At 42.3% G+C, this 137,619-nt stretch overlaps 1 protein-coding gene across 1 annotated transcript; it reads right to left on the bottom strand.

The window, feature by feature from the left end:
- Nucleotides 1-20,307: 20,307 nt before the first annotated feature.
- On the bottom strand, nt 20,308-132,936 carry LOC124795563 (LIM homeobox transcription factor 1-beta-like). The gene is made up of 7 exons (XM_047259636.1): nt 132,585-132,936; nt 66,972-67,143; nt 57,213-57,433; nt 47,368-47,510; nt 27,113-27,335; nt 24,991-25,095; nt 20,308-20,876 (listed from the first exon to the last, which is right to left on the bottom strand). Exons 1-7 carry the CDS (start codon nt 132,934-132,936, stop codon nt 20,629-20,631), a joined length of 1,464 nt encoding a protein of 487 aa, XP_047115592.1. The 3' UTR covers nt 20,308-20,628.
- Between the last annotated feature and the right edge of the window lie 4,683 nt (nt 132,937-137,619).

Genomic DNA, 137,619 nt, shown 5'->3' with positions numbered 1-137,619 from the left:
TGCTCCACCACAGAGTATACAGCATTAGGGCCTACTTGTTTCAATAAGCTTGCCTCGTCTTACAAATTTTGTGAATGAGCTCTTTTCTGCAGTACTAAGAAGTGCTTATGTTGCGTCATTACATACAACGGGTGGCCTAAGAATGTAGAGGCAGTCTTTACATGTAACTTGTTTTGAAATTGTGAGGGCAACATACCCTGCAATGTAGTACAAAATGTTCTGCTTGTATGTGGAAAACAGAGTACCCTCTTCAATAAGTGAGCACCATTTTTCTACTTCGTCTACAAACGTACAAGAATCATCTACAAGAGGACACTTTTGTGATCGGAAATCATACAGTCCTACAGGTACCATTGAGCACGTGTTAAAATTTGTACAGTTTCCCCCAATAGTGCTAACATTAGTGCCTAAAAGCAACTTGCCCATAGCACACTTCAACTGATATGAATTTGGGTTGTTATTCCAACCCCCTCTAGATCTCACACATGAGAAGAAGAGTTCAATATGATCTTGGGAAAATATGTCAATAAATATTACAGAGGAGAATTTTCCCTAGTCATTATTTCCAGTGCAATGGCTTTAATTGAATGCATGTTCAAAATTATGCCAAAGACAAAAGTATTTCTTGGGTGCTGCAGGAGAGAAACACCATTTACTTTTAAACTTCTTATATAAGATTCTGTCTGATGAAAAATATCAAGCCAATATGCCTGATTACTGAGTTTCAGGCTGGCTTTATATCCTGAAGCTAGAGGATTTCTGGAGTTAAAGACATCAAAAATTCTGTCTATAAATCTCAAAAACTGCACTGTTGCCTCACTACCATGGAATCTGGGATTGCCAGCTCTTCTCAAAAAATCTATGGTATCTGCAACACTAGAATTGAGTGTTTGAACTGCTAAGCTGACATTCATCTTTTTTTCAACATAATGAATATGTTGTCCTGACAACTTGTTAGCAAATGTCATGCCTTCCTCAATTTGCAACTCATTTAGTTCTTTTAAGTACTGCCACTTAATATGGCCATTTGTAGACTCTATACAACACCTTATGCATTTCGAGCAAGTTTCACTAAATGACACATATCAAAAACACAGTAAACATTGTGGTTTGAAACTGGGTGAAGGAACTGAGAAGAAAAAACGTTTTGATGAAAATTAATACTGCATCCCAATGAACGGCGAGTACTTATATTTGTTCTTGTGCCATCACAAGTGACTGCCCAAATTCTGATGCCTGAATTGCTTAGTATCTCCAGAGCAGAGTTTATTAACTTCGCCTGCACACTACCATCAAAGCCATTCACTAAAAAATACGCTACAGGACACTTAAATTTACCTTTTATGGACACAAGCATAAAAACTAATGCCTCTGAAGCTTCTTTCACTTCTTTTGATTGTTCAACTTCTCCTACAAAATCTACAAAACCTGTATACCTCTTAGTTCCTGGTCCCACACTACCTGTTTTCTAATTGCCATACTGTCTAGTATAAGGCTAGAATCTTTAAATTCAGCCCTCACTTGATGGTTAAAGTCAAAGTACCTGAACACATCACTTAAAAAGCCAGGATCACAATTCACAGTCCCTGCCCAACGAGAAATCAGTAATTTGCGAGGCAGAGGAATTAATGTCTGTAAATATTCATACACCTTAGGAGAGTAAAAATACACCGTCATTGCAAACATTTTAATGTCTGTTTTGTACCTGTTTCCCTTAGATGACACACTATTATTCAACAAATTGCAGACTAATTCCACCTGAGCCCCTTCTTTTTCAGAGCACTTATGATGTCTTTCATTGAATAGTTTTTCTTCTCTCTTCTCCTAATTTTTTCCTGCAGGCTCTTGACTTTTCTTCTCAGTGTCTCCACAACATCTGGTAAAAAACTGCATGTCAGTGGCCTTGTCAATTGTGGCGACGTCATTTATCCACTGCGCCAAAAACAGCGGGTGAAAGCTGCAGTTGATAGATATTTATCTTTGCCGTAGTCGGCTTGGTTACGAGTTGTTTATTCTTGTCAGCTTTTGATCTGTGCTTGGAAGATAAAATGTTTTCTCATCTCATGAAAAAGCTGTTACTTCATAAAATATAAAGGCTCCCATAGTGGTGACCCCGAAAAATCGTAGCAGAAGCATAAAGAAAATATATATACCGACGAGAATCATGAATTCAGAGACAGAAGCATGGGGCAGTGGAATCAAGATTGAAGACAACAGTCTGTTCGAGCAAGGATCGCGGTCCACGCCCTTTGATTCGCCACAAAACGGAACGACAGATGTTAACGCAAAAGATGGGAGTACCTACGCGCGACACGGAAATGTTAAGTTTCCCGCGTTCTGGCCGACGCGCCCCCAGCTTTGGTTTACGCAGGCTGAATGCATATTTCGGCAGCGTGGTGTGTCTAACAACATTGACAAATTTAATATAGTGGTTTCACATCTAAATTTAGAAGTGATAGAGCAAGTAGAAGAAACCTTGTCGCAACAAAATTACCTTGTGCTAAAGGTAGCTCTCATACAGCATTACGTTGTCACCAGATGTGCGACTACAAAAAATTTTTGCATACGAAGATTTGGGCGACAAGACTCTGTCACAAGTACTCAAAGCCTTACGTACATTAGCCGCCCCTGAACTCCTACCTGAAGAGTCTTTACGTCTAATATGGCTTCGTAAACTTCCTGCCAACATCCGTGCCGTCATTGCAGCAGAAACAGACTTACCATTGCAAGTCTGGCACTTATGCAGTTTAGCAGGTACGGAAAAAATTTATCAATTTTTTTCAAAATTTGATCGATTATAGTCAAATTTGATACGCTGATTACGAATACGATATTTATTTTCGCCCCAGTCAATTATTTACATCAAAATAATTGTTTTAAATTTTTTTATTTTTCAATATTTTGTCGATATAGTGAATTCTGATGCGCTGATTTCGAATATAACATCCATTTTCATTTTGCCTTGACCGTCGGCGATATCTTCTGCCCGATAAGCGCGGCGCTGCTGATGACGCAACATTGCGTAATACACTAACTAATCAGTATTTTCAAATCATAGGCGGCCGCTGCCGCGGCCGCGGCCGCATTCCAAAAAAAAAACTCCCAACCTAACCTCAAGTGGGCTACGCTACAGATCACTTTATTTATGAAAATACAAAGTACAATCACCAACAAACTTTACATATTCACCCACAAAGCTCTCCAAGCCAGATACATTTGGAATGAAAAATTTTTTCCGTACCTGCTAAACTGCATAAGTGCCGCAAGTCTTAGCAAAAAAGGCAGACACCGTCGCAAACACCTTAACCGAAGTTTCTGCATGTTCCGAATTCAACTACAGTCAGGATAGAGGCCCAAGAACGTGTAGTGTGATGGAATCTGACGTCAGTGAACCAGGAACATGCAATAATATTTCCCAACAGCAGTGCTCATCGACCCAACCCACCATACAGCAACTGGCAGCACAAGTGGCAAAACTCAACGTGCAAGTAACTTCACACCACCACCAGCTACGTAGTCGCAGTTGGAAAAGACGAAGAAATGCTATCCAACAGGATTTGACAGATCAATGGTGCTGGTACCACAGACGCTTTGGTAACACTGCCCGTCAATGTATTCAACCCTGCAGCTACCCAAACTTAAAAGGCAGGCGTTAAAGGGCGCTAACGTTCAACAACAACATAGGCGCCCGAGTCATAGCGTGATTCAGAGAGATGAAAACGCCACGGTATCTGCAGTCAACCAATCACACCGATTGTTCGTGTTGGACCTCTCTTCAGGTGAGAAGTTTCTGATTGATACAGGTTCAGAAGTCAGTGTTTATCCAAAAAAGAGAGGTGATATACTCACGACAACAACGCAACATATGCTGACTGCGGCAAACAATTCCAGAATATCTACCTATGGTGAGAAACAGTTGGCATTACATCTGAATTCCAACTTCCATCCAAAATGGACTTTTGTGGTTGCTGATGTGCCGAGTCCTATAACTGGAGCGGACTTTTTACGGAGCTACCGACTTACTCCCGACCTGGTTAACCGTCGTTTGGTGACAGTTCCCACAGAAGGGATATTGCCTACTGCGTCTTCCGCGTCGGTTCAAGTGCAGTGCAATGTGTCCGTGTCTTTCCGCACGAAGATTTCCGGCTCCTCTACCGCGTCATCCGCGTCCGGATATTGTGATACGATTTCGTACCCGCAACTAAGCGGGGCGCACACGTGTGCGTCACGCAAGAAGACACCCGACAGTCATAACGATTCGTATACTGTAGGCAATATCAGAACAATGTCCGAGGAATCACTTTTTCGTAAACTGCTTCAAGACTTTCCAGCACTTACCGAACCCGTCAACGCAACCAGGAAATGCAGACACAATACTCAACACCACATCAGCACGACACTAGGTCAACCCGTTGCCTTCCGCCCGCGGCGTCTGCCTCCAGAGAAGCTGCTCGCGGCGCGAGCTGACTTCGACAGACTTCTAAAAACAGGTATTGTAGGTAGGTCTGATAGTTCATGGGCATCTCCAATTCACATGATCCGTAAGAAATACAATTCATGGAGAGTATGTGGAGACTACAGGGCGCTCAATGCCCGCACAATTCCCGACCGCTACCCAGTACCCAATGTGACTGATTATAACAGTACGACTAGCAATGTCAAAATATTTAGTGTGATTGATTGCGCCAAAGCATTTTCCCAGATTCCAATGGCTCCATCTGACATTAAAAAAACAGCAGTTATCACACCATTCGGTTTGTTTGAGTACAATTTTATGCCATTTGGCCTCAGAAACGCTACCCAAACATGGCAAAGATTCATGCATGAGGTGCTTCGAGAATTACCATTCGTATTTTGTTATATGGACGACATTTTAGTATTCTCTGGTTCTGTATATCAGCATGTCGAACATCTGCGGCAGCTTTTCCGCCGTCTGACAGAGTATGGCATAATTACTAACGAAACAAAGTGCACGTTTGGAAAACGCGAGGTTAAGTTCCTGGGATATTTGGTTTCAGCAGCAGGCCTGTCACCTTTGCCTGAGCGGGTCGAAGCAGTACAACAGATGCCCCTTCCCACAACTTACAAAGGACTTCGCAGATTTTTAGGCATGCTCAACTATTACAGACGTCACTTACCTAAATTAGCTGCCGCCCAAGAGCCACTCACAACGTTACTTGCAGGTAAAAATACAACAGGAAATCGTAAAATTCCATGGAGTCCAGATGCTGAAGCAGCTTTCTATGAATTAAAGAAATGTCTTTCTCGGGCAACACTACTGGGACATCCGAGATTGAGCGCTCCTTTAGCGCTCATGGTTGATACGAGCCAAACAGCAGTGGGTGCAGCGCTACAGCAAGAAGTTGATGGCAGATGGCAGCCGCTCGCATTTTTCTCTAAAAACCTCACTCGACAGCAGCAAAAATGGAGTGCTATTGACCGTGAGTTGCTTGCTATTTACTTAGCCATAAAGCATTTTGGCACGTCTGTCGAAGGGAGGCACTTTGCAATTTTTACCGATCACAAGCCGTTAGTAGCTATATTTCAACGAGACACAGAGCTCAATTCACCACGTCAGTGCAGGCAAGTCGAATTGCACAGTTCACAACTGACGTGCGTCACATTTCAGGAAAAGACAACCTGGTCGCAGATTGCCTGTCTAGGAATTGTGCCAGTTTAAATTCAATTCGTTGGACCGAGTTAGCGTCTAAACAACGAGAAGATCCTTAATAGAGGAACAGAGAACTGCGCTGCAGCTCAGACGTGTGTCTGTCCAAAATGTTCCAGACGGAATTTGGTGTGATGTAGCAAAAGGAAAGGAGCGACCTTACATACCAGAACAATATCGTCGCGAGATTTATAGTGCACTACATAACCTATCACATCCAGGAGTACGAGCTACAGCCAAGTTAGTTTCCTCCAAAGTAGTGTGGCCTGGAATACAAAAAGATTGTCGTGCATGGGCGCGTGCATGCCTAACATGCCAGCGTAATAAAATCAGTAGACATGTCTTTGCACCTATTGCTGACTTCCCGACGCCATCTGCAAGATTTTCACATATACATGTGGACATTGTGGGCCCGCTATCATGCTCTTCAGAACAACGCTATTTGCTCACAATCATTGGTTGTTTTACCAGGTGGCCAGGAGTAGTTGTAATACAAGACATTTCTGCGGAGTCGATTGCAAAAGCACTGTTGCATTCATGGTTCTCCAGGTTTGGCGTTCCGCAAAACATAACAACAGATCGCGGAAGGCAGTTTGAAAGCCAACTTTTCAATGAACTTTTACTACTGTGCGGGTGCAACCACCTACGCACCACAAGCTATCATCCATCTAGTAATGGAATGGTGGAACGACTACAACGCACGCTCAAAGCTGCATTAATGTGTAGTTCCACTTCATGGCTTGAAGCACTACCGCTGGTCCTACTCGGATTGAGAACGGCCATGAAGGAGGACTTACAATGCTCTTCCGCAGAATTGGTTTATGGCGAGCAATTGAGGGTTCCTGGAGAATTTATCGTTCCAGCATCTACACAGCCGTTCGCCACTGAGCTATGCATGCAATTCGCGAGACAACTCAGCGTTAGAATGAGAAACATCAAACCAGTAACCCTGTCAGACATGGAGACCGGAGAGTGTTTGTACATAAAGACCTGCAAGAAACGTCCCACGTGTGACTTAGGGATGACACGGTGCGCCCGCCGCTTGTTTCGCCTTACTCTGGACCATACAGGGTAATCACAAGAGGAAGCCACAGCTTCAAAATCGATAAGGATGGTAAAGAAGAGACAGTCTCAATTGAGCGGCTTAAACCTGCTTACACCGAAGAGGGTACACTCCTTCCTCGGTCTGCAAAATCACCCCCAAACGTGGAGGCCAAAGAAACAGCAGAGAGTCTCGCCGAGCCCTCGGTTTCAGAAGAGGACAACGAAGCAGCAAGTGCAGAACAGGAGCAGCCATTGCCTGCACCAGATGTTTTCACGAGAGCTGGTAGAAAAATCAAGTGCAAGTTTCCCCACATACCTGGTGCACCCGGTTTCAAAAGGAGGGGGGCTGATGTGGCGAAGTCATTTATCCATTGCGCCAAAAACAGCGGGTGAACGCTGCAGCTGATAGATATTTATCTTTGCCGTAGTCGGCTTGGTTACGAGTTGTTTATTCTTGTCAGTTTTTGATCTGTGCTTGGAAAATAAAATGTTTTCTCATCTCATGAAAAAGCTGTTACTTCATAAAATATAAAGGCTCCCATACAATCATTTCTATTTGTGTTTGAGATCCACATTCCTTAGATGTTTCACAACTCTGAGAAAACTGAAACAAGAATAGAATACAAGTAGTATAGGCATGAAACAAAGTTTGGCAAGTACTTATGAGAAAACATGTTTGTTTGAAAACAGAAACAATGTTTATGTGAAGTGACAACCTGTTCAATATAATCATGAGTTTCTACAGTAGGCTGTTCAGTTGTTATTCTAATCTGTCGCCTTGGTTGCTTTTCCTTGGGCATTAAATGCATCGGAAACTCAAACTGTGATGGCACTGCATCAGGCTTGAGATGCCTTCTCGAAGTACCAGGCCTTACTAAATAATCTTCTTCCAAGAAGTGATCTCCACACAAGAAACTAGCCCTTGTAGGCGTGAAACCTTTGCGTTTGGTGGCAATGACCCACTGTTTAAGCAAATCGCCTTTTTGCAGAGGAAACCTGTCCAAAACAGAAGACACATTGTATCATGCAAGACAACGACCAAGATATTTACGAGATTGTTGTCATTTCTTGACATTCAGTTATTACCTGTGGAAAGTTAAATTACTTTCCTTGTTCCACCGGTTCGTACAGTTGTGTGCAGAGCACGAAATAACCATTTTACACTCACAACATACACTTCGTTAACACCAAGAGAAACTTTTTGCCTAACAAAAAGATGGTGGACGATATAAACAAACACTCCTGAGACGATTCAGAAGTTCAGTGATATCTGTGAATAATATTTGCAATTATTATATTTAGTATTTTCAGATCGAGTAATTCCAAATAGTTTCAGGTTCTGGCAAGTGAATTATTTGACGTTCCTAAAATAAAAACATGAAATTCCCTTATATTTCTTTATTAATAAATCTTGCCCTAAATCTATGTATTAAATGCAGCTTATTGACAAATTCCACACTGGCTATTTACCAGTGTTATTAGTGTTGATGGACCTCGTCTGCCATCAGTCAGCTGGGAAAGGAAACTGAATATTTTCGTGACATTAATTACAGGTTCAGTTGCGTAGCTTCTGATCTCAGTTACTTCTAATTATTGTAATAAAACACAAAGTGGCTCTTGATACTGTGGATCCCATCATTGGCTGTCGGAAAACACATTTTAGTGACCAGCTCTGCACAAAGAGCTATGTACGATGGCATGTTGTCTCATTCCATACTCACCAATGAGTTCAACATTGCTGAGAGATGGAAACAATACTTAAGGGAGCTCCTCAACTGTGATGAACCCAAAGATCTGCTTGAATTTCGGCCTTCTGATATTGTAGATTGAGATTATCACCACCTACACTGGAGGAAATAAAGATTCAGATATGAAGCTGAAGAAGAACGTAAGTCCAAGAGAAGATGGAATCCAGACAGAATTCATTAAGTTGGAGGAGAGAGACCCCACAAGAAAATTTACATTTACATCTACATCTACGTGACTACTCTACTATTCACAATAAAGTGTATGGCAGAGGGTTCAGTGAACCACCTTCATGCCATCTCTCTACCGTTCCACTCTCGAACGGCACACGGGAAAAACGAGCACTTAAACTTTTCCGTGCGAGCCCTGATTTCTCTTATTTTATCTTGATGATGATTTCTCCCTATGTAGTTGGGTGCCAACAGAATGTTTTCGCAATCGGAGGAGAAAACTGGTGATTGAAATTTCATGAGAAGATTCCGTCCTTTGTTTTAATGATTGCCACTCCAATTCACATGTCATGTCTGTGACACTATCTCCCCTATTTCGCGATGATACAAAACAAGCTGCCCTTCTTTGTACTTCCTCGATGTCATCCGTCAGTCCCACCTGATGCGGATCCCACACCGCACAGCAATACTCTAGAATATGGCGGACAAGTGTAGTGTAAGCAGTCTCATTGGTAGACCTGTTGCACCTTCTAAGTTGATGAGGGGTTGAACTGGAAGAAAAAAAAACGCACTGAGGATCTGCTGAAATGTTTTTGAGTTCAGCTACTTATGCTATTAGGGTCATTGCAAATTTTGGCGATATACATCTGAGTAAATTAGTTTACCACGCCTACTTTCATTCTCTGCTTTCGTATGGCATCATATTCTGGGGTAACTCAACATTGAGTAGAAGAGTGTTCATTGCACAAAAGCGTGTAATCAGAATAATTGCTGGAGCTCATCCAAGGTCATCCTGCAGACACTTATTTAAAGAGCTAGAAATCTTCACTGTAGCCTCACAATATATATATTCACTTATGAAATTTGTTATTAACAATCCCAACAAGTTCAAAAGTAATAGCAGTGTACATGGCTACAACACTAGGACAAAGGATGATCTTCACTACTCAAGGTTAAATCTAACTTTGGCTCATAAGGGGGTAAATTATGCTGCCACAAAAGTCTTTGGTTACTTACCTAATAGCATAAAAGGTCTGACAGACAGCCATATAGCATTTAAAAGGAAATTAAAAGAATTTCTTAATGGCAACTCTTTCTACTCATTAGATGAATTTTTGGATATAGTAAGTGGGTAATTTCCCAACCCCAACAAAAAAAATGTGTGTCATGTAATATTTTGTGTAATGTAATATCTTGTATAGACACCTTTTATTAACCTGACACGTTCCACATAATTATGAAGTGTCGTATTCATGATCTATGGAACAAGTACTAATCTAATCTAAGTGCTGTGCTAATGAATTGCAGTCTTTGGTTTGGTCTACCCACAATATTATCTATGTGATGGTTCCAATTTAGGTTATTTGTAATTGTAATCCCTCAGTATTTAGTTGAATTTACAGGCTTAAGATTTGTGTGACTTACCGCATAATTGAAATTCAGCTGATTTCTTTTAGTACTCATGTGAATAACTTCACACTTTTCCTTATTCAGGGTCAATTGCCACTTTTCGCATGATACAGATATCTTATCTAAATCATTTTGCAAGTCGTTTTGGTCATCTGATGACTTTACAAGACGGTAAATGACAGCATTATCAGCAAACAATCTAAGATGGCTACTCAGATTGTCTCCTATGTCGTTAATATAGATCAGGAACAATAGAGGGCCTATAACACTTCCTCGGGGAACGCCGGATATTACTTCTGTTTTACTCGATGACTTTCCATCTATTACTACGAACTGTGACCTTTCTGACAGGAAATCATGAATCCAGTCGCACAACTGAGGCGATACTCCATAGGCACGCAGTTTGATTAGAAGACGCTTGTGAGGAACGGTGTCGAAAGCCTTCTGGAAATCTAAAAATATGGAATCAATTTGACATCCCTTGTCGATAGCACTTATTACTTCATGAGTATAAAGAGCTAGTTGTGTTTCAAAAGAACTAATCAAGAGAATCTGGAATTTGGCAGAGACCCCGAAAGATTGCAATACAGTGGTCATCTGCTCTTATATACAAGAAAGCTGACAAAATGGACTGCACCAACTACAGAGGAATCATCCTCCTGAATGTCTGCTGTAAGATCTTGTCTGGCTGTATACTGGATAAAATCCAGCTGTTTGCAGAAGATGTGATTGATGGTTATCAAAAGTGTTTCATAAAGGACCATTTAACTATTGACAACATCTATGTGCTGTGACTGTTCACTGAAGAGATGTGGGAATGTGTCGAAGACCTGCATGTGCTCTTCATAGATTTTTAAGAATGCATGCAATCATCCACCAGGAGAGCCATTTGAATTGCCTAACCAATTTTCAGAGAGCTTTTACATGTACACATGGTTGAGACAAGGAAATGGTGTGTCACCAATATTATTGAATCGGACACTTGAAAAATAATGGGAGAAGCTTTCTACAAGAACTTTGAGGGGGGATCAAAGTAGAGGGTGACAAAGTCACACACCTCGCATTTTCCGATGATGTGGCCCTGTTGTCCAGGTCTACGGAAGAACTGATGTGGATGAGCAATGGCATGGAGGCAGCAGTGAGCAGAATCAGTCCCATTATGAATCAAGGACCAAGTATCTGCTGATGAGCAGAACCCATGCCTATTCAAGAGACCCACTCCAGCTGAGACCCAGAACCTGATCATACATTTGGGTTCATAATTTTACAGACCTGTAGGCAATCTTTACAGAGGATGCATCATGTGAGGCAGAAATTAAAGCAAGGATCCAAGCCACAAACCAATCATAATTCAGTCTAAGTCAGCATTTTAAATCACACAGTCTGTAAAAGAAATTTCAGACTCCAGTTGCACAAAACACTGTCCAACCCATAGGGCTGTATGGTTGCAAAACTTGGAGCATTTATAAAAAGATTATTTTTGAGTGGGAAGCCTTAAGGAAGGTCTATGGTCCTGTACAAGACAAGATCACTGGACAATGGAGGATCTGGCATAATTGTGAGTTGGATGAAATCTATAATAGACCAAACATTGTTGGCCTGATGATAAGCAAGTGGCTAGTACGGGCAGGACATGTCACTTGGATGGATGAACACTGATGGCCTTTGAAATCCCTGCAGAAGAAGACCACTAGAAAGACTAAAGAAAAGGTGGAGAGATGGTATCTGTTCTGCAGATCAGCACAGAGGGTGACTGGCAACAGAAGCAACAAAACAGAATCCAGTGGAAGAGGAGCCTTGTACGGCCTGATTGTGTAAAGTATTTATATACTTATATATATATATATATATATATATATATATATATATATATATATATATATATATATATATATATATATGTGTGTGTGTGTGTGTGTGTGTGTGTGTGTGTGTGTGTGTGTGTGTGTGTGTGTGTGTGTGTGCATTCTACATTTTCTCTGAAAACCACTGGACTGATTTCAATGAAATTTGGTATACATATCACTTACTGTCTAGACTGGCAATGCCAGATGCTCAGTTAGTTTTTGGTCTAAGTATAAAATCCATTTTCCAGTAACTTTGTTCAAAGCCAACTTTATCATCCTAAATATTAACTAATATCAACTAAATTTTTGTAGGAAGTAGCCTTGAGCTATTTGCATACTTCTATGCATCAATATTATCAAAAACATAGTTTGTCTGTTTCATTGCCACATCAATGTATCGATAATTAAAATAAAATTTAAGTTTGAAACTCAAAAAACTTACTGAAAGTAAACTGATAACATTTATCATAAAATGAATGCCTAGAACTGTTGGTCAATGTCCTGTAAATGTACCTAAAATATCTGGAATGTAAAAATTGAGGTCCAAGTCGCAAAATTTGATTTTCAAAAATACCATTAACATCATATTAAAAAGTCACAACTCTAAAAGCAATTAAGTTTTGGACCTCAAAGCTTAGGTACTGTACATCTGTATGTGATAGACATGATTTTAAAGTTCAGCTGAAATTGGCAAAGTAGAAGGAAATCAAATTTTTTGATGGATTCTCCCCTTACAGAGACAAAAATTTAATAGTGAAAGGGGAATGTCAACAGTAGGAAACCAAAGAAAGTATAAATAGTAAGAGAAAATGGATGGTGTGGAGGAGGAGATCAGTGTTAATCTTCTGGTACACCTTTTGCACCTCTTTCCCCAGGAGACCTTGTTGGGCCACCTCTATCATTCCTTCGATGTACACCGAGCGAGGTGGCACAGTGGTTAGTACACTGGACTCGCATTCAAGAGGATGACAGTTCAAATCATGCCTGGCCATCCTGCTTAAATTTTGTGTGATTTCCCTAAATTTCTTCAGGCAAATGCTGGGATAGAAAGGGCACGGCCAACTTCCTTCCAAAGCCTTCCCTAACCTGATGGGACTGATGACCTCACCGTCTGATACCCTCCCCCAAATTAACCAAACAACCACTCCTTCCATGTACATTCTCTTTGCTCTCCTCAGGGTTGCTTGTGTAGTTCTTGATGCTTCTTCAAACTGTACTTTGTCTTGAGCAAAATCTGCCCCTCATAGCCAGCCCTCCTCGGCTTCTCTTCTCTTTGCTAATGCCTTAATGCCAACTCAATTACTACATACAAGGTTGTGTCTTGTGAAGAGAGGAGCTGTTTTTTGAAAGCCACAAGTCATTGTTTTTGGATGATGGAACTTTAAGCCAAAACACAAGAATGGATAGCACAATCTGCAGTGGTTATCTAAGCAATATTGGGAATGTTGTTTGTCCAAGAGCAGTGAATTATAAAGTAATGTATTGTGGCTGCATTCTGCTTTTTTGTGTGTGCTGGGTAGAACTGCACTTGAAATGGGCAATATTGACTGAAGTTATGTTTTGAATATGGCTGGCTGTGTTGCTTTGACTTTCCACCTGTCATTTGAGCTTACTTCATTGCTCTCTTTGAAATATACAGCAGACCACTACAGCAATTTAGACATTGTGCTTACACTGTGTTGTATCTTAAAAGTGAAAAGGTAGCATATCATTTCAGTTTATTTATTGCATGCCAGCCTTGAGTTACTATAACATAAATGTGTAATTGGCTGGTATTAAGTGGCTGTGGGGAAATGGGTTATTTGGCAAAGAAAGAAAGCCCCTAGGTGCTTTTAGCTGAACTACTATATGTTTCATTTACTAAATGATTAATTTAACTGAATTTACTTGAGAAGTTATTAACATGTTACATCAGTTGTGCTATCAAAAGTTGCTTATTGTGATCATTAATGCTATAACTATGTGATATTAACACAAGTTCTGTTGCAGATTCCATCTAAGATTAATTTCTGGGTTAAGGAATGCACTAAATGGGCTACACCTGGGCAAAGTTGAAATCTCTTTAAATGGGTTAATTCCAAGGCCATGGCTGAGATGCAGAAACATCTGTGAATCCAATCTTGTTTTGAAGGACTTGAAAATATTTAGAATTTGGTAAACTTTCTCCTAGTACTACAAAGCACTTTTTAAATTTTTGAAAAATAATTCTTTGGTAAAATTGTTTTTAGATCAAAGTAATTTGTTTCTATGAATACTGTATTCTATGAATACTGTATTCACAGGAAATTTTGACTTTATAAAGAGTTTTATGTGCAGAATATGAATAACATAAAAATAAATAAATAATTATATAAATAAAATAGAAAGAAACATTCCACATGGGAAAAATATATTAAAAACAAAGATTCCATGACTTACCAAATGGGAAAACGCTGGTAGATAGACATAATGAAAAAACACACGAACACACAAACAAAATTTCAAGCTTTTGCAACCAACAGTTGCTTCGTCAGGAAAGAGGGAAAGAGAGGGAAAGACAAAAGGATGTGGGTTTTAAGGGAGAGGGTAAGGAGTCATTCCAATCCCGGGAACAGAAAGACTTACCTTAGGGGGAAAAAAGGACAGGTATACACTCGCACACACACACACACACACACACACACACACACTTACACATATCCATCCACACATATACAGACTCAAGCAGACATATTTAAAGGCCAATATAATGTCTGCTTGTGTCTGTATATGTGTGGATGGATATGTGTGTGTGTGTGAGTGTATACCTGTCCTTTTTCCCCCCTAAGGTAAGTCTTTCTGCTCCCGGGATTGGAATGACTCCTTACCCTCTCCCTTAAAAGCCACATCCTTTCATCTTTCCCTCTCCTTCCCTCTTTCCTGGCGAAGCAACCGTTGGTTGCGAAAGCTTGAAAGTTTGTGTGTGTGTTTGTATGTTTTTTTATTATGTCTATCTACCAGCGCTTTCCCGTTTGGTAAGTCATAGAATCTTTGTTTTTAAATAAATAATTAATAATATAAGTGCAACCTATATGTGAATTGGCCCAGCCCAGCTGCCTTGTATTCTTTTGATGTTAGGTTGATTTATGCTAAGTTATTGTTGTTGTTGTTGTTGTCTACAGTCCTGAGACTGGTTTGATGCAGCTCTCCATGAACTACTATGTGATATTAACAAAGGTTCTGTTGCAGATTACATCTAAGATTAATTGATGGGTTAAGGAATGCACTAAATGGGCTGCACCTGGGCAAAGTTGAAATCTCTTTAAATGTGTTAATTCCGAGGCCATGGCTGAGGTGCATCTCCCAGTACCTACTGCAACCTACATCCTTCTGAATCTGTTTAGTGTATTCATCTCTTGGTCTCCCTCTAAGATTTTTACCCTCCATGCTGCCCTCCAATGCTAAATTTGTGATCCCTTGATGCCTCAGAATATGTCCTACCAACCGGTCCCTTCTTTTTGTCAAGTTGTGCCACAAACTCCCCTTCTCCCCAATTCTATTCAATACCTCCTCATTAGTTACATGATCTACCCATCTAATCTTCAGCATTCTTCTGTAGCACCACATTTCGAAAGCTTCTATTCTCTTTTTGTCTAAACTATTTATCATCCATGTTTCACTTCCATACATGGCTACACTCCATACAAATACTTTCAGAAACGACTTCCTGACACTTAAATCAATACTCAATGTTAACAAATTTCTCTTCTTCAGAAACGCTTTCCTTGCCATTGCCAGTCTACATTTTATATCCTCTCTACTTCAACAATCATCAGTTATTTTGCTCCCTAAATAGCAAAACTCCTTTACTTCTTGAAGTGTCTCATTTCCTAATCTAATCCCCTCAGCATCACCCGACTTAATTCGACTACATTCCATTATCCTCCTTTTGCTTTTGTTGATGTTCATCTTATATCCTCCTTTCAAGACACTGTCCCTTCTGTTCAACTGCTCTTTCAAGTCCTTTGGTGTCTCTGACGGAACTACAACATCATTGGCGAACCTCAACGTTTTCATTTCTTCTCCATGGTTTTTAATACCTACTCCGAACTTTTCTTTTGTTTCCTTTACTGCTTGCTCAATATACAGATTGAATAACATCGGGGAGAGGCTACAACCGTATCTCACTCCCTTCCCAACCACTGCTTCCCTTTCATGTCCCTCGACTCTTATAACTGCCATCTGGTTTCTGTACAAATTGTAAATAGCCTTTCGCTCCCTGTATTTTACCCCTGCCACCTTTAGAATTTGAAAGAGAGTATTCCAGTCAACATTGTCAAAAGCTTTCTCTATGTCTACAAATGCTAGAAATGTAGGTTTGCCTTGCCTTAATCTATTTTCTAAGATAAGTCGTAGGGTCAGTATTGCCTCACGTGTTCCAACATTTCTGCAGAATCCAAACTGATCTTCGCCGAGGTCGGCTTCTACCAGTTTTTCCATTCGTCTGTAAAGAATTCATGTTAGTATTTTGCAGCTGTGACGTATTAAACTGATTGTTAATTTTCACATCTCTCAATACCTGCTTTCTTTGGTATTCGAATTATTATATTCTTCTTGAAGTCTGAGGGTATTTCACCAGTCTCATACATCTTGCTCACTAGATGGTAGAGTTTTGTCAGGACTGGCTCTCCCAAGGCTGTCAGTAGTTCCAATGGAATGTTGTCTACTCCCGGGGCCTTGTTCCAACACAGGTCTTTCAGTGCTCTGTCAAACTCTTCATGCAGTATCGTATCTCCCATTTCATCTTCATCTACATCCTCTTCCATTTCCATAATATTGTCCTCAAGTACATCGCCCTTGTATAGACCCTCTATATACTCCTTCCACCTTTCTGCTTTCCCTTCTTTACTTAGAACTCGGTTTCCATCTGAGCTCTTGATATTCATACAAGTGGCTCTCTTTTCTCCAAAGGTCTCTTTAGTTTTCCTGTAGGCAGTATCTATCTTACCCCTAGTGAGATAAGCCTCTACATCCTTACATTTGTTCTCTAGCCATCCCTGCTTACCATTTTGCACTTCCTGTTGATCTCATTTTTGAGACATTTGTATCCTTTTTGCCTGCTTCATTTACTGCATTTTTATATTTTCTCCTTTCATCAATTAAATTCAGTATATCTTCTGTTACCCAAGGATTTCTACTAGCCCTCGTCTTTTTACCTACTTGATCCTCTGCTGCCTTCACTACTTCATCCCTCAAAGCTACCCATTCTTCTTCTACTGTATTTCTTTCCCCCATTCCTGTAAATTGTTCCCTTATGCTCTCCCTCAAACTCTGTACAACCTCTGGTTTAGTCAGTTTGACCAGATCCCATCTCCTTAAATTCCCACCTTTTTGCAGCTTCTTCAGTTTTAATCTACAGGTCATAACCAATAGATTGTGGTCAGAGTCCACATCTGCCCCTGGAAATGTCTTACAATTTAAAATCTGGTTCCTAAATCTTTGTCTCACCATTATGTAATCTATCTGATACCTTCTAGTATCTCCAGGATTCTTCCATATATACAACCTTCTTTTATGATTCTTGAACCAAGTGTTAGCTATGATTAAGTTATGCTCTGTGCAAAATTCTGCCAGACGGCTTCCTCTTTCATTTCTCTCCCCCAATCCATATTCACCCACTATGTTTCCTTCTCTCCCTTTTCTTACTCTCAAATTCCAGTCACCCATGACTATTAAATTTTCGTCTCCCTTTACTACCTAAATAATTTCTTTTATCTTATCATACATTTCATCATGCTAAGTTAACAGACATTTAAGGTTTTGTGAAAACTTGTTCCCTAAAATTTTAGGGAGAAGCTTTTAATGTGTTATCTGGATGACTCACTCATACATGTTTTTGTTAAGTGATGCATCAGTCATATTTCCCTGTGTAATTATTTTAGCTTGCCTCTTTTTACTTTGCCAGTTTTTATATTATCTTAAAGGATATTAGCTGCTCTCTCTTGTTTTATGCCATTTTAACCACATTTGTTTCTACTAATAATTGTAAGGGCACTGGTAACCTTGCTGTTGAGTGCCCATAAACAGTGACAAGTGTTCATTTGAGATTTGCAGTCAAGTGTATCATGATGTAACAAGGAAGTCTTGTGGCAGCTACACGATAACCCCTTCGCATTTGTTACCTCCCATAAACAGATGTTTGTCATTGTCATCCACAGCTTGCCTACCACACTCTTTATTGACAGGTTAAAACCATTCATTACTACATGATCACAAGACTAAGAAGGGCACACACAATATACCACCTGCTCCTTAGTCTGTGAGAATGCTGGTACCACACATCTCATCAGCAACACCAGCATGTTCTGACGACACTCCATTTGTGATATTTTCTGGACATCATGTACATTTTAACCCTGGATACCAGAGACGCTTTGGCAGGGAGGGGGTTAGGAAGGATTATAGTGGGACTGGGCTCTAACACTTCCACACTCCTTGGTTTATATGAAGACACTCTGCCTGTTGGATTGCTTTGGTGACAAATTATGTGTATTAGTGTTAGTTAATGCATTTACTTCTTTGATTGTTAATTGTAATATCTACAATAAAATAATGTTATAAATCAAACACCACAAAACTCAGCTAAGCTGGAAACACTGTGTTGCATTTTTTCTGAGGAACATCTGAATTACTTTTTTAATTATTGTGTTGTATTGCCCTAAATATAAAGAGAAAACAGATGGCATACATGTGCCAGAGGTTAACAACCAGAACTGCAGGAGTACTAAACAACATCAGTGCTATACTTAAAAAGTGTTTTTCATGAACAATTAGTATACTGTGTTTAGTAAACATGCTCATGAAAGTGCAAAACTGTTCATTTTCTTTCAAGATATTTTAGAACATTATTCATAAATTAGCTATCTTCAAAGCTCTCCAGTGAGAGAATATACTAACTCTGTTCTCCCTGATCTCACCTTGTGTACATTACATATTGTGTAATCAGCTCAGATCTACCAGGAATGAATGAAGTTGTTAGTTTTAGTAGTGAGTCTGTTCCATGCTTATTTCTCCTTTAATGTTGAACATTAACAGCACTCTCAGGTTGCAAATAGAAATGTAACGTTGCTTTCCACTATTAAACTAACAGATACACTTCTCTTTTGACACATTCTATTCTTCCTCAGACATTTATTTTGTCCATAAATAGAGTCAGTTGCTCAGGGCCAGTTGAATTGGAATTATTTCTAAAACAATATGCAGACTGGACTCAAACCTGTCTCTGAAGCAATGCACAGATTGCTTCATAGTTTAGATGTTCCCACATATATAACTTTGACAATCTAGAATTTGAAATATCAATACGACCCATTAATGGCAGTGAAAGACTTAAGACACTGAGATATAATACGTAATCTTGTATTTCAGTTTACAGCTAGAAATTTACTGAGAGATCTGTGAGAAATATATAATTTTATTAATTTTAATATTACAATTAGACATCTGACACAAGAACAAATTGCATTTGTACAAAATATGGACCTTTTTGTAGCAATTATTTACTACTAAGTGCAGCAGTGAACATTGCAAGAAGATACACTATACAACACAACACAAATGGGACAGGGCTTTGTTCTTTGTACATACAAAATGTATAAAGCCACCTATAGTTAGAAGCAATAGCTTACCTGTAACCTTACACAAAAATCCATTACTTATAACTGGAATAATTTTTTCTAGTTTCCCCACATATAGGAATTCCAGTTACCCACAGTAATTTGTGTACAGAGTAAAATCAGCAGTTCATTATCTTACATATTTAGATCAGCAGGTTCATTTCCAGTTTTTAAATTAAAAGAAAACTGGAGATATGTGTCCTTTTATGTAATCCTGTTAATGAGCATAGTTACTCTGTAGTCACATAGTGACAAAAACTTGATTTCCGTTGTCCATATTTTTTGGCAACTCAATAAAAAGGCAGTTAATTACCAATATGAGTCTGCTTTTTAGCCTCAGTGAGTATATGTAATTACAAATCATAATAAACAGATCATAAATGCTAATGTATTTTATAAACATTGTTGAAAACTGTAAATTTTGGTTTTTATGACATTAAGTAATATTTTAATCAGGATTTAACTGCAGTAAAGAAAGTATGGTTTGTAATTGTTAAATATTCAGACACTGTGCATTAATTAAGAGACAGTCCATTGATAACTTAAAGCATTCATTCTTGAGACATACCGCTCTTTAAGGTTAAATGTTTAGATGTATATTGAAGTTGGGCAATAAACTGGAAATATTATGTTCTTGGGGCTTTGATATTTTGTTTGGTAATAAATACTGGTACATATTTCAAAAATAAAAACTGTCATTTAGTCTGTTTTTATACATGATCATTGCGATTCAAAGATGGTAGATAAGTTTTTTATGTATATCTTTTTGTTTTACAATCCTCTGCTGTTCTTCATATTGTAACACAAAAAACTTTCTGCTTTGGTAGGAATCCTGTTTTTTGTTCAAACATGAGTTATCTGTTGAAAATGAACTTCTGACCTTAATGTTTTAGATACATAGCATATTTGCTTTAAGCAGTTTTTGGTTTACACAATAGTCTATGAAAGTTATCAGCAAGTAGAACACATGCTTCCCTCCATTTTGAGTGTTGAAGTTTCCTGTGTCCATTCACAACATGTAAGCAGGCTTGACTGAAGGGAGAACACAATGCAGTACATGTTGTAAAATATGTTTCCGCTTGTTATGTCACTCCAGAAGACTACAACAGTCACTGTTCCGTGCTGAAGTATGAGTTCTGCATAAGATAGAGTTTGTCTATTGGATTAACCTGAACAACACTGGGAAGTAAAACGTCAGGTGGTGGGTGTGGAGGATGCTGGTGAGTGTGCTGCACTTCAAGATTCTGTAGGGACATGCTGTCCGAGCCACCTTCATCTAGCTGCTCAAAATTTGTACTATCATCCAGTGAAATATCAGAGCTACAGAAGCTTTCCCCTGAGTGGTTAGGGTAACCATCTGAAACAAAAACAGATACACAAATTAATAAATAGATGATAAAATTCACACATATTACTTGAAGTGGTGAATGTTTGTTTGTTTTACATACAGTTGAAACAACCACAAACATAACAAAACACTGTAGCTTTAGAGAAGTAGGTGTATAAATAAAGACATAATATGTGGTGGTTAATAATTGGGGAGTGTTTGTACTTAATAATGGGTCTAATAAGAGATGCTGACAGAGAATGTGGAATTATCAATTATGTCAAGTTATAGATTTTTCTGTTTATGTTCTCTTCTGTTTTTGGGGTTTTTAAGTGTTCTATCATATATGTTAAGGGGGGACTTCCACAGTGTTAAGATAAATAACAAAATGAAAGAAATTGACAAATGAATGAAAATAACTTACTTTTGCCTATTTTGTACTTAACAGTATCTCCCTGTATAAATATTACTATATTTTGTTCCATCCTGTATTGTTTCACAGACTAATTTTTTAAAATAGAAGACAATAAGGGTAAGTCAAATGTTAACTTATTAAAATGAGTTCACTTAGAATTAATAGCCAGAGGTCAATGAAAGAATCTGAATAATTTTTGATTTTCTACACTCCAGTACACTTCCTCTTTAATAGCTTTAACTGTTATCCATAAATGCCACCAGTGAACTTTGATATACACTATAAGCACACAGCATATAAACAGGATTTCCACTTAGGCCTTACAGTAGGACCATAAATTCTAAAATATAGGGATTTGTATGGGAATTTAACATGAATAGTGTGTGTTGCTCACCAGCCTCAGTGGTTCTCTTACAGATGATCTGCTGTTAAGGAAGCACAGTGTAAAACATTTAACTGTTAGAAATCTTATATATCAGACTGTTTATATGATCCAGGACATGTGGAATACCACTGTCACATTAGGTTATAAAAATGTGAGAATTATGCAATAACGAAGCACTGCTTTACTGAAGAACCAAGTATGGCATATGAGATAATGCAGATAGTTGCATACGTACATACATACATACATTAATCCTTGTTCCATAGACATGGATATGACATTTTGTAATGATGTGGAACGTGTCACTTTAACTTAAGTTTTCTTTACACAAAATAACTAATTAATTAATTAACTTTTTTACAGTTACTACTTCATATCTAAGAATTCATCTATTGAGTAGAAGGAGTTGTCATTCAGAAATTCTTTTAATTTGCTTTTAAATGTTGGTTGGCTATCTGTCAGACTTTTAATACTATTTGGCAAATGACCAAAGATTTTTGTGGCAGCATAATTCACCCCTTTCTGTGCCAAAATGGGATTTAATCCAGAATAGTGAAAATCATCCTTTCTTCTAGTGTTCTAGCTATGCACTTCGCTGTTATTTTTGTATTGGGATGGGTTATTAATGACAAATTTCATAAGTGAATATATGTATTGCGAGGGTACTGTGAATATCCTGAGTCCCTTAAATAAATGTCTGCAAGGTGATCTGCAGTGGGCTCCAGTTATTATTCTGATTACATGCTTTTGTGCAATGAATACTTTCTCTCTTAATGGCGAATTGCCCCAAAATATGATGCCATATGAAAGCAGTGAATGAAAACAGCCATAGTAGGCTAATTTACTGATATAATAATCACCAAAGTTTGCAATAACCCTTATAGCATAAGTAGCTGAACCTAACCGTTTCAGCAGATCATCGATGTGTTTCTTCCAACTCAGTTTCTCATCAGTGCACACACCCAGAAATTCTGAGTATTCAGCAACAGAATTCCGTTTATAGTCTATACAGGGTGATTCAAAAAGAATACCACAACTTTAGGAATTTAAAACTCTGCAACGACAAAAGGCAGAGCTAAGCACTATCTGTCGGCGAATTAAGGGAGCTATAAAGTTTCATTTAGTTGTACATTTGTTCGCTTGAGGCGCTGTTGACTAGGCGTCAGCGTCAGTTGATGCTAAGATGGCGACCACTCAACAGAAAGCTTTTTGTGTTATTGAGTACGGCAGAAGTGAATCGACGACAGTTGTTCAGCGTGCATTTCGAACGAAGTATGGTGTTAAACCTCCTGATAGGTGGTGTATTAAACGTTGGTATAAACAGTTTACAGAGAATGGGTGTTTGTGCAAAGGGAAAAGTTCTGAACGGTCGAGAACGAGTGATGAAAATGTAGCACGCATCCAGCAAGCATTTGTTCGCAGCCCAGGAAAATCGACTCGCAGAGCTAGCAGAGAGCTGCAAATTCCACAATCAACTGTATGGAGAGTCTTACGAAAATGGTTAGTTATAAAACCTTATCGTCTGAAATTGGTTCAAGCACTGTCTGCAGCTGATAAGATTAAAAGAATCGATTTCTGTGATTTTATCTGGAGATGTTAGAGAATTGGCTGTTCCCTCAGCTAGAACCAGAAGCACAACAATTCATATTTCAGCAGGATGGAGCGCCACCACATTGGCACTTATCTGTCCGTAACTACCTGAACGTCAACTACCCGAGGCGATGGATTGGCCGCCAGGCAGCCTGTGACAGAGCACTTCATCACTGGCCTCCAAGAAGCCCTGATCTTACCCCCTGCGATTTTTTCTTATGGGGGTATGTTAAGGATATAGTGTTTTGGCCACCTCTCCCAGCCACCATTGATGATTTGAAACGAGAAATAACAGCAGGTATCCAAACTGTTACGCCTGATATGCTACAGAGAGTGTGGAACGAGTTGGAGTATCGGGTTGATATTGCTCGAGTGTCTGGCGGGGGCCATATTGAACATCTCTGAACTTGTTTTTGAGTGAAAAAAAAACCTTTTTAAATACTCTTTGTAATGATGTATAACAGAAGGTTATATTATGTTTCTTTCATTAAATACACATTTTTAAAGTTGTGGTATTCTTTTTGAATCACACTGTATTTATCAATGGTGTTATGCCATTTACTGTACAGAATTGTATAAACTGTGTTTTCTAAAAATTTAGTGAGAATCCATTTGCGGAGAACCACCTAATAATTATCTGAAAGACATTATTTGCAATTTCCTCAGCTAATTCTTGCTTCTTGGGTGTGATTACTATACTTGTATCATCAGCAAAAAGAACTAACTTTGCATCTTCATGAATATAGAGTGGCAAGTCGTTGAATTGCTGTCACACTCCTCTACTGGCATAGTGTTCTTGAGAAAGTATCTAAATTAAGGCTGGTGGATAGCACTAATCTTCTCAATACAGATTTTTAAATTAAAGCAAGAAATGGAAACTACATTATCGTGCATTAAAACAGAGTGTACTTTGGCTCACCTACCATAAGATTTTGATGCAGTGTTTGGTAACAATAAGTAAGTCTTGGCAACAGCTACCACATGGTGGCACTGTATGTATACATTACATTAGAGATAGCTTGTTGCACACATTCAGTGCATCATCTGCAGTCTATACAGGTGCTGGCTCAGGTAACAGGTTGATGAGATCCAGGAAAAGTATCAGGTAGATAGATGAAGCATTATGTCAGGCTGGATTTTGTATGCAGCAGAAAGTCCAAGGGGATTACCATAACTGACTTGTATGAAAACTTTTATATGGGAATCAGTAGAAATGTACGTAGGTTTTAGTAGTAAACTTTTCTTCTGCTTCAGTAATTCCTCCCAAACTATGTAGTTCTTATGCACTGTATAAAGTGCAGAGAATTTTATAATGTGGAGAATGATTGGAATTCTCATAATTTTGAATGGCAACAAAAATGATATCGTATTATGCCTTTTGTAATAAGTGCTGAGTAGTAAATATTGTCATATGTGTATGTGTTGGATGAGCACCAAAAATAATTAGAGGTAGACACGGATAGTTGTTCCCACACTCCATTATCACTAGGGTATGTTAATGTCGTCCACTCTGGCACTGGTTAGATATATTAGTGTCTTTAGTTTTCTAATGTGTGCTAAAAATGCAATAATTAAATGTTTTCACAAGCACTCAGAACATTCTGTCTCTCCCAGCTGGCATGTTACTTGTGGTTCCATGTATCATCATTCAGAAATTGAGTAGGAACAACTGAAATTAAGGAAAAACTTTGATGTACTCTTAAATAGACATCATAACTTGACTCTTGCCATTTGGCAGTCACAGCAGCACTTACCATCAGGTGAGTAGGGAACGTTGGGGTTGAGCGGCTGGCTGCCAGATGGCGTGAAGTTGACGTCAGGATCCCTCACAGATAGGCCATTGACGCCAAGGTACTGATCTATGCACAAACAAAATTGTTAGCATTTTATTACGGTATAGCATCAAATATAATTTTAAGTAACCTTTGATATAAAATGTGAGTTCTGAAGACTCTGATCATGGTGCTCAATACACTTGATGAATAAAGATATACTGGTACATCATGGGCAGAATGTTGTCTCTAGGATGGCTTGCAGTATGACCATTCAGTATTACTACAGGAAAAGGAAAATGACCATTCTATTTACCTAAACAATTGAGATAGTTTGTCACATTTTACTGGAGGTTTTGGCAAAACACTGAGAGTCTTAAACTATTGCAAAAAAAAAAAAAAAAAAATGCTGCAGGCTTTTGCTAGAATTACACTTCACATAACACTTGACAATGAACACATGCTGTTTTATCGTGTTGTGTCAGTCTTACAAATGTTTTCTGGGCCAGTGTTATTTTGCCCACCCTGGGTGTGGCCTTAAAAGAGGCTTGTGCCACACAGGATAGCTTCACATTTGCAAATACGAGACCACAAATATTGGTGAAGCAAGGTATATTAAGTGGTGCTAAGTGCGAGGGAGCCAGGCTTTGGCAGGGTAATGTGAACAGGATTTTGGCAGTGGAGCAGTACTGACTGTGGTGCGAGCCAGGCTTTGACAGGGAGTGGTGCAGCGGTACTGACTGTGATGCGAGCCAGGCTTTGACAGGGAGTGGTGCAGCGGTACTGACTGTGGTGCGAGCCAGGCTTTGACAGGGAGTGGTGCAGCGGTACTGACTGTGGTGCGAGCCAGGCTTTGACAGGGAGTGGTGCAGCGGTACTGACTGTGATGCGAGCCAGGCTTTGACAGGGAGTGGTGCAGCGGTACTGACTGTGGTGCGAGCCAGGCTTTGACAGGGAGTGGCGCAGCGGTACTGACTGTGATGCGAGCCAGGCTTTGACAGGGAGTGGTGCAGCGGTACTGACTGTGGTGCGAGCCAGGCTTTGACAGGGAGTGGTGCAGCGGTACTGACTGTGGTGCGAGCCAGGCTTTGACAGGGAGTGGTGCAGCGGTACTGACTGTGGTGCGAGCCAGGCTTTGACAGGGAGTGGTGCAGCGGTACTGACTGTGGTGCGAGCCAGGCTTTGACAGGGAGTGGTGCAGCGGTACTGACTGTGGTGCGAGCCAGGCTTTGACAGGGAGTGGTGCAGCGGTACTGACTGTGGTGCGAGCCAGGCTTTGACAGGGAGTGGTGCAGCGGTACTGACTGTGGTGCGAGCCAGGCTTTGACAGGGAGTGGTGCAGCGGTACTGACTGTGGTGCGAGCCAGGCTTTGACAGGGAGTGGTGCAGCGGTACTGACTGTGGTGCGAGCCAGGCTTTGACAGGGAGTGGTGCAGCGGTACTGACTGTGGTGCGAGCCAGGCTTTGACAGGGAGTGGTGCAGCGGTACTGACTGTGGTGCGAGCCAGGCTTTGACAGGGAGTGGTGCAGCGGTACTGACTGTGGTGCGAGCCAGGCTTTGACAGGGAGTGGTGCAGCGGTACTGACTGTGGTGCGAGCCAGGCTTTGACAGGGAGTGGTGCAGCGGTACTGACTGTGGTGCGAGCCAGGCTTTGACAGGGAGTGGTGCAGCGGTACTGACTGTGGTGCGAGCCAGGCTTTGACAGGGAGTGGTGCAGCGGTACTGACTGTGGTGCGAGCCAGGCTTTGACAGGGAGTGGTGCAGCGGTACTGACTGTGGTGCGAGCCAGGCTTTGACAGGGAGTGGTGCAGCGGTACTGACTGTGGTGCGAGCCAGGCTTTGACAGGGAGTGGTGCAGCGGTACTGACTGTGGTGCGAGCCAGGCTTTGACAGGGAGTGGTGCAGCGGTACTGACTGTGGTGCGAGCCAGGCTTTGACAGGGAGTGGTGCAGCGGTACTGACTGTGGTGCGAGCCAGGCTTTGACAGGGAGTGGTGCAGCGGTACTGACTGTGGTGCGAGCCAGGCTTTGACAGGGAGTGGTGCAGCGGTACTGACTGTGGTGCGAGCCAGGCTTTGACAGGGAGTGGTGCAGCGGTACTGACTGTGGTGCGAGCCGGGCTCCTGCTTGATGCCGTTCTTGTCGGTGTCGCCGGCCTTGTCTGCAGCCTTATGGTCCCCGGTGCCGTTGCCACCCTTGTGGTCGCCGGTGGACGCCTCTTGCTTCGCCTTGCGCTGTAGCTTCTTCATCTTGGCCCGCTGGTTCTGGAACCACACCTGCACCACCCGCACGCTGAGCCCCGTCTCCTTTGCCAAGGCCTCACGCACCTGTAACAGCCGACGACCAACTTTACCTCACTGTCTCGACCAAGGAAATAGTTGCTGACACCCAGTGGCGACTTTATTTGCCGGATTTAAAGCAGTTGTGTTCCGATAGATAGCGGGATTGACTGCTCTTGTAACTTAAACCTGTATGCTGGTCTAAGAGTCGAACTCGTGACGTTTGCCTTTTGTGGGCAAGTGCTCTACCGAGTGCGCTACCCAAGCATGACTCACGATCCGTCCTCACAGCTTTACTTTCGCCAGTAATTCATCTTTTGCCTTCCAAACTTCACAGAAGTTCTCCTCCAAAACCTGCAGGACTGGTACTCCTGGAAGAAAGGATATTGTCGACACATGGCCTAGCGACTGCCTAGGGGATGTTTCCAGAATTAATTTTTGTATTCTGCAGCAGAGTGTGCTCTGATACGAGACTCGTTGCGATGACAGGTTGTGAGTCGTGCTTGGGTAGCTCAGACGGGAGAGCACTTTCCTGTGAAATGCAAAGGTCTCGAGTTCGAGTCTCAGTCTGGCACACAGTTTTAATGTACCAGGAAGCTTCATCGTCTATTAGTTTCTACAGCACACTGTCAGTACTTTCCTAAGAGTTACGGTGCAATGACTGATGGGGTATAAGTCGAAAGGCCTCAGTCGGTAGTGAACGCTTTTCGGCACAGCCTCAACTATAGTTAGCAGATTATAGTATTTTCAGAGAGTCTTCATAATGTGCGTAATGCACGGAGTTTGAGATCACGTAAGTGTTATAGTTATTTCAATTCAAAATGGTTTAAATACAATAAAGCTACTCTTTGCTACAAAATGTGTAACAATTCATGCATTAAAAAAAATCGCCAGGATGAATATTACTAAATATCAGGACCCTCTTTAGGCTGTTCATGTTTCCTTCGGTGTAGGCAGCAGCTCGCTCCCTAGACTGAGCAAGCGATAGTAGTAGAATTTTCTGCTGGTTTTCAATGTCACATCATTTTAAAACATTTAGTATCATTTTGCGAGCTTGGCTCCGAGTCACAGTGCTTTTATTTACGGACAGCAACGGAAGCTGTTGAAGATGTCAACCTCGGTGAAGCAGCATCAGCCTCGTCACTCATTTTCAAAATAAGTACAAATCGCAAATCGGCCCACTAGCAAACATTGTTGGAAAATGAGGATGGTGGCGACTAGAAACAAGTGAACATCGTTTCGAAGTCATACACAGTCTTTCAACTTTTAACGAAATAACGACTTCTACCACTCGCTGTACTATAGCTCTTTAGAAAAAAAACATAACCAAGTTAACGTTATAATTACAGTAAAAGCTATTTTTACATTCGCAAATTTTACGTTTACACGCCATTAAGTACGTTATTTTCTTTTGGTCGCTTCGTAAGCAATATTCTCCTACTTAATTGTTTTCATGACGTTAAAAATTTCGTGCGGATATTTCTCAAATTCTGCTCTTTTGAACCATTAGCATAAGCTTCAGTATCGATTTTCAAATCGATATGTATGGGAACTATATAGTTTTCCCGCTCACGAAAACCTGTAGGATAATTAAGTTAATGCATAAGACCGTACAGTTCGTTTCAGTTTAAGTACCCAATGGAACACAAGGAGTTAGTACTTCGGAGGATGCATCAACTAAATCACTTTGAGTTGTATGAAAAATATAAGTGGGATTTTAGGGACACTTTCAAAATGTTTCCACAATGTTTTGACCCCTGATTGTACTCTAAATAGCAATCAGTCGTCAAAACAGCACCTGAATTTGTTTTCCGCTTAGAAGCAAGTCATGTAATGCGCAAAACAATAAGCAAGAAAGATTTGCTTTAAACTTGGCGTGATTAGTTAGCGCTAATTTCGCAACCTTCTCATTGACGAGTTGTTATACACTCTTTAGTTTGTTTGTCATAGCTTTAACAAAATTACTTCACTTTTCAGTTGTGTCTTTATATCATTCGGAATTCATATGCATTTTTGCAGATTCGTGAAACTTTTTTAAAATTTGTGAATGGACGGCTCATAATTGCGTGAGAATGTATGCGGCCGTAAAAGAGCACACAACTTCCAAAGTGCACCCTTAACTTCTTTAGAATATAATGACAGCCGGTGCAATCGAAATGTTCTATTTATGCCACCAGCGTCATTTTTTAAAATTGGATTTTTATCAGGTTGCCATAGATTCAATAAAAGCTTATACTTCAGGGGATAGTAAATCTCGTTCTCTTTCAACATAGTTTCCAACATTGTAAATAGTGACCAGGAGACTGGCTCTCGAACAGCACGCAGGAAAAACGAGCACTTCAATTTTTCCGTGCGAGCCCTGATTTCTCTTATTTTATCTTGATGATGATTTCTCCCTATGTAGGTGGGTGCCAACAGAATGTTTTCGCAATCGGAGGAGAACTGGGCGGGTACTGACTGACAATAATGGGACTATACTCTTACAGCAAGCACTTTGTTATGAAGGTCATTGCAAATTTTGGTGATAAACATCTTAGTAAATTAGCTTACTACGCCTATTTTCACTCATTGCTTGCATGTGGATCATATTTTGGGGTAATTCATCACTGAGGAATAAAGTATTTATTGCACAAAAGCGTGTAATCAGAATAATAGCTGAAGTCCACCCAAGATCATCCTGCAGACATTTATTTAAGGATCTAGGGATATTCACAGTAGCTTCTCAGTATATATACTCTCTTATGAAATTTGTTATTAACAACCAAACCCAATTCAAAAGTGATAGCAGTGTGCATAACTACAATACTAGGAGAAAGGATGATCTTCACTATTCAAGATTAAATCTAACTTTGGCACAGAAAGGGATGAATTATACTGCCACTAAAGTCTTTGGTCACTTACCAAATAGTATCAAAAGTCTGACAGATAACCAACAAGTAATTAAGAAGACATTAAAAGAATTTCTGAATGACAACTCCTTCTACTCCATAGAGGAATTTTCAGATATAAATTAAGAAAAAAAAGAAAAACACCAAACAAAAAAATTATAAAAAAATTAAAAAAAAAACAAAAAATAAAAAAGTTGTTATATTAACTTAATTATGTTGTTAAATTAACTTAATTATGTCATGTATTGGAAAATTTGACTCGTTCCACATCATTACGAAATATCGTTTTCATGATCCATGGAACTAGTATTAATCTAATCTAATCTAATCCAATGGCCGAAGAATAAAGGCTATGCCCACAGCGGCCAGAGTTATCAACCCATAAAAATAGAAATAAGCTCAGACACTGTGCACCTCTGTATAAACAATAATAATTTTGTACCATAGATAATATTGGTACAGAAACAAAACAAGTAGAGAGGCGCTCTTCAACTGATGAATTTTTATATGTTCACCGTTTGTCTCAATAAGTGATAGCAGGCGGACGTACTACGAGTTCCGCCGAGTTAATATTGTTAAAAAAGGTGTATTCCCATTGTACGTTACAAAGTGTTATCGAAAGTTATCAAGATAGCAAAGTTTATTCGCACAGTCATATTCTGTTCATTATTCTGTGACGCGCCGAGAATCCTTCATCAATAGGATCGAAGCTAACAAGAAGAATTTGCGTGAGCACAGGAGGGACGATCCGGAACTAGTATTGTCATGCCAATCTCCATGCACATACCGGTAACAAGAAAAGATGTACGTAAATTTACGAATGTTAATCTAATAATGTATTAAGTATTGAAGGTCTGTTGATATTAATACCAGCTAAAGTTCACTCAGGATATGAGTACTTTCCAATTTCTTTCAATTATTCATTCAAAATTTCTTTTTTAATTATTTAAGCAGCAATTTTTAATCAGTTTCCATTATACATTATATTTTATGCACGGCCCCCACATCTCCTATTCCCCTCAGCAACTATTCATACTAAAACCGAGTATCCTGATTTAAACAATTCTGGCATTCATGTGTTTAAAAGTGATTTTTTGTCTAAAGTAAAAGGAGTAGCAAAAATTAAAGTAAGAGTAAAATTTGGATGCTTTGTTTATGGACTACTTCAAGGGAAATTTTTAAGGTAGGAAGTTTAAGTACAAAAATTTAAAGATCAATCAATAGGAAAGTGAAAACCTTAATTATTTAAAAGCTTAAGTGAAGTTAGACAGGTTTTTGCTAAAGTATCCTTAGTTTATTATAAAATAGTTTTGTAGGATTACAGCGCAAGATTGTGTAAATATTATTGTCAATAATACCTGGTTCACAAGTGATTAAAGTACAAGTACATATAAGTCTTTAATGAACCGATTTGCAGTAGTACTGTTAGAAGTGAAGTTAAGCACATTTTCAATGATAGTGTACTTTTGGTACCTATCAGAAATCGTTCCTTTTGAAGATAATTAAACCCAGTGTTGCATTTTATTGCCTTGCAAAGTAATTTAAGTGAATGATTAGCTTTTAGAGATAGTTTTTACTTTTGAAATAATCAAATAACTTTGGCTAGTGAAACTATACCAGTTTATGGGTCCCCATCATATTCTCCTCCTATTAAGAAAAAAATGAACTATTACTGTTACTAAAGAAAATTGCTATATCCAGAGGAGCTTGAACAGTGTATTTATGATATAGTTTATTTTTATTTGTATTATTCATGTCAGTCAAGATGTTCAAAATTAGTTCTGGACTTCATGCAGTGATGTTTCAGCATTTTGATTAACTAAGGTTGGAGACGGGGTACTGGCAGAATTGAAGCTGTGAGGGCGGATCGTGAGTCGTGCTTGGGTAGCTCAGATGGTAGAGCACTTGCCCGCGAAAGGCAAAGGTCCCGAGTCCGAGTCCCGGTCAGGCATACACTTTTAACCTGGAAGGAAGTTTCAAGTAATACTACTGATTGTGGCCGTCATTAGTATGAGCTGGATGTAATTTTGCTCCCCTTACTCTACTGGTGTATGTGTTATTGGTAACTGCTGCTACACGCAATACAGGGTGCACTGTGTCAGTTTCTATCCTGTTTGCTATTCAAAGGGAAATATCAAAAAAAGTAACTTCAATAACTAATATCCAAATTTCTCAAATATATGTTTCCAAATTAATGTTCCTAATTAGGCTGGCGACCTTCATGTTTTTTTCATTCACTTATAATTTTAGCACTTCTGTTAACTCCTAAGGTTAAGGCCCGTTCGGTTTTACTTTCTCAAATATATGTTTCCAAATTAATGGGCCTAATTAGGCTGGCGACCTTCATGTTTTTTTCATTCACTTATAATTTTAGCACTTCTGTTAACTCCTAAGGTTAAGGCCCGTTCGGTTTTACTTTTAACTTCACAAAATTCACAGTTGTGGTCTGATACCCCTTTTCATTAGACACACGCACGGTCGAACTTTGAAATCCTCTCTGAGGGTAACATTAGCGTGTTTCACGTAGTGTGCGATTTGCTGGGGGGGATGGGGGGGATTTCCCCCCTCTGCATCAGACCATCCCCTCCTCTGGTTTTAGTTTATGCATCCCTACCTGGGATGTTTATTTCCCACGCACTGGAGTAAAACTTTACATATAATTTAAATTAGTGGAGCCGAATACTGAAAGTTTTTTAATAAGTCTTACTATTAGTACTATTAATATGTTTCAGTTTACTATCATCAGAATAAGTACAGCTTTTCACAAATGTGCCTCTACTTTTGGAATTCCCCTCGTATACCTGTATGTAGATGATTTTGTAAATAAGCTTTACCTATAATGTACTTTTAAAGATATAACAAGGGATGGCTTTTCTGATAGCGCATACGCGTGAATAGTGAGTTTCGGCATTAACATCTATTTATAAATAGCTGTTTAACCATGCGTAACGCCACGGTCCAAGCTAGTAACATATATCATTCTACTAACCCCCTAAGACATCCCCCCCTCCCCCACTGGTAAAAACACAAATCGTACCCTGGTTTCACGGCACGTTAGTGTTATAACCTTACCATGCACCAAGACATCATCAGCAAACAATCGCAGATTGCTGCCCACGCTGTCCGCCAAATCATTTATGTATATAGAGAATAACAACATTCATATCACACTTCCTTGGGGCAATCCTGACCACACCCTTATCTGTGATGAACACTCTCTGTCGAGGGCAACATAATGAGTTCTATTTTCTGAGAAGTCTTCGAGCCACTTACATATCTGTGAACTTATTCCACATGCTCTTACCTTCGCTAACAGCCTGCAATGGGGAACCGTGTCAAACGCTTTTCGGAAATCTAGAAATATGGACTCTGCCTGTTGCCCTTCATCCATAGTTCTCAGTACATCATGTGAGAAAAGGGCAAGCTGAGTTTCGTACGAGATATGCTTTCTAAAACCACGCCGATTCGTGGACGTGACCTTCGCAGTCTCAAGAAAGTTTATTATATTCGAACTCTATTTACTATGCTTTTACACCGAACAATGCACAAAATTCTAAGTAAACCACATTGCGTGCACCACTGCAGACTTACAAATCGTTGCTGATTGTGGAAAAATTGAGTCGCTCTATATGTACCTGTTGGGTTTCGTGATAGCTCACTTCAGAGACTTTCATGCTCAAGCGCGGCCCTTGTTTGCAGTAGTGATTATGAAATAAAGTAAACGAAAGCTGTTGTGTAACAATCACTCGATGAGCACCATCCACTGTTAGATCGCATAGGTTGGTAGTAGCTCCAATGACGATTACTTTCTACTTCTACCAACATGTACCGTACCCATCAGCGGCCGCACGAACTAGTAAGTGCCGCACAGTAGAGATAAGAGCCTCTATGCCAAACGAAAAGAAATGTAACACAATATGCTACTTAAAATTAACGTCTGAAAATTGTTAATTATTATTTGCATTTTGAAGGAATAAGCTTTTGTAGCGCAGTTGTTTTGTAACACCAGTAGCCATTTGATGTTTATGAAGATGTGCGCACCTAGTGACGTGCGAACTCAAGGATGACTTCTTCGTTCTCTGTAAAGGCAACATTCCCAGGGATGGAAGTACCACTGTGGATATCCTTTTAAACTGGACCGCGTATACATGTAGCAGTTTCATAACTCGGTCCGTCGGAATATTGATTTTTTTTATTGTACCTTATCAGTAATTCCCGGAGCCTGCTGACATGTAATCGTTATTTCCTTGTGAGCTACGCAATGTTCACAAGTACTAAAATCCCCAATATTCCGGATATATAAGTGTAAATTTAATTTCGCATTTTTCTTCGTATAGGTGCTGAACTGTATTTCATTTTTCAAGGATGATTTTATTTTAGGACAATACCTCATTTTTTATCTGTTTGCCTTTTAGGTCAGTTTCTTCTTATCCAGCTTTTATGGCCTCATTGTACCATTTTAGTCAGTCATTTTCTGGTCAACTCCTCTAATTGGTTTTCTTTCCAAATTGCCCACTATATTTTTATTCGTTTCGATCTGTTTTGTCGTCCCTCATACGTAAATACCCTTTTGGTGTTTGTCGTTTGTCTATTTTTGTTTTAAATCTTATGTTTATGTTTCTCAGTTTCTTTAAATTTTCTGTTTTGTTTTGCAAACCGTCCAGAGTTAATTCTAGCTCTTTCATATCGTCCCTGAAATCCTTTATCCATCCTACTTGTTGCTGCACGTTCCAAAGTTACTGTGTGACTTTTCTTGGTAATCTGGCTTCTGGTGTCATAATACTGTGACAAAAAAGATATCCTTTTTTCGTATAGTATTTGTAACGAGCGCTAGTCCACTGAAACCCATTTCATTTGCCACTGTCCATTTTTTTGTATTTCTTATTTATGCATGTTCTAGCTATTCTTCATTCTAATTTTATGATTTTGTGGATTCTATTTTTCTGGGTGACTCTGAAGAGAGTTTCACTTCCGTGTGTTACCTGTGGTTGAAGCACCGTCCTGTATTGTTTTAATTTGATTTTGATCGATAGAAATTTTTTACTGTATGTAGACCAGGTTAATTTTTGAGTTTTTATCATATCGTTAGTTCTTTGTTGCCATGCAGGTTTCTCGTCCAAGTTGGATATTATAACTTCTCCCACATATTTAAATTATTTCGCTGTTTTTGCTCTCCTGTTATTTACAGTTACGTGGTTGATTACTAGTGGATCTGCTAGCATTCTCTCAGTCTTTTCGAACGATATCTATAGTCCCATTTTCTGTACTATATTTTGTAGGGATGTTATTTGATTTCTGGCTTCTCGTATGTTATTAGCTATTAACGCTAAGTCAGCTGCGACTACCAAGCAATTTAAGTTTATTTGATCTTTCTTGGTTCCAATTCTTATGTTTTTAGGACTTTCCTCGTACCATTCGCTCATCACGCACTCCAGAACGCAGGTGAAAAGCAATGGCGATAAACCATTTCCTTGTCTCAATCCTGTATTAATCATAAATGGCTCGGACATTTCTCCTCTGAACTTTAGTTCAGATTTGGTATTTGTTAGGGTTAAGTTTATCATTTTTATTAATTTTGGACGGAGACTGAAATTCCTTAGTATCTTCACGACTAAAGAACTGTGGATACAATCATAAGCTTTATTACACAATTCTTCTTCTTCTTCTTCTTCTGTAGTGGTCAATCCAAGGATTGGTCTGAAACAGCTACAATGGCAGCCTGTCTCCATTCTGTGCGTCTTTCAGCTTTTCTCTTCATTGCTTTATAGGTGTTAAATCCCACATCTTTCACGATTTGATCCATGTTCCTCAGCCGTGGTCTTCCTCTTTTGGTCTTTTTCCCTCGAAATATCCCTCTATGATGGTGTTCAGGGAACCTTTATGTCTTAATAGATGGCCTGTAAATTGCACTCTTCTTTTAACCACTTCGTTTGTGACCTTGTCGATACATTTTATTTTGAGCATGCGTCTATAGCACCACATTTCAAAAGAATTTAGCTTCTGGTCTTCCTCTGTACCGAGAGTCCATGTTTCACACCCATAGCATGCCACACTCCACACATATGATTTCAAAAATCTTTTCCTGATTTAAAGGCTGATGCTCTTAGATGTTAAGATATTTTTCTTCTTGTTAAAAGCAGCCTTTGCTTGAGCAATTCTACTTCTCACTTCTGCCTTGCTCCTTCCATCTCTGGTAATATTACTGCCTAGATAAGTAAATTTATCAACTTGTTCAAGCAGTTCATTGTCTACATGAACTTGGACTTTCACTTGATCTTTTTTGTTGCATGCAATTACTTTTGTTTTTGCTTTATTAATTCTCATACTATATTCTTCCCCCATAACTTTATCCATTCTATTCAGTAGGACTACAAGATTTTCTTCACTTTCAGCTAGGACAGCTATATCATCGACATAGCTTATCATATCTATTCGTTGGCCATGAATTACTACACCTGTCTGTGAATTTTCCCTTACTTTTTTCAGCGCCTCTTCAATGTATACGTTAAAGATAACAGGGGATAGTGCGCAACCTTGTCGGACGCCTTTACGTATCTGCACCTCTTCTTGTTTTGTCCGTCCACGGATAACTGCTGTCTCGTTTTTGTACAGGTTATGGTCTATTCCTACTTTTTTCAGTGCCTCAAACATCTTATCCCATTTAACATTATCAAAGGCTTTCTCTACATCTACGAAAGCTATGTATGTTGTCAGGTTCTTATGTAGTCGTTTCTCTATTATTAGTTTTAGAGCAAATATTGCTTCTCTGGTTCCTCTATGTTCCTGGAATCCAAACTGGTCTTCGGAGAGTGTTGCTTCGACCTTTTTGTTCTATGCGTTTTAGGATAATTACGCAATAATTTATTCTTTTAATATTGGCAAGAACGAACACCGCACGTGCCTCTAGCAACAACGCAACAATTTTGATCAAGAATATTTCCGTACATGTTGAAAATAAATTGAACGTTAGTCTTATTCGAGTCATTGTCGCCTCACTTATTGTTGTTAACTTGCACCGGGCATTGAAAGAAAAAAACGATACTTTGTATCGATATGGTACCAAGCGTGATGTCCATTTGTGAAATAACGGTTTTCATGTGTCGATGTCTTAGATTAGTTTTTGAAACTGAAGGAAAATATCAAAGTCCACGCTCCAGTTATTTCAGCAGATGTTGATAGCACGTGTTATCTGACAACAGCCGTTCTTTCACTTTTGAGAACCTCTGCATGCTGACTAAAATACACTACAGTTGTTCTAAGGTGATAATACAACAATTTTTGCACATTTTTAAAGAATGAGATATCTTAAAGAGAAACGTAGCGATTTTGAATCCAATATACTTTTTGTAATTTAAGTTCCAGCCTCGTATCAATTTTTTCAGTACTTAAGTTCATTTTTTAACTCACTTTACGTATGTTTCATATCATTTTTACGTAATTTTATCCACTTTCCAAGTAATTTTAGTGATAATTTTCAGGCAATTTAGGTCATAAAAATTCCGTTACAGGTGCTTTTTCATATTCGGAAACTAAATGATTTCTCAATAGGGATAGCTATCCCCACTGCCTCCTCCACCAGACCCGTCATTCCCTGGGGCTGAAACTGGTGACATTGTCAGCTCAGACTGTGTTATCATTTTGCTGCGCAGATCGACGTGCCTGCCACCCAGTTCTCTTGTCCTAACTAAAACTAAGGGCAGATTTTTTACTTTCTAAGAAGCCATAAAATTGTTGATACACTGCTTCAGCTATTTTCATTCTTATTTTTACTTCACTAATCGTTTCAATGGTCAAGCCTTCATCATCGTCATCGGACGTTTACCCAAACGCAAAACGGCTTGATCTGAATGTCGTGTGGACTATACAGGCCAAAGTGAACGTAATTTCGATGTCAAGTTCGAAGGGCATATCTATGCTTTTCGATACAACACACCTGATAGATCAGAAGAAGCACGACATACGGAAGACACAGGATACAAATTCGAAAACATAAAAAAGTAACGTAAGAATGCTGCAAAAATTATATTAAAACCGTGAGACAGAAGTGTATGAAGAACTTGAAACATTCATACACAACAAGGACATTACACAGAAACTGTTAAATGAAAAAACTGAATCCAAAATCAATCAATTTCTTTAAACGTTTTTCAGATACAGACCTACTAATGAGACACCAGTAAAGTGTAAACGATAGTTATATAGACCATTTCTGTTAGTAATTTTCAGGAAATAATGTTCGTTAAAAGATTAAGTAAGTGCTCCAATAATATGAACCTTCCAAATGTACTCCGTCTTCAGGCCACGAGTGGCCTACCGGGACCATCCGACTGCCGTGTCATCCTCAGATGAGGATGCGGATAGGAGGGGCGTGGGGTCAGAATACCATTACGATGGTATTCTTAACCGAAGTCGCTACTATTCGGTTGAGTAGCTCCTCAATTAGCATCACGAGGCTGAGTGCAACCCGAAAATGGCAACAGCGATTGGCGGCCTGGATGGTCACCTATCCAAGTGCCGACCACGCCCGACACCGCTTAACTTCGGTGATCTCACGGGAACCGATGTAACCACTGCGGCAAGGCTGTTGCCCTAAACCTTGCAAAGGTACAGTTCCAAATTACCGATTTTCATCACACGTCCATTCTTTTTTTAAATTTTTTTGTTACTGCACTGTTATGCAGAACTAAGAACCTATAACATAAATGCATCTCTATATATTTGAAGCAAGTCCTGTCATATGTTCAGTGTCTTTGGGACAGTTAACACCTTCGAAATGTAAGATTTGCAAGAACAGGAATTTTGAGTTCTCCTTATTGTCACTGTGGTAATATGCCTCCTATGCTTCAAATGGTTCAAATGGCTCTGAGCACTATGGGACTCAACTTCTGAGATCATCAGTCCCCTAGAACTTAGAACTACTTAAACCTAACTAACCTAGGGACATCACACACATCCATGCCCGAGGCAGGATTCGAACCTGCGACCGTTGCTGTCTCGCGGCTCCAGACTGTAGCGCCTAGAACCGCACGGTCACTACAGCCGGCACCTCCTATGCTGATCTGGGCCACAACTTCTTCGCTTGTTCCATTTTTTATGGAAGATCTGAGAAAAGCTTGCGTCAATGCCCCTTATGTGTTTCTCAGCGTCTTTTATGGCAACTCCATCCAGATATAAAAGACAGCATTTAAATGCATGACTTCTCAAACTGCAGTACGGCTTGTATCTGTAATATGTAGCTATACAGAAATGAATGTTTAATAGCATATTTGTGACGACTATTTCAAACGTATTGTATTTGGTATATTTTGGATATATGGCACTTTTTTGCCAAACGTCACATAAAATAAAAGAATTGTTACATCGTAAAGCGTGCACCTCACAGCAAATATATTAGCTCAGGTATAATAAGGTAGAGCTTCCTTGTAGGCGAGTGGGTGGACTTAAGAATAGGTCCAGAGCTGATTAAAAGAGATTGGCATATTTTACCATCGTATGTAAGGTACTGAAATGTAGATATGAAGTACATCTGCTAATGTAAATCATAAAAATTTCCATACAGTGCGCTGAAAATATGAAATTTTAACGAAATACACGAAGTATGGAGCAGCAGTTGGCAACTATGGATGTTGACTGACCGCGCAAGATGGCGGAACCGGAGAAAAAATTGCGCTTATATATATCATCATGACGTCGAGTGTACGAGAATACGCGTTGGCATAGTGAAATGTAGTTGTGCGGAAGACTGTTATATAAAACAGAATGTTCTGTAAAATGTAAGCTTCACTCGCAGGTTCGTGCCTAAGCGCCGACTCGGAAATCAGGACATTCTGAAAGTACCCCAACAGTTTTTTGAAAACGCCGTTTTAAATGGGATTACTGCGCGTGAGCAACCAGACAGTAACCTTGCAACCTAAACTAGACCTCGAATTGCGTTACAGATCCGTCCGCCCCCACCCATGGTCACCAAATTCATTTTTCCTCTGCGCCAGTTCACATATTTCCCAAGGAGGCACTACTTCCCCGTCGGTTTGTGACATTAATTCGCAAAAAATCCGCAGAAGGCGCTACTGCAGGTCGCAGTTGATATTGCCAAATTTCGTCAAGACCAGTTTAGCCTTCGAGTGCTGTAAATAACGCTAGCGACTCTTCACCAGTTAAAGATGACACGCAGCCCCCCAATCACAGCACCGTCTGCCAAAGACATATGTATGTCACAAGCAAACTGAACGATGTAACAGTATCGTAATCCATATTATGAGAATGGTATGACCATAGAAACCGCGTAGTGCCGTTAAAAATGAAAATAAAAATGTCTGAAGCAGTGTAACAATAGTTTTTACTTTAGCCGATCTGTCGCAACCCTGTATGAGAGTCCATTGATGATAATGATGATGATGCCCCATACTCCTTGACAGAGCGTAGGGGACGATGCGGGAGACCCGCACCGCTGTACTAGGCAAGGTCCTAGCGGAGGTGGTTTGCCATAGCCTTCCTCCGACCGTAATGTGGATGAATGATGATGATGAAGACGACACAACACCCAGTCATCTCGAGGCAGGTGAAAATCCCTGATCCCACCGGGAATCGAACCCGGGACGCCGTGTTCTGGAAGCGAGAACACGAGCTGTGGACGACAGTCCATTCTGGACGACGTATTTGTCTATGTCTAAAGAGACTACAGAGATCTAGAAGGCCCTCAGAAATTCCCTTTACACACTGCTAGGGCTTGTAGAGGGGAGTGAGTACATAATATTTTGATTAGGAACTCATGTCCCGAAACATACCGTTTCCGTTCTACGACGGTTTGAATTCAGATGTGTAACACGTCCACGTATGGTGAGGGTAAGTATGGAATGACTGTGCTCCTGCGATACACTAAAGAAGATTCGGTGCACGGTTTAGGAGTATACAGACATGCTCCTTGGGTATATGGCGAAGCTCGAAGTAATGGGAGGGTCGTATCACGAACGTTTTCCGCAACGTAGCACGCCATCGCACAAAATTTTTTCCCAAGCTACACAGTAGCTCCGAGAACCAGGTACCTTCACCGTGAGGAGGCAGGACTGTGGTGCTCCACGGCAACGCCGCACGTCTGAATTTGAAGGAGATGTACTGCATCGCGTTGAAGAGAATCCGTTAACGAGTATTCGAACAACTGCGTGTGAAATGGATGTTAGTCACAGTATCATCTGAGACGTTCTGCGTGAACAACAACTACATCCGTACCCATTACAAAGGGTACTCGCTATGCGTTCACCACATTTTCCACAATGTGTTGCCTACTGCACGGGGTTGCTGCACTTGGTTCAAATGGCTCTGAGCACTATGCGACTTATCTTCTGAGGTTATCAGTTGCCTAGGACGTAGAACTAATTAAACCTAACTAACCTAAGAACATCATACACACATCCATGCCCGAGGGAGGATTCGAACCTGCGACCGTAGCGGTCGCTCGGTTCCTACCTGCAGCGCCTAGAACCGCACGGCCACTCCGGCCGGCGGTTGCTGCACTGATGCGTCGGCAGATCCCAGTTTCCACGTGACGTTCTGTTCACAGATGAATGTGAATTCAGTAGGGACTGTCTTCTGGGTTCGCGAAACAGCCACATCTGGGCAGACGAAGCCCTCGTACCACGCATGTTCAGGGATTTCAGCACCGGTTTGGTGTTAACGTGTTGGCAGGTATTTTGGACGGTTGTCTAGTCGGGCGATACCTCCTTCCATTCAAGCTAGCAGGTCCTGCATACTTGATCTTCCTACAAAACGTATTGGACCCATTCTTGGAAGCTGTGCGACCGACTGTCGGCCAGGAAATGTGGTTTGAGCATGATAGCGCACCATCTAATTTCTGATGTGCGGCTCGGAGACATCTCAACGGACGATACAGTGAAAGATGCATAGGTCACAGTGGTGGGACCGTGTGGCCGCCGTGATCGCCGGACTTAACTCCTATGGACTGTTTCTCGTGAGGTCGTATGCAAAGTTCAATTTATGAGACTCCTTTAGAGACAGAGGAGGATCTGCTGGCACGAGTTCTGTGCAGTTATGAAGTATCCACTGTTCGCCGATCAGCGCAGCACCGCGAAACGGCATGAAGAAGACGGTGACCCTCGCGCCAACGGAAAGAGCGGGCAGCGCCACACCTCCAGGAAGACAGAGTTCAGCGCCCCCTGTCAACGCTGATTTAACCAGCCGCCCGTCGTTGGTCGGCCCCAGTTCGGTCACAGACTTCGAGAGCATAAGTACTGAGTAATACAAGTGTTGACCAGAAGACAATGCACCACATTTTTTTCTTCAACAATTTTTTGCTGAACATAATGAGAATTACACACACGAAAGAATGGTGATTTATGCAGACACCCTATTTTTCCACGTAATCTCCATCCTGTCCTATGGCCTTCCTCCAACGTGGAACAAGGACGTTTATGCCCCGTCGGCACCAATGCTTGTCCTCGTGGTAGAGCCAGTGCTTTACTGTGAGAATCACCTTCTCATCGTACATCGTACTCCAAGTTAAACGCAGCCAAAACCTCTCAGACAAACAGAAGCTAAATGTCAAAGTTAGCGTAAGGAGGGCTATGCGTGTAGCGTTCAGTGAATTCTAAAGTAAAATTCTATGTACCGACTTGACAGAAAATCCTAGGAAGTTTTGGTCTTACGTTAAATCAGTAAGTGGCTCGAAACAGCATATCCAGACACTCCGGGATGATGATGGCATTGAAACAGAGGATGACACGCGTAAAGCTGAAATACTAAACACCTTTTTCCAAAGCTGTTTCACGGAGCAAGACCGCACTGCAGTTCCTTCTCTAAATCCTCGCACAAACGAAAAAATGGCTGACATCGAAATAAGTGTCCAAGGAATAGAAAAGCAACTGGAATCACTCACCAGAGGAAAGTCCACTGGACCTGACGGGATACCATTTCGATTCTACACAGAGTACGCGAAAGAACTTGCCCCCCTTCTAACAACCGTGTACTAGAGCCGTGTACTAGAGGAACGGAGGGTTCCAAATGATTGGAAAAGAGCACAGGTAGTCCCAGTCTTCAAGAAGGGTCGTCGAGCAGATGCGCAAAACTATAGACCTATATCTCTGACGCCGATCTGTTGTAGAATTTTAGAACATGTTTTTTGCTCGAGTATCATGTCGTTTTTGGAAACTCAGAATCTACTATGTAGGAATCAACATGGATTCTGGAAACAGCGATCGTGTGAGGCCCAACTCGCTTTATTTGTTCATGAGACCCAGAAAATATTAGATACAGGCTCCCAGGTAGATGCTATTTTTCTTGACTTCCGGAAGGCGTTCGATACAGTTCCGCACTGTCGCCTGATAAACAAAGTAAGAGCCTACGGAATATCAGACCAGCTGTGTGGCTGGATTGAAGAGTTTTTAGCAAACAGAACACAGCATGTTGTTATCAATGGACAGACGTCTACAGACGTTAAAGTAACCTCTGGCGTGCCACAGGGGAGTGTTATGGGACCATTGCTTTTCACAATATATATAAATGACCTAGTAGATAGTGTCGGAAGTTCCATGCGGCTTTTCGCGGATGATGCTGTAGTATACACAGAAGTTGCAGCATTAGAAAATTGTAGCGAAATGCAGGAAGATCTGCAGCGGATAGGCACTTGGTGCAGGGAGTGGCAACTGTCCCTTAAGATAGACAAATGTAATGTATTGCGAATACAAAGAAAGAAGGATCCTTTATTGTATGATTATATGATAGCGGAACAAACACTGGTAGCAGTTACTTCTGTAAAATATCTGGGAGTAAGATTGTGGAACGATTTGAAGTGGAATGATCATATAAAATTAATTGTTGGTAAGGCGGGTACCAGGTTGAGATTCATTGGGAGAGTGCTTAGAAAATGTAGTCCATTAACAAAGGAGGTGGCTTACAAAACACTCGTTCGGCCTATACTTGAGTATTGCTCATCGGTGTGGGATCCGTACCAGATCGGGTTGACGGAGGAGGTAGAGAAGATCCAAAGAAGAGCGGCGCGTTTCGTCACAGGGTTATTTGGTAACCGTGATAGCACTACGGAGATGTTTAATAAACTCAAGTGGCAGACTCTGCAAGAGAGGCGCTCTGCATCGCGGTGTAGCTTGCTCGCCAGGTTTCGAGAGGGTGCGTTTCTGGATGAGGTATCGAATATATTGCTTCCCCCTACTTATACGTCCCGAGGAGATCACGAATGTAAAATTAGAGAGATTAGAGCGCGCACGGAGTCTTTCAGACAGTCGTTCTTCCCGCGAACCATACGCGACTGGAACAGGAAAGGGAGGTAATGACAGTGGCACGTAAAGTGCCCTCCGCCACACACCTTTGGGTGGCTTGCGGAGTATAAATGTAGATGTAGATGTAGATGTACTCAAAATGGATTCCACAAATGGCCTCCTTTAATGGCCCAGACATCAGCTCGCTGCAACACGTCAGGTGTGACAGCCGTGGATGGTCTCCCCGACCGCTGCAAATCGTGGAGCTCAGCCGAACCGCCTCCTGATGACCTCGCCCTCCGTGCCCAGCGTCTAACTGTACTCTGTCGACAGCAGATGCTCCATAGACTTTGCACAAGCGTTCGTGAATATTCCCAACAGTTTCTGTGGTATCGATAGGTACGATGCCACGACGTAGGTGCAAGTTCGTAGGTTGGCACTACGACACCGACACAGGCGACAGCGGCCTCTAGCCGGCGCTGTGCAGCTCTACGAGCGCCGCTCCACATTCAGCCCATTTGATTCCGAGTAGGCGACCAAGCAACACTGTTTCTATTTCATAGTGGGCTAGCCACTACAGATTTTGCCTCTGTAACTTCCGTGAGCTTGAGACATCCGGCTAGGCGCCTACGTGCTCCTCAGTGCAATGTTATGTATACATCTTCTTGCTAAAGTAAAGGTGACTTAAGTTCACACAGCAGTACCGAGAGTTCGAGCTTACCTGCTCCTCCTAGCTTCCTACATTCGGCCTACCCTTCAGTTTACAGGAGCAGACCCACGCGCCGCCTACCAGGCCGGATACAAAAGTTTCTTTCCCTGCAGTGAGAAATTCAATGACGGCAAGTTGCTTGTAACGTACATCACCTACTGACGCCATTTTGAAGCTGTCCTCCATCTACGCTATCTGTCGGAAGTGAAGGAAACTTTGGCACGCTCGCTCAGGAGACTTCAAATAATACATATGTAACGTTTCATATTCGTAGAATTGTTTTCGACTGAGAAAAAAAAAAGTGGTGCATTACTTTCTGCGCAACCATTATGGAAAGATAATAGTTTGCCAGCTTTCCGCGAACAGTAATAGAGAGCAAAGTAACTGCGCGTAGGAGGCACAGTAAGCACATCAAGCCACTTCATAACGAGAAGTAAGTTACGTTTCTTTTCGTTTTAGAGATAGAGAGTTCTATTAATGTGAAGTTTAATGTACAGATCATTTTGGACTCCTGCCACTGGCCAGCGCAATTTCTCTCCTCCCTAGTTTGTGTGGGTGCTGAATCCCACAGTAGCCGACACAAGCTCTAGCCGCTGCGCTAGAAACTCAAGAGACGGCAGGTCGCATTGAGAGTTTGTGTCAAAACATGCTTCGTAGGTACAATGTCTGTAACGAAGCTGGTGGTCGCCAGATCGAGGCATTGCTGTACTGCATCAGTACTGTTCTGTACGTATATTATGCTGGGTTTTTTCTTGTTTTGGAATAATGTAAACACGTAATGTTTAAATGTTAATACAAGCCAGTGTGCTTAGTGATAAGTGAATGTTTCCTTCCGAATTGTTACCAAACAACTGTATTGTGTCACGCCTAATTCAGTTCCTCCAGCAGAAGTGGATCAGTCAGATATCTGTATTGAATCTTCTAATAATTTCCGGGTATGCAGCCGGATCCGTCGACATTCTGCCACGACATTTCGGCCCAGAGACGCCCGCCATCATCAGGTGAGTACACAAGTACTGAAGAGCCCAGGTGGAGTCGCGGTATTTATGCCGAATCTCGCGCATGCGAAATGTTCTGGCATCCTACAGCGCATGCGTCAGGTGTTGACATGCGCGACATAGCCGAGTTGTACGTGCTGCCCTCGGTGGTGAAAGTGAAAGATCATCTAGTCATTGAGTATCGAATGACGCCGTCGATTCCGCTGTGATTGTATAATTTTAATAATAGGATTCCAATTTTTATGCAGCTGAAAGCCGTTGTCACGATTTATAAGATTATCGGCAAGACGTATTTCCACTGATTCTTTGATTACGGAATCCCAAAATCCGGAACCGGGCCCTGGTTGGATCCGTTATAGACGATTTACAACTGAAGAAAGCAGGCGCCTACAAAATTCCCTGTGAATGTGGCTCTGCATATATTGGCCAGACGACAAGAACTGTCCATGAACGATGTACAGAGAGCAACCGTCAAAATCGGCAGCAGCAGAGCACTGTATTTCTTTGGGACATTCAATGGAATACAATGGAACAAAAATTTTAGCTCCGGTCTTGCCGATAATCTTATAAATCGTGACAATGGCTTTCAGCTGGATAAAAATTGGAATCCTGTTATTAAAATTGTACAATCACAGCGGAATCGACGGCGTGATTCCATACTCAATGACTAGATGATCTTTTACTTTCACCACCGAGGGCAGCACGTACAACTCGGCTATGCCGCGCATGTCAACACGTGACGCATACGCTGTAGGATGCCAGTGCATTTCGCATGCGCGAGATTCGGCATAAATACCGCGACTGCACCTGGGCTCTTCAGTAGTTGTGTACTCACCTGATGATGGCCGGGCGTCTCTGGACCGCAATATCGTGGCAGAATGTCAACGGGATCCGGCTGCATATCTGGAAATTATTAGAAGAAGAAATACGCCGGGAAAATTTCAGAAGTCACATCTGTATTGAAGGCGCCGTAGACGGAAACGGTAAGTTACCCAACATGGGTTCGCATTCAAAATATTGTGCACTCACTCCGCTCTACAAGTGCTATATATAAGTTTGTAATTGGAATTTCCGAACACCCTGTATACCATACGTAGGTGATTCTTTTTACTTTTTCTGGCCGCGACAGTGTCGAAACTTTGGACCTTGAAACGTCCGACGCCAACTGACACAAATCGGACTAGAGGCGAGCTGCGCCAGTAAGCAGAGGGAGGCGCGCGCTGTCGGGCGGACCGCGGGCTGGCTGCTGCTGCTGCTGACCTTCCTGCAGGGCTTGGGGCTGATCTCGAAGCTGGCCTTGAACTGGCGGCGCTGCGCCGACGTCAGGATGGTGCGAGGCCTCTTGGGGCCGCGCCGGCCGTCCCGCGGCCGCGAGTTCTCGTCCAGCACGTCGTCCTCCACTGCTGGAACACCACGCCGACACGTCGAGGTCACCGCAAAAAAAAAGGTTCAAATGGCTCTGAGCACTATGGGACTTAACTTCTAAGGTCATCAGTCCCCTAGAACCTAGAACTACTTAAACCTAACTAACCTAAGGATATCACACACATCCATGCCCGAGACAGGATTCGAACCTGCGATCGTAGCGGTCACGCGGTTCCAGACTGCAGCACCTAGAACTGCTCGGCCACCCGGCCCGGAAGAGAGAACACCGCACCACCGTGCTCAGCTATGCGCGCTACCCATTATACTGTTCTACCAGCTTTGGAAAGTGAAATGTTTCGATGTTTCTAAAATGTACTGATTAGCTCTCGTTTTTAGGTAGTTGTATGTATTAATGTATCTTACAAGAAAAATAAAAAAAATGTACCTTAAAAGCGTATCTTTTTGTAATGAAAATAAATCTTTTGTTAGTTACTAGTACAGTACACAATAAAGTAATGTTCATATTACTACACCGATCGCACCTTATACACTACTGGCCATTAAAATTGCTACACCAAGAAGAAATGCAGATGATAAACGGGTATTCATTGAACAAATATATTATACTAGAACCGACATGTGATTACATTTTCACGCAATTTGGGTGCATACATCCTGAGAAATCACTACCCAGAACAACCACCTCTAGCCGCAATAACGGCCTTGATACGCCTGGGCATTGAGTCCAACAGAGCTTGGATGGCGTGTACAGGTACAGCTGCCCATCCACCTTCAACACGATACCACAGTTCATCAGGAGTAGTCAATGGCGTATTGTGACGAGCCAGTTGCTCGGCCACCATTGACCAAACGTTTCCAGTTGTTGAGAGATCTGGAGAATATGCTGGCCAGGACAGCAGTCGTTCTGTATCCAGAAAGGCCCGTACAGGACCTGCAACATGCGGTCGTGCATTATCCTGCTGAAATGTAGGGTTTCGCAGGTATCGAATGAAGGGTAGAGCCACGGGTCGTAACACATCTGAAATGCAACGTCCACTGTTCAAGGTGCCGTCAATGCGAACAAGAGGTGACCGAGACGTGTACTCCATATCATCACGCCAGTATGGCGATGACGGATACACGCTTCCAATGTGCGTTCACCGCGATGTCGCCAAACAAGGATGCGACCATCATGATGCTGTAAACAGAACCTGGAGTCATCCTAAAAAATGACGTTTTGCCATTCGTGCACCCAGGTTCGTCGTTGAGTACACCATTACAGGCGCTCCTGTCTGTGATGCAGCGTCAAGGGTAACCGCAGCCACGGTCTCCGAGCTGATAGTCCATGCTGCTGCAAACGTCGTCCAACTGTTCGTGCAGATGGTTGTTGTGTTGCAAACGTCGGCAAATGTTGACTCAGGGATCGAGACGTGGCTACATCCATGCGGATAAGATGCCTCTCATATCGACTGCTAGTGATACGAGGCCGTTGGGATCTAGCACGGCGTTCCGTATTACCCTCCTGAAACCACCGATTCCATATTCTGCTAACAGTCATTGGATCTCGACCAACGCGAGCAGCAATGTCGCGATACGATAAACCGCAATCGCGATAGGCTGCAATCCGACCTTTACCAAAGTCGGAAACGTGATGGTACGCATTTCTCCTCCTTACACGAGGCATCACAACAACGTTTCACCAGGAAACGCCGGTCAACTGCTGTTTGTGTATGAGAAATCGGTTGCAAACTTTCCTAATGTCAACAAGTTGTAGGTGTCGCCACCGGCGCCAACCTTGTGTAAATGCTGTGAAAAGCTAATCATTTGCATATCGCAGCATCTTCTTCCTGTCGATTAAATTTCGCGTCTATACACGTCATCTTCGTGGTGTAGCAATTTTAATGCCCAGTAGTGTATTATTATATTTTTCAAATCCTGTATAACCTTATTAGGTCCATCTATAACGCAGGAGAGCTACCGACAGACTTACAGAAATGTATCATTGTTCCTGTACCAAAGCAGGCAGCAGCTACAAAATGTGAACAGTACCGAACTCTAAGCCTAATATCACATGCATCAAATATTCTCATAAAAACAGTTCTGAAGAGAATTGAAGAGAACGTGGAGGATATGCTGAGTAAAGATCAGTTTGGCTTCAGAAGGGGATTGGGAACAAGAGAGGCGATTCTGGCACTGAGACTCGTTATCGAAAAGCAATTGATAATAAACCAACTTATAGTGCCATTGTAGACATGGAAAAGGCATTTGATAACGTTATCTGGCAAGAGATGTTCAGAGTGCTGAGGAAAAGTGGACTAAAGTACAAAGACATCCGTGTGATACTCAGTTTCTGTAAGAATGAGGTGGCAGTGATTAGAAACTGTCACCAGGAACAAGGAGCAAATATTAGAAAAGGGGTAAGACAAGGATGTGCTCTCTCTCCTCTTATATTCAATGCTTACATCCAGGAAGCTATAGACCAAGTTCGAGAAACTACTGAGGTGGGGATCAAAATTAATGGGCAAAAGATAGGCATGCTACGCTATGCAGATGATATTGCTATAGTCACGGAGATAAAAGAAGATCTAAATGAAGTCGTCAGAGCAATGGAAAAAATTCTATGCAATCAGTATGGAATGAGAATAAACAAGAAAAAGACTAAAGTGATGGTATGCAGTACAGGAGCAGAATACGAACCTCTGAGAATGAGAATTGTAAGAGAGGAGCTGGAAGTGATAGAGGAATTTACTTGCCTTGGAAGCAAAATCACAAGGGATGGTAGAAGCCGGATAGAAATTGCGAGCAGAATACAAAAGGCCAAAATTGCATTTAATCGGAGAAGGAACTTACTCACCAGCAACATCAGTCTGAAAATAAGGAAACATAACATGAAAGGTTTCGTTTGGAGTGTGGCCCTATACGGATGTGAAACTTGGACAATTGGAGGAGAAGAGAGAAGACGGCTAGAGGCCCTGGAGATATGGTGCTATAGGAGGATCATGAAGATCAGCTGGAGAGACAAAGTAAAAAATGAAGAGGTGCTTAGAAGAGTACAGGAAACCAGATCTCTGTGGAGGCACATCCAGATAAGAAGAGAGAAACTCGTAGGGCACAACCTACGACACAACAACATAATTGGAACAATAGCAGAAGGAGCTATTGAGGGAAGGAGTCGGCGGGGGCGACCAAGGATATCATACATGCAACAGATCATGAATGACGTTGGATGAGCAAATACGTGGAAATGAAGAGGAAGGCAGAGAGAAGAGAGGAATGGGGCTCTGCTGCAAACCAACCTCAGGGTTGAACACTAAAAGAAAGAAGTATAACCTTGCAGCTTGTTTTGATTTAACTTAATTGTGTTACATCTTGAAATCATAAATTCTTCTCGAATAAAAAAAAAATAACGCAAGTTCCATTTAAGAAGATCAGTGATTGACTTACTACTAACTTCTGTTTATTTTTCACTCAATCGCTTGCATGGCGCAATCGTTACTGGTTTCGGCCCAGAATGCCCATCAGAATGCCCATGATACTGGTCGATGGCGGCATTTAGTGAACAAAAGTTCATATGTTGTCAAACTGACAACAAAATTGACAACACATCAACGCAGTACCCTCGGCAGCCTATGGCTCCATGCGGTGCAGCCGAGTCCGACGTGTTGCCAGATCACAGGCGTTACGCGCCGAGGCTACACGCGGTGTTCGGCCGATCCATTTTGCCGTGCCTCTTACGTGGCGAAATTAGAACCCAACTCAAGATCGTTCAGCTGCCGTATATTTAGAGGGCTCCTTGATCTGACGACGGTAGAGCCGAGTGGAGAACCAAATGGAGCTCATTTTCAGTGTCTGCAGGTCCACTCCTGGGCCTACGTCCTGCTACGTGGTACGACGAGCACCATCACCAGTCTTCAATGGCGGCTGCTTGCCCACTTATTCATCACTCAGTGAATGGACTCAGAACTTTGTGGAAGTGCAACTTCATCTTATTTGGACTTCGGTGAAATTGAAAGCAGAGCGCTAACTGTAAGAGTGTAACGTCAGACGCAGAGGGAGAGCGGATAGGAGGAAAGAGTAAATTGAAGGCTTCTAACAAAGGGTTAGACTTATCTGACGACGTGACTGGGGAAGGAATGAAAGTCGATATGGAAAACATAGGGGATCCAGTATTAGTCAGAGGTTAACAGAGTTTTGGAAGAGTTTTACGATAAAATAAGGCAGAAGGGATACGTACATTCCCTCGAAATTTCTAAGATCACTTGGCCAAGTGGCAAACCAAGCGACTATTTCAGTTGGTGTGTAGAATCCATAAATCTGGAGACATTCCGCAAGACTTTCGGAAAAACATCCCGATCATAGCAAAGGCAGATAAGTGCGAGAACTGTAGCACAATCAGCTTATTGGCTAATACATCCAAGTTATTGACAAGAATAATTTACAGAAGAAAGGAAAATAAAAAAGAGAATCTCTTATCAGACGACGAACAGTTTGGTTTCGGGAAGGTAAGGGCATCAGAGAGGCAGTTCTAACGTAGCGACTGGTAATCGAGGCAAGAGTTAAGAAAAATCAGTACATGTTCAGCAGATCTGTTGACCTGGAAAAAGCTTTCGCAAATGGTTCAAGATACTGCAAACTGAGATAAACAGGAGTAAGCTATAGGGAAGGACGAATAATATCCAATATCTTTAAGAACCAAGATGGGACAATAAGGTCGGAAGACCAAGAACAAAGCGTCCAGATTAAAAAGAGTGTAAGACATGGGCACGTTCTTTCGCCCCTAGTGTTCAATGCAAACAAACATCGAACGAGCAATTTCTGAAAAAAAAAAGAACGGGTCAAGAGTGGGATTAACATTCAGGGTGAAAGGATATCAATGGTGAGATTCTCTGATGACGTTCCTATTCTCAGTGAAGAAGACTTACAGTAGATGTTAAGTGGATTGAACAGTCAAATGAATACAGACTATGGATGAAGTACAAACCAGATAAATAAGAAAGTAATGAGGAGTTGCAGAAATGAGATTAGCGATAAAATTAACACCAAAACTGGGGACCACGAAGTAAACGATGTTACGGAATTCTGCTACCTATCCAGCAAAATAATCAATGTCTTACGAAGCTAGGAGAACATAAAAAGCAGAGTAGCACAGACAAAGAGGGCATTTTTGGCCAAGAGAAGTCTACTGGTATCAAACAGAGGCCTTAATTTGGGGGAAAAGTTTCTGAGAATGTATATTTAGAGCACAACATTGTATGGTAGTTAATCATGAATGGTGGGAAAGCCGCAAAAGAAGAAAATAAAAGCGTTTGAGATGTGGTGCTATAGACGAGTGTTGAAAATTATGCGGACTAATAAGGAATAAGGAGGTCCTCGCATAATCGGCAAAGCAAGAAACATATGGATAACACTGACAAGAACAAGGGACAGGATGATAGGAAATGTGTCAAGACATCAGGGAATAACTTCCATGGCACTAGAGGGAGCTGTAGAGGGTAAAAATTGTATAGGAAGACAGAGCCTGAGATACAGCCAACCAGTAATTGAGGATGTAAGGTGCAAATGCTACCTTGAGATGAAGAGGGGTCTTTGTGGCGGACTGCATCGAACCAGCCAGAAGAAAGAAAAGGTGATTGCTACTGAAATACTGTGTCTAACATCGGTGCTCTTCAGAAGAGAGTTAAGTACTGTATATGTTTTATTGAGTAACAAATTGAAAGCCGTCCATTAAATAGCCACTTTTCAAATAATTCATTTTACTCTAGTTCTGAGTCGTTAAGCTGTTGCAAAGAAGTTCTGTACCCGGCTTTTAGACTGCTAAGCATAATATGGCCAGAAAAGTGAATGCATGGTTGTAGGGAATACTTTGTAGGTATAGGGAGCTAGCCAGTGAGCAATTCACGTGGCAAAGTCGGCTCGAAGCGTCTCAGGTTGCGTGCGACAGAATGCACTTCTACTGCTGTTTCCGCCCACCTAAGGACGATTTTCTGTATCCTGACAGTTGATGCTTGTCGGAGCTGAATTATTGTCGACATGTAAGTTGGAAGGAAGCAAGGAAGGTAGATCAGTGTTTAACGTCTCGTCTACAACGAGGTCATTAGAGACGAAGCACAAGTTCCGAATGATTCAAGAAAGGGGAAGGAAAACGGCCGTGCCCTATCGAAGGAACTGTCCAAGTGAAATCACGGCAAACCTAAACCAAAGGGGATCTGAGCCGCTGTCATCCCAGATGTGAGTCCAGTGTCCTGACTACAGCGCAACGATGAGTACTGGCCAGAGGTCACTTCCCGGTGGCGAGTCTCATGTTGCAATCTACAAGTAGTACGGCAAGATCGCGGAAAGTTCGTGTAAGTTTGCGGCGTGTACGTGTACGGCATCCGTGTTGAAGCGCTTCCCTTTGATGTCCTTTTTTAGCGGACCAAACACTTGTAAGCCGCAGGGCGAAATATCAAGGCTGTAAGGCGGATGCTCAAACGGCTTCCACTTGAACAAGACCATTACACTTTGCGTGACTTCGGAGACGTGTGGATGCGCGTTATCGTAGTGCAGAATGGCTTCTCTTGTGGGTACCCAGGCCGTTTGCTCTTAATGGTCTTGCGAAGGCTATGGAGTGTCTCACAGAACATTCACTGTTGATGGTTTCCCCGTGCTTGAGGAATCTGATGAGTGTCGAACTTCAGTCGCGGGAGGGGGGGGGGGGGGGAGCTTCACTTTGTCTGTTGAGGGACCAACCATGGTTTTCTTTTTGGAGAGGTGACGACACTATATTTGCCTTCCTAGATGAGTAACTACGTTGTGCTAAAGCGGCATACCGAAATTTCAGTCGGTTTAGTTGTTAATTCGTTTCGTACCTTTTCATTTGAACATTCCATATATTTCACTTAAACCGTCGCCAGACAGCGTTAGTACGACGGTTGCCCAGAAAATTTCTGAGCCGAAGACAATGCTACGGCTGCAAAACGTTACCATGTATTATCTGAAGTCTCCTTACGCGCCAAGTTTTCGTCACTTCCAACAGATAGCGTAGCTGAAAGACAGTTTCAAAATGGCGTCTGCAGGTGATGTACGTTTCAAGCAACGTGCCGTCATTGAATTTCTCACTGCAGAGAAAGAAACTGTTGGGAATATTCACAAACGCTTGTGCAAAGTATATGGAGCATCTGCTGTCGAAAGAGGTACGGTTAGTCGCTGGGCACGGAGTATAGCGTCATTAGAAGGCGCTTCGGCGGAACTCCAAGATTTGCAGCGGTCGGGGAGACCATCCACGGCTGTCACACCTGACATTTGGCAGCGAGCTGACGTTTGTGGCGTTAAAGGATGCCATTCGTGGAAGACATTTTGAGGACGATGAGGAGGTGTTTCAGACAGTAAAGCACTGGCTCCGCCGCCAGAACAAGGATTGGTACCGACAGGGCAGACACGCCCTGTTTCGCGCTGTAGGTAGGCCGCAGAACGGGATGGAGATTACGTGGAAAAATAGGGTGTGTAGATAAAAGACCATTCTTTGGTGTGGATAATTCTCATTACGTTCAATAAAGAATTGTTGCAGAAAAAAATGTGGTGCATTACTTTCTAGGGAAACCTCGTAATAATTATTGTTGGGTCAAAATTTTTTTATAAAGAGGGCCACGTTTTCTGGGCATCTTACTAAGGTCAGATTATTTCATGTACTCAGTTCATTCCAAAGAAAAGGGAATGGAGGATTTGAAAATGTTGTGAAGTTATACTCAGAACTGATGCAGGAACTTGTATGTGCTGAGTACAGCACGTCAAATGCCGTCACTTAGCAATACCATCTGAAGAAGACCACTGTGAGTCGAAGCTGGTATTGACATTATGATTTTGTAATGAATTTACGGCAAAACTAATTTTGTTGTAGAGGTGAGTGGACTGACAGTTTTGTATGGAGATGATGTTATTCAGAAATGGTACTGTAAGTAGGCTGTTTAGGTTTTTATGTTGGTAACGTCACCTAGCGCTCTATATGAAAATCACTGACTGTGCTGTGTGCAGTCTGTGGCTGGTTTGCATTGTCGGAATTTGCCATTGTAGTGTTGGGCAGTTGGATGTTAACAGCGCGTAGCGTTGCGCAGTTGGAGGTGAGCCGCCAGCAGTGGTGGATGTGGGGAGAAAGATAGCGGAGTTTTGAGAGCGGACGATCTGGACGTGTGTCCATCAGAGAGAGTAAATTTGTAAGACCGGATGTCATGAACTGATATACAGGGTGTTACAAAAAGGTACGGCCAAACTTTCAGGAAACATTCCTCACACACAAAGAAAGAACATGTGTTAGGTGGACATGTGTCCGGAAACACTTACTTTCCATGTTAGAGCTCATTTTATTACTTCTCTTCAAATCACATTAATCATGGAATGGAAACACACAGCAACAGAACGTACAACTTTGTTACAGGAAATGTTCAAAATGTCCTCCGTTAGCGAGGATACATGCATCCACCCTCCGTCGCATGGAATTCCTGATGCGCTGATGCAGCCCTGGAGAATGGCATATTGTATCACAGCCGTCGACAATGCGAGCACGAGAAGTCTCTACATTTGGTACCGGGGTTGCGTAGAGAAGAACTTTCAAATGCCCCCATAAATGAAAGTCAAGAGGGTTGAGGTCAGGAGAGCGTGGAGGCCATGGAATTGGTCCGCCTCTACCAATCCATCGGTCACCGAATCTGTTGTTGAGAAGCGTACGAACACTTCGACTGAAATGTACAGGAGCTCCACCGTGCATGAACCACATGTGTCGTACTTATATAGGCACATCTTCTAGCAGCACAGGTAGAGTATCCCGTATGAAATCATGGCGGTGAATCGAGGAGGTACAGTACATACTGACGAAACTAAAATGAGCTCTAACATGGAAATTAAGCGTTTCCGGGCACATGTCCACATAACACCTTTTCTTTATTTGTGTGTGAGGAATGTTTTCTGAAAGTTTGGCCGTACCTTTTTGTAACACCCTGTATATATTATGACTTTTGAACGTTATTAAGGTAAATACATTGTTTGTTTCCAGAATGAGATTTTCACTCTGCAGCGGAGTGTGCGCTGATATGAAACTACTTTCTTTCAGGAGTGTTAGTTCTGCAAGGTTCGCAGGAGAGCTTCTGTAAAGTTTGGAAGGTAGGAGACGAGGTACTGGCAGAAGTAAAGCTATGAGTACCGAGCGTGAGTCGTGCTTCGGTAGCTCAGTTGGTAGAGCACTTGCCCGCGAAAGGCAAAGGTCCCGAGTTCGAGTGTCGGTCGGGCACACAGTTTTAATCTGCCAGGAAGTTTCACAATGTTTGTTCTCTATCAAAATCTCTAATTTGCTAACTATGCCTATCAGTAGTTAGTGCCTTCAGTAGTTTGAATCTTTTATTTAGCTGGCAGTATTGGCGCTCGCTGTATTGCGGTAGTTCGAGTAACGAAGATTTTTGTGAGGTAAGTGATTCATGAAAAGTATAGGTTATTGTTAGTCAGGGCCATTCTTTTGTAGGGATTATTGAAAGTCAAATTGCGTTGCGCTAAAAATATTGTGTGTCAGTTTAGTGTTGATGAGAATAGGTAATGAGCGAAATGTCTGAGTACGTTCAGTTCAGCTCAGCTGTTTGAAAATCAAATAATGTACGGGATTTACCAGCTCAATCATTCATAAATTTTTCTAAGGGGACGTTTGAGTATCTATTGTTCCGCGTCGGATTCGGGTTGCTGAGAGAGGACTTTGGCTAGGCAGTTAGCGTGTGACTCACCCGAGGGGCTGGCCTGGTGCATGAGGAAGAGCTCCTTCTCGAAGTCGTGCCGGCAGTAGAGCTGGCCGGCGCGCACCACGAACTGCTCGCCCTTCTGCAGCGGCTGGCAGCAGGCGGCGCACGCGAAGCACGCCACGTGGAAGACGTGCGCCTGCGCACGCATCACCAGCTCGTGCGGCAGCACCCGCTCGCCGCACCGCGAACACTTCGCGCCGAACTTCCTGCCGGCAGCCGCACCCAGCCGTTCACTGGCCAGTCCCAGCCTGCTCTACGTGGGCACCTGCCTTCCCAGCTAGCTACAGCACAGCCAGACACTCACCGAGAAACCGAATGTGTTCTAAACTGCTCACCACCGGCGTGTCTTCCAACGTGTATAAGCTTAGATTCAACGGTGTCCTAATGAGAAGTAGGTAGATCGTTTTAGAAAACACTGAGCAGCAACGTGGACGCGTATAGCATCCACAGAAAACTCTGGAAGATACGTGAATTCAACTGGGGATATCTAGAGACCATCACGTTCACTGTACACATCCTACACTACTGGCCATTAAAATTACTACACCACGTAGATGACGTGCTATAGACGCGAAATTTAACCGACAGGAAGAAGTCGCTGTGATATGCAAATGGCTAGCTCTTCAGAGCATTAACAGAAGGTTGGCGCTGGTGGCGACACCTACAACGTGCTGACATGAGGAAAGTTTCCAACCGATTTCTCATACACAAACAGCAGTTGACAGGCGTTGCCTGTTGAAACGTTGTTGTCATGCCTCGTGTAAGGAGAAGAAATGCGTGTCATCACGTTTCGGACTTTGATAAAGGTCGGTTTGTAGCCTACCGCGATTGCGGTTTATCGTATCGCGACATTGCTGCTCGCGCTGGTCGAGATCCAATGACTGTTAGCAGAATATGGAATCGGTGGGTTCAGGAGGGTAATACGGAACGCCGTGCTGGATCCCAACTGCCTCGTACCACTAGCAGTCGAGATGACAGGCATCTTATCCGTATGGCTGTAACGGATCATGCAGCCACGTCTCGATCCCTGAGACAACAGATGGGGACGTTTGCAAGACAACAACCATCTGCACGAACAGTTCTACGACGACGTTTGCAGCAGGATGGACTATCAGCTCGGAGACCACGGCTGCGGCTACCGTTGAGACAGGAGCGCCTGCGATGGTGTACTCGACGACGAACCTGGGTGCACGAATGGCAAAACCTCATTTTTTCGGATGAATCCAGGTGCTGTTTACAGCATCATGATGGTCGCATCCGTTTTAGGCGACATCGCGGTGAACGCACATTGGAAGCGTGTATTCGTCATCGCCATACTGGCGTATCACCAGGCGTGATGGTGTGGGGTGCCATTGCTTGCACGTCTCGGTCACCTCTTGTTCGGAATGACTGCACTTTGAACAGTGGACATTACATTTCATATGCGTTACGACCCGTGGCTCTAACCTTCATTCGCCGGCCGGAGTGGGCGAGCGGTTCTAGGCGCTACAGTCTGGAACCGTGCGACCGCTACGGTCGCAGGTTCGAATCCTCCCTCGGGCATGGATGTGTGTGATGTCCTTAGGTTAGTTGGGTTTAAGTAGTTCTAAGTTCTAGGGGACTGATGACCTGAGAAGTTAAGTCCCATAGGGCTCAGAGCCATTTTCTACCCTTCATTCGATCCCTGCAAAACCCTACATTTCAGCAGGATAATCACATGTCACTTCTAGTATAATATATTTCTCCAATGAATACCCGTTTATCATCTGCGTTTCTTCTTGGTGTAGCAATTTCAATGGCCAGTAGTGTATTTGATGAGAAGTATCCGGACACTCCTATGTAATGCAGATATGATCACTACATGTCACGAGAGGCAGATCCGTCAGTATAAAAACAGATAATGAGTATTGTGTTTTGAGTAAAGAAGCGGCTTCAGCAGAATGGGTCGCTAAGGAGATATGACTTCGAAGGTCGAGTAGTCATTTGACGGCATCTGAGTAAAAAATCGATCAGGGACATCGAACATATCGGACATTTCGGAGGATGGTTGGAAAAAAAAAGCATGACATCGGTGGAAAGAATCGATTGTGAGTTCCAAAGCACCACCACCAATCCAGCTAACACAATGACTGAGTGGACCGAGCGTAGGGACATGATGGGAATTAGTAAGGTTAGGTCTGGTTTGGTTTAGCGACGAAGCCCACTTTCATTTGGATGGTTTCGTCAGTAAGCAAAATTGGCGTATTTGGGGAACCGAGAATCCGCATTTCGTGATCGAGTCTCTTCACCCTCAACGGATGACTGTGTGGTGTTCGTTCGATAGTCACGCAATAATCGGTGCGCTATCCCGTCGTGGCACGGTGACTACCGAACGGTACGTGAAGGTTTTGGAAAATGATTTCATCCCCATTATCCAAAGTGATTCCGATTTCGACAAGATGTGGTTCACGCAAAACGTAGCTCGACCACATCGAAGTACGATGTCCTGGAGGACCACTCTGGCGACCGCATTCTGCCTCTGGGGTACACAGAGGCCCCTGGCATGGGCCTCGATTGGCCGCCATATTCTCTGGATCTGAACACACACGGGGCCTATATTGAACACAAGGTGTACAACAATAATCCCAAAACCATTGCTGAGCTGAAAACAGCCATTCAGGAGGTCATCGTCAGCATCGATGTTCTGCGACTTTTGTAGGTCATATAGAATTTCGCTATTCGTCAGCGCCACATCATAGCCAATAATGGCAGGCATGTCTAACATGTCGCAACCTAAATTCGAATAGCTGTAATAACATTTGCATATTGAACAAAGTGTCTGCACGCCGTAGTCTGTAACTAATTTACGGTTTTTTTCGATAACTGTCACCCTGTGTTTCTGTAGTCAAGACTAAGCGACGCATGAGGTGATGTGAAGAACGACGCCAGTGGATAGAGTGGATGATTGCAAACGAGTTCTTTGGTGTCACGCTATGTCTTGTGGCAATGTGATGTGGGGAACATTACCCACCATTATGCGTGGCGCCAAACTGCCAACAGAATGCGGAAGAATATAAGCACGCTTTACAGCGATCTGTAATGCGTACTCTAGAGATTAGGGACGATGAATGTTGTTGTTGTTGTGCTCTTCAGTCCAGAGACTGGTTTGATGCAGCTCTCCATGCTACTCTATCCTGTGCAAGGTTCTTCATCTACCAGTACCTACAGCAACCTATATCCTTCTGAATCTGTTTAGTGTATTCATCTCTTGGTCTCCCTCTACGATTTTTACCCTCCACGCTACCCTCCAATACTAAACTGGTGATCCCTTGATGCCTCAGAATATGCCCTACCAACAGATACCTTCTTCTGGTCAAGTCTTCTCTCCAAGTCTATTCAATACCTCCTCATTAGTTATGTGATCTACCCATCTAATCTTCAGCATTCTTCTGTAGCTCCACATTTCGAAAGCTTCTATTCTCTTCTTGTCCAAACTATTTGTCGTCCATGTTTCACTTCCATACATGGCTACACTCCATACAAATACTTTCAGAAATGACAAATTTCTCTTCTTCAGAAACGCTTTCCTTGCCATTGCCAGTCTGTATTTTATATCCTATCTGCATCTACATCTACATCTACATTTATACTCCGCAAGCCATCCAACGGTGTGTGGCGGAGGGCACTTTACTTGCCACTGTCATTACATCCCTTTCCTGTTCCACTCGCGTATGGTTCGCGGGAAGAACGACTGCCGGAAAGCCTCCGTACGCGCTCGAATTTCTCTAATTCTACATTCGTGATCTCCTCGGGAAGTATAAGTTGGGGGAAGCAATATATTCGATAGCTCATCCGGAAACGCACCCTCTCGAAACCTGGACAGCAAGCTACACCGTGATGCAGAGCGCCTCTCTTGAAGAGTCTGCCACTTGAGTTTGCTAAACATCTCCGTAACGCTATCACGCTTACCGAATAACCCTGTGACGAAACGCGCCGCTCTCCTTTGGATCTATCTCCTCTGTCAACCCGACCTGATACGGATCCCACACTGATGAGCAATACTCTAGTATAGGCCGAACGAGTGTTTTGTAAGCCACCTCCTTTGTTAATGGACTACATTTTCTAAGGACTCTCCCAACGAATCTCAACCTGGCACCCGCCTTACCAACGATGAATTTTATGTGATCATTCCACTTCAAATCGTTCCGTACACATACTCCCAGATGTTTTACAGAAGTAACTGCTACCAGTGTTTGTTCGATATCATATAATCATACAATAAACGATTCTTCTTTCTTTGCATTCGCAATACATTACATTTGTCTATGTTAAGGGTCAGTTGCCACTCCCTGCACCAAGTGCCTATCCGCTGCAGATCTTCCTGCATTTCGCTGCAATTTTCTAATGCTGCAACTTCTCTGTATACTACAGCATCATCCGCGAAAAGCCACATGGAACTTCCGACACTATCTACTAAGTCATTTATATGTATTGTGAAAAGCAATAGTCCCATAACATTCCCTTATGGTACGCCAGAGGTTACTTTAACGTCTGTAGACGTCTCTCCATTGAGAACAACATGCTGCGTTCTGTTTGCTAAAAACTCTTCAATCCAGCCACACAGCTGGTCTGATATTCCGTAGGCTCTACTTTGTTTATCAGGCGACAGTGCGGAACTGTGTCGAACGCCTTCCGGAAGTCAAGGAAAATGACATCTACCTGGGAGCCTGTATCTAATATTTTCTGGGTATCATGAACAAATAAAGCGAGTTGGGTCTCACACGATCGACCATTATCAGTTATTTTGCTCCCCAAATAGCAACACTCATTTACTACTTTAAGCGTCTCATTTCCTAATCTAATTCCCGTAGCATCACCCGATTTAATTCGACTACATTCCATTATCCTCGTTTTGCTTTTGTTGATGTTCATTTCATATCCTCCTTTCAAGGCACTGTCCATTCCGTTCAGCTGCTGTTCCAGGTCCAAAAATGGTTCGTCCGCAGCTCGTGGTCGTGCGGTAGCGTTCTCGCTTCCCGCGCCCGGGTTCCCGGGTTCGATTCCCGGCGGGGTCAGGGATTTTCTCTGCCTCGTGATGACTGGGTGTTGTGTGATGTCCTTAGGTTAGTTAGGTTTAACTAGTTCTAAGTTCTAGGGGACTGATGACCATAGATGTTAAGTCCCATACTGCTCAGAGCCATTTGAACCATTTTTTGAAAATGGTTCGGACCATCCCGACGTTTGTTGCAAGGCTGTACACGCCAAAGGGCATCTATGGGATGGAACGTAAAACTTGATTCATTTGAAAAGGGGACGTCCACTCAGTGGACGTCCAGTTGCGCTACAGGTGTGCAAATCTGGCCTCCGTGATGAACAGCAGTCAGCAGTGTTCGTGCCGCGAGGTCGATGTGCCGCAACGTTCACTCAGCACTCATTGAGGAGATACTGTTGGCAGCCCCTTTGTCCATCTGGGCAGTCAGTTGCTCAACACTGCACGACTGTTCGCCCGCACAGATTTCTGCGGTCGATGTTTGCTGCTGTCGTCATGGCCCATGGTGCCTCAGCGCCGATTTTGGATAACAGCATTTTGCCATGCACGATATACTTTATCCACGCTGGCACACGAACAGTTTACAAAGTTTGCCGTTTTGGAAATGATTCCACCCTGTCTCGAAGGCAGTGATCATGCCCTTTTGGACGTCAGATACATCGCTCCGTCTCCGCGTTACTACAACGACGCACTGATTTCCGTCCTCCTCATCCCTCCTCCCCCCCCCCCCCCCCCCCACCATCCGCCACAATTTTTTGTACCCGCCATTGCCAGCTGCCACCTGCCGCCTGTGAATGGTTATTGCACATTGAAGTCGAGCATAGGCGGTGATCATATTAAAGTGACTCGACCGTGTATTATATCTGCTTTCAAAGTACATTATGTGTTCTGTGATTTAATAGCTTTTCCTAATTTGGTTTAGCGTTATTTTGATTCGACGTTTTTGGAAGGTGACTATCAACAGCTGTCAAATAAAGCATAAAATGCATGTCTGACCGTCAGCCGCTTTTAAACCCAAATATAGACCAGGTCCAGTCATGTACCATCTTCACGGAGAACGGTTAAAATGGTTTAACCCGCAACATTAAATTTTTCATTACTTAAGTAATGTGCAGAGCATGTCATGAATTTTGGGTCCCGGGTTCGATTCCCGGCCGGGTTGGGGATTTTCCTTGCCCTGGGACTGGGTGTTTGTGTTGTCCTCATCATTTCATCATCAGCATCATTTGTGAGAGTGAATGGATTCGATTGTGAAAAAAAATGAACTGCGTAAAAATTGGGACTTTGCACGGACGCTGATGAGCGCGCAGTTGAGCGCCCCAAAAAAACCAAACATCATCATGTCACGAATACCAATATACCACACAGGACTTTTAGACTGAAGCGCCAAAGAAACTGGTAAAGGCATGCGTATTCTAATACAGAGATGAGGAGAATACGGCGCTGCAGTCGGCAGCGCCTATATTACACAACAAGTGTCTGGTGCAGTTTTGAGATCGGTTACTGCTGCTACAATGGCCAATTATCAAGATTTAAGTGAGTTTGAACATGGTGTTATAGTCGGCGCACGAGCTATGGGACTCAGCATCTCCGAAGTAGCGATGAAGTGGGGATTTTCCCGTACGACCATTTCACGAGTGTACCGTCAATATCAGGAATCCTGTAAAATACCAAATTTCCGACACCGCTGCGGCCGGGAAAAGATCCTGCAAGCATGGGGGCAACGACGGCTGAAGAGAATCGTACAACGTGACAGAAGTGCAACCCTTCCGCAAATTGCTGCAGATTTCAGTGCTGGGCCATCAACAATTGTCAGCGTGCCGACCATTCAGCGAAATGGGTAAGGAGACAACCTCATGTATCCATTGACCCTGCGTGCCAGCAAGGGGCAGTTCAAGCTGACGGAGGCTCCATAATGGTGTGGTGCGTGTGCAGTTGGAGTGATGTGGGCCCCTGATACGTCTAGATACGACTCTGACAGGTGACGCGCACGCAAGCATCTAGTTTGATAAGCTGCATCCATTCATGTCCATTGTGCATTCCGACGGACTTGGGCTATTCCAGCAGGACAATGCGACACCCCACACGTCCAGAATTACTACAGAGTGGCTCCAGAAACACTGTTCTGAGATGAAGCACTTCCGCTGGCCACCAAAGTCCCCGGATGTGAACATTATTGACCATGTCTGAACTGCCTTGCAACGGATTTATGGACAGTCATGCAGGATTCATGGTGTCAGTTTCCTCCAGCACTATTTCAGACATTAGTCGAGTCCATGCCACGTCGTGTTGCGGCACTCGGGGGCCCTACACGATATTAGGCAGGTGTACCAATTCCTTTGCCTCTTCAGTGTATAAGTAAACATGTTAATAACAAGTGAAGATGGTATACAGTTATTATTAGTATGTTTGCTTCTAGAAGTCCTGCGTCGTATATTGATATTCATGACACGTTGTACAGATTATTTAAGTGATGTCAAATTTTAACTCTTATCCATGAAGATGGTCCAAGATTGAAACTGGTGGATATTAGGTTTAAACTAAAAGGCGTTGATGGTCAAAAATGCATTTTATACATTATTCTGATTATTTTTTACCAGGGGTGAGATTTTGGGTAAGGAGACAACCTCATGTATCCATTTCAAGCTCGGTAAATATAAGGTTTTAAAAATAGTTTTTTCGTAATAAATTTTCTTTATATACGTAAAAGATGTTATAAAGTAAAATATGGCATGCTTTTAAAACACAGAAAAATTTCCGCTTCTAGTCTCCATAAAAGATTACTTATTCGTCACACGACCGGTTTTGGGATTGTGTCCATCCCTAGGGGTTTATACATTCACGGTCATTTTTATTTTGCTGCATATCACTGTTTGACTGCAAAGAAAATTATTTTGTGGTGACTAAACAGATACAAGTGGAACAGTTGTAAGTGACCGGGCGGTATTTGTCGAAAATATATCTATACTTACATAAAGATGATCCTTATTATAATTATGCTGCGGTAACAGTTTTTCCACTCAGTTGCACATTTGTTAAAAATGTCAGCAGCAAATACACTACTGGCCATTAAAACTGCTACACCAAGGAAAAATGCAGATGATAAACGGGTATTCATTGGAAAGATATATTATACTAGAACTGACAGGTGATTACATTTTCACGCAATTTGGGTGCATAGAACCTGAGAAATCAGTACCCAGAACAACCACCTCTGGCTGTAATAACGTCCTTGATACGCCTGGGCATTGAGTCAGAGCTTGGATGGCGTGTACAGGTACAGCTGCCCATGCAGCTTCAACACGATACCACAGTTCATCAGGAGTAGTGACTGGCGTATTGTGACGAGCCAGTTGCTCCGCAACCACTGACCAGACGTTTTCAGTTGGTGAGAGATCTGGAGAATGTGCTGGCCAGGGCAGCAGTCGAACATTTTCTGTATTCAGAAAGGCCCGTACACGACCTGCAACATGCGGTCGTGCATTATCTTGCTGAAATGTAGGGTTTCGCAGGGATCGAACGAAGGGTAGAGCCACGGGTCGTAACACATCTGAAATGTAACGTCCACTGTTCAAAGTGCCGTCAATGCGAACAGGAGGTGACCGAGACGTGCAACCAATGGCAACCCATACCATGACGCCGGGTGATACACCGGTATGGCGATGACGAATACACGCTTCCAATTCGCGTTCACCACGATGTCGCCAAACACGGATGCGACCATCATGATGCATCAGATGCATCAGAACCTGGATTCATCCAAAAAAATGACGTTTTGCCATTCGTGCACCCAGGTTCGTCGTTGAGTACACCATCACAGGCGCTCCTGTCTGTGATGCAGCGTTAAGGGTAACTGCAGCCACGGTCTCCGAGCTGATAGTCCATGCTGCTGCAAACGTCATCGAACTGTTGGTGCAGATGGTTGCTGTCTTGCAAACGTCCCCATCTGCTGACTCAGGGATCGAGACGTGGCTGCACGATCCGTTACAGCCATGCGGATGAGATGCCTGTCATCTCGACTGCTAGTGACACAAGGCCATTGGGATCCAGCACGGCGTTCCGTATTACCCTCCTGAACCCACCGATTCCATATTCTGCTAACAGTCATTGGATCTCGACCAGCGCGAGCAGCAATGTCGCGATACGATAAACCGCAATCGCGATAGGCTACAATCCGACCTTTATCAGAAATGTGTTGGTACGCATTTCTCCTCCTTACACGAGGCATCACAACAACGTTTCAACAGGCAACGCCGGTCAGCTGCTGTTTCTCTATTGGAAACTTTCCTCATGTTAGCACGTTGTAGGTGTTGCCACCGACAGCAACATTGTGTGAATGCTCTGAAAAGCTAATCATTTGCATATCACAGCATCTTCTTCCTGTCGGTAAAATTTCACGTCTGTAGCACGTCATCTTCGTGGTGTAGCAATTTTAATGGCCAGTAGTGTAGTTTTCTTTGCATTCAAACAGCGGTCTTCAGCAAGATAAACATGTACATGAATGTATAAACACCTGTGGATGGGCACAAGCCCGAAACCTGTCGTGTGACGAATAAATAATCTTTTATTGTGACTGATAGCGGAAATTTTTCTACATCTTGCGAAGGAAATGTCACGGAGTTGAGCAGCATCCACTATGGATAAAATTCACTTATTTTAAAACATACTTTTTGCTAGTTTTACTTTTTTTTGGGCAGCCCGCTGTGTATTTTGCACGGGCAGACTGGCCCCCTTACCTGTCGTAGTCGTGCTTGCAGTAGAGGCTGCCGGCGCGCAGGTAGCAGGAGCCGGAGAGCAGCGCGCCGCAGTCGCAGCAGGCGAGGCAGTGCTCGTGCCAAGACGCGCCCGACACGCGCATCACGAAGCGGTCGTGGATCTCGCGGCCGCAGCCCTCGCACACCTCCGCCCCTGCCACAGCACAGCGCAGCGCGTCAGACCTCGGTGCCCGCCCTCCCACACCAGCGCCCGCACACCTGCGTGCCGGGCTCGTGGAGTGGGGGTCAGCGCCAGCACCGCCGACTATAGTCGCAGTCACAAACGATGGCGGTCGAGTTCGGGCTCGTTCTGCCAATCTACGTCACGCTTTCTGCGGCAACCGACGAGCGTTTTGTAAGAGTTCTCAGCTCTGGGCTTTGAATGTCTTACGCAGTGCGAGCATTAAACGCGATTGTAACGAGCTATGTACTGAATGAGATTTTCACTCTGCAGCGGAGTGTGCACTGATATGAAACTTTCTGGCAGATTAAAACTGTGTGCCGGACCGAGACTCGAACTCGGGACCTTTGCCTTTCGCGGGCAAGTGCTCTACCAACTGAGCTACCCAAGCACGACTCACGCTCTGTTCTCACAGCCTTACTTCCGCCAGTACCTCGGTCTCCTACTTTCCAAACTTCACAGAAGCTCTCCTGCAAAACTTGCAGAACTAGCACTTTCTTCAAGGAGTGCTAGTTCTGCAAGGTTCGCAGGAGAGCTCCTGTGAAGTTTGGAAAGTAGGAGACCGAGGTACTGGCGGAAGTAAAGCTGTGAGGACGGGGCGTGAGTCCTGCTTGGGTAGCTCAGATGGTAGAGCACTTGCCCGCGAAAGGCAAAGGTCCCGAGTTCGAGTCTCGGTTCGGCACACAGTTTTAATGTGCCAGGAAGTTTCATATAGCGAATGTCTGTTCCATTTGTTGTGATCTGTCACTGGTGATGGTAAGTGACAAATTCTCCCCGAGCAAGCGACAGACATAATTTAGAGTATACGCGCTTTCTTTCAGCACAGAGCACATGTATACACTTACCGCTACCGTCGCTTGGACCCGGTAACGATGCAATCGCTGTCCACGTCTCGAGCTCTGCGAACCGCCATTGTTCGTGGGTCAGACTATAACAAATTCACCTCCTAGCTCACCAGCTAGACTAGTGCCATCTATACACTGAAAGCAACACAGTGAAAGAATAGCCCAAACAACTCTAAACTTTACCGATGACTCCAGATTAAAAGAAGAACACATTGGATGTGCCTTTCTCTCTCCACAGAAGCAAATCTAAAAAAGAGAATTTCGTTTTTTTTCTGCGAAAGGTGTAGTTATACTAGCAGCACTAAAATACGTAACCTATCTGCGGTTTCCATGGTCCTCATTCTATACAGTTGTAGTCTATGTTGACCTTACAGTCTCTAAGGCGCAAGAAGTGGAATTCTAAAACCACCAACCACGTTTTTGGAATCATTTGGCCGTGACTACAGTGGAATACCTGTGAGTTAAATTTCACTACGGCATCAGTTATAAAGAAGAGGTCATCATTCTTCTTACTGGTCTGATACGGCCCGCCATGAATTTCTGCCCTGTGCCAACCTCTTCATCTCCTAGCATCATGACGTCTTAATAGATATCCTACCATCCTGTCCCAGTGTTTCCATATAGTCCTTTCCTCGTGGATTGCGCTAAGAACCTCCTCGTTTCTTACCTTGTCTGTCCATCTAATTTCCAACATTCTTATGTAGCACCACACCTCAAATGTTTCGATTCTCTCCTGTTCCAGTTTTCCCAAAGTCCATGCTTCACTACCACACAATGTTGTGCTCCAAACGTACCTTCTCAGAAATTTTTTCCTCAGATTAAGGCCAATGTTTGATCATTGGTTATTTTGCTGCCTAGGTAGTAGAATTCACTGACTTCATCTACTTCGTGATTCTCAATTCTGGTGTTAAGTTCTGATTTCTGCCACTTCTCATCACCTTCCTCTTTCTTCGACTTACTCTCACTCCATATTCTGCACTCATTAGACTGTTCATTCCATTCAACTGAGCCATACTTCTTCACTTTCACTGGGGATAGCAATCTCATCAGCGAATCTCATCACAGACATCCTTTCACCCTCAATTTTAATTCCGCTCCTGAACCTTTCTTTTAATTCCGTATTTGCTTCTTCTATGTGTGGATTGAGCAGCAGGGGCAAAAGGTTACGTCACTCTCTCAGACCTTTATCAATACGAGCCCTTCTTTGTCAGTCTTCCACTCTTTTTGTTGCCTCTTGCTTCTTGTACATATTGTACATTACCTGTCTTTGGCTATACCTTACCCTCATTTTTCTCAGACTTTCCAACATCTTGCACCATTTGACACTGTCGAACGCTTTCTACAGGTCGACGTATCCTTGAAGGTGTCTTGATTTTTCTTCAGTCTTGCTTCTATTGCCAACTGCAACGTCAGAAGTGCCTCTCTCGTGCCTTTCTTTACCTTTTCTAAAGCCAAACGGACCGTCGCCTAACAGATTCTCGATTTTCTTCTTCATACGTCTTCTGACAAGAATAATATTCTTGCTGTAGAAACCACAAATTCCGGAAGTGTAATCGAACTCAAACTTTCGTCTTTTGAATTGTGCGTCTGGCCGCACAACGTCTTTTAACAATGGCAAGAGGACTGGAACGTGTCTCAGTTCTTCAGGGGAAGTTATAATACCCATGTTCAGCCCATTATTCCACGTACACCCTGGTTTCTTGAAGTTCACCTCCCCAGATGGCTGATATCTATTGTCTACCGTATAAGATTCAAACTACGTAAGTCTTCCGACCCATTCCGCGGCATTCGAATTAATCCATATCGACTCTGCTTCTTTATTGAAAGAAGTGATTACTAGTTTCAGCAAAGTTATGTTGCCAATTTCAGATCATCTGATACGTGAATTATAAAGCCCCTTCGTGTGGTACATTGTCATCAATGGCAATCAAACTCTACATGCACAGTAAAAATACGCTTTTCTACACTACAATACCCGTCTCCGTGAATAATTTGTTGTAAGGTCACCCTCAAGTTCAGGAAAAAAATAACTTGTCATTAAAATCTGGATGCTAATGACAATTTCATGTCATTTCCACACTCAAGAAATGGGCGTAGGGAACAATGCAGAAATTCCACAATGCTATACTGTTACAGTCCCTCTTCTCCCTACCCCTTAGTTTCGTTAACCCATTAATGTTGCGTGATTTGGTAGTTACTAGAATGAGTATGTAATAGAAAGTGAAGAATAAATATTCTTGAAAATATGAAGATTACTTATTGTACTGATGAAAAATATCGGAGAATCATCAAAATTCAATCTTGTCTTGGCGTTATTAAATAAGTACCTCTCTTCCAACACCAATACAAGAGCAGAAATGCTTCAAACGATAACCTATCGGCTACTGAGCATCCTTACATAACCATATTCGATTGTAACGGTTAGCCAAGAACAGATATAGATTCAGACAATAATTTAGAAGTAGGCTGAAATTGTTATGAAGGTTAAACCTGCAAGGAAGTGGGATCTGACGTACTGAGGAATGATGATATGTTGTTTGAAATTCTCCAAGGCTGTAAATATTTTGATCATGGATGCCATATTAGGTAGTTCACCTGTGTAGTAACGTACATCTCTAAAAAGGATAATCGTAGAAAGCGGACAGACAAATATAGTGAAAAATACTAAGGCACCCACTGCATTTTTTCAGTTTGATTACCTGTTTCGACCTCGTAAAGAAATCTTCAGATCTAAAGCTAATGCTGCAAAGTGCAGTCTCAGATGTAAAGCAGATACATGAGCCAAGTCGAAACAGGTAATCAAAAGTTTGAAAAAAGTATTACACTTCACCAACGACGGAAGAAAGATCAGGAGTGCTCAAGAAGAGAAAGAAATGCAACAATATGCGTCTCTCATATATACGGTATGCTTTGCTTTTAAACTAGTTACCGCTGAATTTTCTTCTATAAAACTACCAGATGTGTGGCATTGCTAGCATTTATTGCACACTAATGAACACCTAGACTCACAAAAGTTTGTAGCACTTAGGTAGGAAACTTTCAGTAGGACTAGGACATAAAAAAGAGTATTTTACTAAAGCTAAAATGAACACGAGCAAAGATGGTCATTTATAGAGGTTGGAAACAGACAATGTTGCCACCATATATGCCGTAGACGAAACAGAATAGGTAGAAGCAAAATTTTCCAAATCTTCCAAAATACTGAAGGTTTTCTATAATTTAAATAATGGGGGTGACTTTAAAATTTGACATGTAGCAATCTTTTTCATTCTAAACCCAATAACGTACGTATCGTTGTAATCAGGAAAGACTGTAGAATTTAATAAAGTATTGAAAAAATTTTCGAGATATCCATCATTCAAACGTATCCTGTGTTCTTAAGACATCAGCGAATAACGTTAGCAGTACTAGAGGGAATCGCAGAGGATAAAAATTGTAGGCGAAGACAGAGATTGGAATACATTCAACAAATAATTGAGGACGTAGGCTGCAAGTGCTATTCTGAGTCAGAACACTGTTTGGGAAAAGGGAAAACAAAACTTTATCAATCCTCTACATTTGCGTTTGCAACCTGTGCAGCATAAAATAGCAGATCAAGATAATACTGGGAATTTATTGACTGCGAAACTGCCTGTTTTAAGAACGCAATAATGGAAAATTTTATATGTTGGTAATCACAACCAGTAACGAAGGTAGTTGCTGGATTGGACGGAATTTAGTTACAGATCAACAAGTTATTCTCGAGATATGAATAGAAAGTTCAGGCACGTTACTGTACCGAGGGAATGCACGTGAAAAAGACCACGAGATATAAGACTGAATGAAAGAACGGGAAGCACTTTGGAAGGTGCAGATTAGGTGAAACGAGGCAATTGATGGCGCGTTCTAGAACAATAAGATTCTAATCTTTCGTGAACATTTCAGTTTAGTTCTTTACATGTTGCTTGTCTAATATGTCTGATAATTTCCTTAGATTGTGGGACATACACAGTCAATATATATCATAAACTGCAGGAATTTCAGAGTTAAATCATAAGAAAAAGAAAAAGCATATACAAGGGGGACAGGAAACTGCGAAATAAATTATAAATAACTTTCGTCCCAAAATTTTTCTGTAATGACTAACTTTTTCTGCGTAATTGGGAACAACAATGTATTTAAAAATGACGAAGAAACACGTATTAGAACCCACCAGCGACAGAACAGCATTTTTGACGGCTGCGAGAAAGGAACTTCGGGGGATATCAGAGAGTCTTGCGGGAATAAAAGCTGGCAGAGGAGTGATTCATAGCCTGCGGCCTTTCACCAACTTGTGCGGAGTTTTGCAACAGTCAGCTGCGCCGCTAACAAAGTGAGGCAGCAGGTAGAGTATCGATTCCCCTGCAAGCCAGGCGCCGGTGGAGACTGAATTCTGCCGCCTAGCAAACTGCCGAGGCTGACTTTCAGAGATCTTTCTCGCCGATTCCCAGTTTCTTATTCGCATGCTGATGGCAGCGACGCTGAAGCGAAAACTTCAGTGGCGATCGGTGTCTGCAGAGGTGCACACGTTACGAACTACTGTAGGATGTGGACGCGTTTTCTATACTAAACAGTGGAGGTTAAAATTTAAAAATCTGTATAGGGTAATGATTAAAAACGATTTACTCATAATTTACATGATTGGTTTTCATGAATTAAAGTGTGTGTTGTGTGTGAGACGCCCTGCTAACCCGCAGGACAAGACAGATAGAATAAATTGTGGAGAGGGGCCAAAATAAGGGGCTGTCAGTTACACTCGAACATACAACTTTATTATTTGATCCAACATTACAAGAGCCCAAAAAAGTTTTTTAAACACACAGCTTTAATCTTTGGGACTTAATTACCGGCTGAAAGCCACTTAATTTAAAAACGGCTGAAGGCCAATAACTTAAAACGCAAGCATAATCAGAAATTTAAAAGGCAAACCTTATCTTAACACAGTACTTTAGTTAGGCTGAAGTAAACAGGTTAAATTCAAATCGGCTGAAGGCCGAACACTAAAAACTCCAAAAAATTAATTAATTTTTTTTTTAAATACCAAAGTCCTTACGTGAAACAGTTCTTTAATTTAGGCTGAAGGCCTTAAGAACAAACAACTGAAACTCAAACCGGCTGAAGGCCGAAGACTTAAACATTCAGTAGATTGAAGGAAACAAGTTAATTTCAAATCGGCTGAAGCCCGAAGACCTATAAATTCAAAACTCTTTTTAAATGCCAAAGGGCTTACATGAAACAGTACTTTAAACTAGGCTGAAGGCCTTAAGAGTAAAACAACTCTAATTTAAGACACAAAACCGGCCAGAAGCCATACAAGTACCAACAACAAGAAAAAATTTTAAAAAATAAGGCAGTACAGACAAGGGCGCCCAGATGTTCGAGCGTCGGCCTGTAATTCAAACACTAACGCTCGATTAGGTGAGACAGGCAGTCGGGCCAACCATTAACGATCCGACGACAAACTAACCGACCGACAGTCAGCGGACCCACCGACAAGATAACTCCCACTTCACACGACTGGGGCACAACACGGAGTTCAACGGAACAATGTAGAAGATATTGGCGCCCACAAGCAATCAAACACGGAGCTGTCAAACTACACAGTGTGCTGGACAGCAACAACACGATGAGGAAACTACACTGCCCGAAATTTACGTCAACGCCCAGGGTAGGTAACCAGAACGTTAACGGCCACAAGGCAGAAGATTCCGCTAGTGCACTTCAGTTCAGATAACCAAATACAGTGATACTCCACCGTAGGATGGCATTGGATTTTCGAACTTGAAAACCACGTTGTTGCTCGTGGGAATATCCCAACAGCCGACAACGAACTTCAAACGACACAATGAGAACAGTGCCACACTCTCCAATACCGCGTAGAGACCGCCAGCGGGCCCCGGCCAAACTTCGCCCCGCCGAGAATACCTCACTGCTCCACGCCGACCGACCTACTCCTCAGAGCCAGTACGCCGACAACATTTAAAATAACTTGTCAGTCAAAATCACACCAACTACACGCAGTTTCACTAACACTTGCACGAACTAGACAATGCTAACGGCAGTGACTGTACAATAACAGGGACGAATCACGGGTCGGCATACACAGCCAACCCATAAGCGATCGCCGGCCAAATACGCGTCGTCCGGCAAAACGACCGACCGACGACCAACCAAAGTCGTCGCTACTCCAATCATGTGTGTCGGCAACCGTCGGGTGAGTAATGGCGGTCCGGACCTCACTGCTGCCGCGCCCCGACTGAACTTGTGCCGCGTGCCAACTCAAACACTGCCACGTCCGAACTGCCTTGCTGGCGCGTTCCAACTGACTGGTCGACAGACGACGACAGGGAAGTAATAGCAGTGCAGCAAAGATAATACGGCAGGGCTTATATCGATAAGCGCTGCCGCTGCCGCTCCACGGCCAAGCAAAGCAGCAACTCAGTGACACGAGTAATCGAAACTATCATAACGAGGTGGCAATACGGCAAAAGCAGGATGTTAAGTAAGAGATGGCACGAACACGAGCCACGCACGGCTCAGTATGTGATAAATTTTGCTAGCAGTTGCCACATAGTTTTGCCTGATAACGGCAAATGCGCATTAGCCAGTTGAGCAGAAGACATTACAGAATGTTATCGAAGTATTATATAAAACCCTGTCTCAGCTGTCGATCTAGGTAGCGATCTAGTGAATAATGCGTGACTTCAGGCAGTGGTCGATCAAGTTTAATCAGTGATGGAAAAAAAAAGAGCAGTACATACAAAATAAGAATTTTGTCTGCGGTACACAATGAATGACTCCATGTAAACTGGTGTTAACAGAATGAAGTAAAACTCTCAGACATGTTGAAACTCTCTTACATCCCAGACGTTATACGGGGTGTTACAAAAAGATACCGCCAAACTTTCAGGAAACATTCCTCACACACAAATAAAGAAAAGATGTTACGTGGACATGTGCCCGGAAACGCTTAATTTCCATGTTAGAGCTCATTTTAGTTTCGTCAGTATGTACTGTACTTCCTCGATTCACCGCCAGTTGGCCCAATTGAAGGAAGGTAATGTTGACTTCGGTGCTTGTGTTGACATGCGACTCGTTGCTCTACAGTACTAGCATCAAGCACATCAGTACGTAGCATCAACAGGCTAGTGTTCATCACGAACGTGGTTTTGCAGTCAGTGCAATGTTTACAAATGCGGAGTTGGCAGATGCTCATTTGATGTATGGATTAGCACGGGGCAATAGCCGTGGCGCGGTACGTTTGTATCGAGACAGATTTCCAGAACGAAGGTGCCCCTACGGGATGACGTTCGAAGCAATTGATCGGCGTCTTAGGGAGCACGGAACATTCCAGCCTATGACTCGCGACTGGGGAAGACCTAGAACGACGAGGACACCTGCAATGGACGAGGCAATTCTTCGTGCAGTTGACTATAGCCCTAATGTCAGCGTCAGAGAAGTTGCTGCTGTACAAGGTAACGTTGACCACGTCACTTTATGGAGAGTGCTACGGGAGAGCCAGTTGTTTCCGTACCATGTACAGCGTGTGCAGGCCCTATCAGCAGCTGATTGGCCTCCACGGGTACACTTCTGCGAATAGTTCAACCAACAATGTGTCAATCCCCATTTTAGTGCAAATGTTCTCTTTACGGATGAGGCTTCATTCCAACGCGATCAAATTGTAAATTTTCACAATCAACATGTGTGGGCTGACGAGAATCCGCACGCAATTGTGCAATCACGTCATCAACACAGGTTTTCTGTGAATGTTTGGGCAGGCATTGTTGGTGATGTCTTGATTGGGCCCCATGTTCTTCCACCTACGCTCAATGGAGCACGTTATCATGATTTCATACGGGATACTCTACCTGTGCTTCTAGAACATGTGCCTTTACAAGTGCGACACAACATGTGGTTCATGCACGATGGATCTCCTGCACATTTCAGTCGAAGTGTTCGTACGCTTCTCAACAACAGATTCGGTGACCGATGGATTGGTAGAGGCGGACCAATTCCATGGCCTCCACGCTCTCCTGACCTCAACCCTCTTGACTTTCATTTATGGGGGCATTTGAAAGCTCTTGTCTACGCAACCCCGGTACCAAATGTAGAGACTCTTCGTGCTCGTATTGTGGACGGGTGTGATACAATACTCAGTTCTCCAGGGCTGCATCAGCGCATCAGGGATTCCATGCGACGGAGGGTGGATGCATGTATCCTCGCTAACGGAGGACATTTTGAACATTTCCTGTAACAAAGTGTTTGAAGTCACGCTGGTACGTTCTGTTGCTGTGTGTTTCCATTCCATGATTGATGTGATTTGAAGAGAAGTAATAAAATGAGCTCTAACATGGAAAGTAAGCGTTCCGGACACATGTCCACATAACATATTTTCTTTCTTTGTGTGTGAGGAATGTTTCCTGAAAGTTTGGCCGTACCTTTTTGTAACACTGCAGTACAATAACACAATGGAAAAAAAGTTGTATACTTAGGTTAAATGTTTATTAATATCATGATTGTCACATACCGACGAAAAAACGTGCAACAGCAAGAAGGAGTTGTGCGATATAAACGAAAGTTGGTAGGCGTGTTTCTACATCTCAAAGAAGATGTCAATTCAAATTTCGCACCAGTCGCATAAGAATGGCGCTAGTAGCGTTACTATGAGGATGCAAATCAAGTTTGCTTTAAATACACGCTGTAACGGTCGTGACCGTTAGTTACCTTTGACACTGGACGTGGTTGAGTTGATGTTAGCCTACAATGCTTGTAAGGCGACAAAAACGCCATTATCAACACCTCACTGAGTCTGAACGACGTGTAATATGGCTACGGGAAGCTGGATGCTCCTTCTGCGATATTGCAGGAAGACTTGGCAGGAATGTAGCCTCTGTACGCGACTGTTGGCATCAGTGATCACGGGAATGTACAGTCGCAAGAAGACCGGACTCCGGACGGCGACGTAGCACTACAGAGAGGGAACCGTATCGTGTTCGGCGTATGGCTCTGGCGCATCGTACTGCATCTGCAGCAGCAATTTGAGCACCAGATGGCACCACAGTGACACAACGAACTGTTACAAATCGGTTACTTCAAGGACAGATTCGAACCAGACACCCTGTAACCTGCATTCCACTGGCCACAAACCACTATCATTTGGGACTTCAGCGGTGTCAAGCGAGACCTCATTCGAGGGCAGGATGGAAGTGTATTGTGTTTTCTGATAAAAGCTGGTTCTGGCTCGGTGCCAGTGATGGCCGTGTGCTGGTTAGGAGGAGGGCAGTGGAAGGCCTGCAATCAACCTGCTTGCGTGCTAGACACACTGGACCCGCAGCTGGAGTTACGGTCTGGCGTCCGATTTCGTATCACTCTCGTCGTTATCCCACGCACTATGACTGCATTTTTGCACCTCAGTCTGGTAATTCGACCTGTTGTGCTGCCATTCATGAACAGCATTCCAGGCGGCATTTTCCAACAGGATAACGCTCGCCCACATGCCGCTGTTGTAACCCATCACGCTCTACAGAGTTTCGACATGTTGCCTTGGCCTGCTCGACCACCAGATCTGTCTGAAACCGAGCACATATAGGATGTCATCGGATGAAAACTCCTGCGGCATTCACAAACAGTAGTAAACGTCCCTTATTGATAGACGAGTGAAGTAGGCATAGAACATCCCATAAATTGACATTCAACACCTGTACAACACAATCCATTCATGTATACATGGTTGCATTCAACATTGTGGTGGTTACACCGGTTATTTAAAATGGGTTATCTCGCGCTTATATTAACCTGTGATCTTGCAATGTTAATCACTTTAATATGTTACCTAGAGAAATGTGTTCAAGACACTTCATTACTTTACATGTTGCGACTTTTTCCCGTCAATTTATTTGCACTTACTACACAAGCAATATTTAATCAAAACGTAAATAAACAAGTAATATTTCTTACTTTTGAATACATTATGGGAGTGACAGCGGTCAATGTGTTACAAATATTTACTATTAAAAACAGTCTTGATCACCATTTATTTATTAAGGTGACCGGTCGATACCGGTCACCTTAATAAATAAACCTTGATGAAGACTGTTTTTAATAGTAAATATTAGTAATATTTCTTCCTGTGCTTGTTACTAGTCTCAATGATAAACTGCAGGAGCGGCCTACACAGCCCCATTTTCTGAAACGCATTTGCACTAATTCGGTTTTACAAACTGAGGACACTAAATTTAATCTCTAAATGATGCGAAAAGTGTAACTTAATGTGAACATAGCTCAATAAAAATGTTAATTTTACGGATAGAGACAGAGAGATGGGAGAAGTAGTAAAAAATAGAAAGACAGAGGGAAAGAGGGACATAGAGGTAGGGAGGACGAATGAGGACAAATAGGTTGGTAGACACAGAACGATGACTTTGGGGCTGAGAGAGGGACAGGAACAATAGCATGTGCAAGTGCGTTATGGTTTGGACGTTTTATGTGTGACTTTAGAAGACGAGTTTTTTGTGTCCAATACAATTACTTTCACTTCAAGAAGAGACGTATTGTTTTACCCTCCCAGGAAATGAAGATATTTCCCCTACAACAGATTTTGTAAGACTAGTGCACATATCACGAGTCTGCTTTTCTGAATGCTTTCTAATCTTGGTAGGGAAGGCCATGGAAAATGCAGCGCAGCATTGACCGTAGTATTTCACAGTCAACAGTTATGACTGAATTTAACTCTGATCTATGACATGCTATGACAATCTACGATTATATTCGGTACACTGATTCTAATTTAGTCTCTGAACGTTCATGTTTTTTAAGACTCTGGAAACCTGAGGGTCAGAATGCTACGAAAATTTTCCACTGCACGAATCCTCCCATATTTCTTACGGTCTTGTAAACATACTTATGTTTTGTTGTACAAATGAGCTAAGTGGCAGTATCTTCCGGTATATGGACCCTCGCATAATCGGCTAAACATCTTTTAGCCATCTAAATGTAAGTAATTGGTTAGAATATACCTTCAGCCATGACAGATATTTGCACTTCATCATGGAATTTTACAAGATTATATTATTCATACGGTTATTCACGTGTCTTTAATCCTGTAGTGTTGATCCACCATATGTGTTCCTTACAACTACAGAAATACTCTGCCTGATAGAAAATGTGAAGCTAACAAGAGGGTAGGAGGAAACCAAATGTAACTTGTCGCTTTTACAATGTATGTGATGTTATTTGTGTGATTACAGTACGGTGTACGAGCCCGATCGGTTGGTAGGACACGTTCGGAGGCATCAAGGGATAACCAATTTAGTATGAGAGCGAAGCGTGGAGGGGAAAAAGATGAAGAGGCTTGCACAGGATAGAGTTGTACGGAGAGCTACTTCAAATCGGTTTCTGGACTGAAGACCACAACAACAGCACAGCGTTCTGTTACGATTCTATCGATGCATCTCTAAGTTCCTTCAGCGTCTGCCTCCATTTGTACTTGTTCTGAATTGAAAACACTGAGGCTGTGCTCAAGAATAGATCATAGAGTGGAGTCTAGTATTATTAACAGATCCACTGCGCTTTCCCAGAATACCTCAACAAAACCTGTATTCCATTAACCTTTATGTGTCCTTTCCGTTTAATGGCGCCAGATATTTAAACAATGTGATGGACTCACTACCTCATGTAATCGAACATTATCAGTTTTTCCCTTTTGTGTTTCCATCCGCATGTGTCACCATTTTAAGAGAACAGGTCAAATCTTAATGTACCGACAGCAAGATGCCCGAATTACTTGTTTTTAGGTGTCACATATAAATTATGGGATCCTTGTGCAATGTGGAGGACCAAGGCAATCTTGAAAAATTGCGACTGCGCGAAAATTCGTCAGAATTCTTCGTCTTTGTACCTACCGTTGTCGAGACAAATTTAAGCACAGCGAATATGGATAAGAAAGATCATGTTTCCACATTTACGAAGCAGAAACGGAGAAGCGAATGGTTTCGACCATATACGTAGATAACGCATGAAGTAAATCATGGTACTGTCTGATTTCTGAATGAGGGAGGATTAAGGAAAACGGCGTGCAAAATGTTGTTACGTATTCATCGAGATTTCGTTAGCGGAGACATCGCAGTAGTGAGTGAATCGCACTGCAAACCTCGCCCCAGCTGCAGGCTGGCTGACGAACCGTGGACACCGCCTCCGATGTCGCCACACGCATGAAGTAATTCATGGTACTGTCTGATTTCTGAATGAGGGAGGATTAAGGAAAACGGCGTGCAAAATGTTGTTACGTATTCATCGAGATTTCGTTAGTGGAGACATCGCAGTAGTGAGTGAATCGTACTGCAAACCTCGCCCCAGCTGCAGGCTGGCTGACGAACCGTGGACACCGCCTCCGATGTCGCCACACAACAACGGACGTCTTGGAGCAGCAAAACGGGTCCCGCCTACTTCGCGCATGAATCGATCTCCTCGTCTTCCGTTGTCTAACTTGTCATTCGTGATAAAATACCTTATACCTTCAAGCATCATTCTAGTTGTACTTCATATTTACTTTGCACTTAATTCATACTAATATGCAATATGTGCTGATAAACTGATTGTAATTTACCTTGTTTCCCAAAATACCTGCTGTAAACTTACCTTTCACCTGTTGCAACATCGAAGGTCCTTAATGTCGGCACATTCGTTGTTTATATTTCAAATTTAACCTGTGGATTGCAGCTGATCGTAGCCAATCTACTACAGATTAACATGTCATTTATTCGACACGAATATTGTGACCCATTGTTGGGGGTGTTCACAGGATTTGCTCAAATGATGATGGAAGATCACCTTTTTTTGTTCCTTGTAGTAGAGGATCAAAATAGCGCTTCAGTCGTAAGGTTCTTTTTAGTTTTTATGTTTCAGTACTTAAACCACGACCGGTTTCGGACTCTTACGTGCCCATCATCAGGTGTGATACTGAAAATAAACAAGCGGCCGAAGCTAATAATAATTTTTACACGCGGTAGTAAATACGAGAAAACAAGAAAGAAGTACCATATAATATTTTAGAAAACAGCGGTCGGGCTAGATGGGGTAAAACCTAAATCAATGCCAAAGTGACACCAGACAGTACTACGGAGGACTGCCTGTGTAAAGAAATATGGAATGAACAGCAGCACACTTACACTGTGTGCTGTGACCGGAGCGCCGCGGTGGACGAGGACAGGCCGCGGTGTACCGACAGCTAGCGCAGACCGTGGAGTAGCGTATGTGAAGCAGGAAGCAAACTGGCAATAGTACTGCCATCTGTTGACGCAAAGAACAACGCGAGACGAAATAGCCCGGGCGTTCTGAATTTGAATTAGTGATTTACGTGAAAAAGGAAAAAAGGTGTGCGAAAAGCGTTAAGAGTACAATCTGAGTGGTAAAGGAATATGTTGAACAGAGGCAGTACATAACAGTAGTAAAACTCCTAACTGGAAGCCGGCTACTTAAAGCTTATGTATAAACTGTAAAACACAATGCAGTTTTTTCCTTTCCTTGAGTGGCATGCAAATTTTTAATTTAGTGGAGGCGCATAAAGCTATGTGTCATTCCCTCTCGCGTCTACCCTGCCCCTCGCCCCCCCCCCCTTCTTACGGGTCCTCTCCCTCCTTTGGTTCCCCCCCCCCCTTTCGTTTTTCCTCTCTCCCTACTTGTTTTCGCCCCCATCTGTCCAGGTCTCCCCCCCCCCCCCTCCCTCCATCGGCCCTTGCCTATGGTGGGTCATCTTTGTGCCGACATTTTAGTGCAGTGTTTACAGTGAGTGTTCAGTGTTGTGTGTGTTTTCCGAAGTGTTGCGAACGGACATCATACTGTCGCTGGGTGTGATTTTTGTATCTCTTGCGAACAGAAACCAGACTGTCGTCATGTTTTTTTAACTGTCTGTCTACTATGTTACCTGTCTGCAACCTGTGTATTTTTATTCGCTTTACCAACCCTTTGCTTTATGTTTTAACCACCGTTTTATTGCCTGCTTTTATTGTTTCCTATCTTCTTCTCACGTTTTAAAAAGTCTGTAGGCTGCAGAGCAGCGTAATAAGCTGCTGCCAGCCCATCCCCTTCGGGGGGAATCGAAATTCAATAAAGGAAAAAAAAAGAAAGGGGCTACGCGTCAAAGTCACGAGTTAAAAGAACATACACGTAGCCACTCCTATTAAAAAACATGTCACTACTAAATAAAATGGAAGGTAGCTAAACCTTAAAATCTGCACAGTCAAAAACTACTGTATCTACTATAGCTAGCAGTAATACCACTAAAGAGACACATTAAAAGTAGGATCAGTTCAAAGCCTGCTAACTAAAAGCCGGCGACTTCACAAGGATAACGTAAAATAACACGTAAGACAAATTTCACATCATTTATGAGAGGCAAATTTTAATATAGTGAAGCGACAGATAATGACGCACAAGAACGCCCCTAAGTCATAGGATAAAATATTAATTTTTTTTTCTTTTGCATGTAAATCACTAATTCAAATTGTGAACGGCCGGGCTAGTTGGTCCAGCATTGTTCTTCCCGTCAACAGAAGGCAGTATTTTTGCCAATGTGTTTTACCAGTCTGCTTCCTCCTTCGTGTACGCTACACCGTTCTCTGCGCTCGCTGTTGTACACCTCGTACTATACTCTCCATCGCGGCGCTCGGTTATCACAGTACAAAGTTATCACACCTGTTGATAAGTATGTAAGAGCCAGAAACCGGTCGTGGCTTAAATACTGACAAATAAAAAAAAAAAAAAGAAAATGAAAAGAACCTTACAACTGCAGCGATATTTTGACCCTCTATTATAATGCTCAATTACTGATGCTACTCTAGCAGGATTGTTTGTTGTTCCCTATAGTATGTCAAATGTGTATCGGGACTCTGTGAGTGAAAGCGGAGTTTGATAATTTAAATGGAATGCCGCCAGCACGTGTCCTATCCTTCGCGAATAAGACAAGTAGGGGCGCCGAGTTTAATATCTTCATCCAGGATATGACGGAGATTATCAGAGGAGTACCTGTGTAAGTGGGCTGTTTAGGTTCTTATGTTGGTAACGCCACGTAGCGCTCTGAAAATCACTGGCTGTGCTGTGTGCAGTCTGTGGCTGGTTTGCATTGTTGTTGGCCATTGTAGTGTTGGGCAGCTGGATGTTAACAGCGCGTAGCGTTGCGCAGCTGGAGGTGAGCCGCCAGCAGTGGTGGATGGGGGGAAGTGAGATGGCGGATTTTTGAGAATGGATAATCTGGAGGTGTGTCCATCAGAAGCAGTAGATTTGTAAGAATGGATGTCTTGAACTGCTATATATATTATGACTATTAAGGTAAATACATATTTTGTTCTCTATTAACATCTTTCATTTGCTAACTATGCCTATCAGTAGTTAGTGCCTTCCGTAGTTTGGATCTTTTATTTAGATGGCAGTAGTGGCGCTCGCTGTATTGCAGTAGCTTGAGCAGCGAAGATTTTTGTGAGGTAAGTGATTTGTGAAAGGTATAGTTTAATGTTAGTCAGGGCCATTCTTTTGTAGGTATTACTGAAAGTCAGATTGCGTTGCGCCAAAAATATTGTGTGTCAGTTTAAGCACAGTCATGTACAATTGTTCAAAGGGGACGTTTCACCTTATACCTCCAATCTCCAACACATTGCTAAGGGCTATGAGATTTAATTCAGGATACTAGTATACAATCGGATGATTATCAGTTTCGTTCTTTCAGTTCTATTTCTGGCCAAATACAGGTGATAACAATGTCTACCACTGTCAGTATTCGAAACGACTATTTCTCCATTGAATATCACTGCAATAGCGTTTGTTGAGAACCTCGTCTGCCGAGGAGGTCCTCGGTGTCAATTTAAGCGACTGTAAAGTTAAACGCATACACAGTTACTGATGAAAGTTGTTTTATGGAAGCACCACACTCATTAGCTCGTTAGTTTTACGATATGAACGATCGCTATACGATTAACTGCAGTGTAATCCACCTATTTCCTGCCCCAAAGTGGAGAAGAATTGGTCTCCAATCACCGGGAGAAAACAAGTCTAGAAATTTTTTCTATATAAATCCATAACCACATTTTAAAGGGTATTCGAAATCCACGGAAAGTACATTATGTCATGACATAATTATGTAGATAAAACTGTAGTGGAACAATATAGAAGCATGTGACATTCACAGAACGCCGGAGTGTTTAATCTACGTACACGTTCTGCCATCCACCATACGTTGCAGGCTGGACGGTACATTCTATCAACGCGTCATTCCCTTTCCTGCTCCACACGCAGATGGAGTAAAGGAAAGGGGCTGTTTCTATTCCACCGTATGACATCAAAATGGTTCTGAGCACTATGGGACTTAACAGCTATGGTCATCAGTACCCTAGAACTTAGAACTACTTAAACCTAACTAACCTAGGGACATCACACAACACCCAGTCATCACGAAGCAGAGAAAATCCCTGACCCCGCCGGGAATCGAACCCGGGACGTATGACATCGTTCAAGTCTGTATGATACGCAGGTCACAAACCGGTCACAGCCAGGGCGAGGTGCTTTTGGAGTTGATAACCAATGGAAGGTTGCAAGAAGAAGGTAACATTCAGAGGCAGTACCAGGAAGGCAGACTACCTGCGAAAATTCAACGTCGTTGTTTTGCCTTAAGTGCCTACGGAGTTAGAAAATCCCAGCATCTGTCCGTTATAGAGAAGCTGCGACAGCCTCTGGTCCAGACGTCGTACTCCAGACTCTGCATCGTTGACTCAGAAGGTTGTTTTGTGCGCTCGGCGATCGCCGCTGTCAACCGTCTCATGAAGGGGCGCAGCCAGGCTCGGAGCAAGTAGGGTCTCGGCCAACGCGAGTGGCTCCAGCAACACTGTGTTGCTGTCCAGGAACGAGTCGCCACTACCGCTGTGGAGTCTTTCTCGCCGTTTGTTCACCTGGTACGCACCTTCAACACTTTACGGCCACGGCAATATTTTGCAAAATGACTGACGTAGCAGTTCTGCTGTTCTCACCTGTGGCTTCGCATGATTTTAGGTACGTATGCTATTGAAAGGTTTCCATGAGTGGTGTAATAGCTACTTTGTGTCGTGATGGCGCCCTGCCACGGTGTGTGTGCCTTTACCGTCGTGCATACGGGGACCTAGGTTCCACCTGACGGATGACAATTCACGACCACGCAAGGCTGGCCTGGGGACCAATACTTGCAACGTGACAATATCTAGCGTGACGTCTTTACTTCCCTAACGTATATCCGACTGAATCTGTATCAGTCGTTCTAGGCTGGGAAAGTAATACTTACAACGCAAGCACGGTCCACGGACGGTTTCTTGGTATGCCATGCATCCTCACTCATCAATCACGTGTCACGTGTCACAGGACTCGAACATCCGTTAAACTTCTGGACACGAATATAGTCATACAATATGCCCTGTAACCATGCTAAAATGTGTTGTCAGTATCGATTTCTTTTAAACAGAATGCATTGATTATAGCTACTACGGCCGGCTTCTGGTCACCGAGCGGTTCTAGGCACTTCAGTCTGGAACCGCGCGACCGCTACTGTCGCAGGTTCGAATCCTGCCTCGGGCATGGATGTGTATGATGTCGTTAGGTTAGTTAGCTTTAAGCAGTTCTAAGTTCTAGGAGACTGATGACCTGAGATGTTAAGTTCCATGGTGCCCAGAACCATTTGAACCATTTTATTGTTACTACGTCTAACTGAACTTTCTGACAACAGGAAAATATTGTACGCGAATTTAGACTTTCTTTGCGAATCTCGATGATTAAGTCTTTTCGCCGTATCAGTCGAGTCAAGGCGTCGTTCTGCGGCAACGTTTCGACACGTTTCCTACTTGTCAGGAAACTTGTTGAAACGTTGTCGCAGAACGACGCATTGACTCGGCTGATAACCCGAGAAAACTTCTTCATCAGGAAAATACTGTTTACTCAGTCATTTTGTAAAATGCTGCGGCGATTGCATAATAAACTACAAAAAATTGGACAGAATATTCCCGGATGGCATCATTAACCTAAAAGTTGATACTATCGTGTGGCTCTTTTTAGACTGTCGTACGTTGTACAGGCAGTACACGAAGAAAATTTGCTTTTAACAGCACAGCCTCATCAGAGAATTCAAAATGGATTTGATAGCTTACAGGAACATTTGATTTTTTGACTCTTCAGAAGTCAAATAAATGAATTAAATGCCGAATGCAACGTCCACAATGGCTCCAGGGGACGTGCCGAAACGTTGACAAATGGTACAGCGAGCGTGAAACATACTACAGTGAATGAGTCGATCTTTCACTGTTAACTAAGTATCAGATAATGAATATTAAGTTAAGAAGGAACAGAGGTATACTGTCTGTTCCAAAAGCTTCGCATTACGTCAGAGTGACAAGTCGTACCGTGCAATTGCTGGAGCCCGACGCGCTGCCGACGGTCCAAATAGGTGTCTTTGCAACACTAACAGATCTGAGTAATAAATTTTGTAATTGTCCATTGAAACATATACTTGCCAAGGATCTAGTCATCACATGAACAGGCGCAGGGAAGTTAATTTCGTTTGCTCGGAGAGACGCACGCCATATATTTTTATTAAAATATTTGAACTTTTAAGCCGATGTTTTGCTTAAATATCTTTATATTGAACACAGTTTTAAATATCTTCAACATTTCTCGGCCCTGTCAGCAACTGTATAAATATTAATTTTAATTTTAATAATGAACAGCCTCAGTTGCACCGTTTACCTAGAATTTACCTAGGTTTCAGTCGGGATAACCCAACATTCTTCAGAATAATAGTATCTATCGTTTGTCCATAGTGGACATCGTCAAGCTAAAACTACAAATCCATAAATTATCGTCAGACTGTAAAACTTATCTGACACTGCCTCGGTCCCACTTCGCCACCGCGATGCGGCAGCCACGTGTGCTGTACTGGAACACAGTTTTCTTCATTTTAGTGATTTCCAAAATAAGTTATGGCTGTAGAGTCTCGTGTATTTAGTTTTATATTGTTGACAATAACATAGCTCAGACTTACTTTCAATAATGGAACTACCTTTCATCCTAGTACACAATATTTCAACATGTCACCTGCACGTTTCATCAGTACCTGTCACAAAGCTAAAAGTTAGTCACTTAGTCCTCCGAATTCGAATGAGAGAGTCCCGATTTTTTGCCTGTCTAATAGCATAGAAAAGCGGACCATTTGAATCTTGAGACTAAATAAATTTCAGCATGTCTCTATTCTACTGTTGAGAATGTTTCCAACGTTGAGGTCAAACACTTCGAAATGAAGGCTTCAGTATGTGTTACAATATTTTTGTGCTTGCTACGACTAGAATAGGGTGTATCATCAGTGGGCTGTGGCAATATCTAAAATCATTGACAAACGTCATTAAGGCTCCAAATCTTTTAATAACAGAAGATTTGGTTTCGTTGTTACACTGTTATTATTTTTGTTGTTGAAGTATGTGTTTTTTGATATTGCATCAGTGCATTCATACAAGTACAGAAAATGTTTCATGTGACTCATTCTTGATATGTTGTGGTCTGCATGCGAATCGAGATTACGACGTATTCCATTTGGTATTGAAGTTATAATTTCTAGCATTTCGTTTTTGACACGGATTCGTTGTTCGCACGTGAAGCCTCACTCGCCTGCTGGCGTGAAATCGTGAGTGAAAAGAAGAGCGACGTCTCGTCAGCATCCACAGACCGCTCTAAATTCTATGTGGCGACCGTTCGAGCGGCAGAAACGCCGGCGGGACGTGAAGAAAGCGCTATGAGTTTTGGGGGCGCAAGAGCTTGGCAATAAGGAGTGGCCTGCGACGCGGGAGGGTATAAGCAGCAGGCGAAACCGCTGCGCCATTGTGAGCCGGGAGCGCGTCTGGTGCGAGTATTCATGGCCGGCGGCGAATATCGCCATCTAAAATGCAGATTGAGACGAGCCGAGCTGAGGCGAGGCGAGGCGCGAAAAGAAGCCAGCCACGTCGGCGGCTCATTACTGCTAAGGCCGGGCCTCATGAAATATTAACCGGCGCAGCCGGCTCCGGTGCGATTATGAGGCGCCGTCTGCATTCAGTCCCAGGCACCGGAACAGAACAGTGGCCCGTCTTACTCGGGACTCGCTGGACGGATATTGTCGGAGAGTCCTCGTAGAGGAAGCAATGGAGCAGGCTCGGCCCTGACTGTTCTCAAACAACGATAGCGTTTTCGAATTCAGACGAGGAACAAACTAATAGAAGCACTTAGAACAGTAGGTACAAGGCCTATCGTAATCAGACCGAATGACGAGTCTGCGAAGAGAACAGAAGTACGTTGAGAAACACACTCAAAGGATCATTTTTCAAAATCTTGTAACCGTCTCCCACTGTGACGAAGAGTTTAGAAGTTTGCCTCAGAGGTGCGTACGACCTTCGTCTGTAATGATGCAAAGGCGTAGCGCGCTGCGACAGCTCCCTCGGTATTTTTCAAACAGCAAGGGTCGACGCATGCGAAGAGAAAGGCCAGAGCCCAGACGTTCATGTGAGGTGTAAGGCTGGTTAATTAGCACCAAATATCCCATATGGGAGGGTCATCAAAACATCTCTTAACGACGTCTCATTCCTTGTTTTGACGTCTCATCGATGGAGGTCACAACCGTGACACCCAGCGTTGAAATGACGCGGTTTCCTTGAGGATCGGGGAGAAAACATTTCAGACATACCACCGCTCAGAATCGAGACGATAAGCCTCAGAAGGTAGCATGAATGGTGACAATGAAATCACACCTTTCCTTGGGGCGTTGATTTCCAAACATTTCGCAGTCATAAACGCCAGCTCGCAACGTGATGAGCAACATGAAGCCGTTCTTGACAACCCTTGACGCTGCTTACACCCCTCAGACGATTAATCCTTCTCTAAGGACATTGTGGGTCAGCAGCCCTACTGAATGTGATTGCACCCCTTTAGAGTGGAGTGTGACTGCAGTTTTTTTCTGCTGTTCAGAATACAAGTACCAGGGACCGTTGAAAACCATTCGACGAATTTTTGACACAATCCGAAGGAGCCAAGGTGCTTAGGCTTATATGTTTATGCTGCTTAACCCTCTCCTGCAGCGGGATGCGACATTGACACATGCTTGAATAAAACACTAAGTATTGCTCTAGGATCCTGCCCCCCCCCCCCCTCCCAACAATATACTCGGTACCATCCACCTTTTTTTTCTGAGTCCTCAGTCTTCTGACTGTTTTGATGCTTCCTGTAACGGCTGGATGTATTCCAATCTCTGTCTTCCTCTACAGTTTTTGCCCTCTACAGTTCCCTCTAGTACTATGGAAGTCATTCAGGTCATTCCCTGCTGTTTTAACAGATGTCTTGTCATCCTGTCCCTTCTCCTTGTCAGTGTTTTCCACATATTCCTCTCCTCTCCTATTCCGTACAGAACCTCCTCATTCCTTATCAGCCCACCTAACTTTCAACATTCGTTTGTAACGCCACATCTCAAATGCTTCGATTCTCTTCTGTTCCGGTGTTCCCACAATCCAAGTTTCACCAACATACAACAACTTTAAACATGTACCTGTACAGAGACAAACTATTACTAAGTCATAGGTGCATGCAGACTGACAGCACCTTGACACCTCACCGATTCCGCACGCCTAATAGCAGGTGCAGGAGCAGCAGTGTAGCCTATCTGCAGGCGTCTTGGACACTCGTTACAGTTTGTCCCTGTACAGGTACATTTTTAAAGTGCTCAACACCCAGGTGCAGGGGAGGTGTTGAGAGTGTTGTTGAACTAAGGGCTCTCAAAGCGACCCTTGAGATTTTAGCTAAGCACTTGTCAATTTCGCACTCCTCTGTGATCACGCCACAAGAAAGCGCAAAACAGGAGGGCTGAAAAAGCGTAAGCATTCTTTGCTGTTTTGGATTGCTTTCAAATGCCGTCGAGTGGTTTTCAGCGGTCCCTAATGGTTCCACCCAGAGCAAAAACTGCTGTGCACTGCATTCCAAAGCGGCGCGATCACGTTCTTTGCGGTTACTGGCCTACAATGTTCTTGGAGAATTATTAATCGTTTCCGGGCTGTCAGCAGCGTCCAAGAATGTCAAGAACATCGTCCTGTTGCTCGTCACACTGCGAACTGTCGATTTCCACTGCCCCAAGAAAAGGCGTGGTTTCACTGACGCCCTAATGCTATCCCCTAATGCCTCTTTGTTTCGACTCTGAGCGAGCGTGGGTCTTAAATGTTTACCGCGGCAACCGTTAAGAAAACCGCTTGATTTCAATGCTGAGCGTCATGGTTCTGACCTCTGTCGCAGAAGGGTAGAAAAAAAGGGGGTGAGAAGTGGGTAGGAGGGGTTGTGACGACCTTTCGATCGTGTGGCACGTCCACGGTGAAGTTGGGCAGAACTGTGGTGAAATTTGGTGCCAGTGTGACGTAACTGACCAACCTTAGCTCTCACATGAACTTCTGAGCTCTGACCTTTTCCTTCACATGTGTCGACGCCTTGCTGTTTGAAACGCGCGGAGCCGGAGGGTGACGTCGCAAGGCTTCACGCTTTTGCAACATTACAAAGGAAGGTTGCAGGCACCTTTGAGCCAAACTAATGTGACGCAAGCGAGATAGTAACGGGTTTCGAAATGCGACCCTTTAACTGTGTTGCGCAGTGTATTTAGGTACCTTGGTATAAACATCAACGAAAACAAAAACTTCCATGCAGGCAATGAAAATCTTTTGTCAAAGAGGCAATAAAATCCTGGAAAAATAGCATCAGCTGGTTGAAGAACTTTCAGTTGCCTCTGAGTGCAATAAGATGATACCACACCAATCGTAAACGCTATTGATGGCTGCGGGTCGAGCGAAAGGCTTCATCGAGCCAGAAAGTCTAGGGCACCGCAGCCTCTGCGGCGAGCACACGGAAGTGAACTTTTGCCTAGGTGCGTAGAGAGCAACACCGACTGGGGCAAAATATTGGCTCAGGAAGGGCAAATAATTATGGTAAAGTAAAGTGGGTGCTGGGCCCAAGAGCCCCATCAAAGAAGGAAATAAAGTCATGAATTGATAGAGAATGGTAAGAAATGTGGGAGAAGGCAGAAAAAGAGAGGAGACCCTATCTGTTCTTTCATAACATAAAATGAAGAACAAAAATGTCATATGTCTTTCCGGCCAAGGAGCTATACACTACCAGTAGGGACACGGTCCCAGTGGTGTAGCGAGTGTGGGGCAAAGGGGAGGTGGTTTATCATGCACCGGGCGCCTCTTGCAAAGGGGCGCAAATGGTCTCCAAGGAAACATGATTTTCCGGGAAAAATATTATTATTACAGTAAATTCTATATATTTTATTACCATATGCGTTTCTGAAGGGGGGGCCGCCAATAAAGACTTGTGCGCCGGCGCCGATAGGGTGGAGGGTGGGAGGGGGGTGCCATTAAAGTGTAGTGTCCTGGGCTTCCGTTATGTTCGCTACGCCATATCCCAGCTGCTTATCGAAAATTCGCTAATGCAAAATTCGATAACGCACAAACATTCGTTAATGCGGAGCAATCGGCACTCTGGACCAAATCGTTTTGGCGTATGCCATGTGTTCACGCGTGCGTGTGTGAATGTGTGTGTGTGTGTGTGTGTGTGTGTGTGTGTGAGAGAGAGAGAGAGAGAGAGAGAGAGAGATCCGTCAGTCTATTGCAGTGTACTACAATACAGGTTATGTGCAAAGAAATGTTTATTGGAAGAAATCTGTGCTATGTGCATTTTGGACATGTGAAACAACAAATGAATGGATAAATAGGACAAAAATCAAAAATAAATGTAAGTAAGAAAGAAGGTCATATGGTTGTAAAATGAAACAGCTAGATTTAAATAAGGTGCCGAGTAATCACTACAAATCTCGTATCAATATATATATATATATATATATATATATATATATATATATATATATATATATATATATATATATATACCGCTGAAGATGCGTAGCATCTACACGTGGAACATGAATCAATTTGCAAAAATGGAATTATTATTATCTATATGATAAAACATAATTGGTGACCAAGAAAATCTGACCCAGATAAAATAGTTATAACAAATATGCGAAGACAGTATCGGAACACGATAGTTCAGTTCTGGTCACTGTTCGATTCGCTGATGTCGAGAGAGCTGTAGAAAGCTCTGGAAGTATTTGAAATGCTAAGAAAGTTGATACAGACTACAAAGATGACTTAAAGACAAGTTTATAATATGGGTGAGATGTAAAGAATTCAAAAATTTTGAAAGAGAACTGCATCCATAACATTTTCTCTCAGTGTTATTCATTAATATCAGCTTGGAGAAAGCATTAAACGAAGCACAATAAATAACACTAGACGAATGATTTTTTTATGTGTACCAGCCCGGATAGCCGTACGTGCTACAATGCCGCTTCCGGGACGGGGAGCTGCGCCGACGCCGCAACGAATCCACCCACAGATTAATGACAAGTGTCGGTGTGTCGGCCAGCCTGGATGTCGTGTTTAGGCGGTTTCCCACATCCCACTAGTTGAACACAGGTCTGGTTCCCAATGAGCCTTAGTTACACGATTCACAATGATTTAGAAAAACTTCCGCTCACTTTCACATAAGCAACACTACACACAGACAGCTGGTGGCACATATTCCGTTCCCAGGGGTAACGGGATGGCGACGGGGGATGGTATCCGGTCACGTTTCCAACTAAGCATGCCAAATCATTATATAACCATGACGATCCTGCGCTGATGCGGAACAAAGACACGAAGAAGAAGAATCATTTTGGTGTATGTATTAATATCTAGCCTATTCGTATGACAGTCTAGTTAACATCTCATGACCAAGGTACACAGTCATGTAGAATTTTTTAAGTGACGTCATATTCGCCTTCACTATAGAAATTATTTATTTCATAATCGTAGTTTCGTCCCTTAGCCCATTTTCATGTGATGCTGCAAAATATTTTACTTCAGTATACGTCAAATTTAAAAATCCTCTGATACGTACACATCTCATATTGAAATATAAGCCTTTCGCTGTAGAAATACAGTAATATTAAACGAGTTCGAAGCTCCGTACATCGTGAAATGATGTAAATTAAGTGAAATGTTACCACTGTCAACATCCACCAAATAAATCGCTACAAATCAGCGCTCTAACACACTGTTTGCATGCACTATTTACATTTTCGCAGCAACGGCTTCAGTTCACATGCAAAACACTGATTTGTAGCGATTTATGTGAAGGATATTAACATTCGTATCATTTCACGTAATTTGCATCTTTTCACGATGTACAGAATTTCGTACTTGTTTGATGACTGGCCTAAGGCTGAAATTGCAATTGTGAAATAAATAATTTCTACAGTCAACGGCAAATATGATGTCCTTTAAAATATGATGTACTGATTTTTGGCTTGACAAAGCAGTTAGGACGGACGTAATCGGCCGTGATGAAAATTTTGAGAAAATTGAGGAGTTTGTGTGCTCAGGATTACTGATAACGGGAGGTAACAGAAAAACCGCATGTTAATCAACTTTCTATGTATTAAGGCAATTCTTCAGGTAACAAGCAATTACCCAAAGACTTTACAACATACATAACAATGGATATTCTAGTGAAACGGAACTTAGACTGTGGCAGCTAGAGACTGACAACTTCTGTAAATAATACAGGAAGAGAAAACATTATACGGGAACAGAAGAATGTGTAAATGACGGACTGCGAAAGACTTGGAGGACGGAAAACTCAAATAACTGTGTCGTCGTTGTGGTCTTTAGTCGGGCAAGCCCCTTCATTTGTGCATGACTGCTGCAACCGACATCCGTTTGAACCTGTTGAGTGTGGTCGAGCCACGGTCTCCCTCTAAAATTTACTTCTCCACACTTCCCTCTAGTAACAGACTGTCAAGACATAGAAGGTTCAGGAAGTGTCTTGTCGGCCAATGCCTTCTTTTAGTCAGCTTATATCATAAATTGCTTTTCTCCTCAGCTGGATTTAGGGCCTGTTCACTAGTTATTCGATCTACTCATCTATCTTCATTATTCTTCTGCAGCTTCTATTCTCTTCTTGTCTGAACTGTATATCATCACTTTTTACTTCCATATAAGACTGAGCTACAGACAAATACATTGAGAGAAGATTTATTAACACTTAGTTTTATGGAGGTAGATTGATAGAAGTTGATGAATACGTTGTTGGGTGGCTAATTCATATGTAGAGGTTTTCAGAAAAGGAAGTGACGAAGGAAGAGTTTGAGGAAAAATAAGGCCAAGAAAACAACGTTTAGTAAACGAAGATTAAAAGGGAATGTGGGGACGGATGTCAGAGAGCGGTGAAGAATATAAGAAAATTGTGCTAAAGTTCTTCATCACAGTTGTTACTACTGGTTGAACAGCAAGTAGCTCAACAAGTACGTGGATCGCACAGTTGTTTTACCGAACAGAAAGGCAGAAAAGTGCTTTTTAAATATATTGTCTGGAAATGGATATAGTTACTCAATTATACTGTTGCATTCGGCGAAGCTGTAGAAATGTACTGTTATGTTTTTTTTTTTTAAATCATGTCTGAATAGAACTGAATATACTGAAATAAACTGATACACTCGCATCCCGAAACAATGAAACTTTGTTACCAAACAACGTTTATGAAGTACCTCCCTTCCCAAAAACGTCTATATAGTCGTATTCGCAGTAGATGTGTATGATCCACCCATGGAACTGAATTCGTAATTACCGTGCTGGGCTGTTTTAATGGATATTGATTCTCACTGATATTTATTGATCCAGGATTTTATTCGAACTACAGCAGTTTGACGGTTCTTGAGAGCATCCTTCATTTATCTTGTGTTAAGAAGTTGGTCGCCCTATATGTCCTTGAATTATGGCTTAACTCCTCGGCAGCGGGGACTAGACCTCGTTTAAAATGTAGCACATGAAATATCTAGCGCTGACCAAGAGGCTGGATAATATTTTTTGAACTAAAAGAAGCACATTGTTTCTATACACATTGTTCCGAACGAAGCCATATTAATGATAATTACTTTTCAAATCTAAGTTTATCTGACATATCGGAAGATGCTACAAGCAAACAAAACATAGGAACCAGGTTCTTGCAGAGTGAAAATTCATTCTTGAATCAATTTCAGGTTGTTTCCAGCTTGATAGTCCACAAGTGTCTTCTGTCAAATTGTTCGTCTAGACTTCTTACACCACCGTGGTACGTTGTAAACAGTTATCATTTAAACCATGTACAGTGCGACAAGCAGGAAAACATATCCAAAATTACGCGGCCGAAGCTCATCAACACAAGGAATAACGAAAAGTGGTGCAGCAGAAGTACAGTATGTTAAAAGTCAAGTGATAAGATAGGAACCAGAAAGTACTGGAAAGAACGGGAGAGGATAGAAACGCAGAACAAACTTTTAGCAGAAAATCGTGTGTATGCTAGCGGTTGCAATCAGGTACAGCTAAAATGGCGCTGGTAGAAAGAATAGACGAGAAAAATTTTAGAAGCAGACAGATATTACAATATGAGACGTAGATTTTCTACATCGTTTCATGTGGTAGATCTGGTGGTATGGGTAGAATAATTAACGCAGGAAGTCATGAGTGACCGTATCGCACGATTAGAAAGACTGACCTCTAAAAGACAAGTTCTTATCCGAGCAGAGCCAATTTTTTAGAATGGGTTTAAATTAGCCTTAATGTCAACTCTGAAAATTCTGGTAGCGACATCGTACCTCAAAAATCGAAATTGGTAGCCAATATTCCACATGGTACGGATGACTGACAATCTAAAGAACCGATTTCGCGTTATTTAGTGTACTTAGAAATAGTTATTTTCTTTCAACAACAATGATAAGCTGGGCATTACTCTATTGAATGATTCCACTTTTTTAGATGTTATCGATCACTCTTAGAGCTCATCTTCAAATGAACAGATAGGACGTGAGTTACGCATAGATATTGAGTTCTGTTTTACTAGCATTACAAAGAAAGATACATGCCACGATAGACTTTATCTGTTACATGAGTCCGCTCAATCTTCTGACTGATTAAGGAACGTGTCTCTTGATGCGTATTGCATTGCGACAGAAAATCGTAGATAAACTGACGGAAAACACCAAAAAATAATTAATGTAGAGTAATGAAATTTTGGGAATACATTTGCCTAGGTAGCATTGCAAGATCACAGGTTAATCACGTGAGATAAGCCATTGTAAGTGTGAAATGTTGGTGCATTTATAACCGGTGTAACCGTCAGAATGTTTAATGTAAGCATGCAAACGTGGATGTCAGTTTGTGGGATGGAGTTCTATGCCTGTTGCACTCGGTCTGTCAATAAGGGACAGTTAATGGTGTTCGTGGATGACGCTGCAGTTTTCGTCCGATGACGTCCTATATGTGCTCGATTGGAGAGAGATCTGATAACCGAACAGGCGAAGACAACACGTTAATCCTCTGTAGAGCGTGTTGGGTTACTATATGGACGAGCGTTATCCTGTTGGAAAACACCCCCTGGAATTCTGTTCATAGATATCAGCACAACGTCGAGTTACCAGACTGTCGTACAGATTTGCAGTCAGGGTGCGTGGGATAACCATAAGAGTGCTCCTGCCATTATATGAAGTCACACCCAGACCATAACTCCAGGTGTAGGTCCAGTGTGTGTAGCATGCAGACGACCTGGTTACAGGCCCCCAACTGTCCTCCCAACCAACACACGGCCATCACTGGCACCGAGGCAGAGCCAGCTTTCATCAGAAAACACAACACACCTCTACCCTGGCCTCTAATGAGCTCTCGCTGGACACCACTGAAGTCGCAGTGGTTCGGGCTCAGTGGAATGCACGATACAGGGCGAGTGGGTCGGAGCCGTCCTTGAAATAACCGATTTGTAACAGTTCGTTGCCGCACTGTTGTGTTAACTGCTGCTCAGATTGCTGCTGCAGATGCAGTACGATGCTGCAGAGCCATACGCTGAACACGGTGGTCTTCCCTCTCGGCAGTACGACATGGCGATCTGGAGCCCGGTCTTATTGCGATTGTAAATACTCGTGACCACCGCTGCCAGCGATCATTTGCAGTTGTTACATTCCTGCCAAGTCTTTCTGCAGTATCGAAGAAGGAACATCCAGCTTCACGTAACCCTACGAGATGACATCGTTCAGACTCAGTGAGGCGTTGGTAATGGCGTCTTTGTCGCCTTAAAGGCGTTCTTGGCTAACATCAACACAACCCGTCCAATCTCAAAGGTAACTAGCGCTCACGTCAGTTGCAGAGTGTGTTTAAAGCAAAACTGATTTGCATCCACACAGTGGCGCTACTACGAGGTGCATTCAAGGTCTAAGGCCTCCAATTTTTTTTCTAATTAACTACTCACCCGAAATCGATGAAACTGGCGTTACTTCTCGACGTATTCGCCCTGTAGACGTACACATTTTTCACAACGCTGACGCCATGATTCCATGGCAGCGGCGAAGGCTTCTTTAGGAGTCTGTTTTGACCACTGGAAAATCGCTGAGGCAATAGCAGCACGGCTGGTGAATGTGCGACCACGGAGAGTGTCTTTCATTGTTGGAAAAAGCCAAAAGTCACTAGGAGCCACGTCAGGTCAGTAGGGAACATGAGGAATCACTTCAAAGTTGTTATCACGAAGAAACTGTTGCGTAACGTTAGCTCGATGTGCGGGTGCGTTGTCTCGGTGAAACAGCACACGCGCAGCCCTTCCCGGACGTTTTTGTTGCAGTGCAGGAAGGAATTTGTTCTTCAAAATATTTTCGTAGGATGCACCTGTTACCGTAGTGCCCTTTGGAACGCAATGGGTAAGAATTACGCCCTCTCTGTCCCAGAACATGGACACCATCATTTTTTCAGCACTGGCGGTTACCCGACTTTTTTTGGTGACAGTGAATCTGTGTGCTTCCATTGAGATGACTGGCGCTTTGTTTCTGGATTGAAAAATGGCATCCACGTCTCATCCATTGACACAACCGACGAAAAGAAAGTCGCATTCATGCTGTCGTTGCGCGTCAACATTGCTTGGCAACATGCCACACGGGCAGCCGTGTGGTCGTCCGTCAGCATTCGTGGCACCCACCTGGATGACACTTTTCGTATTTTCAGGTCGTCATGCAGGATTGTGTGCACAGAACCCACAGAAATGTCAACTCTGGAGGCGATCTGTTCAACAGTCATTCGGCGATCCCCCAAAACAATTCTCTCCACTTTCTCGATCGTGTCGTCAGACCGGCTTGTGCGAGCCCGAGGTTGTTTCGGTTTGTTGTCACACGATGTTCTGCCTTCATTAAACTGTCGCACCCACGAACGCAGTTTCGACACATCCATAACTCCATCACCACATGTCTCCTTCAACTGTCGATGAATTTCAATTGGTTTCACACCACGCAAATTCAGAAAACCAATGATTGCACGCTGTTCAAGTAAGGAAAACGTCGCCATTTTAAGTACTTAAAACAGTTCTCATTCTCGCCGCTGGCTGTGAAATTCCATCTGCCGTACGATGCTGCCATCTCTGGGACGTATTGACAATGAACGCGGTCTCATTTTAAAACAATGCGCATGTTTCTATCTCTTTCCAGTCCGGAGAAAAAAAATCAGAGGCCATAGAACTTGAATGCACCTCGTAGCACCACTCTTGTGCTACTCGCGGGAAACTTCAGCTGTATAAACACGCCTTCTAAGTTTCGTTTATGTCGCACAACTCCTTCTTGGTGTTGCGACTTTTTTTCCCCGTCAGAGGAGATTTGTTATGGGTTGCCTTTGCTGAATAATACTAAATCAAATAGCCATGTTGGCATAAAACTGACGTTCTGTAATTAAAAAGTAGTCAAAGTAGTAGTGACGTTCAGTGACTCTAAGGACAGAAAGAAAAATACTCTTATGAACGTATCATGTTTTCCAGTGCCGTCACTGGTGACACCTATTAAAATTTGTATTCTTCTACAAGTTACGGCTAAGCAGCAGTACAGAACGTTTGACGGCTTCTTAATGGAAATTACTACTAGGCGAAATTCAAAATTATTCAGTTAAATAATAGTACTTCATAAATATCGCTTTAGAAATTGTCTTCGCAACAATATACAGGGTTATTACAAATGATTGAAGCGATTTCACAGCTCTACAATAACTTTATTATTTGAGATATTTTCACAATGCTTTGCACACACATACAAAACCTCAAAAAGTTTTTTTAGGCATTCACAAATGTTCGATATGTGCCCCTTTAGTGATTCGGCAGACATCAAGCCGATAATCAAGTTCCTCCCACACTCGGCGCAGCATGTCCACATCAATGAGTTCGAAAGCATCGTTGATGCGAGCTCGCAGTTCTGGCACGTTTCTTGGTAGAGGAGGTTTAAACACTGAATCTTTCACATAACCCCACAGAAAGAAATCGCATGGGGTTAAGTCGGGAGAGCGTGGAGGCCAAGACATGAATTGCTGATCATGATCTCCACCACGACTGATCCATCGGTTTTCCAATCTCCTGTTTAAGAAATGCCGAACATCATGATGGAAGTGCGGTGGAGCAACATCCTGTTGAAAGATGAATTCGGCACTGTCGGTCTCCAGTTGTGGCATGAGCCAACTTTCTAGCATGTCCAGATACACGTGTCCTGTAACGCTTTTTTCGCAGAAGAAAAAGGGGCCGTAAACTTTAAACCGTGAGATTTCACAAAACACGTTAACTTTTCGTGAATTGCGAATTTGCTGCACGAATGCATGAGGATTCTCTACCGCCCAGATTCTCACATTGTGTCTGTTCACTTCACCATTAAGAAAAAATGTTGCTTCATCACTGGAAACAAGTTTCGCACTGAACGCATCCTCTTCCATGAGCTGTTGCAACCGCGCCGAAAATTCAAAGCATTTGACTTCGTCATCGGGTGTCAGGGTTTGTAGCAATTGTAAACGGTAAGGCTTCTGCTTTAGCCTTTTCCGTAAGATTTTCCAAACCGTCGGCTGTGGTACGTTTAGCTCCCTGCTTGATTTATTCGTCAATTTCCGTGGGCTACGCGTGAAACTTGCCCGCACGCGTTCAACCGTTTCTTCGCTCACTGCAGGCCGACCCGTTGATTTCCCCTTACAGAGGCATCCAGAAGCTTTAAACTGCGCATACCATCGCCGAATGGAGTTAGCAGTTGGTGGATCTTTGTTGAACTTCGTCCTGAAGTGTCGTTGCACTGTTATGACTGACTGATGTGAGTGCATTTCAAGCACGACATACGCTTTCTCGGCTCCTGTCTCCATTTTGTCTCATGCGCTCTCGAGCGCTCTGGCGGTAGAAACCTGAAGTGCGGCTTCAGCCGAACAAAACTTTATGAGATTTTCTACGTATCTGTAGTGTGTCGTGACCATATGTCAATGAATGGAGCTACAGTGAATTTATGAAATCGCTTCAATCATTTGTAATAGCCGTGTATTTTCTAAACTTAGACGTTTACTAACAGAAGGGGTTGGCACTAACAACAAAGAAAAAGTTACGATGCAAGCCGTTTCTAACGAATACTGGCCATCTTTCTGCTTAGTTATAGCAATGATATACAAAATTAAACTGACACTCTGCTGTTGGTCTGAAGTATCTGTGTGAGAGCAAGGCTTGTTGGCTTGAAAGAGTCACTACCTGCCAGCACCTCTAATCTACGAGTGTAAAAGACGTTCACAATACTCACTAGGATTCTGTAAGTAAACAGTAGGAAACTTGTGTGAATCTGAGTTGGTTTACGAAGGTGCAAATGTTGGTTTCTCCCTCCCGATTACAAACGACCCTGCTGGAAGCACATCGGCAACTGAGCATTATAGCCGAGAGTGGAGGTACCGCTTCATTCTTATTATCTTGCGTTACTTAAACCACGAGCGGTTCAAGCTTTTATGCGTCCATCATCAAGTGTGGTAACTTTGTGCTGTGACCCCGAAAGCCGCGATGGACGAGTACAGGACGCGGTGCACCTCCAGCGACAGAGCGCGAGCGCAGATTCGGGGTCACAGCACAAAGTTATCTCACCTGATGATGGACGTGTAAAAGTCTGAACCGCTCGTGGTTTAAGCATTGGTAAATAAAAGGAACCTTACTGTTGAAGCGGTATTTTCAACTTCAGCCCTCCTAATTAATTAAAGAAAAAATTGCTTAGAACCGGATTATGATCTCTGACGTAATTTTAGAGTCGTAGCCTCAATTTGCTTGTAACGTAGTTACCCGAATTTCGCGGTTATAGCATATTGATTGCACAAAATTAGCTTATAGTGATCCGTAAATTTTCATGATCTTTAGAATCATACGCCTGCCTCTACATGAACTAATAAGCAATAGTTTCCTAGATTGGGGGAATCAGATATCTGAAATTGAAAAGAAACCTCTGCTCCTCTTTTCTTTTCACTTTGCAAACCCTGTTACTTCTCTGGACAGTCTGGTGCAAAGAAGGAAGATTAGGATTTAATATCCTATAGGCAACGAGGTCATTAGAAACAGAGTTCAGCCAAGTATAGCTACCCGTTCAAAATCTGTTAATTTCCGTCGTGCGGGCATAATCACATCGGAAACCTTTTCATATGAATCACCTGAATACAAATGACAGTTCCGCCAATGCAGCATCATTTTATACCTTGTGCACGCGATACTACCGTCATCTGTATTTGTGCATATCGCGCTATCCCATGTCACCTCAGTGTAGATTCCAGTTAGTTGGTATCAAACTATACAGACGGCGTGTCAACGCGGCAGTACGTGGCTGACGATGAACAAAAATTTAGAGGATAGAAACTTTTGTTCTTAACCGCCGATAAACAGCCATTGCGGCAACTGAACGTAGGAAAAATGATGTGATAAATGTATGTTTGTAGTCTCAGGCGACACGTTCGAAAGGTGGAGCGCAGCATCAGAAGCGTCAGTTCTCTTGAAGAGTCAGGACAGCTCACTCTGTTGGAAGCGACAATTCACACTGCGTATTTTATGCACTGTCTTTCCCAGAATACTCTGTTGTGAATAGTCCTACATAACGCACGAGGACTACGATGCAACCCTGAGTATGGCGAGGCAACACGGCACGCTGGCTCCCGAGATAGCTGGGATAAGATAACACGCCGCTGGTGACAAATCTCCTGTTTTCTGTTAGGACAGAGTTAGTGAAAAAGTTGTGCCTCTGGTTTTACGCTTTCTCGTGGGGGAACGCATGAACTTTATTACCTTCACTTGTCAAACGAAGAGGGAGGTATATGTGATTACATTACTACTATTTAGACTAAAGGCCATTCATTAGGGCTTGTGGACGTATGGTGAGAAATCTAACGTATTTACACTAGCGTAAAAAAACTTGAAATTTATTTTCCTTACAATTCCCGCGTCGAACATAACTAAAGAATTAGGAACGATCATGTATCCCTTCTCTTTCCTCTTATTTGCTGTTCTAACGTTAGCCACCGTAGCACCAGCTGTAAATATTTCTTGCTCCGGAACCTTTACTGGTATCTAAGGAGAACCAGGAGGCAAAAGCGGTGAACGAGAGCGAGAATATACAGTATTTTGTCTCAGGTATGAGAATCGAGTAGCAAGCGTACGTTTCCTCTCGCAAGACGACGCAAAAAAAGACGTAATGGGCTCTCTAAATGAAATTTGCGCCACACTAGCTCATTAGAAACTATTTCCGACGTCAAACGTATCTACAACATCTACATGAACATTCTGCAATTCACAATTAAGTGTCTGGCATGGGGTTCGTCGAACCACTTTCAGACTGTATCTTTACAGTTCCACTCTCGAAAAGCACGTTGGAAAAGCACACACTTTCTGTGAAAGCCCGATTTTTCTGATTTTATTACAATGATCATTTTTTCATTATTCAGATGGGAGTCAAGAAATATCTTCACATTCGGAGAGGAAAGTTGGTAGCCGAAATCTAAAGATCTCGCCGCAACGAGAAATGTCTTTGTTTTAATGACTACCATTCAAAGTCGCATATCATATCCATCACACTGTCTCCTCTTTTTCGCGACAATACAAAACGAACTGCCCTTCTTTGAAGCTTTGTCGATGTCCTCCGTCAGTCCTATCCCATACCATTAGCAACACTCCAGGATAGGACGGAAAAGTGTAATGTTGGTACTACCTTTACTAGTTTTTTGCATTTTCTAAGTGTTCTGGCAATAAAACGTAGTCTTTAGTTTGCCTTCCCCACATTTTCTATGTAATCGTTCTGAGACGGGCGTCCTTTAGTTTCCTTTGATGATTGTGTGAGAGACTCCCCACTAATGTGATATCCCGTAGGAAGCGTTATAAAACTGTACGTATTTTCTTTGTTTTCTTTCTTTTAAATTTTCTTTAGTCATTTTGTGACCTTACACGAGGGCTATCCACAAAGTACATCACGTTTTGGAATTAAAAATAAATAAAGTATTGGAAATTTTTTTTATTATATACAGATGAAAGCCACACTTAAATACTACTTTTCTACATAGTTGCCATTTAAATTAAGGCACTTATCGTAGCGATGGACGAGCTTGGAAATTCCTTTGTCGTAAAATTCGGCTGCCTGCGCCTTCAACCACGTAATGACTGTCTTTCGGGACAGAAAAGGTGTGATTTTTATGGATTTCCTGGAAAGAGGCACTACAATAAACTCTCAGAGGTATTGCCAGACTCTGCACAACCTCAGAAGAGCAATACAAAACAAGCGCAGGGGAAAGTTGGGCTCAAAGATCTTGCTGATTCACGACAACGCCCGGGCCCACACGACAAATGCCACTCGTGAAGTTCTCGATTCTTTTAAGTGGGAGTTGTTTCCTCATCCGCCGTACAGTCCTGACCTGGCACCGAGCGACTTCCACTTATTCCCAGCAATGAAGAAGTGGTTGGCTATGCAGCGTTTTGATGACGACGCACAGCTTCAAGAAGAGGTAACCACGTGGTTGAAGGCGCAGGCGGCCGAATTTTACGACGAAGGAATTTCCAAGCTCGTCCATCGCTACGATAAGTGCCTTAATTTAAATGGCAACTATGTAGAAAAGGAGTATTTAAGTGTGGCTTTCATCTGTATATAATAAAAAAATTTCCGATACTTTATTTATTTTTAATTCCAAAACGTAATGTACTTTGCGGATAGCCCTCGTGTATATGAATATGTAATGTGACATTATTACTTAAATTGATACTGTTATTTTAAACTGTTATTTTCTTCTCAATGTATCTGTGTACATTGTCTACGTATTTCAGAGAGTTTCTGCCTTGTGAAGTAAATAGCATATTTGTGGAAGTCTTACGAACGCAAGAGAGATGAAAATTGATAGGCGAGTGAGTTCAAGGATGTTAAGCAATGTTAAGACGGACGGTTTTGATCAGTAGAATTACTGGTAGAAAAGGTACTTATAATTTGCAAAGGGTACCCGTGGTCTAGGGATGCCGGCACGGTAACTCAGTGTGTTCGGTCAGAGGGTTAGCTCCCTCTGTAATAAAAAAACTGAGTTAATCGATCAACAACAAACTTAAACGGATGTCCTACGACGTCCGCCCCGAGCAGATGCAACGAACAAAATCGAACAAAACGAGATTTAAAAAAAAAAAAAAAAAGGGGGGGGGCTAGCGTCTTTGATTCATAATCAAACGTCTTCGGTTCCGGGTTCGATCCCCGCCACTGCCTAAATTTTGATAAATAATCAGCATTGGCGGTCGAAGACTTCCGGCATAAGAAGTCAGCCTCATTCTGCCAACGGCCTTGTCAAAAGAGGGCGGAGGAGCGGATAGAGGTTCAGAGCACTCTCTTATCCTAGGGGTGGGAAATTGCCCCTAAAGGCGGAAGAATTAGCAATGATCGACGACATGAGGATGGAGAAGGCAATGGAAACCACTGCATTAAAGACACGTACGGTGTATCCACAGGACATGTGGCCTGTAATTGAAGAAGTGTCATGATGATCTCTCCATTGGCAAAAGATTCCGGAATAGTCCCCCATTTGGATCTCTGGGAGGGGACTGCCAAGGGGGAGGTTACCATGAGAAAAAGATTGAATAATCAACGAAAGGATAGCGTTCTACGAGTCGAGGCGTGGAATGTCAGAAGCTTGAACGTGGTAGGGAAACTAGAAAATCTGAAAAGGGAAATGCAAAGGCTCAATCTAGATATAGTAGGGGTCAGTGAAGTGAAGTGGAAGGAAGACAAGGATTTCTGGTCAGATGAGTATCGGGCAATATCAACAGCAGCAGAAAATGGTATAACAGGTGTAGGATTCGTTATGAATAGGAAGGTAGGGCAGAGGGTGTGTTACTGTGAACAGTTCAGTGACCGGGTTGTTCTAATCAGAATCGACAGCAGACCAACACCGACAACGATAGTTCAGGTATACATGCCGACGTCGCAAGCTGAAGATGAACAGATAGAGAAAGTGTATGAGGATATTGAAAGGGTAATGCAGTATGTAAAGGGGGACGAAAACCTAATAGTCATGGGCGACTGGAATGTAGTTGCAGGGGAAGAAGTAGAAGAAAAGGTTACAGGAGAATATGGGCTTGGGACAAGGAATGAAAGAGGAGAAAGACTAATTGAGTTCTGTAACAAGTTTCAGCTAGTATTAGCGAATACCCTGTTCAAGAATCACAAGAGGAGGAGGTATACTTGGAAAAGGCCGGGAGATACGGGAAGATTTCAATTAGATTACATCATGGTCAGACAGAGATTCCGAAATCAGACACTGGATTGTAAGGCGTACCCAGAAGCAGATATAGACTCAGATCACAATATAGTAGTGATGAAGAGTAGGCTGAAGTTCAAGACATTAGTCAGGAAGAATCAATACGCAAAGAAGTGGGATACGGAAGTACTAAGGAATGACGAGATGCGTTTGAAGTTCTCTAACGCTATAGATACAGCAAAAAAAGGAACAGCGCAGTAGGCAGTACAGTTGAAGAGGAATGGACGTCTCTAAAAAGGGCCATCACAGAAGTTGGAAAGGAAAACATAGGTACAAAGAAGGTAGCTGAGAAGAAACCATGGGTAACAGAAGAAATCAGTTGATTGATGAAAGGAGGAAGTACAAACATGTTCCGGGAAAATCAGGAATACAGAAATACAAGTCGCTGAGGAATGAAATAAATAGGAAGTGCAGGGAAGCTAAGACGAAATGGCTGCAGGAAAAATGTGAAGACATTGAAAAAGATATGATTGTTGGAAGGACTGACTCAGCATACAGGAAAGTCAAAACAACCTTTGGTGACATTAAAAGCAATGGTGGTAACATTAAGAGTGCAACGGGAATTCCACTGTTAAATGCAGAGGAGAGAACAGATAGGTGGAAAGAATGCATTGAAAGCCTCTATGAGGGTGAAGATTTGTCTGATGTGATAGAAGAAGAAACAGGAGTCGATTTAGAAGAGATAGGGGATCCAGTATTAGAATCGGAATTTAAAAGAGCTTTGAAGGACTTACGGTCAAATAAGGCAGAAGGGATAGATAACATTCCATCAGAATTTCTAAAATCATTGGGAGAAGTGGCAACAAAACGACTATTCACGTTGGTGTGTAGAATATATGAGTCTGGCGATATACCATCTGACTTTCGGAAAAGCATCATCCACACAATTCCGAAGACGGCAAGAGCTGACAAGTGCGATAATTATCGCACAATCAGCTTAACAGCTCATGCATCGAAGCTGCTTACAAGAATAATATACAGAAGAATGGAAAAGAAAATTGAGAATGCTCTAGGTGACGATCAGTTTGGCTTTAGGAAAAGCAAAGGGACGAGAGAGGCAATTCTGACGTTAAGGCTAATAATGGAAGCAAGGCTAAAGAAAAATCAAGACACTTTCACAGGATTTGTCGATCTGGAAAAAGCGTTCGACAATATAAAATGGTGCAAGCTGTTCGAGATTCTGAAAAAAGTAGGGGTAAGCTATAGGGAGAGACGGGTCATATACAATGTGTACAACAACCAAGAGGGAATTTGGACGATCAAGAACGAAGTGCTCGTATTAAGAAGGGTGTAAGACAAGGCTGTAGCCTTTCGCCCCTACTCTTCAATCTGTACATCGAGGAAGCAATGATGGAAATAAAAGAAAGGTTCAGGAGTGGAATTAAAATACAAGGTGAAAGGATATCAATGATACGATTCGCTGATAACATTGCTATCCTGAGTGAAAGTGAAGAAGAATTAAATGATCTGGTGAACGGAATGAACAGTCTAATGAGTACACAGTAACGTTTGAGAGTAAATCGGAGAAAGACGAAGGTAATGAGAAGTAGTAGAAATGAGAACAGCGAGAAACTTAACATCAGGATTGATGGTCACGAAGTCAGCGAAGTTAAGGAATTCTGCTACCTAGGCAGTAAAATAACCAATGACGGACGGAGCAAGGAGAACATCAAAAGCAGACTCGCTATGGCAAAAAAGGCATTTCTGGCCAAGAGAAGTCTACTAATATCAAATGCCGGCCTTAATTTGGCGAAGAAATTTCTGAGGATGTACGTCTGGAGTACAGCATTGTATGGTAGTGAAACATGGACTGTGGGAAAACCGGAACAGAAGAGAATCGAAGCATTTGAGATGTGGTGCTATAGACGAATGTTGAAAATTAGGTAGACTGATAAGGTAAGGAATGAGGAGGTTCTACGCAGAATCGGAGAGGAAAGGAATATGTGGAAAACACTGATAAGGAGAAGGGACAGGATGATAGGACATCTGCTAAGACATGAGGGAATGACTTCCATGGTACTAGCGGGAGCTGTAGAGGGCAAAAACTGTAGAGGAAGACAGAGATTGGAATACGTCAAACAAATAATTGAGGACGTAGGTTGCAAGTGCTACTCTGAGATGAAGAGGTTAGCACAGGAAAGGAATTCGTGGCGGGCCGCATCAAACCAGTCAGTAGACTGATGACAAAAAAAAAAAAAATTTGCAAAGAGAAGTGTTTCTGAAGAGCAGTGGTCGAAAGCTTGGAGGAAGAGATTGTGCAAACTGGAAGAACAGTAGTCTAATGAGGGTACTCGGCTATGTTAAGACGGGAAGTTGCGGGGGTGGAACAGTTTTGAGAGGAGTGCATTACTTTGTCAAAAGAAGAGTTGTTTTTATCGTGTTTAAAGAAGAAACAGTTGGTGTATACCAGAGACAGTATTTAATGACGGAGAAAGTAGTTATTTGTAAGGAGGAGGCTAGTTGTATGAAGACCATTGTTGATGTAATTTGTTAAACTTTAAGCAAAATTAATTTTGGACGAAGCACAAGCGTAGATGACGTCAGGAGAAGAAAGAAGAAAATACAAGCAATAAGATTTCGTAGATAAATGCAGAAGAGGCTGGGGAGAGGAAGTCGCGGTTCTGGAATCAATAGCAATCGGGTTAAAAGAGTGCCACTGTATTGTGACGTATTCCAAGGACCCAAACAAATTTACACGATCTACAAGACAAACTAGAGAATATGACCTTTTTGTTTCGTGTACTTCGAGTAGAATTTGACCGAGTATGTATGTACAATGAACTGTGATTTGTTTCACACAAAACGGTGGAACGGGCCAAGTTCCAAATCTTGCATTTTGAGTGTAATAAGAAACCGACGAGAAGATATTTTACAGTTAGTTATTTACAGTGAGTTTTGCTCAAAAACGACGCGCCGGAGCCGCAATTAAGTTTTATTTTGATTTCTGAGTAATTCCTATTTCTAAATCAACTGCTATCGCCATTTTATTCGAGACCAGTGATAGTGAAGGACAGCAGAACATCGACTCCAGAGACTACACTGCAGTCATCACGAGACGATTGCGTGGTAGACTACATCTCTGAATTCAGTTATCAACAATCCGCCGCCATTCGTGTTCTCGTACAAACTGTGCATTTTTTAAAGTATATGTCAGTATGGGCGATTTTGTATTATCAATTGTACTTTTTTATGTTTCATTGTCAACAGAGCGAGCTGTTTGACGCTTGTTGCATTGGAGAGCTAGTTCTTCTCAATAATCCTGCTATCGGTTACGGTACTACACTTTCGAAAATCTTTGTCGGAGTCGAAACTGGAAGGCTGCAGCTATTTTTAATTTTTTAACAGAACACATCCTAGGCAAGACTATGAAGGCTTAGAGTATCTACACGTTTATGTAAAAGTATATGAGTAACATAGTCGGTGGTTTGCTCGGTAAGTGCAGCAGTCTACCATTGTTATTAATCATTGAACTCTACCGCACAAATGACTGAGAAATGATACCGCTGTCAGTCATCACGACACATCTCTGAATTCAGCTGTCAACTATCCGCCGCCATTTGTGTTCTGGTACAAACTGTGTACTTTTAAACTATATGTCAGTATGAGCGAATTTCTATAATCAATTGTACTTTTTTATGTTTCATTGTCAACAGAGCGGGCTGTTTGACGCTTGTTGCATTGTAGAGCTAGTTCTTCTCAATAATCTTGCTATCGGTTACGGAACTATACTTTAGAAAATCTTTGTCGGAGTCGAAACTAGAAGGCTGCAGTTATTTTTAATTTTCTAACAGAACACATCCTAGGCAAAACTATGAAGGCTTAGAGTATCTACACGTTTCCGTAAAAGTATATGAGTAACATAGTCGGTGGCTTGTTCGGTAAGTGCAGCAGTCTACCAGTATAATTATTCATTGAACTCTACCGCACAAATGACTGAGAAATGATACCGCTGTCAGCATTCGCCAGCTGGGATTAGCATTTGTTTAACGAAAAATGAAACTGTGGCGCGGTTTTGACAAGTTCGCCGTTACTTTTTTTCCTTTCTCAGTACATTAGTTGTCAACAAGTTCCCGTAACTCTAGAATTACAAAGAAATAGCACATGGTCGCTTTAGATTAGCCTTGAACTGATGACAAACGAATTACTCGATTGGCCTTGTATTGATGAAGAACGAATTACTAGATTCACTGAAAATCAGAAAGTACGAAATATGTTTTCTATCCTTCGCCGAAGTGCAAGGTAATCCCATATCCAACTATGTATGTTACTATCTGCTGATTTCAACGACTGTTTTTAGTTTCAGCGCCCGTCCTATCCGTTTATTATAATAGGCTGTCACTTGCGAAATGTAAATGAATTGTTGTACAAAGAGTTGAGCTCGATAAAATCGTAAAAATAATTTAAATGCAAAATATACCTAGTTAATTGAAGTTCCATTCACAGAAAATATTCAACACGGCAAACTCAGTAATCTCAGAATGTCGAATTTGTCAAATACTTTACGTCTGCCACAGCGTATCTCTCACAATTTTCAATTCCTGTAGAACTGGAATGTTTTTAACGAAATGATAAGAGAGGAAGTTTAGTGTCGAAGCTACTAAAGGTAAAACCAGTGTTGACCCAACGAGTGAGAGGGCGTGATTCAAACAAAGGCAGTTCGTTCTTCTTACAGCTAAAATTATTCTAACGTATTCTAGCGTGAAACACACGTAAAATTCAAACCTATTTTTTCGTTATCGGACACTAAAATGTCTAATGGATAAGAAGGAAATAAACTGTTTAATGGAAATTAAAAGCTACTCAAGGTAAGATCGAACAACTAACAAAAAATCAGAAGAGGTCTGACTGTAAAGTCGATGAGCGAAGAAGCAGAATCGGTAACAGATGAATTAATGTTAGGTAAGAAATACGAGAGAAGAGTACATTTATATTTGTTAATGAACAATTAAAAAAAATATGTAACCAACTAACGCTTTCTAAAATACAGTGCAAGAAGAACCTCATCTTCCAGAAAGCGTGGCTTATACGACCATCTGTTACCGAGAATGGCGTGGCCATATGTGAAGAGAATCGATAATCTATTACAGCTGGTCATCACCAAGATCTTGGGCGTTTACTAAAGTCGCCAGAGAACGGACGTCAGCATGCATAAGTAAAGTCCTCAGAACACTAGTCCACAGGGTAAGAATGAGGGATAACAGCAAGTCATAGGACTGTTATGGGAAATTAATTGTAAACCATCTGCACCCGTACACAGTGCCACTCGTAATACACCACACTGGAAGGAATAAAAACCAATCAATGAGTGTGTCATTTCCTTCAAACATGCATGCATTTCTGAAGGAACATTGTATAACGTTAATTGTCAACACAGGCGTTGTATGAGTGCAATAACGTAGCGAGTACTACATATCTCGACGGGTTATAAGGACGATTGTATGGAATGTCCGTCTCTGGCGCTAGTATGTCTGCGAGGAAACGTGGCACGTCGAAGTGTGGGTCGGTCCTGGAGGTGTGCTCGGGTAGCCGACGCTAAGCTTGAAGTCCGGGTACGAGCCACGGTCCGGTAAAAATTTTCATACGTCACCGATAAACAGTACAGATGAAGTCAATTTAGGTTCGCAATTTGCAACTAAAATTTAGTAATATTCAACGACAGCGTGGCATTGAAGGTGTTATGGGTGATTCAAAAAGAATACCACAACTTTAAAAATGTGTATTTAATGAAAGAAACACAATATAACCTTCTGTTATACATCATTGCAAAAAGTAATTAAAAAGGTTTTTTTTCACTCAAAAACAAGTTCAGAGATGTTCAATATGGCCCCCTCCAGACACTCGAGCAATATCAACCTGATACTCCAACTCGTTCCACACTCTCTGTAGCATATCAGGCGTAACAGTTTGGATAGCTGCTGTTATTTCTCGTTTCAAATCATCAATGGTGGGTGGGAGAGGTGGCCGAAACACCATATCCTTAACATACCCCCATAAGAAAAAATCGCAGGGGGTAAGATCAGGGCTTCTTGGAGGCCAGTGATGAAGTGCTCTGTCACGGGCTGCCTGGCGGCCGATCCATCGCCTCGTTCAGGTAGTTACGGACAGATAAGTGCCAATGTGGTGGCGCTCCATCCTGCTGAAATATGAATTGTTGTGCTTCTTGTTCGAGCTGAGGGAACAGCCAATTCTCTAACATCTCCAGATACTGTAGTCCAGTTACAGTAGCACCTTCGAAGAAAAAGGGACCAAAAACTTAATTGGCTGAAATGGCACAGAAAACGTTCACCTCAGGCGAGTCACGTTCATACTGAGTTGTTTCCCGCGGATTCTCAGTGCCCCATATACAGACATTGTGACGGTTGACTTTCCCTTTAGTGTGGAAAGTTGCTTCATCACTAAACACAATCTTTGAAACGAAAGATTCATCTGTTTCCATTTGAGCAAGGATAAAATCACAGAAATCGATTCTTTTAATCTTATCAGCTGCAGACAGTGCTTGAACCAATTTCAGACGATAAGGTTTCATAACTAACCTTTTTCGTAGGATTCTCCATACAGTTGATTGTGGAATTTGCAGCTCTCTGCTAGCTCTGCGAGTCGATTTTCCTGGGCTGCGAACAAATGCTTGCTGGATGCGTGCTACATTTTCATCACTCGTTCTCGGCCGTCGACAACTTTTCCCTTTGCACAAACACCCATTCTCTGTAAACTGTTTATACCAACGTTTAATACACCACCTATCAGGAGGTTTAACACCATACTTCGTTCGAAATGCACGCTGAACAACTGTCGTCGATTCACTTCTGCCGTACTCAATAACACAAAAAGCTCTCTGTTGAGCGGTCGCCATCTTAGCATCAACTGACGTTGACGCCTAGTCAACAGCGCCTCAAGCGAACAAATATACAACTAAATGAAACTTTATAGCTCCCTTAATTCGCCGACAGATAGTGCTTAGCTCTGCCTTTTGTCGTTGCAGAGTTTTAAATTCCTAAAGTTGTGGTATTCTTTTTGAATCACCCGTATAATGAATCTGAACTATGCAAAGGGCGCTGAACCTGTTTCGACGTGAATCCCTGAGGAAATAAGGGCTGGAAACCACAAGTTGTACACATATTATGTTTCCCATCTCTCAGTGCTGCCAACGAGTGACAGACACTGGATTTTCCGAGATACGCCTCACCAGGACAAGTGAACTCCTGCATGTGATGTAGTTGCTGGAACGACTGTTAAGTGCCGGCCGCGGTGGCCGTGCGGTTCTAGGCGCTGCAGTCCGGAACTGCGGGACTGCTACGGTCCCAGGTTCGAATCCTGCCTCGGGCATGGATGTGCGTGATATCCTTAGGTTAGTTAGGTTTAACTAGTTCTAAGTTCTAGGGGACTGATGACCTAAGATGTTAAGTCCCATAGTGCTCAGAGTCATTTGAACCATTTTTTTTTACTGTTAAGTATCAAAAACTCTTCGGTGGAATTGCATTTTCGGCTACGTGCTACAGCCTAAGTTTCATATGTAGGACCTCGTAGCTTAGCTTCTTAGATTTTTTGTGATTACGTTGGTTAAAACATTTATGAATCATTAAGAAATGTAATATTTACGACTTGGGTGGATTCATTGAAGTAGAAAATTTCCAATATCTGAAGATTCTTTGAATCATTAATGAGTGCACGATTTCCCATTGAAACTGGGCCCTACCTTACACTTGACATTGCTATCGGCTTAAATTTACTTATCTACACATTTTTTCCAGTGCTGCCAGAATGGTACTATTTTCGATTTCGTTTCATTCTTCTACACTCTGATACACCTGTAACATGTTATGTGTGCCATATTAAATTTCTGTGAAGATCAGTCAAACTGTTACGCTATTGTATGTTTACTTAAATGACAACACATTTCTGACGTGTAGTTTCTCAAATACTAACTTAGCACAAAGTAATAATTAAAAACTGGATTCTTCTGGTCTCAACAGTATCAACCTAATAACGATCCTGATATCTGATAGTTTTAAACTGAAATTTGTGCTAGTTTCACTTTCCATAAGGTGCATCAACTACAGGTTAAACACAACAACAGAAGTTGAGGTGCGGCGGTAGAAGGCCATCTGTGAATTCTTAGACTGTTAGGCGTTTCAGGAAGAATTGACAATAAAAGAAATTAATAAAATTAAAAGACGGACGATGAGCAAATCTTAGTGTGATAAGAAACGTGAAGGGGAAGTGAGATTACAACAGTCTCAACTTAAATGAATCTTCTTTGGCTCTGAGCACTATGGGACTTAACATCTATGGTCATCAGTCCCCTAGAACTTAGAACTACTTAAACCTAACTAACCTAAGGACAGCACACAACACCCAGTCAGAATCTTCTTTTAGTGACAATGAATAGTTACTGAAGAATAACTTTTATTGGTTCTAAAGATAGTGCGATAAAAATGAGTAATTGAAGTCCAATTACTCAAAAAGTACTGTGAAGAAATGGTAGAGAAATTCGTCTAGAGTTCATTACTAAAAACTCAAATAGTATCATAATTCAGTGGAAATGGAACCATATGATATTAAATATGCAGAAAAATTTGGCAAAGAGAGGGAAGATAAACATAAGAAAAAGAAGGATTATCAATGCAGGAAAAGAAGTGGTGTCTTCCCTGTCGTTGGACCACTTGGGACGTGAAAAAGTGGAGTACGTATTCTCGCACATCTCCTTAAAAATCAAATGCGGCACGTAAGCCTAGATGTGGAAGAAATCCCAACAAAAGTCCCCCGTATTACGAACCGTTTCGCAACAGCGGTTTCACCGAGTGCTATGGGAAGCGCCATCGTTTTCATCTGCCACGCAAAGAAATCCGCAGGGGGAGGCTGTGATGCGAAAGGAATCGGGGAACATATTGTGAAGGTGGCAGCCGAGCCTGCTACTGTAGGGGGCGCAAGCGACAGTGGGTGATCGATAGGGAAGAACGCACAGTGCCGGGGAAACACCCCAGGCTGTCGCGCGGCTTCATTGTCATTCGATGGAGCAGAAAACTGACGTCTCTTGTCTTCTTTATTGTGCAGCCATTGTTCTACGCAAGTAAGAAGAAACAACGGAAGCTTAATTAACGAGAAAGGAGTCTCCTAGCTAATGGCCTAAGGTTCCATAAACATTGTCATATCATTGACTTGTTGATCTCGAGAGAATTTTATTTGAACTTCGATACGCAGTTCTTATGGTAGGAAATGTTTTCGATTAGCTAATGACTATACAGATAATTTGGTTAGAATTATTTAAATGTCATATTAGAATAAGGTCGGACAATAAGCAATAAGGCGACCTGTGAAATGTTACCCGCAGCAACGTTATGAAGCGACGCGTAACAGACATCAAGAGAAAGGATAGTCTCTACGTTCTCTCACTAATGTATAACTCTAGACGTCTTTGGCAACCAAAAATCGGAACGTTTGTAGTCATGCCAGAGGACTAATGGTTTACAGTTCACTGCAATCCCCCAGTACAGAAATGATTATTTTTTCAGCATAAAAGACGACTGGGTAGCTATCAATTCATGTTAGGACATATTTCTACTCTCACTGATTATGGTTACGATAGTAGCTATTGAGTTTTGTTCAGTGTAGTATTACATAAACTGGAAACAGGAGATTGTCAATATGTATAACGAAGGGTGGCGTTGACGATATGAATGAAAAATTAGGTGGGCGAGAAATGCACATGCTTCCCACTAGTAATGTAATGCACTGATGGTGCACGAGTTTGAATGTTAAGACTGCTTACAGGTAATATACCTAGGAGAGTGTCTCGTAGGATGCACAGGCAAGACGAAAGCCAGTCGTCTGCACATATCTGTCCAGGAGATATTTTTACAAAATTGTTGATTATTAAAATTGAACATGAATATATCGCATTTTCAAAGAGCAGTCAGGCTACGCTGAGAAAGAGAGCGAAAATCGTATGGAAGCTCGGTCTCAGTTTATAGATTCTAAGCCCAGGCTGTTAGAGCTTTATAAGCAATAGATGAACATCTTCGTTAAAACGACTATTAGCATAAAAATCAGAACCTGATCTCCGAGGAGATCCATAAAATTTTTTTCTGAAAATACAGCGTTGACTCATATTTCACGATTGTAAAGGAATGTCTAGTATACGCTGCGATTCCAGCTGCGCTTGATTTTCGCTTCCTTAGCCTTTTCCGACAATATAATCAAGTGATAACTTGCATAAAAAGTTCTCGGTTTACTTGCCGCGTCAAATTAGGATAAAATCCCAAGCTTTCGATAACTACCTCCGTCATCTTCGTCAGGGGTAAAACTGACTCATGGATAAAATCCCAAGCTTTCGATGACTACCTCCGTCATCTTCGTCAGGGGTAAAACTGAGTCAGATTACGGAGGTAGTCATCGAAAGCTTGGGATTTTATCCAAATTTGACGCGGCAAGTAAACCGAGAAATTTTTATGCAAGGACTCCGTCGCGAAAGACTTCGTAGTCATACAAGTGATAACTTGGCTGTATCGGTTATAGAAGACATTTCTATTGAGCCTTATTGTCCGTGTAAATCGATGAAACCAGTGTCTGGAGACGCGCGGTGAGTGTACTGAAAAGCAGTGAGCACGTGTGCCGTAGTACGTTTTCTGTATAACTGCGTGAGGAATGAAACTCGTGCGTGAGAGCTCTAGCTGTACTGTTCGAGTCATCCTGACTGATAAAGAGTATCAAATCTTTACGACTGTTTACCATCCGAATTCTGCTGGTAGGTACGAAAACATTTTAGAGAATAACACGTGGATATAGTAATATGTAATGCATGACACAAAGAGAAAAGAGTTAAAATAAAAGTAATCGCAGTGCTGTGAAATAGACATCCAGAAGAATATGTGACACTTGAACAGATTGCGGTACTGTGCGATTCCGTTAAGTAAACATGAGTTCTAAAGAGCATGCCTTATGAGCTATGAGCCCTTGAACAAATGCTTTTCAGAGCCCGTCTTCACAAACACTTTTTTCTTGTTTTGATCCAAACTACCTGCTCTCAAAACATGCGGAGCAGATGGCTTGTAGCAGAATAGGCCCACTGTCAGAGGTATCCCAACGATTTTCGCTTATAGCTTTCGACTCAGTCGTCTCCGGACTAGGATCACTTACCTGAAATTGGTACATTTACTCTTTTCCATCATCTTTGATAAGCTTTTAACATCATCACGGAATCACCCTGCACATGCCGAGCATCACTGACCATCTGCTAGGCCGGCCACTCTGAACACTGCTTCTTCGCTTAGTTAGTGATGTCCAGCGTCATGCCACACAGTCTTAATCTTACTAATAGTGGCTGCAAGTGTCTTGTGTCCTCGTTGGTAATATCCATAGAAGTTTCCTATTACTAGATTCTGATTAGGGGTAAATACTGACATAAAATACATTAAATGAAACAACAAGTTTGCTGTTACCAGTCACTAATTATTCATCTCCACGACGCGTTTCAAAGTTTTAAACCTCCGTCATCAGGTTGATTTACATTTGTTAGTACGACATGTGTGTGTGTATTGTGTTACATTTTTTGGAGGAACTTGTGGCACTGACTAGTGCAGAAACAAAACATTATGTCAGAAGATGGTTTTGGGTTTCTATTGACAAAACGCTAAACGTATATCAAACGGTAAAAATAAAATAAGTGAAACAGAGTACATCTACACCTATGTGATTACTCTGCAATTCACAATAAAGTGCCTGGCAGAGGTTTAAATGAACCACCTTCAAGCTGATACTTCCTGGCAGATTAAAACCGTGTGCCGGGCCGAGACTCGAACTCGAGACCTTTGCCTGTCGCGGGCTCTACCATCTGAGCTACCCAAACACGACTCACTCCACGTCATCACAGCTTTATTTCTGCCAGTACCTCGTCTCGTACGTTCCAAACTTTACAGAAGCTGTGAGGACGGGGCGTGAGTCCTGCTTGTGTCGCTCAGATGGTAGAGCACTTGCCCACGAAAGGCAAAGGTCCCGAGTTCGAGTCTCGGTCTGGCACACAGTTTTAATCTGCCAGGAAGTTTCATATCAGCGCACACTCCGTTGCAAAGTGAAAACCTCATTCTGGCACCTTCAACCTGTCTCTCTACCGTTCCACTCTTGAACGGCGCGCGGGAAAAACGAGCACTTAAATTTTTCTGTGCGAAACCCTGATTTCTCTAATTTTATCGTGATGATCATTTCTCCCTATGTAGGTGGCTGCCAACAGAATGTTTTCGCAATCGGAGAAAAAAACTGGTGACTGAAATTTCATGAGAAGATCCCGTCGCAACTAAAAACGCCTTCTGTTTTACTCGATGACGTTCCGTCTATTACTACGAACTGTGACCTTTCTGACAGGAAATCACGAATCCAATTCACGTATCATGTCTGTGGCACTATCTCCTCTATTTCGCGATAATGCAAAACGAGGTGCCCTCATTTGTACTTTTTCGATGTCATCCGTCAGTCCCATCTGATGCGGATCCCACACCGCACAGCAATACTCTAGAATAGGGCGGACAAGCGTGGTGTAAGCAGTCTCTTTAGTAGACCTGTTGCACTTTCTAAGTGTTCTGCCAATGAATCGCAGTCTTTGATTTGCTCTACCCACAACATTATCTATGTGATCGTTTCAATTTCGGTTATTTGTAATTGTAAACGCTCAGTATTTAGTTGAATTTACAGCCTTCCGATTAGTGTGACTTATCTCGTAATCGAAATTTAGCGGATTTCCTGTTAGTACTTACGTGAATAACTTCTCACTTTTCTTTATTCAGGGTCAATTGCCACTTTTAGCAACATACAGATATCTTATCTAAATCGTTTTGGTCATCTGATGACTTTACAAGGCGGTAAAAGACAGCATCATCTGCAAACAATCCAAGACGGCTACTTATATTGTCTCCTATGTTTTAATATAGGTCAGGAACAATAGAGGGCCTATAGCACTTCCTTGGGGAACGTCGGATATTACTTCTGTTTTACTCGATGATGTTCCGTCTATTACTACGAACTGTGACCTTTCTGACAGGAAATCACGAATCCAGTCGCACAACTGAGGCGATACTCCATAGGCACGCAGTTTGGATAGAAGACACTTTTGAGGAACGGTGTCGAGAGCCTTCTGGAACTCTAAAAATATGGAATCAATTTCACTTCTCCTGCCGATATCAATCATTACTCCATGAGTATAAAGAGCTAGTTGTGTTTCGCAAGAACGATATTTTCTGATTTCGTGCTGACTATGTGTCAGTAAATCGTTTTCTTCGAGGTACTTCATAATGTTCGAATACAGTATCTGTTACAAAACCCTACCGCAAATCACGTTAGTGATATGGGCCTCTTATTCAACGGATTACTCCTACTCCCCTTTTTGGGTATTGGTGTGACTTGAGCAATTTTCCAGCATTTAGGTACGGATCTTTCTGTGAGCGATTTATATAATTACTAAATATGGAGCTATTGTATCAGTATATTCTGAGAGGAGACTGACCGGTGGCCTTGGCTTTATTAAGTGATTTAAGTTGCTTGGCTACACCGAGGATATCTGCTTCAATGTTTCTCATCTTGGCAGTTGTTCTTGATTGGACTTCAGCAATATTTACTTCGTCTTCTTTGGTGAAGGAGTTTCGGAAAACCGTGTTTAATAACTCTGCTTTAGTGCACTGTCATCAGTGACTTCACCGTTGTTATCGCGCAGTGAAGATATTGATTGCGTCTTGCCAGTGGTGTGCTTTATGTATGTCCAGAATCTCTTTGGGTTTTCTGCCAGATTTCGAGACAGAATTTCGTTGTGGAAGTTATTGAAAGCATCTCGCACTGAAGTACGCGCTAAATTTCGAACTTCTGCAAAACTTTGCCAGTCTTGGTGATTTTGGTATCTTTTCAATTTGGCTGCTTCTGCAACAGTGACCTGACCTGTTTTGTGTACTATGGGGGATCAGTGCCATCACCTATTAATTTATGTAGTATATATCTCTCAGTTGCTGTAGGGGTCAGAGGTTTCTTTCACTGTCGTAACACATCACATGTATACTGTCATATTTTGTTTCTCCACTAGACAGTGTCACAAGTTCCTCCAGAAACAACTGTGACACAATACGCTCACACACACACACACACACACACACACACACACACACACACAATACGCACACATGTCATACTAACAACTGTAAATCCACCTGATGACGGAGGTGTAAACCTTAGAAAAGTGTCGTGAAGATAAATAAGCAGTTACTGGTAACAGTGAATTTGTCGTTTCATTTAATGTCTATAATAGTCACGGTAAAGCATAACCTAAAATGTTAGCATTTAAAATACATTATAAACGCGTATGAAAAATATATTAACAGCTGCAATGAGAAAGACTGACTAATTTTCGATATAATCTTCAAGATCCACACCCAAGAGAATTATTTCATTTTTTGGGTCTATGATCTAATCTAATCTCTGGCGACTGAGACATTGATCGCAACGGTTTTAAGGGCTCACCTATCCAGTCTGCAAAAAGACAGCAACCTATGTCGAGCCCTATCGCTATATACCAACACTGGCCGCTTGTATTGACCTAAATTCGATATAACAGCGATAGAGACTAAGAAATTGGTCGTAATTATGTACCCCATTACTTAGATCCTCTTTTAAAAACATATGACGATCACTTGTTGCGGAGTCCTTAAAATCCTCGTTTAATATGAAGCGTGTTCCGACACACCACTTATCGTCTCCGACCTTGCAACGTGCATTCGCATATTGTTGTGCGAATGTCACCAGATGACAGAATGCTTCTTCAGTTATTTTGATAAATTTGCGTAGTCATCGACATGCTCATAGTACGCTGCGGGATTGGTAGTTGTTCCCGGTAGTGTGAAGTCTGGTGGCCTTCTAAAATGAGGAACCACAGGGTTCTGTGACGGCAAGGACCGACAGACAGGCAGAAGACATTTTTACCGAAGGGTAGATACTTACGAGAAACCACTGTTGTGTATTTTTTCTTCCGGTTATGGCGAGACAGGAACCAAAAGCTAGTTTCAATTGCTTCTCACTTGTTTTTCCCCCCCTCCAGAATTCCTTCATTTTTTCGCACCATGTGCCTTTCTTTTCTCTTTGTTCAGGATATTACAAACATTTTCTTTCGAAAATATCATTTTCTGTTGTTTGTCTTTTTTACGTTTTGTACCTCTAAATACTTTTAAATTCTTCAGATTAAGCTTGTCTCTAAATTCTTGTCCCAGAGGTACTGAAAGATCAGTTTTGTTTGAGTGTTTTCATTTATTTGTATGAATGTCCAAAAACGGATCACTGTTATTTTCCTTATTATTTCTGTTTCTTGCTATATTTCGGCGTTGTTTCTTAATTTTCAAGTTTCATCGCTTTTTATTGGATCTATGATTTATTCTTCTCTTTAATATTTCTGGTTTGTCATCTATAGAGTACGTTTCGCTAGGGCGGCATACACGAAGAAATGTCGGATGCAAACACTCGTTGGAACATGACAGTACCTGGCTGATTAAAAATGACTCATTGCGACAGATACAGCACCCACTGAGCTCCTTCTCAATATAGTCACTGCTGAAACTAAGATACTCGTCAGAACGTAGGACCAACAAAGTTTCCAAATATTACAGAACTCCGCCGCTCACACTGGAAGTTTGCCACCAGTTCACAACTGATCACCGAGGGACGCCCGCTGCACTCTTCATCATGCCCATTTTGACGACTTTCGGAAACTTATCTGCACCAGGAATTCAGTATTTGATTGGCCACACATTGAAAAATGCTAGCGCACAATTTCGAATGTTGCTAAGTTTTATGAGTCGCAAAATTTTATCCTATACTTGTTTTCGCACATGGTGAAATAAAGAATCAGATAAGTCATTTTAATGACTGTGGTGGTGATACTGCTAACGATATGAAAATGTCGACTGTTGCGTAAGATAGATAAGTCATCTTTTACAATATATTTTCTGTAAAGTAAATGCTCATGGTGTTCTCCTACCCTGAGAGATGAATGAAATCTCTAGTTTAATTAATACTTCAATGTTTCATTTGTTCTAAAAGAGAGGGTCGCAATTTCACTAGGACTGCATATTCATTATTGACAATGAGTGCAGTACACACACTTCGTTTGTCGTTTTAACTAGCAGTTAGTCTAGTAATCAAAATACTGGCTGTTCTTGTTTAGCAGTGGATTCGAATCGTATGTTATTGTTGAAACATAATACATATTCACTCAGTACAATCAATATCGTTAACGAAGAAAGTCTATTAGCAGAGAATAACAGTTACGACTGTGGATGACAATGACAGATACGTACAGCCATTAAAAGGAATATGCTATGATACCGAAAACGTGAAGCTGATTGTGTGTGTGTGTGTGTGTTTTTGTGTGTGTGTGTGTGCGCACGTGTTGTTTACAAGAAAATTTACAGGAAGAAAGAAATATCCCCTGCAGAATGCGTCAATTTTTATCGTAAGTTCTACGTGTGTCACGGTGCCATCTGAAGAAAAGCTAGTCTAGAGCTTCATTGTCTTGATTGCGTGTTAATGTGTGGGAAAAAATAAAAGGGCAATGAAGATGATGTATGAGCTGATGTTATATAGGGCTACTATGATGCTTATATTGTCTTGAGCCTGTGATTAATTGCAACGTTAGGGTCAAGACTGCACCATGGAAATTACGTATTGTCACGTACATATCAAACATGCTGATGAACAAACATCTGTTATACCTTTCCCAAGTCATCTTTAAACCAATACAATTTCTAAGAGAGCAGGTTTATGTAGATGTAAATTAATTCATTACAAAGGCAGTTTAATTATAGCATTTGTACAATAACAAGATATTAGATGATAACGCCTATTGGCTCGCTGGATGTAATTTTATCGTGATGACCACTTTATAAGAGAGTATTTAAATCTAAACGACCAAAAAATAGAAAAAAAGGAAAAAAGGCACACACACACATACACACACACACACACACACACACACACACACTCACACACTCAGACTCACACACATACAAAACTATAGCACTCTGATGCTGTTCCTGTACATTTCAAGCGTGCCAACCCATATTTCCTAAATAGAGAGAAGTATTAACTAAAAAACCTTTCTCAGTACTTCTTGGGAACAAAGTAGTGCAGGCGTTCGACAGACAAATGTTTCGAACCACCACGACCTATAAGATCTTTATTAATTCACTTGTTCACCCAGATTTTCGGGCAACAGTTATTGTACTCGTACGTTAGTTTTTTCGGATACTAATTACAGAAATATAGTCTGACAGTCGACTAATGTCTATGAAACGCAGGAATCATGTTTCGTGATGTTTGTATCACGAAATGGTACCACCGAGGTCTAGACCGCCCACCAAAAGTACCTTACACGTTCAACTGAATCGTTTTGGTAATGAGGGGCTGCACGAACTGCGCACACTGAGTGTCTCTACCAGAAAAAAAAGTTGTTTCTGATCACCATTTTCAGTGACTAATCCAATGCTAGCAAAAAATTTAAGTGATCTTCTATTTACCATACAACGATATGAACGAATGGGTTTTAAAAGTGACATAATACAGAAATGTAAAAAAAAAGAAAAAAAAGGAAGTAATGTCTTGTGGTCTTGTGACTAGGGCCTCCCGTCGGGTAGACCGTTCGCCGGGTGCAAGTCTTTCGATCTGACGCCACTTCGGCGACTTGCGCGTAAATGGAGATGAAATGATGATGATTAGGACAACACAGCACCCAATCCCTGAGCGGAGAAATACAGAACTGTAACAGACAGTATATGTGCGTGCAGTATAGACGCGGTTTTCAATGGCAGGTAAACAAAACAATTTTGTACCCAATTTTGGCAAATGTAGAGGAGCAGACTATGTAATTAGTATTTAATGTTCACTCCAAACGATCTCTCAATTTCGAACAAAGACGGAATTACAGTGCAGAACAACAATTACCAGAACACTATTGAGGAATGTAGTAGACGACCTGACGTTAGTAAATTTGGCAAAACATTCAGTAATTTTGAGGAAAGAGGAAGAGAAGCCTTTAACATGAAACAGACGTCGGCTTTAGTTTCCTTTCTGATTCGGATAAAAAATGCCTTCACTTGATATTTTACAAATCTTATATTCAAGAAACTTCGATCTACTTTCAATTACATCACGCAGAACATCAATTCGTTTTTCTGTAGTTCTAGTGTATTTATTTTGGAAAATTATTCTAATGACCCGCACTGAAACTCCCACATCACAATATACCTGTATTATGGAATTTGTTTTAGGTAACTCGTCACAGTTCAGAAAAATAATAATGGTCACAAGTAACATATGAGCAAAAATATTTTGTTGTTGTTATTTATTCCAACAACCCCTAGTTAAGAGAATGGAGGCTTAATACAGCAATAAAAAATAGAATTATTTGTCGAATGTAGCAAAATATCTGAGCGATGACAAAGTTGACGTTAAAAGTAACTTGAAAAATAGTTCTTCGTGACAAGATCTGACAATCTACTGGCGAGCTTCTATTAGAAGCGCCAAGAGTTTGTAGCGTAAAACAAAAACATTCCTTCCGGTGTTGTTAAATGAAAATATTTCCACCATTTATTTTTAAATGGAACGTGTGATGTATCTATAGTGATGAATAGAGTGGAATGGCCTGAAAAGTGATTCGCTCCATGTCAACATGATAGAGTGGTCGAATAATCTGTATGCTAATAAATTATGTAACTAGTTATGTGGATACCATCAGCTGCTTTGTAACAATAGTAATTATGCTAGTGCAGGTTTCGGAGTATTGTCACTGCAGCGTCGTGTTAACAAACGAAACAATGAGGCAATAATGTTTTTCTAGACCAGATCAGCTGTAAAGTACCAAAAAACTTCGTGTACAAACTTCTGTGCTTAAAAAAATATTCATGAATCTGATATTTTCTTCTCGTACGCTTACATTTCAATGTAAACAATTATTATAAAGTTAACACAATAAAGCTCAAATGTTACAATGAATAATTTATTGTTACAACACATTCTGCAAGAGTATTAAATTGTGAGATGAAATCTGAAAGCTGATCGCGACCAGACGTTCCCCTAAAGAAGAAATCATGATATCACATTATTTTTGTTAATGGTAGAATCATCTGTTTTGTGAAAAATAATGTCTCTACAAATTTAAATGGCTGCGGGTAAAAACTATCTGGAATTGCAGTGAATTAAAGATGTTTATTTTGATTTAAAAAAATAATATTGTAACGGATCTTCCATTCGATTTTTCTGCACTACACCTGTTACCAAACGAAGTATCAGCGTGATTTTTGCCGCCTTTGAGTTGATTCGTATAAAGTAAGAAGGACAAAAAAGCTTGAACAAAGAATATGCTCAGAGAATACTGACCACGATGTCGGCACGACTAAACTAATCCACAGATGAGACAGAAACAACAGACACGAGCATAAGGCGAATTTTGCGGGGAATGCAAGTTGCAGTTTTGTAAACCTGACACACAACGCTATTTAGGTGTTGAGTAGAAGAAAACTGAACCCATCAATGGAGCCAATTAATGTCACAAATATCAGAAAGGAATAAAAACGTAATGATAAGCACAAGTACTTCGTGGGCCTTGTCCCGTAACGAGAAGATTACGAAAAAATAGCCTATAGTCTAGATTGGCCTTGAATTGATGGAGAATGAATTACTCCAGTCATTAAAAACCAGAAAGTACGAAATATGCTTTTCTATCCTTCGCGAAGTGCAAGTTAGTCCCTTATCTAACCATGTATGTTAATATTTGCTGATTTCAACAACTATTTTAAGTTCCCGTGCCCGTCTTATCCGTTTATTATAATAGGCTGTCACTTGCGAAATATAAATGAATAAGTTTTGTTGTGCAAAAAGCAGCGCTCGATAAAATAGTAAAAAGGATTTATATGTAAAACGTACCTAATTAACTGAAGTTTCATTCACAGAAAATATTGAACACGGCAAACTCAGTCTCAGGGTAGCGGATTTGTAAAATTCTTTACATCTGTCGCAGCGTATCGCTTACAATTCTCAATTCGTTAATTTTAAAACCCCGGAGTGGTTTTAACGATGTGATAAGAGAGGAAGCTTAGTACCGAAGTTACTATGGGTGAACCTAGTGTTGACCCAACGAGTGACAGGGCGTGATTCACACAAAGGCAGATCGTTCTTCTTACAGCTAAAATTATTCTAATGCCTACGTTGTATCCAGCGAGAAACACACGTATAATGCTAGCCTATTTGTTCGTAATCGGGCACTAAAAGTCTAAGGGATAAGAAAGAAATGAACAAAATGTTTAAAGGAAATTAAAAACTGCTCAAAGTAAGATCGAACAACTAATAAAAAATCAGAAGAGGTCTGTCTCTGAAGTCGATAAGTGAAGAAGCAGAAACAGTAACAGATGAATTGAGGGTAGGTGAGGAATACAGACAAGAAAGTACATTCGTATTTATTAATGAACAAATAAAAGAAATGTGTAGCCAAACGCATTACACAAAAGCAGGTAATTCCGTATGAGAAGCGGTTAACCTTCAGCCTTTGCTTTGTGGTCTCTCAGAATGATATTATTAGTTGACTGTTTTTTATATACGCGAAAGTAAATTTTTCTCAGCGATCCAAAATTCATATACGCCTCAAGATGTTTTTAAATTTCTCCTGCACATTTCTTTTGGAAGATATTCTTGCCTATGACGTCTTTTCTACATCTTTTTTTCAGGGTCGCTTTGAAAAATAAACGTTATGTTACAACTAGCCACATCTGAGACAAAAAATCCCATCCCATCTCTGCAGATCCAAATAGCCAATTGTAGTATCTATTATTTCTTGATACAGTTACATAAGGGGCGATCAAACCGTTGTCGGTGCTGCAGCGTATATGCAACCCAGTGCGACCCCGATGCGGCCACGTAAGCAACGACATGTAGGCAAGGTGTTAGTGTTGCCTCTGAATGTTGTCTTTGAACGCAAACTTTTTGGTCGCCCCTTACAATTTACCTGGGACAAATGTTAGTAATATTTTTTTACCCTTACACAGATTTAAATTTTCACCTAAAAGCTCGTGTGCCGAGGGGAAAAAATCTAATATAAAACTTTTCATTGAAGAAATGGAAGACTATAGACAGAAATAGATTTTATCAGTGTAAACAGTACCAAGAGAGATGCACTCAAAAGACGTTGAAAAAATAAGTAAGGAGCGATACGCACAATTATCTTGCAGGACGGAAGACCGAGGGTATACCTACATAAATACTGAGTTACTTAGATACAGGAACGATGAAAGCAATTTTAACAAAAAAATTTTTTTTAGTGAAAGCTGTCAGAGCTACACTTATTTACTCAAAGTAAGCTCTGCGTTCATTTTATGATCTGTATAGAGTGCTGTAAAGTTAACACTGTTCTTCATAAAATACGAGTTTCACTAGTCACTCTGATCCACCGCCGATTATCATGTCATCTCCTTTGTTATGCGGTATGAGAAACAGATCATGAGGAAGAAGGACGGTAACGAAGGTGAAATGCTATAAAATGCTGGGGGACAAGCAATCATGTATGAAAGGAACGAAGATTAGGTTTTGACAGCCCATGGACAAGGAGGTGATTAGAGACACAACAGTAGCTCGGATTGGGGAAGAGAGCAGGAGGAAACAGGCGTGTTATCTTAAAATTAACTATTACGAAATCGGCCTTAAGTGATTTTAGTAAAGCTTCGGAAAGCTTAGACACGTGTACTCGTACTGAACGAGCGTCCTCTGCCGTGACAGTCCAGTGTTTAACGACTGCGATACCTCGCTCGATAAACATTTATGAAACCGAACGTACTACCGAAAAAGTTAAATCTCGAGCTAAGGAAAGGCGGTTTGTCCATGAGGGCTGGGGGTGGGACGAGCACCGATGAGAAACGGAAGCAAGATGTAAACGGAGGGAAGATGTACAGCTGTCACGCAACATATAAGCTACAGCCTTGAAGCCAACTTTTTGAAACATCTCCAAGATGTACCACATATACGAAGATACGAAAAATGAATTAGTGAGTATGTATCTGTTGATTCAGCTGGAAGCCTGTAATATGAAAACGTTGTTTTTAATCGTTCTGTTCCTTAAAAGAGATAAATATGACATATGTAAATACCAAGAATTCAGATTGTACGTTGTGTTAAAGTGTTACTCTTTCTTAGGCAATAAAGAAAGTGAAAGCGTGTGGTACGGAAACAGAGCGTTAATACAGTGGGAACATAGGCGCGTCACAAAGGCAAAGAAGAAGTTTGAGAAGAGCAGTATAAGATTCCAAACTACTCACAGGAATACACGAAAAATTAATTTGTGAGTATGTATCTACTGATTCGATTGGAAGCCAGTGATATGAACATGTTTTTAATCGACAAAATAAGCCTTCTGTCAAGGAGTAATTATATACAGGGTGATTCTGTGATGATGTTACAAACTTTCAAGGATGACTGAGAAGCGAAAATGTATCAATTTGTGGTAAGGAACCTTGGTCCAGAAACGCCCTAGTCGAAAGTAAGAGACAACTTTCAGAGGTGGTAGTAAGGATCGAAACAAGTAAAAAAAGTCTAGTAAACATGGACTGTAGAATGCATACCTTAATAGCTATGGCAACATGTTGAGTAGAAGATATGTGTTCCACAGTAGCGAAGATGAACAAGTGCTCATAGCTCTTATAACCCATGTTTACTGGACTTTTTTCTGCTTTTGGTCCATACTACCTTCTGCATAAATATGGAAAACAAAGAACTTGCTATAGAAAAGGGATGTTTCACAGTATCGAAGATGGAGTGCTCATACCTCTTAAGTTATATATTTTAGAGATCGTGTTTACTGGACATTTTTCCTTGTTGTGGTTTATACCATCTCCTTTGACAGTTGCCCACCCTAAAATCTTAGCAACAACAGTACCGATACATGTATTCCACTGTCAGAGACTTCAGGACGATTTTCCTTTATAACTTTCGACTCGGTCGTTTCTGGACCAGGGACCGTTACCTCAAAAAGATACATCTGTCCTTGTCCATTACCTCTGAAACTTTGTAACATCATCACCTAATCAACCTCTACACGGTTCAGTAACGTTAAAAACGCATGTGTATCTAGGAGAACATCTAGATCCTTGTTATTGATAAAAACGTCATGTTTCCAATTAGAACAGAGTCCATTTCTTGTAGTTACTGAATGTAATGTTAGCTTACGTCTAATACCATAAATACATTATCTGTCATACTAAATGCCTAACGGAGGGAATTTCATATGCGATTTGTTTCTCCCATTCCCTTCGCAATAGCGAAAGGAACGTGGTAAAGTGACTGTATGTCTACGTATGCCTGTTAATATATCTGATCCTGTTCCCACGTTGGTTCCGCGAGATATGCGACAGGAGCAAGATAGTCCTATTCCATCCTGTTTCAAACGCTGCTTCCCAAACGTGTCCACGTACATCACAGAAACTTTCGTTTAAATCGAGAGTAGTGTGCGTTAGTCTTGCAGGCGATTTTCAAGTACACAGCGATTATCCACAATCATCCCACTAAATTCAAGTCCTTCAATAGCCGTCTGTACATCTAATTCTATATCTTCATCTCGATCCAGATCTCTTCGTTACGTCACACCTAGATATTTAATACATACATTCAGCGCCAGAATGTTATTCAAGGAAATTATCTGTCATTTATCAACATTTAAGAGAAACTCTTGTTCACTAGAGCAAATTTACATTTTGTCTAAGTAATTTTTAAGAGTTACATCATACCTCGAAGTAGTTACTTGCGTAACACATGTTTCGGAAGGTCTTCGTCTGAACACAAGTTCTTTCAAAGCTAGCAATCTCCATAGCGTTTGTGTTTCTATTGTGTTTGAAGATATCCTCTCTAATCCATTTTCATAGATAACCAGTGCGCACTGTATCTGAATTTCCAAGTTAGGCGAAGTTTATTTCACCTGGGGAATACGCTAAAAGTCTTTGCAGAGTGTTCCGAATCCAAAATAAATAAAATTACGTTCCATTATCCTGTCGTACCGCCCCTCGCCAGAGCTAATTTTCTAAACGTACACGCAACAATCATTTCACGACAGGTAAGCTCTTCCATCTGTACCATGTCATATTCGTGTCTATTTCCAACTTCGCAATTCAATATCATTACGTTGCATCTGTATACGGTCTCTATCGATCTTAGCCAACTCAATAATTTTCGAGTATTGAATAACAGCCTTTGATCTGCAGTTAAAGCGAAGGCAGCAAAGGATTTTAAGAGCTCGACAATTTTAGTACCAAGAAAGTAATTGGCGCACTAGAATGGAAATGAGTAGCGTATAGAGAAGTGTGTAACTAGAGAAATAAAATTCTACACTGTAAGATGGAAGAATATATTAGCAATACAGAGAATAGCGAGGGTAAAGTAAAGGTCCAGGCACATTTCCTGTAGACCTACAATTCATATGAGTGTGTTGTAATAGTGGGAGATCAAGTACAAAGAAGTTCGTGTTCTTTACTGTTGCTTAACCTGATATCGAAGAAAGCAGAGGAACTGGAAGAAAATTCCAGAAGAGAAATAAATGGACGCGAGGAACAGCGACGGGGGCAGATACCGAGTTTCACATGTCACGCGGCTGGTGTGGTCGAAATCAAGAAAGACTAGGAAAATCTGTTGACTGGAATTGTCGCTAAACTTCGCACAGAAAGTGAGTTTATGATAACCGAAGCTAAATCTCAAGTGAACAGCAGCAGATTAACGACTAGATTAACTTTTTAATAAAGAAAATAAATTCCCGAAATGAGTCCTGGGTGTTGCGGATTTTTCATACTAGAGCGAGCTGGATCGCTTCATATATTTTAAGTTATTCCTGCCATCATCGGACAAAACTGAAAATTTTTCATTCCTTCTCAAGCAACTTATCTGGTATTTTTCAACTCTTAGGCAAGATGACATTCAGTAAAGCACGTGAATATTTTTAACAGTCGCACCAAACCGCGATGCAACCACTTTGTAGCACATTGTGTTTATTTACCTGTCTACTGTGACAAGACATATCAAATGCAATTGCCACTGAACTGTTTTTTGCGAGTTCTAAGATTTGTCCTCATGGCAGTAGCCGTAACAATAACGCCGTAATAAAGGGAAAAGCATATTGAGCGATCTAAAGAGCGTTATACTTTTAAAAAACGTTAAACGTCAGAACTGAACAACACTTGGAAGAATAGTGTATGGAACTATGCTTTTCTAGAAGCAAAAGTACATAATCAGGAATGGAGTTATGACAAGCAGGAATGTAAGACTGTATAGTGATGATTCGCATGCGTTGGAGAAAATCAAACTATTGAATTGCGGTACAACAAAGTGGTATTGGAAATAAAGTGGATACATCAGGAAATAAAACGGTATGCTAGGGCGAATGGGAGAGAGCGAAAGTATATGTAAAAGACTTACAAGCGCTGATAAGACATCGCGGAATACTATTGAAAATGTTACATAGGAAACACTTCCCTGGCCGCAAAATATTATTTCATAATTTTGCTTGCACTTGGTTCTTCAGGCTTGATATATATTTCAAATGAAAACATTGTACAATTTTCAGTTCTATTTGCTACTGGCGAATTTCGACTTTAGTCGTTATCAAGTAACGTTAATATCACCTTTATGTAACATGCCGGAAGACATTTAGGACGTAAAGCAATCCACCAATCCACCATCGCACATGCCTGTCCAGTTACAATCACTAACTTGATATGTGTCAAATAGAGACAGAATGTATACAGTGTATGTCGGAGAACCATGTATAGTGTAACTTAAGTATATATGTCTGCATGTGTACATACCAAGAGAGCAACTTTGTTGTTGCTACATGACATAATGTGGACTTTGAGTGATTTGTTGTTCAATACACACATAAGTTATGGTGAACATCATTCTCCGATATGCGTTGTAAGCATTCGGTCTTTGTTTGACACATACGATGTTAGTTCAAATGGCTCTGAGCACTATGGGACTTAACATCTGTGGCCATCAGTCCCCTAGAACTCAGAACTACTTAAACCTAACTAACATAAGGACATAACACACATCCATGCCCGAGGCAGGATTCGAACCTGCGACCGTAACAGTCGCGCGGTTCCGGACTGCGCGCCTAGAACCGCTAGACCACCGCGGCCGGCTACGATGTTAGTGTTTATGCGTGACTCCACATGTGGCCTGGAGGGTTGATTTGCACATTAACTATATTGTGATATGTTGCGTAGAGGTTATCTGAATGTTGGTTAGTAATGAAAAAAGAAATTGCCCAATAGTAAATAAATTTGAAAATTGTAAAGACTGTAACGAGAAATGTTTTCTTTTGAGAAACACTGTTTATTTCTTACGAAGCGACTTTCGGTTTCTTACACCGATCACCTGTCATTTAACAGTTTTCTAAGAAGTCGACAGCAAAAGCTAAGACAAAAAGTAAATGGTTAACATTTTTGTCAGTACATGTGGAATAATCGGGTCTACTGCCGGATGTTTGTGTCGCTCTGGCACAATATTTCGGCTCACGAAGCCCGTTGCCTTCTTCAGGTGCTACCTGAGACTAGACAAGATCCTGCAATACGACAGTCTCAGGTAGCACCTGAAGAAGGCAACGAGTTACGTGGCCGAAATATTGTGCCAGAGCGACACAAACGTCCGGCAGTAGACCCGATTATTCCACATGTCAGGATCTCGCCGGGAAAGCCTGAAGAGTTATTTTTGTCAGTGTCTGTCAAGCACTGGCGCAAAATTCAGCTAACGTAGCACCGAGGAACGGTTGAATTAGCACTGGAGAGATCTGCAGGCGAGAAGACGACGGACTTACCGCCAGAGTGGTGACTACAGGGAGGAGGGAGGGCGCTGACTTGTTGAGCGGCGATCGCTGCCAGGTGCGAAGCGCCGCGCGGTTGTTGACAAACAGGGCAGCGCGTCTGGGCGGCGGCGCGCGTACCTGGGTGAGGCGCGCCGCCGTTGCAGGCGTGCAGGGGCTGCGGCTGCGCCCCCGCGCCCGCTCCCGGGCCTGGCGGAGCGCCGGCCGGCGGCTGCTGCGGGGGCGGCGGCTGCGGCGGCGGCTGCTGCGACGCCGGGGGCGGCTGAGGAGGCGGCGCCGGCGCCGGCTGCTGCGAGACCATCTTGGCGGCCGGGGCGTCCGGCTGGCGGCCGTACAGCTCGATCATGTCGGCTCGCACTGGCGGCGCTCTGGCGCCGGGACGCCGGGCGCCGCGCGCCGCCGGCCGCCGCCTCCGCCGCGGCAAGTAGTGCGTCGCGGCCGGCCCCCACCGCGGCGCCCGCCGGGCGCTCCCATTGGCGGGCTGTGGCGCGGCCCCCACCACGCGCCGCCGCCACGCCTCCCCGCCGTGTTTGCCGAGTACACACGGGCCGGCCCGCACGTGCCCGCGGACGAGTGCGGCGCGGTCACCGACCGACCGCCCGCCCGCTGCGACTGCGACCGGAGCTGCCTCCTCCTCCTCCTCCTCCTCCTCCTCCCTCGCCGCCTTCTCGCTCCCCTTCCCCCTCCCCTAGTTACCGCTTCGTTCTCCCGCGCGAGTGGAGCTGGCGAGCCGCTCACGTCGTTTAATGCGGTATCGTCAGCGCCGAAAGGAAAACGGCTAACATGTACACCAGTCTGGGCTATTTATTAGAAAGAGATACAGTCGACTCTTGCTAGTTCGAACCTCTATATATACAATTTGTCGATGAAGAAGTTGTCTTGGCCCGTCAAAAACTTCGCTAAGTCGAAGAAATTGTGTTTATCTTGGTACATTCGACAAATCTAAGCGCATGTCATGACAGACCACCAGGAAGCAATATTATAAAAAAAATGGTTCAAATGGCTCTGAGCACTATGGGACTTAACTTCTGAGGTCATCAGTCGCCTAGAACTTAGAACTACTTAAAGCTAACTAAGTACATCACACACATCCATGACCGAGGCAGGATTCGAACCTGCGACCGTAGTGGTCACGCGGTTCCAGATTGAAGCGCCTAGAACCGCACGGCCACACCGGCCGGCACAAGCAATATTATAATTCCAAATTAGCCGCTATTGAACAATCTGTAACTGGAGTCGTTTCCTCATCTGATTTCGTACTTGTTCCGACATTCGACTGTTCGCGACACACTGTTAACTCAAGTGTGGTGTCACCGCCAGACACCACACTTGCTAGGTGGTAGCATTTAAATCGGCCGCGGTCCGTTAGTATACGTCGGACCCGCGTGTCGCCACTATCAGTGATTGCAGACCGAGCGCCGCCACAAGGAAGGTCTAGTCGAGAGACTCCCTGGTACTCGCCCCAGTTGTACAGCCGACTTTGCTAGCGATGGTTCACTGACTACAGACGCTCTCATTTACAGAGACGACAGTTTAGCATAGCCTTCAGCTACGTCATTTGCTACGACCTAGCAAGGCGCCATATTCAGTTACTATTCTGAACAGATAATATTGTGAATCATCTACCGTCAAGAGCGACGTTCATCATAAATGGATTAAAGTTAAGTATCAACTAGCTACGTCCGCTTTCTGAATTCTAATTCCTTGTCATGTTCCAGACCTCACGTCAGTATAGTCCTTCCCTCCTCACGCCAGACTGCGTGAGTTAAACGCGTGCATTTCGGCCTCTAATAGTAACACGGTGTTGGCTCTTCAGCCAACACAACGCCAAGAAAGCATAATATACTACAGTACGCAAATCAGTCGCAAAAATGGTTTCACTCTCACAGAAGGAAGTAATTTCACGAATTCTATGGCTGGGAAAAAGATTACTCGAGTTTGAACGGGATCTAGATTTCCCAGTACATTTCTGCACTGGATGTCATACAGTATCAGACCTGCTCGAACTATGGCGAGGCGTTTGACTCGCACGGCGGGTGCGCAAAGAATGTGCGAGAAACTACGAATTAGCCGCAACAAAAAGCTGTGGCTCCGTCTAAAATTTGACAACTTCGGGAGAGACAGGAGCAAATAACTTTAAATCACACCACAGGACAGAATCCTGTTGTACTGGAGTAAATTTAATAAGAATTCCATAGAGTACCGGTATGTATAGACATATCAACATTTATTCTTATTTCTAGGTAAAGGTAAGAAGTAAAGCCGAAAACGTTCCCGCCAAAAATATTACTTGAGAGAACCCAGTACTATATTCATTTCCTTATGACAGACTTTTTGATTTACCAAGTGGGTTGCAAACGAGCATTTCTGTCCTGTTCAGATATTACAACAACAGGTAAAAACGTTACTAGATTTTAATCAAAATGGTTCAAATGGCTCTAAGCACTATGGGACTTAACATCTGAGGTCATCAGTTCCATAGAACTAGAACTACTTAAACCTAATTCGCACACATCCATGCCCGAGGCAGTATTCGAACCTGCGAGAGTAGCAGCAGCAGCCACAGAGGCCGGCAGATTTTAATCTGTTTGAAAACAAGTTGGCAACATTAAAATGAAGTAAGCAAGAGTTAAATTCGTAACTGACTGTAACTCTTATTGCAAGAAGAAATTAGTGCTCTCTTGGAGAGAGTTCTAGCAGACGTCACTAGATCGCAGGACGGGCGAAAGCTCGAAAATTGTACAAAATCGTAACTGCAATCTGTTATTGATGTATTAGTTGTTGTTGCACATGGCCTGCATCCTAGAACATACACTAAAGAGCCAAAGAAACTGGTACACCTACCTAAAAACGTGTAGGGCCCCCGCGAACACGCAGAAGTGCCGCAACACGACTTGGCATGCGCTCGACTAAAGTCTGAAGTAGTGCTGGAGGGAACTGACACCATGAATCCTGCAGGGCTCTCCATAAATCCGTAAGAGTACGAGGGAGTGGAGATCTCTTCTGAACAGCACGCTGCAAGGTACCCCAGAAATGCTCAATAATGTTCACCGGCGAGGTCAGGGATTTTCACCTGCATCGAGATGACTGGGTGTTTGTGTTGTCCTAATATTTCATCATCATTTATGCAAGAGAAAGATTGGACTGAGAAACGGTTGGGGATTTGTACGGCCGCTGGTAACCGCACAGTTGAGCGCCTCACAATCCAAACATCATCATCATCATCATCATCTCAATAATGTTCACGTCTGGGGAATTTGGTGGTCAGCGAAAGTGTTTAAACTCAGACGAGTGTTCCTGGAGCCACTCTGTAACAATTTTGGACGTGTGGGGTGTCGCATTGTCCTGCTGGAACTGCCCAAGTCCGTCGAAGTGCACAATGGACATGAGTGGATGCAGGTGGTGAGACAGTACGCTTACGTATGTGTCATCTGTCAGAGTCGTATGCAGACGTATCAGGGGTCCCATATCACTCCAACTGTACACGGCCCTCACCATTACAGTGCCTCCACCAGCTTGAACAGTCCCCTGCTGATATGGAGGGACCGTGGATTCCTGAGGTTGTCTCCATGCCTGTACACGCCCATCCGCTCCGTACAAGTTGAAACGAGACTAGTCCGACCAGGCAACATGTTTCCAGTCATCAACAGTCCAATATCGCTGTTGACGGGCCCAGGCGATGTTTAAAGCTTTGTGTCGCGCAGTCATTAAGGGTATACGAGCCCATATCGATTTCGTTGAATGGTTCGCACTCTGACGCTTGTTGAGGGCGCAGCATTGAAATCTGGAGCAATTTGCGGAAGGATTGCACGAATGCATAGTTCCGCTGCGATATACAGGGTGAGTCACCTAACATTACCGCTGGATATATTTCGTAAACCACATCAAATACTGACGAATCGATTCCACAGACCGAGCATGAGGAGAGGGGCTAGTGTAATTGGTTAATACAAACCATAAAAAAATGCACGGAAGTACGTTTTTTAACACAAACCTACGTTTTTTTAAATGGAACCCCGTTAGTTTTGTTAGCACATCTGAACATATAAACAAATACGTAATCAGTGCCGTTTGTTGCATTGTAAAATGTTAATTACATCCGGAGATATTGTAACCTAAAGTTGACGCTTTAGTACCACTCCTCCGCTGTTCGATCGTGTGTATCTGAGAGCACCGAATTACGTAGGGATCCAAAGGGAACGGTGATGGACCTTAGGTACAGAAGAGACTGGAACAGCACATTACGTCCACATGCTAACACCTTTTTATTGGTCTTTTTCACTGACGCACATGTACATTACCATGAGGGGTGAGGTACACGTACACACGTGGTTTCCGTTTTCAATTACGGAGTGGAATAGAGTATGTCCCGACATGTCAGGCCAATAGATGTTCAATGTGGTGGCCATCGTTTGCCGCACACAATGGCAATCTCTGGCATAATGAATGTCATACACGCCGCAGTACATCTGGTGTAATGTTGCCGCAGGCTGCCACAATACGTTGTTTCATATCCTCTGGGGTTGTAGGCACATCACGGTACACATTCTCCTTTAACGTACCCCACAGAAAGAAGTCCAGAGATGTAAGATCAGGAGAACGGGCTGGCCAATTTATGCGTCCTCCACGTCCTATGAAACGCCCGTCGAACATCTTGTCAAGGGCCAGCCTAGTGTTAATTGCGGAATGTGTAGGTGCACAATCATGCTGATACCACATACGTCGACGCCAGCGAGGATTGTCCACGGACCAGTAATGCATGTTCCGTAGATTCACTGCCCCGTGGTTTGTGAAACCCGCTTCATCGGTAAACAGGTAGAACTGCAACGCATCCTCTGTTAATGCCCATTGACAGAATTGCACTCGATGATTAAAGTCATCACCATGTAATTGCTGATGTAGCGACACATGAAACGGGTAAAGCGGTAACGATGCAGTATGCGCATGACACTACTTTGACTCAGTCCACCGGCTCTCGCAGTGTCCCGTGTACTCATGTGTGGGTTCATGGCAACAGCAGCTAACACAC

This window comes from Schistocerca piceifrons, chromosome 4, assembly GCF_021461385.2.
Source record: "Schistocerca piceifrons isolate TAMUIC-IGC-003096 chromosome 4, iqSchPice1.1, whole genome shotgun sequence".
In the NCBI taxonomy this organism is placed as follows: domain Eukaryota; kingdom Metazoa; phylum Arthropoda; class Insecta; order Orthoptera; family Acrididae; genus Schistocerca; species Schistocerca piceifrons.
Note: the sequence above shows the minus strand (reverse complement) of the source record. Positions and strands in the feature narration are given on the sequence as shown.

Excerpts from the sequence above, each read along its gene's own strand:
- LOC124795563 (XM_047259636.1), bottom strand. The coding sequence starts at position 132,936 with ATGATCGAGCTGTACGGCCGCCAGCCGGACGCCCCGGCCGCCAAGATG. Across the intron at positions 67,144-132,584 it reads CTGTAGTCACCACTCTGGCG|GGGCGGAGGTGTGCGAGGGC; the intron begins GTAAGTCCGTCG and ends GTGCTGTGGCAG. Across the intron at positions 57,434-66,971 it reads TGCAAGCACGACTACGACAG|GAAGTTCGGCGCGAAGTGTT; the intron begins GTAAGGGGGCCA and ends GGCTGCCGGCAG.